This window comes from Prinia subflava, chromosome 5, assembly GCF_021018805.1.
Source record: "Prinia subflava isolate CZ2003 ecotype Zambia chromosome 5, Cam_Psub_1.2, whole genome shotgun sequence".
Taxonomy (NCBI): domain Eukaryota; kingdom Metazoa; phylum Chordata; class Aves; order Passeriformes; family Cisticolidae; genus Prinia; species Prinia subflava.
Genome location: NC_086251.1, coordinates 39,764,675 through 39,908,853, shown reverse-complemented (window position 1 = coordinate 39,908,853; position 144,179 = coordinate 39,764,675). Strand labels below are relative to the sequence as shown.

At 37.5% G+C, this 144,179-nt stretch overlaps 1 long non-coding RNA gene across 1 annotated transcript; it reads left to right on the top strand.

The window, feature by feature from the left end:
- The first annotated feature begins 24,894 nt into the window (after positions 1–24,894).
- Positions 24,895–140,239, top strand: LOC134550603 (uncharacterized). Its single transcript, XR_010080370.1, has 3 exons — positions 24,895–25,083; positions 133,640–133,767; positions 138,834–140,239. It is a non-coding gene; the product is annotated as an uncharacterized LOC134550603 (long non-coding RNA).
- The last annotated feature ends 3,940 nt before the right edge of the window (positions 140,240–144,179 follow it).

The following is a 144,179-nucleotide window of genomic DNA, read 5'->3' as shown; positions in this document are numbered from 1 at the left end:
TGAGTAGGGAGGCTGGACCAGGTGACCCACTCTGCTCCATACTAACATGACCAATTCTGTGATTCAGCCTGAGATTTCCCTTTCACTAGTTGTCAAAGATAGGGTGAGGTGTGTTATTATTCATACCAACAAATCCTCCAGGACCATTCTGTTGCTGCCATGTTCCCAAAGACTTATTCTTGGTATAATATGCAAGAGTTTCATTAATGCTGATAAAATGAAGAGCTGTAATTACTGGATTCTAATGTAGCCCACTTTTATTAAATTCACTAGACTCAATTATTTTCCTACCCAGGCTTAGCTGATTTGCTATTTAAAGTCCTGATAGTTCTTATAATAGCAACAGTAATTGTTTAATCTCTGCTATATAAGCTGTTTTGTGGAAGTTTCAGTCTAAAGCTTTAGTGGGTGAAGCAGACTTGTTTATTAGCTAATCCTATGATAAACGACAACAAAGATAGGAAAGGAAAGGAAATATTCATGACCAGGTAAAATTGTCATGTAAATGTAGTATTATGCAACTTCCATTATAAAAATGCATCTACAGCTAGGATAATCTTGTTACAATAATTAAGAGTAAGTTATTATTTCTGCCCTTGTAACTCTCTCATTTTTCAGCCAAGTCCCTGAAAAAGTTACTGTTTGTTTTTCTGCTTTTAATTGGCTTTTGCCGGAAAGATTTCTGACCATCTTGGTACCTTGAACTGATTGTCTCAGATGGGCCATACAAGACAATCTGATTTCTTTGATTTGGTCGTCAGTAAAACAACGTTACCAGAAAAGACCTACAAGATATCTCTTCTATAGCAGTTGCCCATGTACAAGTTCCCACAGGAAAAAGGACAGCAATCTTCCCTGTGTGCTGATCAGACTGAGATTTAAGAGGTGAGGTTTTAAGTTTACTATATTGACTGACCGCTTTGATAATGTTCTTTTCACTCTTTTTCCTCTTTTTATCAGCCCTTCTTTGTGTCCCTAGGAATGAGAACATGCTTTCAATCACAAAGCAAACAGTCAGACATTTCTAAACTTTGCTGTTGAATGGAAGCTAGTATGTTTGACTGGGAGCTAATTACAATGGCAGGGCGATGGCTCAGTGACAGGCCAGGAGCTAGAGAAATTATTTTGTTGAGTAGATTGGTGTTATAAGTGATGGCTTATACATGGTGATTAATTTACAAATGATGTATGTTAGAATGAATAATGTTCCTGTAAGAGGAAGGATTTTAATTCTCCAATTAGTTTCACTTTGGCTAATACAATGGTATGTTTTGTCTGCACTAGTAAAGGACATTCACAAAGAGTGAAATAGAAACACTTTTTGTTCTTGGAAGTGTTCTGTGATGCTTATAAATATTCCATTGACTTTTATTTTAATAAATTCAGTTCAGACATAATGGAGTGGAGTATCAAGTAAAACAATCAAAAAGGCACATTGTTTTTCCATCAGTTTTCAGTGTATACACACAGAGTATTACACGCCTTTCTAAAGAACAAGCCTTGCAGCTATAGTATTTGTGATACAACTGGCATCTGTGTGTTTTGATGGTTGAATGCTCTTTAGAAGGGTTCTGAACAGGCCCCCATGGACTGATTCCGAAGCTGGAAGACTTCCAGATGGTGAGGTCACACTTGGCACCTCCAGCATCTTGAACTTATTTGTAGATGTTTTGTCATTCACCTTCGATTTTTAAATTATTACTTCTTCACCCACCTTATCAAAGGAAGTCAGTTGGCCCTGCTTATCTGCATGACTGGTTTCTCCCTGCTTGCCCCCTAACTCCTGCCCCCAGCTGGAGCACTTCCTCTTGAGAAGAAAAATGACCTTTTAAGTCTTACCTTTTCTTCTTCTATTAGAATTAGCCCTCTCAGCAACTTTCACATGTAGTTACAGTAAATATATTTGCAGAGCAATAAAGCAGTCACCATTTTCATGGTAACTTCGGGATAAGTCACTTGAAAATATCTCTACCCCTGAATATTCACCACTGCAGATTCATTTTAGGGCAATAAAAACCATGTAGCTCTAATTGTGTAGGTGTCTGTTTTGCCATTTTGAGGTGGAAAATGGAATTTTATGTTTATTTCACTCACATAACCATGCAGAGTGTCAATGTCTTATTTCTAGCTTATTAACCTTCAAGACAGTTACAGATTCTGTTTCCTGCCAGGATGGGAGTGTTTGCATTTAGCTATACAAAGTGTTATTAATAGTTTTGGGAGCAGTGAATACCAAGGGGGAAGTGAAAAGAGAGTGGAAATAATCTCCATGTGCAAGTATAGTTTCAAAGTAATAAAGCTGGCACAAGAAGAGATGAACCTCTTGAACTGAAGAAGAAATGGAAGTGTTTCATTTATCTGTCTATTCATATAAAAATGTTGAAATGGCATTATTTATATTTTAATTTTAATTACTTTTTATTTACTGTATAGCTTCTCTTTAAAGAAGATTTTCCAAGATAGCTGCAAAGTATCAATGCAATACAGCCATATTTTATTGTGTTTTTTGGTAGAGAAAAAAATACCAGTATGGGACTTGATAAGAGAAGAATCTCCATGAGTGAGAGATTTCCTCTAATAGACTGGTGACACCAGGCAAAATGGCAAGCAGAAGGACAGTGGGGGAGTGCTTAAACTTTGAGAGCCACAGGAGGAAAGTTTAATATGAAACACTAAGAGAGCTAATGAAGAAATGTGGGCTGGAGTATGTTTAAAAAACTACTAATCCCATCTCAATACAGATGGTGTTGGGAAGAAACTGGAGCATATATTTAGGGCTTACTAGTAGGTTTTTCATCACATCTAAATGTGCTCCCACTTATTGCTGAGTTAGTACATCCCTTGGAAGCAGAAAAGATCATTTGATAAAATTACTTAAGCAAACTATTAAGGAATGTGCTGAAGTTCTTGGCTTCATACTGACAGGGGTTTTGCTTACATGCTGTGGTCATTATTTATTATATTTTCTAATTTTTATCTGCATATGTCACCACCAGGATTCATGACTTGTGGTCTAAATATTAGAGACATCATTAAATGTTAAATTTGAGGCTTCAGCATCGATTACTAAGAATGCTAGTGCTGAAAGCTACAGCCTCCTGTATAAACACATCCAGTCTATCTCCCCTGTCCTCCACTAGCTAGCTAGGAATTTCTAAAATTAGTACAGGGATGATCTGTAAAGGAATTTTGCTTCATTGACATTTATGCTGAAATATTCAGGTTTCTCTCTGGAAAACCTGAAATTATATATTTAGTTGAACTCCCAGGTTTGGATAGATGCAATGCAGTGGCTGGCAACAAAAAATAGCAATTTTTTCTATGGAATGGAAGCATATGTCCCTGTGCTCTTTACCAATCTGTGTTGTCCCTTGGATTGATGAGCCTTGAGCTCTGTCACCTGTGCAGTGCCTTGTGCTCCAGTGCACTGTGGTGCATTACAGGAGACTGCACCTTCTTGAAAGGTTTGACCCATAGGAGTGACTGAGGGTACAAAGTACCTGGAAGACAAATATTGTGAGATGTTGTGAACAATACATAAGAGACAGACCCGTTGAGCAGTCTGCCATTGCCTGGAAGGGTGTCTTGATCAGGCACACCTGCCTTAAGACCTTGAGACTTTCTGAGCTGGAATCTGATACCTCAGAGATGCAAGACAATTGATGAAACCTGCTCATCCAAGCCTCTGTAGCAATTGTAGCAAAACTTTTCATGGAAAGGGAAGAAGTGGATCACTGAAAAGTTAATTCCTCTGGGATGCCCAGGCCAACAGAAAACATTAGCATCGTGTTATAAGAAAAAATCCCCACCCAAACTCCCTTCTGCATCACCAGCAGAAAAGCAACTTCATTGTAATTGGAAGATTTTGCTGCGTGGGGTGTAAACAGATAGGAAAGTCAGGTACTGATGTTCTAGCTCATGCCAGACTGTATTGCAATTTAACATTTAAATGGGTTAGTCTGCCTATAAATCTATTTGTGGCTATTTCTGATTTTCCCCTGAGAAAAGCAAGGAAAAGTGATCTATAAGTCATGTTGTTATATTTGTCTTTTATTTTCCTGGTTTCATGAAAGAAAAGGTGTGTTTGTTTCATCTTCCCCCTTCACTTATGCTTAAAAAACAGCTTTGGTTTTATCTTTGTTAAACAGAAATGACCTTTCTGTTCGTAACTAGGCTGATAATGTTGTGTAAGGATTTGGCAATGGCTGTGTGCTCTGCAGTTTATGTCAGAAGCAGACAGGTCTCTTCTGTCAAAGCACCAGTAGAAAGGTAACTGCACATTCATTTGCACCATGTAAGAACAAGCATGTAGGTTTATCTGTTCTGCCTTCTCAGCAGTGATGTGTCTGTGCTGCTGCTGGGGAGCTCTGGGGTTCAGGTTTCTGGGGTATTAGATATGATTGCCATTTTTGTCCTTTACCGCCTGCCCTTCACCTGCCAGTAAAATGGACCGGTTTAGGTTTTCTGGCCATCCCTAATCCTCTCCTGGAATTTAGTTGCACATTAGGGACAGGAGGAGAGAACAAAGTCTCAAGCTGTGCCAGGGGAGGTACAGCTTGGAATTTCTTCACAGAAAAAAGGAGGAATTACAGGAAGAATTTCTTGACAGAAAGAATTGTTAAACATTAGAATGGACTGGCCAAGCACGTGGTGGAATCACCATCCGCAGAGGTATTCAAGAAATAACTGGATGTGGCACTTAGTGCCATCAAGTAGTGATCCACAGTTGGACTAGATGACCTGAGATATCTTTCTAACCTAAATGATTCTGTGATTATTCCTTCTGCTTTTTACAGTGTTAAGAACCTGTATTATATGGAATAGCGTTATAAAACTTTAGAAAGACGAGCTATGTACTTGGAGAACCTAGGGAGACAAGACCTTGAGTGGAGCTGTGAAAAATGGAATAAAATCAATATTAATTTGTTTCAATTAGTCAGTGCCCCAGTAATGCTGCTGTGCCAGAAGGGGTGGAGTGAGCACATCTTCCCCACTTCCCCTGTAACCAATCAGAGATATCTGTCTGGAGTCCATGAAATCTTACATTGCTGGCTGGTGCTGGGTGGAGGAGAGCTTCTCAGACTTCTATTGTAGGCTAACATTGAAGAGGTTTTCATCTAAGTACATATTGTAGAAGAGAATACAGGTAACCTCACCCCTGATAAGTAACAGCTGTGTTAATTACCCAATTCAGCCTCACCCCTGATGAGTCACAGCTATAGCCAATAAAGTGTGATAAAAGGGAGTGGGTTAGCTGGTGAAAGGATCATCATGGAGGATTATGAACGTGAGGGTCATGAAGAAGCATCTTGGGGAGAGAGAATCACGACTGTGAGGTCAGTGTGGGTCTGCAATTAAAGCCTGTTGGAACCTGCAGTCACGGTCTAGCTAGGTAAAAGCCTGCATTCAGAGCCTGCAATGTAATACGTGCAGTCAGAGTTTAGCAGGAAATAACCAGCAGTCAGAGGCTGTGAGGGAAACCCACAGCAGGAGCTTGCTGCAGCCAGAGTCAGTGACTAGTTGCAGTCAGGATTGTTGAGCTGTAAAGAGGAATAAACCAAGACCCTTTTCATGTTGTCGTAAATGAGAAGCTTGTGTCTTGGCTCACTTCTAGCCTCTAACAAGAGGGCTGCTGCAATATACATGTAGCCTAAACACATTTTTCTCAAAATTATAAGGTTTATTTATTTTATTTTTTAAGATGAATGTCTTGTTTTCCATGAGTGTTTGGGTTTTATCCCCCTTTAGGATGTCAGATACTGGTGGGAGGAAAAGAAAAACATTTCTCTTAACACCTCATAGTAAAAGGAGTACTCTAACCTTTTCATGCTGGCATTTTAACCATTGGTTTTACAGTCCCTGTACTTAATCTCACTAGAAGGATGTAACTGGAGTTTTCTATTTATTTATTTATTTATTTATTTTAGCAGTGTTGTTGCTTGTCTTGCAGGTGGTGAATCTGTTTTCTTATGGGCAGGTTTCTTTTGTATGCTGAGATTGTGCCTTAAGGGCTTTGGTGAATTAATTCAGTTTGCTATATGTGGCTTTAGGAGTGCTTCAACAGCTAAAAACCAAATCGATGGAGAAAAGGACAAAAAAAAGTGTATTTTTGTTCCTTTAGGGGATGAATTGCTGAGCTGATGACTGCAGTAAAGGCAATTGCACTGATCATTGCAAAAGTACAGCTGTTCACCTGAGACCTGACAAAGAAATTCAAGATACAGATGAAGGAGGGAAGATGAGGGACAGCAAAACACAGAGTCTTTTGTTCTTCATGAGTGTTGAGGGTGTACGTGAAAATTGGTGTGGGGAATGAGGGGAGCATCTCTGAAAGAGATCTTGCTGATTTTCTTGCCTTTCTCTTACTAGGCTGAGGAAATCTGAGCCTCTGCCTGTTCCAGGTGAATTGGAGCCAGGAACTGTGTTAGAGAACTGAGGCCAAGTACCACAGCATACTTGTAGTAGTTGCTGTAAATCTCTTGCAAGCCCCATGCAGAGCCTCCATCTCACTCAGACATAATCCAGGGTAGAAGTGATGAATTCAGAACCTGTGAAATGACATGTCTTTGTAGCATGGAAACCTGGGACTTGGCACAAGGACATGCAAGTACGCTTTAGGGTGTGAAGCTGTCTGAGATAGTCTTAGAGGATGGGAGGAAGCCAAACTTCGTGCAACCTGTCCACACTGCCAGCTGGGAGTGGATCTTGGCATTGATGTGTCAGCTCTGAGACATGTTACTGTGTTTCACTGGAATATACTAGCTCCAATGTGCCAGAATTGTGTCAGATGCAGCGAGCTGCAGTCCTGTTGTTGAGCTTGTCCTATGCACTTCTTTGGGGCTCTATAACTCTGCTTCTGAAACAGACTTGCAGAATGTCTCTGCAAGGACATCCAGCCTTTGGAAATGGTCCACAGCTCCTGAGGCATTTATCTCAGCTGTGATGTATCAAGCAGCTGTGTAACTGTGCAGAAATGCTCCGTGGTTGTTGGAAAAACTAAGCTTGTGTTGAGAAATACAAGCTCTGATCAGTTTTTGGGGAGTGCCCTTGTGTGTATTTCTTTATAGAAACAAACATTTGCCATACCTAGAAGGATTCTGGTAGAATATCAGTAGATGTCAACTGGCTGAGAAAGGGGAGATTGGAATAGTGATCTAAGCTGTCAATGGGAGGGTCATCTTCTCATAAGTGTAATTTAGTTTTTTCTCTGTAGAAACTGAGTCAAAAATACTACAAAATATGTAGCATGCTCCACAGCAGAAATGTGTAACTTTGAGTCTTGTTGTTCATGTTTTCTAGGACATCTATGAAATTGCAGTGTTTTTCTTCTAAATCATTTTCCCGTGAAATCTGGTGGCTTTTTTTTTAAAAAAGGGGGAAAATCCAGTTTTCTATGTTTCTAGATTTCCTTTTAGTTTGTATGGGGTTTCTAGACACAGCTGCAACTTGAAAATATAGCTTCATGTTATAAACAAAAGTGCAATGAAGCAGAAGCGTCTCAATGATGCACCCATGAGGGTTTTAGCTTACAACAGATGTTAAATGAATTTATTGGTACAAGAGTGCTTAATAATCCGGTAAGTTCCTAGTAGTTCTCCTATGACCTTCCTGGGATCAAGAGAGTTCTTCTGAATTCACTGCCAGTGTTTCCTAGGTAGAAATCCAAATAGGTGATGAACACGATGCACTTGCTATCTAAGGTAGTTGTGTTCTAAAAACATGGTGGGGAGGTGTCAATTCTCTGACCTGAATTTCCAAAAACTGTTTATGTCAGCTTACAGCTGATCTCTATCCCACTTGGCTCTCCTATATTTTTTCCTTTGGTTAGTGTTCGTAGCTGTGGTTGGGTTTTTGTGTGTGTAGCCAGATTAATTTCTCTAAGATGACAACTAGGAAAGTAAGTAGTCTGTAAGTTCATGCCTCAAATTCATAACGTAAGCTTCCATTGGCCAGGGATCTGTGAAAAGTTTGAAGATCCTGCTGAATGAGTTAGAAATTACACAACTAGGAAATCATTATTTCTCTAGTCTAGATTCCTTACCAGTATTTTTGTTCTTAAGTGTCTGTGTCTTAAACCAATTTTCTTTCACTTGGGAAAGTATACTTTTTTTAATAAAACCAAACTCAGATATGAAAGATGAAACAAAACTCGATGATTTCTGACTATGAGATTGCATAGTTCCAAAGCTGTACAATGATACCCATGATGAAAATTATGTGCTAAGTCAAACAGTTAAAAAAAAATAACTGAAATTGCCCAAAACTATAATGGGATCTGAAAGCAAGAGAGCTTCTGAAATTGCATCCTATCTGTGGTAGTATTTGGTATTAGGAAACAAATATTCTAGGAGAGTTTTGATTTATTACTTTACCTTTAGTTTTTTATGTCACATTCTTGTTGCTTCTGTAATTCTGGAAAGACTAGTAAATGTGACTTTAATTTCATCATTCTTATGACTTGGTGACTCATCTGTCAAAGACTTTAGCTGTGTGATGGAAAATTGTGTTATCCTGATTTCTTCTCAGAGAAGAACTAGTTTACGAGGTTGAACAACTACGGAACATAATAATTAGTATCATTGCCTTTTCACATCTCCCTGAAATGGATTTCTTCTTCTAAAAGATAAATAACTGAAGGTCTGGGAGGATGAATGAATGGAACCATTTACCACGGAAGCAGAATGTTTTGGCCTGATATTGGTTTGAACCAGTAACTTCAGAATCTGCTCAGACTGCATGTGTACCATTTTTTCTTAAGTAGAATGCTGCTTTAAAAACTAATTATATCTGCCCTTTTTGTGGTGGAAAGAGCGCTTGCCAATTGTCTCAACCCAGAAAGCCTAAGGTAAGTCTGTCTTCCCGACACCCAAGGTCATCCATTGGAAAAATTTAAGTGTTCCTAGAACCTAATTGTTGGATAGAAGAGGGACTAGAGAGTCCTGGATGGCCATGGTAAATGTCAAGGATCTGTAGCTTAATAATTGACAAATATTTGACTTGCAGTTTAATGACTAAAACATCTGCTATTGCTGTAGAGCTGATGAGTGGGAATTCATATCTGTTTTACTAGTGGTTGCAATAATTACCAGAAACCACACACATTTTTCAAGTGACTTCAAGGTATTTTGCTAAAAGAGGCTTTTACACAAAGGCTTAATAGCTTACAACTGCAGGAAACTTCGTTGTACCAAACATGGAATACACATTTTTCAGAAGAGTTGGGTTGTGTCTCTAGGCTAACATGTACTTCTGAATATTCATCTTGTCATCCTTGCATGAGAACATACGTGCAACAGTGATAGTTCCTTTACTTCATAATGGCAACAAAAAGTCCATGCTCCTACTGCAATACAAGCAGTAGGACTTATGGTTAACTGTTCTATGGTGAAGTACTAACAATAGTTAAGTCATGAATTTGTTACGAGAGTAAACAGAAGAGGAGGCAACTGAACTTGTGATTTTTGTGTGATTATCTTGCTTCTTTTTCTGCCAAGATTGGGATTAATAATGGGAGTCACAGTCAGTGTTCAGACTCAGTGTTTATTATATCTTGTCTATTTTACAGACTCACAAGCTGTGAGCTCTAACTAGCAAGTTAGAGGATGAAGGTAAAATGGAGTGCCTCTAATGCTTTCCAAGGTTATTTAAGAGATAATCACCCAGTAACGAGATGACACCTATATTATTTATACTTTTGATCCAATAATGACCACCCAAGACCAGCAATGTGGACCTTTTCCACCCATTTAGGAGAAAAAACACCCAAACCCATGAAGGGTGAAGAAGAAGGACTTGGACAATGCCCAGAATCCTCCATCTTGTCCCATACATTATATACTAAAACCCCAAATCTAGATTCTCACCCTGTGAGATCACACAATATTGTTCAAACTACACACCCACAACCCCAGTCCCTTTTGGAAGCCTGTTCCATGGCCTCAAGTCAAATACAGTTCCTGCCTGAAGGTCAATGTCCCTCAGCACAGAAAGCCTGGAATGTTCAGCCTCCAGGGTTCCAACATACTAGTACTATTTCATGTTAAGTCTAAAAAGCTTTGTTGTCCTCACTTATAAATATAACACAGAAATTGCAAGTAGATATTGGAGTTTTTTGTTTGTTTTGGGCAAAAAATGTTAAAGTCAGCATGTACAAATGCTATCTTTTGCCAGTTATGATGGGGAAAACCTATTTTTCCTTAAACAAAAGCAAGTTCCATCTTAAATTACATGTGCCACTGCTTAGTTGTGGTATGGTCAGACTCTTCAGAAAGTAGCATTGTATGGGCAGAGGAACCTTGCTGTAGAGGTGTAAAAAGTAGGGAATGACAAAAGAAAATAAAAATTTAAAATATGCCTACAGAACATGGAACCTCTGAGAGAAATGTTGGATTTCAGTGTTGAGCTTAGGTACTGACCAATTGACAAATCTGAAGATTTGAGAAAAGACTTTTTGTTTCCTTTTGAGTTCTCTGGCACTCTGAAGAAACAGGATTTTTTTACATTCCTTCTAAACAAAGATACCAGAATTCATTTTGTATTATCTTGTCCTAGAGTGACTTTTATGATGCTTGTATCTGCAGTTGACTGTTTCTATACCTTTAAGACTGGTTCTGAGAAGGAAAGGTAGGAAAGAAGCACCAAGTTTGTTTTCAGAAATTGCTCTGACTCCTCTGCATTCCAGCTCCTGGACTGTGTTCGTCTGAAGCACGGAAAGACAGTGGGACAGAGATCCCCTTTGCTTTAGTTGTTCAGCTAACTGAGGGACAGAAGTTTCCTGGACTGTTTTTTTTTTTTTTTTTTTCCTTTTTCTTGGGACTGTTTAAACCTGTCCTGGACTGAAAAATACCAGGATCTCAAGACCATGGCCCACAGGGGCCTAGACCTCGGTGTTCTTCCAGTGTCAGAGGGACAGATAAGATTGAGCGAGCCAAGCTACCACAGTAAGGACTTCCTGAATTTGCCATCTCACTTCAGAGTGATGAGAGATTTTATTGTTTCATATTATTCATTTTTTATGCTTGTGGGCACTTTGTTAAATAGCTTTTTCCACTTTTCTCTAAGGAGATTTTTTTCCCAGAACAGCTGTGGGAGAAGCCGTTTGGGTTTGCTTTTCCAGAGAGACCCCATTCAGAGGTTTCTGCCCAAATTTGCCCTAAACCAGAACGTATCTTCAGTAAGATCAACCCATATATCTCTGTTACTTTGGTCTGTTTGGATCAGGTAAGTTAGAATAATTGTGGATATTTCCTCAAAAAAGCTCTTTGCTTGCACTTGTCCTGCTATTTCAATGTGCCCCCTTGTTGTTCTGGAAGACATTGAAAGAAACCCTTGTGACTTCTAGTAGACACTTCCGTCTCTGAACGTTATGAACACTGGTATCTACTGTGACCAACCTAAACAAAGAATCCCCCAAATGCAAGTCCACTCTATCATGAAATATTGGTGTAAATGTATTAACTCAGGGGGAAATATGAATCTAGGGCCCAATTTTCAGCTATATTAAAAGAAAAAAATGGATTAGAATAAAGGAGAATCTGCTTTGTTTTTCAGCAGAAAGTGTAATCAGGCATCTGTTTGGTGGACAGTTTCTCATAAAAAATGGAAATATAGAGTTACTAGCTGGAAAGAGTTAAAATCAACGAATCACAGGAAAAGGTGGTTTAATGGCATAGTGAAAGATGCAACTATGAGAAGGAGGCCTCAGGCTGACAGAGGAAGAATATATAAAGGAAGGGAAAAGCAAATGTCACAGAGAACAAGAAAGTCAACACATAAAAATTACACTGCAACAGCAGATTGAATGTTTAAGTGTATTGACTGTATTGAAAGCTGAAGGCCATAGAAAGGGTTGGAAGTCTGACTTGCAATACAGCTACCAGGCTGAATGATTGTGTCCTTAGGTATCCATGGACTTGTGCAGATACAATGTTCTATCTCTGTTAAATGCATAATTTTGGGAATTCTGTGGCCATTTTACAAGGGTTGTCAAAAGATTTTCTTTGTGTTCAGACCTTTCAGCAATCTTTGAAAGAGTGCAATTATCCTTGGTTACTGCTTTTATACTGAGAGATGGAGAAAGGCTTATGATAGATGTGTTTAGAAAGAAATAGTACTAGAGTAGTATGATAGCATCTCCTAAACAATCTCTTCTTTATATTGATGTTAGTTTAGAAGCAGTATACTCTGTAGGATGCTTTTAAAAGAAACTGGTAATAAATCTAGAGGTGAAAACTCAGTTTTAAAAGGTGATGTATTTCTTTCCTATGTCTGCACATCATCAGATAGTCAAAATATCAGCTCGGTGCTTCTCTAAGTTTGTTTTTAATATGTTTAGTTTTCTTACAACTTTGTAAATCTACCATTACTAGCTGTGTCACATTACCATTTTCTCTTCAGTTTCTGAACCAAGGGAAGTTTACACTGGATATTATGAAAAATTTCTTCTCTGAAAGATTTTTCAACCTTTGGAACCGGTTGCCCAGCCAAGTGGTGGGGTCACCACCTCCTGTAGTTGTGGCACTTAGGGGCAATTGGTGGCAAGTGCTGGACTTGCCAGTACCAGGTTAAGGGTTGGACTTGAGTACCTCAAAGGTCTTCGCCAACCTGAAGGATTTCATGATTCTATGAAAATACTAGGTTGAGAAAGGAAGTGGTGCTTGGTAACACTGCAAAAGTTCAAAATTCTTCTTGAGTCAGGCAGTGTTCATGGTTGAAACTCTTCCTGTATGCATCTAGGAATGCACTGTTTTTGGAGGGCAAGCTCAGGGCTGATGGTGGGAAGAGCTGGTTTCTGTTTTAAACTTCACAAATAGCAGTGATCCCAGGACTGTAAATCTGAGCTTCCTGCAACCTGGAACACACAACTGTATTGTGAATCTGGGATTCTGTCCAACTTTGGGATTTCTGCTCCGGAAATCACAGTCCTAACTGCAACTTATATGCTTTATTTTTTAAATATGTGAGGCAAGCAATAATTTTAGCTTGAAGAAGAAAGAAGTTTAAAATGTTTATTATACACTTGTCACATTATTCCTTCCTAGGGTGGTACAGTGACAGTGCTTTGGTACTGCAGTAGTTTGTATGACAAGGTTGTTTTTTATTTTTTTTCCTGTGCTTTCCTTCTGAAAGGAGAGTGAAATTCTAAGAATTTTTTTTCAATACCATAAAAAATGGGCCAAAGTTGTTTGTGATGAGTGCAAGTAATTGAAGCTTCTGAGATTGAACACAACTGCAGAACTAATCTCTTGAGTGTAATTATTTCAAGATGGAACATGCTGATTGGAAATGAGCAGTGAAATTAATAAGGAGGAAAAGATGATGATGTGAACTTTCTCAGGGTCAGTAATTCCAGTCCAAGAATGGTTTTGCAGACAGGTGAAAACTCTTGTTCTTGGCCCCCAGGCAGTAAGATGGTTTGGGATTTGTCCAGTAATTGTTTAGCCCTGCTGAACATATGAATGGTTGTGTAATCTCTGTGGTGAAATTTAGTGCAAGGCAGAAAATGGAAATGAAAGCAATAAAATAAGCAGCAATACACAAAGGAAGCTGAAATTTGTTTTGGAAAGAAGAAAAATGTTAGATGATAAAAGTTGTGAGCTATTGAAAGAAGCAGAATTGTATAAACTGTTGTGCTGTGAATCTTGGAAATAGATTATTTTTATTCCTGACCTACTAATAATCCTGAAATATTTCAAACCATTGATGTTCAATAGGAACGCTTTTGTTGTTATGTTGGTCAACTAAGAGAAGGTACTGACAAAATATATGAAGATGTTTCTCCCTGTGTGCCCCTTCTCCTCCTCTGTGGCTTTGGCCTGCACATTTTGCCTGTGTGGATGTGGCTATAGTGAAAAGTCTGCCTTGTGAAACAAGTAAATTCAGAAGTTACTGGGAATAGAGAAAGTTAGGTGCAATGAAGAAACCTGGTGTGTTGTGTTTTTTTTTTTTTTTTTTTTTTTTTTTTTTTTTTTTTTTTCTGAGTTCCTCTTGGAGAGGGCATGGTGACCATCACTGTATTTGCTCTCTTTGGGTATGGATACTTTCTTCTTATTCATGCCCTGCTCCCCAGAGTACTCTGCTGAATGGGTAGGGTACATTTTGATGATGTGCTTCTGGAAGAGGCCATGGGAAAGGAAATAGAGTGCATTCTGGGCAAGTTACAGAAAATGTTCCCTGTTCCAGGTGAACTCAAAGACACTGAGGATTAATACAAAGAAACTATTCTCTTCTTGCCAAATGAGTCACTAGAAGCAGCCTCTGACACAATCCTGAACTCTTAATTTTCCCCTACCACCCCATGTCACATTGTTCCCTGGTTGGTAGTTCTGGTCTGAAACTTCTGTTAACTGCCTTCTATGTTCTCAACCTCTGCAGAGTTCAAAACCATCTGTGTGCTTTTGGATCACTTAGTGCAACTTAATTTTTTAATTCTGTAGACTTGAACTGTACAACTTTCTTAAAGAAAATACCTTTGTGAAAGGGAATTAATTATGTTGTTTATCTGTTTGTTCAGTGTGTAAAATGGACTGTAGATGCAGGTATATTTTTAGATCAGTCTTCCAGTAAAATTGAACTTATGAATAATGCTTTCATATAACATAAGAAAAGAAATAATTAGACTGAATAAGTCAATCTGCAGTGAACAGCTGAACCAAGCTGTTGTTTATAGATATTTAAAAGCTTATAAAAACAAAAAGGAAGTTAATCTAGGTTAAAAAGCAAAACAACACCTACATTAATTCCATGTAGAAGAAGAAGAGAACATGCCTTGCAATCTTCAGACATAACAAGCTTTCTTAGCATTCCTGATGTGTTGACATGTATGAAGCATTGTTTCCAGGGTGTCTGTGTTTAGACAACATGTCTAAAGGCAGAATTTAATATGCATTAGGATTCCATTTTCATATAAGTAACTCCAGTTTAAATGCAATCTTGGATTGAACAGTAACTAGTGATTATCTGAGTCATATTTTAATACCATAGCAGCTATGAACTTAGACACTACTTTAAATAATAAGCAAATGTTATTTTAAATGCTGTTTCATGCCTTGGCTGTCACAGATGCAGAAGCTGGAGCAGACTACTGTCAAATATACAACATTAGCATACTGGTACAAAAACTGTGTGGGAGGAAATGCCATCCTGTATCAACTTTTCCAAGATGCAGTTTCCTGCCATTTTTCTTCTACCTGGAGGGTAATTGCATTTTTAATGTAGTCTTTTGCATATTCCTTCAGTGGACTTTCCATTTTGCTTACAGCCTTTTCCTAATTGGGAACAGGGACAGTCTTGATCTTCCTGTGCTGAACTTCTCTGTTTGCTCCCACTTACAAGATGGGCAAGAAGGCAAAAGGATGTATGAATTTGAGGGAAGAGATAATACCAGGCTGGAAGGGATATATTGCGTTGGTTACTTCTGATAACCAAGGCAGAGCAGGCAAGGTAAATATTGCTTGTATCTGTCAGAGCCTATTCTGGAAGATCCTGACCTGTCTGAACTCTTTTTACAGTCTGTGCAAACTCTCACAAGTAGCCATCAAATGCTTCTGCAAGTTATGAAATATTGCCTCTCAACAAATAATTTTTCACAATACAAAATATACTGATTTTTGGAATGTTATTAATGGATCCAGGCAGCAACCCTCAAATCCTGACCTTTATTATCTCTTAGAAAACCTGGTCTGACACCATTGCTTGAAAGCAGAGGTAATATTTGCATTTAAAAATTACTGCCTGTCTGATGAATTAAGACTGGAATTGCAGCAACTGAAAAATGTGTTCATTCCCTCCACCAAAAATAATCAACCAGCTGACCAAACCCAGAAGTCATTCATATCCTGTACCTGTGTAAGTTTATTTTTATTGAAAGAAATATTTTTTGTAGTAACTTTTAGTTTGCATTCAGTTTCAATTATTGTAACAGCCTTTTCTTTTAACATACATGTTCTGTTTACTTATTTTACTTCTCTGGATATCAGATACAAATAATGCCTTTTCTCTTCTCTGAAGTGGGTAGCTCAACAGCTTTTAACCATAACACAGAAATCCCAAATATTTTCAGAGATTTGTTGAAAAAGAATCAGTTGTTACATGTCTACATCTTTCTCCTGAGATCAATAACTTCACTTCAGTACTTTTTAATTCACACTGCCCACCATGATTTGCTATTCAGATAGCCTAAGTATGCCTTCTGTAAGTGAAAGCAAATATTAACACAAGTGTGGTAGTTTTCTTTTAAAATGGCAAACAGAGACTCGAGTTCCCTTTTGTCCCTGACCTTTTCCATAGCATTAAATAGAATCCAACTCTTCCACTGAGTAATCAACATGAAGAAATAATGAGGCACACATGGAAAAAAGTTAATATAATAAGAGAAAAGACTTTTTAGCATAGCAACTGATGGTGCTATTTTATTGTATGGGAGAGAAAACACGTGGATGTGTGTTTGTTAAAACTGGTTTACTGTTGTGTGTCTACACGATACTAGTTACACTAGGCAAAGATAGCAGTGTGTCACTTGAAGAGCATAGCATTAGTGGTATTAATGAGAACCTAACTGTGAAACACTAGTTATCTATCCTGTAGTGTTTTTTGGGGTTTGGGTTTGCTTTTTTTTCCCCAAAAAGCTAGTTGCATAATGGAAAATCACAACACTAAATCACAGAATCACAGAATGGATAAGGTTGGAAAGGGACCATGGGGGGTCACCTAGGTCGAGCTCTGTGTTCAAGCAGGATCATCCCAGAGCACATGGCACAGGGTTGTATATTCCAAACAGTTCTTGAATATCTTCAGTGAGGAAGATTCACAACCTCTTGGGTAATCTGTTCTGGTGTGTGCTCATTCACACAGTGAAAAAGTTCTTCCTTATCTTCAAGGCACACTTTTGGCTCAGGAAATTTTAGTCCAGGCACTTATAGTTCAGAAAGCTCATCAGTATTGAAAATGGGACCTTCAGCTGGAAACCCTGAGGCAAGATTTTTCTGAAGTTACCACCTCTGCAATACCCAGACTGGAAAAAACACACAAGAATAGAGGTGTGATGTCAGTTAAGGTGTTTAGAGTGCCATGAATTGCAAGTCTAAGAATAATATTGCCAATAAAATGCAGTTATTCTGTTCCGAACTGTGGAAATTGTATTCTTGACAAACAGCTTCAAGGCTTTCTGAGACCTTTATATGTCTTGATGTGTTCTGGTGAAATATTGTTGATTGCTACAAATAATCCTTTTGTTATAGTCCTCTTAGCTTTGAAGCAGGAATTCGATGTTGGTGTGCCACAGAAGAGAACTTTCTTTCAATATCTGTTTTAGGATTTTCAATTGTGAGTTGAACAGATACTCCAAATTATTTATTATACTTCAGTGATAGAGAATGACATAATAGGGTGAGGTAGAAGTAAACAATTTTTAAAATGTAAAAGTAAAAGGAAACTCTACTGTGAATCCTGATGTTTTCATATAGTTGTTGCTATGAAAATTACTGTACTATGAATACACTTCCCCTGACTAGCAATGGTTCAAGTGTGTACTCATCAGGCAGGACAATAGAGATAATTTAGTCTTGATGATTATTCCATTGTGATTAGTAATGGAAACACAAAGGAAAATTCTCTCCATTTTTGGGAGGCAGGAGAAGACAAGTAGAAAAATGCTATCATCTCAATCAGCAAGGGGTATAAAAATCAGACAAATTAACAGAAGAGGCTGTTTAAGAGGGCTCACAGAAAAAAATAAAGGAAGCACAGCAGTAGGTTTTGGTGGCTTAAAGTGTTTGAGCATAATTTTGAGGCAAGGGTTAGAACCAAGAAAGCAACGTGTTGAAAGCCCACTATTCACAGGACACCCAGATACTTGTACCAAAAAGCTCCATCCATTTATTCCAATCCTTCTGTGCCTGTTTTCTAGCCAGCTCTTAATCTGTGAAAAAAATTTTCCTTTTGTCCTATGGTGTCTTTAGATTATTTAAGAGCTTTGAAGAGCAAAATTAACAAAGAGGGAGGAAAAGGGAGAAACTGAGACATTTTTAGCAATGTAGAGGGGAATGGAAGTACAGTGTAGGAAAGATCAGTGAATGGACATCATAATTTCATTCTACTCATATGTAGTCCTGGGAGCTGAGTAATGATATGGCAAAACTTAGCAATGACACTAGATTTTCAAAGCAGTCAGATGAAAGGTGACAAAAAGTCTCAGATTTTCTGTTACCATCACTTTCTGTGCATGGGTCAGGAGCTTTCAGCTATCTATTAGCACCTAGTAAACCATCAGGGTTTTTTTTGTACTAGGGAATAGTAGTAAAGAAGCAAACAGAAAATCTGAGGTTACTATTATGTTTTTTTTCTAAAATTGTGTTAGTTCCATCATATGATTTGAGTCTCCTCATGAGAAAAGTTTAAACAGCATGGAGGTCTTTAGTGTGGAAGAGAGAAGAGGTAGACACATGAAAGGGATAAAAAAATTGAGAATGTTTTGAAGATGTAAAAACAATAGTCATCCACTGATGAGTATAAGTGCTATCCATCAGTAGATTTCAATAAACAACAGAAATGCAGAGTTTTTACATAGTTTTTCGAATCTCATCAAGATTTTCCACTGGACTTCAGAAATTAAAAGAGTTGAGCAATTGTGAAAATCAACATTAGAAAGATTTCTCAAATTCTATTAAATACAATGCTAAAGTGTCTGGCCTGAGAAGCAAAATGATATCACTAAACTTACTGTATTCTTACAGATCCTTGCTCCTGGAAGCAAGGGATGACTTTTGGTGATTCACTTAGTCTCCACTTAAAGAGTTGAAGTGAAAGAAAATGAATGAGAATATTAAAAAGACACCCCAAACTCCACCCTGTCCTAGTTTATAGATCCAGTGATAGAAGGAATTTTTCCTAAACCCTGCTGTCACAGATACAGTTGTCTTCCAGGTTAAGACAAACAGAGTGTGCAGATGTTACAGCCAGGTAGTGTATTTTCTAATTGTCTGCATTCTTGTGTGCTTTATCCTATAAGGAAAGAGCAGAAATTCCTTACAACATATGTAAAGACTATATCTGCATGTACCTTTGTGTGCATCAATCAAATACTTCCTGAAAAGTTTAGCTGTATACTAGCAAATTTTTATCTTTTGCATTATGACCCTATTCTCTGAGCCCAAATCCAAAATGGGGAAATTTGCATTTCAGGAAAGTATGTGGATGAGAGAGGACCTTGAGCTTCCTGCAGCTTGGAACTGTTGCACCCAGACCTGCAGTGCAGATGGCTTGGGCCATCCATCTGGTCTCCTTTCTTTTGAGAACAGATGGGGAAACACCTCTTGCCAGGAAAAAGGGTACCCAAACCACTGGATTATGCTGCTTGCTCCTTTTATAGATCTTGGCTGTTGGGAAGGGGTGGAAAATAGCTTTTGGGATCAGGCAGGAGGAAAGAATATTGCTCTCTAATACTTCTGACAGCTTCAGGAGTCTGGATTTTTGAATCAGGACTTGACAAATAGAGCAGGTACCCTTGCTGTCACTGAGGCAAGGAATAACAGCTGCTAGGACTGGACAATGTGCCTTACTTCCTTGGTTCCCCTGGATGCTGGATATAGCCAGATACTGCTGCTGAGCTCATCCTTGTATGACAGAGCAAGAGGAAGGCTGTAAAATAAAGCACCAAATAATTTCCTGAGTGTGGAGGGAGAGTATTTGCCCAGTTAAAAAACAATAAACCCCGAGGTTACTCACAAGGAGCATAAGTGGTCTGCTATGCCAAAGACTGAGGGGCAATGGGGAAAGGGTAGGGTACAAAACATAAAGAAACAAACTGCACAAAGGACAGCTTGAAATAAGCAGATATATATCGCTAGGAAGAACTTGTGTGGCTAACTCTAAAAAGTGATTTTTGGCTTTTTATCAGTTGCAGGTCCTCTCTGCATGTGCTTCCTACAGCTGAAGAATAGCAGCCTAGTGCCTCATGCTAGGCATCAGCTGAGCAGCTAAGGATGCAGGAGATGAGCAATGACTTTGAACATCTCCATGCAGCCAGACCCTTCCTAAAGTTTTCTTGGCAATCCGTGTCTTTTTGCATAGCCATAAATGAGATTCATTTATGTGGGGAGAGTTTTGATATTTGCAAGAATATAACATGTTTTTTAATAAAAGTAATCTGCTCTTCTATGCTGGGTCTGTACAAATACTTTCAATTAGTGCTGTAAAGAGAAGGGCCTAAAGAACATACCTAAGATTTCTTTTGATTAGTGGAAGTTGTGGTGCAAACTGCAAATAATCTTAGAACTTTCCACTGGCCTTGTATTAAGAAGAGTAGACTTTGGCATTTTGTGTGTGTGTATGCTATGGAAAACTGATGGATAGTCTCTTGTTGAAAAACAACTCAGTTTTGGTCCAGAGCATATGTGAACATACTGTCTCTCAGCAATTAAATCAGTGCTCATATGCTCTGTTTATGACAAGAGAATTTGTAAATATTTGTAGTCTATTATGAAACAGTCTCAGGGAATAAAACCAGGCTGGCATAAGTTTCTTGCTGTTTCACTGCCAGAAATAATTAAATATTATTTTAAAATTTAAATTATTCATATAATAGCTTCTGTAGAATTGCTTGGAGCAGATTTAGCCTTGAAGAATGTTTAATATTTTCTGCTTTGAGATGAAGTTCACATATTACTGTAAAAGAAGTTTGTTTTGCTTATGCGATGTCCCTTAAACAGTAGAATTAAAATAAATATTGACTACTGTTGTAGCAATGGTTGTAGTAGTACATGCAAACTGCACAGCACTCTAGCTAAACTAAGTAAAATTATCCAGTATAATGGTCTGATAATCTCCAGTGCTATTTAAAAACATAGATATAAGCAACTTAATGTTGATGCCAGCTAAACAAAACAAAGTAAAATTTAATAAAACCTCAACAAATTATTATGTTCTTCATCTTGAGTATAGTTACTTAACTATTGCATGAAAAACCTCCTCCAGACTGGAATGATGATGTGTAGTAACTCTTGTCCAGGTAAAATACATTTTTCTGAGTGCAGTGCAAGATAGTAAGACAGTGGACAGATTGTTGGTGGTAACTGCAGATGAAACATACTGACTTAATACTTGCTATCTAAAAGTCTAACAAGTGTTGTGATGGATTGTACAGATTTGAAAATTGATTCAGAGGGCTGAAGTGAGCTCTATGCCAGACACTTAAAAGAGAGAACCAGCCTTGCAGTCCCAAAGAAGCAGTTTCATCCAAGAGATGCTGAAGAAATTTTCAGTTTTTGGAGAAAAAATTTAGTTGCATAAGTAATTAGTTATAATTAAAAATGCTTTTTCCCCCCCTTTTTACCCCTCTCTTGCTGCTCCCACATCGTGCTGTCCATTTCTGTCCTGAGCTGTTGATCATCCTGACAGTTTTATCTATTATAATTCCTTTGTTTTTGTCCTCCATCTAGTGTCATGTTTTCCTTCTGGGCCATGCAGCCTAGTGTCTTCCTCTTGGACCAGTCTGGAGACTTTGCAGTGATGCTTCCTGCAAGACTCGCTCTCCTTAAAGACCAAACCAAACAAAACTTGTAAATTCAAATAAACCACACACAAATTAACAAAATATTCACGGAGCACCTAAAAATTAGTCACACTGTTATGTTTCCTTCATGTGGAGACATAATTTATTCACTCTTTTTATTTCACTACAAATGTCTAGATGTCCTCTTCATATGTTCAGTTCCTATTTGGGGAAGAAACCTTATTCACTTGGTTCTCCTCTGTGATAGCCAGAGGCTCACGTTCCCCACCACTATTACACCAGTGCCACCTTCTGCTCCAATGTGCTTGAGTTGACAGGTGCTAAAATCAGAGACATCAGCTAAGCTTTCAAAAGCAGAGCTTATAGATATTTCAAAACTTCTTGAACTTCCAGAATTATTATTAGTATCTTATGGCACCCTTGGAGACTATACCAGAGTAGCCTGCAATTTGACTGTACTTCCTTCCCCATCCTCCACCTCCAAATTAACAAAACTTTTAAAGAAGGAAATTCTTCCTTGGTCTCCTTTGCTCTTCAGTTATGCTATGTAGCAGTTTGTAGCATTTTTGAAACTAACACATGAGGCAGACTATATCTCCATGATCATTTCCAGCCTGCAGCTTTTCCAGGGATCTCATTCATGTCCAAATGAATGTGTTCTGTATTGAAATCTTCGATATGCTGAGACAGGGTAAATCCATAGGGGTTAAAGTAAGAATATGAAATAGGGTACTGAATATGAAAAGAAATGGAGCTGCTCTGTAAGTGGATTTTAATGGGAGGAAAAAAAATCATATGTACTTCATCCATATATTTTGTAGGAACAGTGACAGATAATAAAATATTTAAGAACACAGCACATAATGCAGTCTTTTAAGCATTTTAACCTGTTATCTTTTTTCCTCTCTATTTTAGCAGTTCCATGTTTTAGCTGACAATTGACCCATTCACATGAAACTCCTTTTCATTTTATTCTACCTTTTCAGTTGGAAGCTAAGTACTTTAACAAATCTTACAATATCTGATTTTTCTTTTGACAGTTGAAATCAGAGGCAACTCTTGCCATTATTTCTGTGTATTTGGATTCCTAAAGAATTGAAATGTATTCAAATGTTATTTTGAGTGGAATAATAACCACAGAATTTCTAGGTTTGGAAAAAAACTCTGACATCATTGTGCCCAACCATTAACCCAGAACTACCATGCTGACCACTAAATCATTTCTGCAAGTGCCCCGTTCACAAGCTTTTTTAAACATTTCCAGGGATTGTGATTCCACCACAAATAATTATGTAAAAAATAAAACAATAACTTTAAACAACCCTGCTAGTGATGTATCACTTTCAGAGCAAATTTGGACTGCTTCAAGTACAATACTCCTCTAATCTTTATTCCTAATCTTGCAGAAGCTTAGATCCCATAGAAAGAAACTTGTCTCTATAAGCACCCTTTATTGGTACTCTCATCTTTTTACTCATAGTACTCATTCTCCCCTTAAAAGCCTCATTTCAAAGAATTTCTTCATAAAATATGCAATGATGCTACTTAAAGTGTTAATAACTTTTGGTTATTTAGGTTGTCCACATTGTGAGATAAAGGTATATGAGCCTTGTTCTCTTTTGCACTCTGGAGTCTTAGTTTTGGGGAGTCACTTTTCTTTTTAAGTTTATAGCTTTTCACTATGAGCTGTTTAGAATATACTAGGGCCAATAACGAACTGGAAAGGGAAGCTGGACAGCAGAAATAACAAGGTCAGTGGAAGACTTTACAGCACTCTGTATCAAAGCTGAAGGCAGATCTAATCCGTACTCTTGGTGTGGGAAGAGGAGCAAGGATACGAGACACACAGAACTTGCTTTGTTTCTGACATTGGAAATGGGGGAGGAAGGGAAAAAAGTTATTTTTCCTGGGAGTAGCTAGCTTGATTCTGGCAGTGGTTGCTGCTCCATATACCCGAACTACTCCAAAATGAAGATCTGTATGTGCAAGCAACTGTCTAATCTTCAGAAGTGCTATGTATGTATCAACTCTGTCTAGAGCAAAATGACTGCTAGACAACATAAAAATCTTTATGGTAGCTCTGGTGCTTAGGTGTATATGATCTTGCTGATTTGATTTTAATTTAAAATACATCTCTTTCCTGTATTTGCTGTTATTTCATTGAGAAATTCGGTAAATAATATGTGATCACTTTAGCATTGAAAATGTTGGTAATTTCAAATGCTCATGGAAAATTTAAATGCCTAGTTAAAGCTTTTAACATTATGCTGTTGACTGCTCAACATCATAAGCAACTTGCTCAATTATTTTTGACAGAAAAAAAGGGCAAACATCTAAGACAGTTCTGCAGACTAATTTGTGGAACTGGGTCTTGTTTCGCAAAGATCATTTTTAAGAAGTACTGATTAAATGGAAGCAGATTTCACTTAAATAATTTTCTGCTCAGGGGATAATATAAACATTTCTATTAGCAACCAATTTTTAACTTCTAAGCTGCATTCCATGTGCACTTCTACCACATAATCACTGCTTATATTTTGAAAGGCAATGTACAGAAAGTCATATAACTAAATAAGAAGGATTTAATTTTGTGTAAACCGTAAGTAGAATGTGAATGGTACTTTAAACTTGTTCCCTACCATAGATTTCAATAAAATTGGCTTTCTTACTATTCCTATCTTCAAATTCTCGAAACTAATCCACTGATAAAATATAGAGCTCTTAAAAGGCAATAGGGCAGATACATCTGCTTTAATATTTGGGTAAACTTGTATTGAAAAGGGGAATGAGACTGAACCTTTTTTCATTTCAGTGTTCATTGGCTGTCGGCTTTTATTTCTCAAATGTTGTTGTGAGGGGAGCTACTTAAAACCTTGGATGTATTCTGGCTTCAGGGGCATTCTTCACAATTTGATTGTGTTGTTCCATTGACACATGCTGCTACAGAACTGGAAATAGTGATACAGTTTAGACACAGGGAGCTGCCTGGGTCACTTGATCATGTGGTGGAGCAAAAATTTCTGGTGCAGGCAGTGTGTGGTCCTTGGGCAGTGTAAGGGCAACTGCTGCTCTTGGTGCAGTGTGTGGGAAGGTGGATAATGCTTCCTTCAATTGCATGGCAGCATGGTTCAGCTCTCCAAGGCCTTCCTGTTATTCACTCTCACGCTTCCACCCTTTTCCAAGGCAGAATTAGCTTACTTTAATCTCTTCCTCAACAAAGGTTCTTGTTCTGGGCACACAGCTATGGAAAAACCTTATAAAATAATCTCTGAGGAATTTTGCCTGAATGCCTGGAAATACTCAGTATGAGACACAGCTAGTGATTAGAAATGTGTCTGGCAGAGACTCTGGGATTTCTCCATCAGTCAGCTTCCCTCTTTGTGAGCACAGGCAGGTTCATATCAGCTTTCAAATAATTTTGTCTTAACTGCTGCTGCTCAGTATAAAGACTTCAAATGGTGGTTTTCTTACTAGCCCTCCTAGCAGATGTTCCCATGGCACTAGGATCTGGGAGCCTCAGTATGACAAATCAGTCTCCCCCTCCAATACCTATATAGATTGAAGATACCAACTTGGTAAGATGAATTTCATTAACTTCTTTCCCCTTGTGTAAGTTCTTTCTTTTTCTAATGTTTTAGTCTTCAGTCTTAGGAGAGAGTTACAGAAGGTTTACCAATATTTTTTAGTGTAGTGATTGCTAATAAAACAAACCTGGCCACAAAAATCTTCTCATCTTGGTAGAAAAGGATAATAGGCAACCAGGATTAAGCAGGACTCTTCCAAACTTCAACCCTTAAACCTAGCAAACTTAATAAAATCTATCTCATTTAGCAATTTGTAATATTGCTATAATTTGAAAATAAGATGTATAAGGCAATATAAGGAATGGCAGGTAACTGCAGGAATCCCTACTCTTTTGTCATGGGTGAGTAGAACGTTACATCAATTGTCTTTGGTCAGAAATATACAAGATTACTCAATTTGTGAATATTTGCCCCCCCCTTTTTTTTTTTCCACTCAAATGTACTTATTTACTTGTGCCTGAATGAATTAGTGAGATATTTAGTGGAACACATTATGAATATAGAATATTATTTTGTAAATAGGAAAAATTATGAACGCATCCTTATTTTCTTTCCTGTAGTTGACTAGATGAACTTACAGGGAACTGGAGCAGTCCAATGACTGTTAAACCTCTGTTTCTTCTGAAAAGGCACAACTAGAAAGTATGTACCTCTTGTGTCCATAAAGTTTTGTGAACCTTTATGAATCCTGAGAACAGCAGAACTAGTCAGCAGCTGTCTGTATTAAGTAAGAAAATGTTAATTTGTTAGACTTTTTCAGTCACACAGATATATTTGCTACAGATGAAAGATTCCTAATTAAATGTATACCAAAATCAAAGCTTTGGCTTTTTAATCTAGGGCAGCTGATTAAAAGGGTCATAATTAAAAAACCCACTTCATACTTTCAAATATTAGGGCATTTTTATCACCAGAGGGCACTATCCTTCTAGGCTAAGATTAAACTGTTATTTGGGTTTACATTTTTTTGTTTTAATCTAAGGAAAAGGATCTCGGGCAGTTATCATTGGGGTTTTTTTTTCTTATATATATGTTCATTTAGGTAACTCCATTCTGATCATCCTCTACTGTAACTTTCCATATTTCTATATGAAGAATATCCAGGTTGATGTTAGACTAGTTTAAGAAATCCCAAAGGATCTGCAGAAAATGTAAAAGTTGTGTGTTGTGCACTAGCAGAGACCTCTTAGTTGCAACCCAGCTGCTGTTATAGGAACTGACCTGCATTTGAAAAGCTGCAGAGTATTCCTTCCTGTCTCCCCTCTGAGGGATTCTTTAACTGCTGGTCTGTTTTTATTGTCTCCAACCAACCAGTGCTCCAGCAGCTGACAGGAGAGGTGGCTTGTGAATCATACTGGCCACACCTTAGCATGAAGTGTTCCTTTTTGCAGGTGGCTCCTGCTGGGATTCCTCTCTTGCTGACTGTTGTGCTCCAGTGGCCAGCACTGCATGGATTCCCGTTGCTAGTTGCCCTCCTCTCAAGGGAGAGAGTAAAAGTCACAACAGTGGTGGCCACTTAGCAGCAACAGGCTGCAGCAGCATGAATGCAAGATGTAGTTTCCTTGTAGCATACAATGATATTTTGCCTTTTGTATGTAGTATTATGCACTAGAAGCATTTATGCTATGAACATACATCTTATTTTTTAGTGTTTTATTTGTACATTGCCTATATTCATGTAACTCTCTTATTAACCAGACAAGACCTTAATTTGTCCTTTGGACTACAGACATCTTTCTTGTTTGTGTCTTTACTAGCTGTGTGTAGCTCTTCCCAAATTCTGGTAAGTCAGTTGCATGGGTATAGCAGTAAGACATCACAGGGCTTAGATTTGCCTGCATTGCATTAGCTGTGTTACAATTCTGGACTGAATTCCTTTCTCAAATATTCCAGAGGTTATGATCTTAAACAGATATTAAAACTCACCTCATTCCTGGCAGTTATGAACACCTACAGCTCTTGCCTGTAATAAAATATTTATAATTGTCAAATTATTAATCCGAACTTGTGATTGGCAGAAAGAGGAGTGGAAATGGTTCAGTGTTCTTTGTTGCTTTGCACATCACTGCTGTTTAGTTCCAGGTAGTGATGATAAATATTTCAAATTGAAGAAGTCTAAGAGACTACATCTCTCCAATCCTACACAATTTTGTGTTTCACCTGTTGCAGCAGGCTATGTATGAAGGAAGGAGTTCTTGATGTAATGTGATGGACACTTCCACCAGGGAAGTGCCGCTTGTGCAATGATTGCTTTTGGTTCTGGTCCTGCTGTGTTTATTCTTGATCTGGATATCGGTGTCTTCAAAATGGGGGCAAAGAATGATGCTGTTGGAGCTTTCTGTACCTGCAGGCCATGTGTAGGAGAAGAACAGACAGCAAGAAAATCTGCTCTCATGGTTGACTAGAAATATGATCCTTCATTTAAGGATGGAAGGATTTACTTTGTGGAAGGGAACTCTCATAAGGAGTGGTCCAGAAGGAAAAAGAAATTTAATTAACCTTTTCTGCCCACAAAGTTTCCCATGATGTTCATGGATATGTGTTTTAGTAAAGCAGATCATATGAAACTACCATTTCTCTCTTCTCTGAGTATGTCCTCTTAGCATCAGCCCTAGGTATGCCCCTTATGCCTGATGGGTCCCTGTGGCTGACTCCTTATTTTCCTGAGCTGCTTGATGTGCCTTTGACTGGCCAGAACGATAGCTCTAAACCCAGAGATATCACAAACCACCATGTACAGTCACAGGGAACTGCTTGCACAGAGCAATATGTGATCTGTTTTTCCATAGGAGTTTTGCAAGCTAAAAGATTAAAACAACAAATCCTTAGATGCACATAGCCTTATCTAAATTTGGCTATTCTTTACAAGCTTAGTCAGGTCCTTGTTGCCCAGTTACAATCTGCTTCTCCGCAGACTTTTTTCCATGCTGTGGCTTTTCAACTGTTTCCAAGTTCTGTTTAGAGTTTCTGCTGAAGATTTCGTGTTCAGAAGTTTTTCTTCATGCTTTTAATCTTCCTGAAAAAGCTGTAAAAAAGCATCAAAATAACACATAACTTCAATTTGCTTCATGATTAAACCAGTGGCCTTTGGCTCTGGTTCTCCAAAAGTAATGCCAGCTGATGCAACTCCTTACCTGATTATTATCTCTTACCTGATTATTGAAATCATCAAAACAGTGGAGATGCAATGTTTGTTAGACCTATGTTTGTCTGACCATACCAGAATGTCAAAACCAGGAATCTGTTTTTCAAAGTATTTCTAGCTATGATGTAATTAAATAGTTGGGGGTATTCTAACAGTCTACATTGACAGTACCAAATGTCAAAATGATTGTACTTTTTCTTTTCAGGAAAATCTCTAAAGGGGTTTTCAAGAGGTCTAATATTTTACTTATTTTATGAATAAAGTGAGTAGTATAATTATTTTTATTTGGAGTGAGCAGGTTTGAGCACACTATAAACAATTCTGAAAATCCCAATCTGTTTCTGAAGAACTTCTAAATAATATAGAATGCAAATATTACAGTACCTTGCATAATACCTTATATTATTAACGTCCCTAGAACTTTGTAGTCACTGGTATTTTCTTTAGTGAGGATGACACTATCTTTGAAGAGTGTCTTGTGGTTGGCAATGTGGGTGATTAGCGTTTGAGAACATGTCCTTTCTAATGCATAGCAGAACTTGTAAGATCTTATCAAACTGACAAGATAAATTTTTGTCTTTAAAAATCCAAAATGAAACAGAAATCACCTTTATAGAAAGGTATTCTTGAATTCCGACATCAGTATGCCGTTAGATGCTCACTTATCAGTATGTGTGGTTTTGTGTCATTTGCAGCACTTGTCACTGATTTCTGTGGCAACTGGTCTTTATGGATACAACTAGAGTCTTTCATTTTATGAATATATGTATTTGTGTATGTGATAGAGAGATATATGTGCAAGTGTATGTATGTAGCTATATAAAATTATCTCCTTCAGTTACTGAATGTGGCATTGTAAGGCTGCATGATTGAAGAAAGTGTTTGGTGAGAGTCCTTTTACTGTTTTAATATCACATTGAGGTGGGCAGACTTTAGAAGGAGAGTTCAGTCTTCAAAGACAAAGTAAATTCATTAAGTGATCTCAATACTTTTCTTCCCCAAGACGACAGCAGTGTTGAAACCTGCTTGTGGTTTTGGTGTTTAACACCTCAACAACAAAATTGCAATTCATTGCATGAGTTCTTGGAGTAGCCTGGCTTGAATATGCCAAAGAATTGTTAAGGATTTGAGTACTTAATGATGTAAGTTTTCTTCTGCCTTTTTGTTTTCCTGTGTCAATAGATACTATTGATATATAATCCATCCAAGGAAATGCATCTGAGTTTGAGACTGTGCAACTTTTTCAGTCTTGTTTATAGATCCCCACCCTAGCTTTAAATGAGGTAGCTTGGGTATTGGCAGAAATCTTGCTGCAGCAACACAAGGCTTATCATGGGTAATTTACTTTTCTTGGAAATGAGATAAATTATCCTCTGCTGAGCATCATGTGTCTGTGTCTGGGCAGACTCTCATACTCAGGGTTTCTCATTTCAAGCTTACTCAGTTCCCTACACCATATGGCAGTCTGCAGGGTAGCTGTGGCCCTTTGAATGGAAATGGAACCAAAACTGAGTACTAGAAAGGTAGAGTTTTGAGTGACAGTGTAAAAACTGCAACCATGGGGTAGCTGGCAATGAGTAGACACTGGAAGAAGCTTCTCTGGTTCTACAGAGGACAGTTGTTCTCCCTCTGATGGGAGTCTACATGAAATAGCTGCTCTGTGTATGAAAGACATGTAGAGCAAAACTTCCAAGTGATCTAGCTTTGCAAGGGAAATGTTTAGCTAAATCTAACTGTTCTTTTTGCCTACCTGGCAGCTTACTTTTTGTAAACTTAAGAGAGGTGCCTTGGGTCAGAAATGCAAGTCGAAGTAAACAAGGATATGGAAGTGAGAAAAAAGAGCAGAGAAATGTTATATCCTGCTGCTAGTGCAGAGCTCTGGTTTGCAACCCACCCACCCAGTGTATTACCATTCAGACCTAACACTTTCTATGTCTGAGTTATTTTCCCCTTCACCTTCCGTTATGCAATAATAAATATCAAATATGATCTGCTTAGCTCCATAATTGACAACTGGATTGAATTTGTCCCACTACTGAGGAAGAGGTTCTTGTGCAAATTTTCATATTGTTCTTACATCTCTTCCTTTTGTCTCAGCAGTCACTCTCTTGGCCCTCTGTTCTGGGCAGTCTGCTTTTAAATGATAAGAACTGCAAGGGCTGATTCAAGGGGTGGAAGTAAAAGTTTTGCTGTTCTTACAGGACATGCCTATGTGATTTAGACGTGCCAACATGGTATTAATTACTGCTTCTTTAACCGCTTATGTGAAAGAAAGACTAGCATCAACTTTTCCAAATTTTATTGTTCTTAAATTGCAGATGGCTGCATCACATCAGTAATTACATTCAGATTTTAAAATCTCACAGAATGCATCTTGAAAGGAAATAAAATCCCAGATATTTTATGAAAGCAGAAACAGTTCTGGATATGTTTCCCAGCATGGGCACTCAAATATACAGGGCCCTGATTCTTCTGTCTCCTACTTATACAGTAATTTGCACCTCTGTGGGAAGAGAGTATCCAGTAGAATTGGGTAGCATTTCAGCTGAATACCCATCCAGATGATTACAGTATATGAAGCTATGGATGGTCAAGCTTGTAGTACATAAATGGAAATCCAAAATTTTGAAATAATATTTCTATGACTCCTCTTTCCACCTGCACAGCTGTCATGTTATGTTATATAGAAGATACTTCTTTAACATCTCTAAATTTAGAAAAGAATATATGTTAAATGTCAAAAGATTGTAGAATCTCTCCACTAAAAATTTCAGGGTGAGATTCACAGTTCTTTGGCTTTGGCATGTTATCTCTAGTCTAAGAGCTTTGCTAAACAGTAAAACTTAGCCTCTGCTGCATTTTTTAAAATATAAAAAAGTCTTATCTTTACTGGGAAATTCACTCATTAGTTATGCCATACTCTGTTGCTTGGAAGTAGCAGTTAACTCTATCTTGTGATTTTTTTATTGCATTGCTTATATTTGCTTGCATTGTGTGGTGCTTTGGCAGGTCTCCATTTGCCCTCCCATGTTGCTCAGACCACCTGGTCTGTTACCTGTTTGCCTGTAACTGCTCTGCAATTACACAGATGGAGCACTTTAAACCATGTTTAAATGCTGGGGAGCAATGATGTTCAGTTCCTTCCCACTTTCAAGTTCTAGCAATCTGTACAATTACCATGGTTTTCTTTTCAAGTCTTATTTTTTTGCTTGCATCCAGCCAATTCAACGACAATAAAGATGATCCCCAGAGGACAGAGAGTTGGGAGGAGGAAGCAGTTCTCCAAAATTCAGACATCATAGTGTGATGAGGATGCTAATGTTGCTGGTGTGGCTAGTAGAACAGAGCCATGAATTCGATACATATGTGCTGTGTCAGAAATAATGAATGGGAAACCACCTTGCAGTAAAACTGGACATTGGAATTTTGGGGCGAGGTGGAACAGTGGAGGGTTCAAAATCTGATGATGAGGAATTAGTACAGTTTTAGCACAAGACTGTAGTGACTATTTTACCTTGGCATTGCTGGTACTCAAAACACAGACAAGGCCCATGGGTGAGGTATTGATTTTAGGTTCAGGTTATGTGGTGGTCAGGAGGCAGGCAGCACCCTCACCCTAATGTCTTGTCCGTGTTCCCCACAAGGCTGCCAGCAGGCTGGCAGAGGGACCAGGAAGCAGCGTGGTACTGCCTTCTGCTGTAAGTCAGTCCTGCAACGAACAACCACCCATTGTTTGGTTTTCCTCCTGAAGCCAGAGGCACACTGGATCACCCTGAGTGTGCCAGGCACTGTGCCTTTCATGCTGGCTTTCTCCCCCTCTTCCTCCCAGTGAGTCTTGCCTGGCCGTACATTGCGTTCAGAAGCTTTCTGTGCTGGCAGTAATTGAAGGAAATCTTATAATAGAAATGTGTTTGTTGAGGGCATGTCATTCTGTAGCTCTGCAATAAAATATGTAGTACATAATGTATTTTAATTAAACCGGAAATGAATTCAATTAATTAGTTCAAGTCCACTCGCCCTCTCCTTTTTAATATCATATGCTCCAACAATAAGGAAAGTCCAGATAGGAAAATTGCACATCTTCCTTAACAAGACACTAACACTGTTAGCATTTAGTATGCTGGGCACTCACTGAAAAGCAGCATTTGTTGAATGGGGGCCTCTGATTGTGCAAAAGAAAGAGAATCTTAGACTCATAAAGTAGATGAGTTGGCCCTAACTATTGAAGACCAAGGTGCTTCTGCTCTCCTGTCTTGGAGGCTGTCTGTCTTCTCCAGAATGTCAGGAGAGGAACATTTCAGTGACTCATGGCAGCTGACCTCATTTGGGCTTATTTACTTGGGAGTATCATGTATTTTTTTTTTTCCTGTCTATTCCTGGCCTTAGCCTGTCACAGATGTCCAGTCTGTTGCATTCATTCACTTGGATTTTGTGAGTAGGCACTTTCTTCACCTTGCTGACTGAAGACACAGGCCAGGTGTCTTCAGTATGTCCTCTAGTATTAATGGATCTGCATGCAATTATTTGTTTGCCTGTCTTCAGCATCTATATCACTCCTGATAGCACCATCAATACTTCTCTTGGTCGTGTACTCCTTAAAGCTGTGGCTACAGACACATTAATGTGAAATGGAATTTAAGAGAGTAGCCATCCAACATGCCCTGAACTCAGCATGACAGATACCCCACCTGACTGTTTGAGTGTGCAAAGTAGAAGATTCTTCTTATTGTAGTTGCTGGAAAGCTCTGGTGTTCAAAGAAATTGTCCAGTTTGGTTAGATAAAATGCAGTATTTGGATGAGCAAGAGGAGAAATGGTCTATCAGCCTCTCAAATGCCACATAGCTGAAGGTATGAAATAGTTTTTCAAGGCTGAGAGAAAGGAGACAAGACCAGAGACACTAGAGGCCTGCTGAGACAGATGAAGTAATAGGGAAGATTTTTTTTTTTCCTGTCAACAGAGAGAAAAAAACCCCCGACCTCTCAGTGACAAGCAAACTGCCAGAGAGAGTAGGTGGCAGTCAGGATTTTAAAATTTAATAAGGCAGACCTTATTTCTATGATATGTTCTGTGGAAGCTGCTCTTCCAGTGAATGAAAGTGGTCTTCTGTTGGGACACAGGCCTGGGAGAATGTCCCATTCTGAGCCTCAGTGGCCAATAGCCAGAATGTTGATTTTTTTTTGTTGTTGTTCATTTTTCCTTGAGACAAGGCACAGCCTGTCATGTAGCTCTCCTGTACAAAGTTGCCACGATCACTGGTTTACAGAAAACTGTCCTGTCTCAATTAAATTTCTGGCAAAACCTTTAGCTTCAAAACCTTTAACAAAGACTTTTTGGAACCTGTAGCTCTGGATGAATGATGCTCTCTGGGGTTTGGTGCAATATACACCAGGCCTCCCAAGACTTGTGTCTTTGTCTTACTGACTGCTCTCTATGATGTTCTAAGGGAGCACTGTGAGATGAAGGCATGTCTGTCTGACCCTCTGGGTAGTCTTGGTGTTGAAGGGATGCTTGGATGGCACAGAAACATACCATAACTGTTCCTGCAACTGACTTTTGCAGAAATAATTATTTTTCATTACTTCTATTCTATCTACCCATCTGGGACTTTGAGCTGTGACTCAGCAGATGTGATAAGTCACAAGCTGCTAGCAGTGTTGTATTGTAGGTGTCTGGATCAATAAAAGTTGCTTACACCTTTGTCTCCCTGTGTGCAAAGCCAGGCCGAACTGAGTAGAAGATGGAGTTGGCTTTCTCGGGGGGAACTTGGCTCTGTTCCTTGTATAGATGTGCTTGGCTTCGCATGTATGAGCAAAATGAGCTCTCTTGGATGCTCTGAACTCAAGTCTGATATTTATGACATTCTCCTCTCTGATGAATTAGATTTGAGGATTTCTGTTTTAACCGCATAGAGAAAAGCACTGTTCAACCTTTTCCATATCACATGTTCCAATCACAGCAATATCTAGAAAGGTTGTTCTGTTTTTGTTTGTTTCTTTTCTGGGAGAAAAAAGTAGTTTTATAGTAAAGATGTCATTTAATGAATGGGTTAATGTTTAATGAGTTCTGACTCACATTAGATAAGAGACAAAGATTATAAACAAAGCATAAATCCTGGATTTCACAGTTGTTAATAGAACCTCCACAGTTATTAAATAAATTGTATTACAAATTACAGAGGTTTTTTAAATTCTGCATGATTTTTACTGACTGAGCAATTAATTTTATTTTCATCAACTTAGACAAACAACAAAAACCCATAAATTTAATATTTAGATATGGCAGAATTTATATACAGCTTCAGTGAACAAAGAAGCTGGTGGGAGTAATAGGTCAATTAGCTTGTTATTACTTGCTTTGATGAGAAGGATACGATTGAATTTTCAAGGCTGATATATATCACACACAGTGTGCCCAAAGATTACATAAACAGACTTGAAGAGCAGCGCCAGAAGATGATCAAGGGACAGGGTATGAAACCTATTGAAAGCTCTTCTGTAATTTTTTTTTCTGATTCTAGCTAAAGGTTTGTTTAAAAAGGGAAGCTGAAAGAGAACCCCATTTTTTAAAAAGGATATTGGTTCTGGAAGTTGCAGTACCTGCAAATACTCAAACCCAACTAATACACATGTTCTGATTATTGTACTTTCACCTTTCACTTGTAACAGCAGGGAACAATTAGAGAGACCTGTGTTGTTGTTGTTCTAACAGGATCATGTTTATAATGATCTTCAACTTGCTCCATGACACTCCTACTTACAAAAGTTAGGTGGGTTTTCTAAAGACAAAATTACCTACCATAACTACATCTTTTCTGGTTGCCTAGTTTGAATGAAAAATCTGAAGAGCATGTCAAAATGCACAGCTTCAGCACAGATGTTTATCTCTGTGTAATATTGAAACAAATATTGACATCTATTACATTACTGCATCTGACTCAGGGTCTGGGAAAAATTAGAAGTTTCTGAATTTCTTTAAGGAACCTTGATATCAGAATTTTTGCACTGTTTTCAAAGTTACTGGTGTCAATATTAGTTATCTGAGTTATGATACATGACACTGAGAATACAAACTAGGTGAAAATGGTTATGAAAGAGAGCTAGAGAGGAAAATGTCTCAAGTTGAACTGAGGGAGGTTTAGGTTTGATATTAGAAAAAAAATTCTTCACAGAAGTGTTGTCAATTATTGGAATTGCTGCTCAGGTAGGTGATTGAGTCACCAGCCCTTGAAGTGTTTAAAAGATATGTAGATGTGGCACATGGCTTAGTGGTGGACTTGTCACGTTAGAGGGTAGATTAAATTATTTTAAAGGTTTTCCAACCTAAATGATTATGTGAGTCTCTGAAAAGAAAATATCAGTGTTTCATTCTGTAGCAGGAGGATTTTTTTTTCCCACCTGCTTCCTTCTATCTTGTTTTGGCTTTAAATATAATTGAAAGTTACCGACAGCAAGAAGTGGGTGGTTTTGTTGTTTTATAGTTGAGGCTTTTAAAAATACATTTTATTTCCTTTTGAATGCATCTCTGCAGTACTGCAGTGGCAGAGTTCAATGAAGAGGAATAAAAAATCAAGCAATCTTACTGGTTTCCTTTGTGTTGCCCAAGGGCAATCGACTTTGTGTCCAAAAATGATTGACTTTTATTGTTTTGTGAAAGATTTTTGACCTTTCTATTGTCCTTGTTGTCCAGGTACTTCAAGGCTGTCCTACTTGAGACATGATTTTTGACATGCTCTGACTGTTTTGAAATGCAATAACAAGGTATAATGCTGCTGACTCCTTTGTCACAGGAGGCAAAAGTAGTATAACATAACTGGGATACAATAGACACATCCATGCAGTGATGTTACAAGCCCCATGAATAGAGAATATCCCATCTGATTTCTTTGTGAAACAAAATAGTTGCTTGGGACTCCAGCTATTGTGAAGCATATTCTGATTTGAACTTTTGGAGTTTTGGGAGGGAATGTTGTGCTTATTTTTCTGTCTGTTAGAATGTACATGATACTAAAAAAACCCACACAACTCAAATCTACACCAAAAACCTACAACAAAGATTGGTTTGCTCAATGCAAATCAAATAAAATGAGTTTGTGGATTTATTCTCCATTTTACTCAGGGAAGAAAATATGTTCACATGTTATTTGGGGTTCAGTTCTTCCTGATGTGGTCTCTGAAAAAGCATAGGGTCTAGTTCTGGTCTCCTGGCTTTACATAAGTAAAATCCCTCAGGAAAATCCATTCAGTCACATTTCTGTAGTGAAACAGGAGAAACGTCAACTATGTTAATAATTAGGGGGAGTGGGTCTTGTTGTTTTGATGGCTCTGTGCCTTTCAGGGAGGACGACGGCAGTGCTGTGGAGGGGATGGGAAAGCCAAGCCATGAATGTACAAACCTTTTTCATGATACAAGTTGTAGCCTGTAACCTCCTATACGCTGCTCTGCTGCTTTTGTTATATCCTTTTCTCATATGTCTACAGTGTAGTTCAGAATCTCTGTTCCCTTCCCTTGCTCTTTGCCAGTGATAAATATGTCAATTGTTAAGACAATTCCACCAGAGCAGCTAGAGTCCAGATGAAATCAGTCGGCATCAGACATGCGTCTAAAGGCTTGTATGCAACACAGCATTTATAGAAATTAATTTGGAATAAGAAAATAAGTTAATTCAAAGTGGGCTATTTAAAAGAACCTTTAATTCCTGTGCAGGTGATACTATTCAAAAATAATAAAATCTCACTGTATCTGTACTAGTTCACTTGAAGATTAATGAAGCTAAATCTCTGGGTGTTTGATTCTAAGTACTTGATTGAGTACAGTTTCTGTTTGATGACAGATGAAAACCATAAATACACCCCAGTGCTCTTTCTCAGCATCCTCCTGAAGTGTACTGTTAAACTGGTCTGAATTCACTAGTCCTTGGGCTGGCTTCGTTTTAGGGTGATGTACAGCAGGTATGGATATGTTAGCAGGTACAGCTGCTTATGACCTTTCTGGCACACTGGTATGTTGGCTATGTCCTCAAATAGGCAGAGGCAACAGAAACTTTTTACATATCTCCATCTAGTAACATAGTAGTCTTCAAAAGGAGGGCTCCTAATTTTTTTTCTATCTTTCTTTTCATAAAAACCACCTAAAAAAGCAGGGGCAGATAAAGCACTGCTTTCAGTGTGTCCATCCTCTTGACCAGATGCAGTCATACAGTCTTGAAAAGGAATACATTCACAGAGTGAGGGACCATCCCTCCTCATTGTGATTTATGACTGCAGCTCTTGCTGACAGGTTTGGGGAGTAATCTAGAAATTCGGAAGTAAAAAGCTTGCTCTTGCCCATCCCTTTTTATAATTCTTTTCCAAATAAAAAGAAATGCCCTCTGAAGCCAACATTTGAGATGTTCTGATCATGTCAGATGCAAACCATGACACCAGATGCCCCTGAAGATATATTTATTGGCAAGTACTCAAGTGAACCATAAAATTAGATTAGTAAAGAATAACAACCAAATAAAATTAAAAAGAGGAACTCAAGCCAAGATACTCTTTAAAAAGTCTGAATTTGTATGGACTGGATCCAAAAGAAGACATATCTGCCTGCAAAAGTACATCATAGAATGTACTGTATTGGAAGGGACCCATCAGGATCACTGATGTCCAACTCCTGGCTCTGCACAGGACACCCCAAGAATCACATCATGTGCCTGAGAGCATTTTCCAACTGCTTTTTGAACTCTGACAGGCTTGGTGCTGCTCCCATTTCCCTAGAGTGCCCGTTCCAGTGGTCAGCTACTCTTCAGGTAAAAAACCTTTTCCTCATATCCAGCCTAAACCTCTCCTGACACAATTTCATGCCATTCCCTCAAGTCCAGTTACTGGTCACAAGAGTGACGAGATCCATGCATGCCCCTCCTCTTCCCCTTGTGAGCCTTTCCTCCAGGCTGAACAGACCAAGTGACCTCAGCCAGTCCTCATGTGTCTTCCCTTCCAGACCCTTCACCATGCACATGACTGTCCTTTGGACATTCTATAATAGCTTAATGTCTTATATTGTGGTGCCCAAATCTGCTCACAGGACTTGAGTAGAGGCTGCACCAGCACAGAGCAGAGCAGGAGAATCCCTTCCTTTCCTGGTGATGCTGTGCCTGATATCCCTAGGACAAGGGTGGCCCCCTGTATTTATATATACATTTTTTATATGTATATATAAAATATACATATGATACACACATTCACGTGCACACACAAGTATATATGTATTTATCGTTCACTGGAAACTAGATTTTAGGTGTTTTTCAAGTGTTAACACTGTGTTTCTGTTTTTCTCATTTGTTACCTACTTTGCTGTATCCCTATCTTGAGGTTGTTTTGTACTCAGTTGTTTCAATGTAAATTTTAAATCCTATAAACTTGTTTTTGCAGAAGTATTTTCTGTTTGATGTCAAAGTTAAATAGGCTCTTGCTGTTTTTCTCATGTTGTCCATACTTAAATAGGTGCCAAGCCAAGATGAAGGTAATTGAGTTAAATAGCAGAGGCAGGTGTGTGATAATCTTGCTCCTGCTATGCTGGCTAGTGCAGGACAGAAGGTGAGATATAGCAAAGAGCTGCAGTAGCCAGTCTCCTGTGGGCCAGGCTGTACAGGTGAGAGGGTCAATGCTTCTAGCTCAGGACTGAGTACACCCATTCCTGACTGGTGCTTGTGAAGTCTGGGCCAGGGAAAATGTTGAAGGGAATGTAAAATGAGTTCTTTGCTTTGAGTCTAAAGCAGAGAGAATGTCTGAAGACTACTGCTTGTTAGGAGTGTTGCAGGGAACTGCTTTTTGCTGCTTGTTCGTGGAAGCACAATACCTGATTCTGAGAGTGTGTATGGATCCAGCATATCCTAATTCAACAACTGTTGATGCAAAATTGCTGGTTTGGGAAATATGCCATGAAGGAACTTAATTTTACATACAGCTGCTACAGATATGGCCGTAAAGCACAACTCACAACAGTTTCAAATATGTGCTGCATTTCTTTTTTCCTTTATACCTTCTAAATGAAATGTAGTATGGATTAATCTGGCAATTTTAAATGCTAGGGATAGCATTCGCCTATTTTTTCGATTTCTTTGGCCTGTATACTTACTCATGTAACCAATTTTATTGGGAAGGAGACAGAGTAGCAGATAAATCATTTATTAAAGTGTATTTCCACAGCATAGTGCCCAGGGGCCATAAGAAAAGGCTATAGATGTTAAGTCCCAGTTTGTAGTGTGAGTCTAGAGCCTCTGCTCCCTTTTTGATGAAGACTGACTGCAGTCAGTGAAGGCTCAGGCAGTAGTATTAGGCAGATAAACTGAGAATTTGGAAGTAAAAGTTGTTCTTGTGATTTAAGACGTTAAATCTAAGAAAATGTCCATTTGCTGTAAGAGTAAACAGGGCCTTGTTTATTTGCTGGTCTGGTTCTGAGAAGCATTTCTTCTGTTGGTCTTTACCATTCTGTGTAGTAGAAAACTACTTTTTTCCAGTAGAATGTCCAATTATTTTAGAAAGGTATGCAGCGGGTATGTGTGTAGGCTAAACAGTGGATCATGACACATACTGAAATTGAAGCCAGGCATATGTTTAAAGAAGAGTTAAGATGGTAGGGTATGTTAATAATATTCCAGGAATGTATTTGTAATTCAAGATACTACCTTAAAACTAGGGATAATCTGATCCCAAATGATTAGTTGCACTTTAGGAAATAAAAAAGGAGAAAGGTGGGGTGCAGTTAGAGGGTGATGATTTCTGATCTTAAAGTAATGATTCATACCACTGTTTAAAAGGGCATTGTTATTGAAGACAAGTGATCCATACTGTATCCTAGTGTAAGCCTCTGTGAATAAGTGAACCCAAAACATTTCTTAAAGTTTATTCCCTTCTTTTCTTTCCCAACTAAAGCATTGAGCACAATCAACTCTTGAGCAGACTGCCTAGGAGAATGCAGCATTTAATTGTTATGCTGAAGGGACAAATGCAAGAAGAACAAGCAATTAGATAAAAAGGGGTTGAAATTCTGACAGGCTAAGATAATCTTTGCTACTCTAAGGGTTACAGCTGCCACTAATTTAGTTGCATTATCCTTCTCATTGCAGATGTTTAGGGATGGGTCTGCTAAATAACAGAGAACAAAAGCATTTCCACTATAAAAGCAAATTTTATAATGAGAACTATAATTGATAGGATGATAAAAGCTTTTGGTACTGAATGATTTGATAGACTAACAGGAAAAATGGAATATTTGCACAGATATTTATCTTAAGGGAAGGGTGAACACAATGACACCAGCCAATGTATTTCCTGTTATCTTGCTTCTGAACTAAGAATGCTTAGGAACAAGGGATTGGGCTGAAATAATATTTTCTGGTGACATATCAATACCTAGTGATGATTTGTTCATTAACTGTGTTGTTACCACTAGTGATAACTAATCAGCACTACAAAAGCTATAATGGGATAGTTTGGTTAATGTATGCAGCTCCTAACAGTTTCATAAATCATTCTTGCAAACAAATCAAAGTCAATAGAAGAGTAACGTGACCACACATAATTTTACCATGTTTTTTCCTAGCTCTTAGTCATTGGTAATGTGACCTTCAGCAGTGGTGCAATGTCTGATGGGTTTAAAATGTCTTTTGTTTGCTATTTTGGCTATATGTCAAAAAAGACAAAGCCTACACTTAAAATTTATTATCCTTAAAAAAACAAACAAACAAAACAGGCTCAAACTGTAAGCACAGGTGTTAAACTAGAGGTAAATCCATGTACTAAAGCTCATGCTAAGTGGAAGCACAAAGCTTCTGGGGATGAACTTACTTTGCTTCAAGATGCTTAGGCTGTACCTGATGCTGACCAAACTAGCTTATTTGGGGATCTTGAGCCACATGCTAGTGTGCAATGTTGGTAAACCATTATTTTAAGATTTATGCTAGTTATTTTGTTGCTTGTTCTCCAGAAAGGGTCACAAATCTGTAAGTACAGGTTGTGGTTGGGACTGCTCTAGATCATAATTTGTCAAGAATAATTTGCTAGTGTGCCTATTGCCCACCTTTCTAGAACACATGGCATTTACATTGGAAAATATTACTTTTATTTGTAACATAAAGCAGCATGGTACGCGTGTTTTTATGGTAGGAACTGCACGTACCATTTAATACAAAGCTCTGAAAAAAATTAGATATAAAAGATTGGCAAAACCCTTTCATTTTCCTTTGCAACACTGGAATTTTACAGTAAACCCTTATACAAGAGAGGCTAAGTGTCAGAGGATTAGTCACCCAGTTCAGTGTTCTTGGTCCTACAAACCTTTAAGAAGTGTTTAACACATCACATTTATCACGTCAAACAGTCAGTGGAGCTTATGCAAAGCGAGGTGCAAGGAATTGGATTTCAGGGATGGGCTCACCATGGCTGCTATACCTTCCCCATACTAAAATCCACATGCAGCAATAGGGACTTCACAGCAAAGCCTTGGGGAGAGCATAATGTTTCTGCATGTGGGGACACTCTGCTTTCAAGCTGAACAAGAGAAGATTGTAACCAGACGTGGTGTGCTGCAAAAGGGAATGCTGATGCACTTGGACTCTTGTGACCATCTCTGAATGATGTGTGCTCTGCCATTCGGCACGGGGGCTGTTTTAGGGCAAGGCTGGATTTCTCCAGCATTTTTTGTGTGGTACTGTGTTGACATAGATCAGTAGAAGAACAAAATGTTACTGAAAAGCAGAAGCTGAAAAATGAATCAACTGCTCTGGGCACCCTCTAGCTGGAAAATTTAAAATAGAGACATGACCAAGGAAGACTGTGCCTGTTGGATCATAGGTGGTAGAGAGAAATGTTTGCTCAGCATACTCCAGAGAGGGGTTCTAAACCTTCTGTTCAGAGCTGATTGTATTTGCTAAACAGAGCTTGTCTCTTCCTCTCTGAAACTCCTTGTGAGGGGAAAAAAGGGCTTTATATGTAATTTTAAATTAATTTTTTTCTTCCTCACTACATTGAATGGAAAAAATCCAGAATAATCACATTTTCTCTTTCATTTGTCTTATTTTTCAACTATAAAATTTTTAAACTTTAACAGTAGTGTCAATGTAGTAGAATGGAACTGCTGAATACACTCCACTGAACAGAATAGAATATTTGGTGGAAAAAACACATGCAATCCAGAAATAGAAAATGTTCAGATTTGAAAAATGGAATCAGGATGAAAAATTTAATTCTAAGTAAATGGAATTTTGTAGTTTTACAATTTCCCTGTGATTAGATAAGATAGTTGAATAAAATTTTTTCTTGGAGGAAAGAAAGGGAGATAACTTTTTATCAGTTTCAACCTTTATGGATCATGCCTTCAAGATCATGGTTCTACTTTTTTCCTTTAATTCCATCTTGGTGTTGCAGGAGGCTATTGAAACCTTAACCTTGTTTCTTAAAGTACCTAGTGCAACGAGATCCAAGAAGAATCACTTCATAGTAACTACTGACATTTGTTATTTGTTTTGTGTGAATCTTTTCACAGAGTAAAATCTACATTAAGAATATACTGATGTCAGAAATTTTCATTGCAAACACAACAAAGAGTTTGTTTATGAAATGTGCTTTAAAATATGTGAATTTATTTAAGTTTCCTGCTTAAAACCAGTTTTGAGATGCTACTTTCTGTGGTGTTCCTGTCTGCCTCATGCTGGGTTTTAACAAGCAGGAGTCAAACTTAGTCCTTAACAGAAGACTGAATAATGAGCTGGAATAATGAGCTAAATCTTGGGCAGATATGGAGCAGAACGTATCCCAGCACTAAGGAATCTGTAATTTGAAGAAGCTAATTGAAAGTTGTTTTCTGGGGGTTTTTGTTGGGTGTTTTGAGAGGCATTAATTTTTTTGGTGTTTTTGAAATGCACTCAGAACCAGTTCTTGACTTTTTTTTTTTGTTTTTGTTTTTTTTTTTTTTTTTTTTTTTTTTTTGTTTTTCCACCCAGCAACCAAACAACTTTGTTTTATAACTAAAACAAAAGCTTTTTTAGTTTTCTACCACAGGTTGCGTAGACCTCAGTCTCCCACTGAGAGAAACAAATATCTTTCTGATTCACATGAGTTACCAGCAAATTTCATGAGATGCAGTGACATTTTATTTCTCTTCAAAGGCAATCAGTAAAACTGAAAAAGGTCACATTTTGTTTTCAGCAGAAAGTGCCTCTGTGTCATAATTTAAAGTGAACAACAACTTCTAGCTTCATGCAGGAAGACATGTATATGTTAGACAGCATTTCAAGGGAAAATGTTAACTTCAAGTTCATTAGAGTACAGAAAATCAAAGTGCATATTTCTTAATGATTATTCTTTGAGAATTTTAATTCATTTTTTAATACTTTCACTTCTGTATGATTTTTTTTGTCATTGAATCATTCCTGCCGTATTTTTGACAAAATCAGAATAATTGACTATTGATGTCATGAAAAAATGTAACTTGACTGAAAAACAAAAAGCACCATTGAAATTCAGTTATTGGAGTTATATAACATGACAAACCAATATGTAATATTTTTCTGGATGCAAACTGGATTTTTTGTGTTAAATAGGACTTTCCACAGTTTCACTATGCTGACAGCAGAAACATCAACTGGGTGAGAGACCAGGAAAATAAATGGCAGATTTTTTAAACTACCTTGCCTTACCTTGCTATACTCATCCTAGCCTTCAGTGAACATTCATTTTGGAGAAACTTTATTGACTGCTTTAGAATCTGTAGAATCTTAAGTTATTTACTGATTTCCCCATTTATGGATCTAGTTGCTCCTTGTTTTGACTACAATTTTATAAACACTTCAATATAAAAGTTACTTTAGAAATAAAGAACACTTACCTTGGATGAATATGTTCATATGCAGGGATTAATTTTTCTGGATCAGGAATGTCTTCAAGACATCTAATCAGTGCAAAAACTGATAGAAAACTACCAGTGACCTCACTATGTATTTTATTTAAGAAAAAAAATCTTTTACAAACAGAAATTTCATGCTGAATGGTTATTACAAAATTGCATGAATTGATTTCAGACTCATTTTTTTCCCTTTGCTGCAGTAGGGCCTAATTATATTCAAGTGTCCTGTAGCTCTGAGAGGTTTTAAGACTGAGATAGATTTTTTTGGTTATTTACTGATAACTTTGTAATGGTTAAGGCAGATGAAATGTTCAAGTTGACTCTTGTGAGATTCAGTCTAGGACTAGGCTGAGGCTTTAGATGTATGCTCTGAGAATAAGAACAGTGTATAAATGCACCGCTTTAAGAGGAACTCAGATTAAAGACAAGAGTTATGAATGGATCCTATGAGCTCTAAGGGAACAGTCTGGTGGATACTGTTCACCCTTCTTCAATAACTCCACTCCATTGTAGAATGCTCGGCAGATTCAAATCTTTAAAACATTCAGGTGAGAAACTGCAGAAAGGAAATGCAAAGAGCAAAGTAGATTCATAAATGAGACTTGGAGAGAAGATAAGAAAATGAGGCAATAAAATATAGTTAGGTTGTGCCAGTTGGCAAAAGACATGGAGTAAATGAATCTTATCAGAAGTGAGAGAAACAGCTCATGAGCCTAGTGCAGAGCATCTGGCTTTCTTTTTACTGACTTCATTCTTTTTATGCTGACTTGGTATAGGTACAGTGGCTCTCCAAACTGCAGAAACATGGTAAATTTGGTCCACAGTGCGGAAGAAGTTGAGCACCTATTGAGAAAAAGACTTAATTGCCTTATGGTGTAAGAAGGAGCATGGGGCAAATAACTTTTTCCTTCTCCGGGAACTCCATTTATTGGTAGAACAGGAGAAAAAAAAGAGGAAGAATTATCTTCAGATCTTAATGAAGTATACTAACTCTCCTCCCACGTTTCTATGCAACTATCCTTATTTTTTTCCCTCTAGGTGTCTGGCTGGTATATTTGGTTCCTTTATTATGCACAAGTTGAAAATCAATGTTGAGTTTCAGGTCTAAGGGTATTTCTCTGGTAACCCCTCTGAAATCTCCACATTTTCATAAACAGTATTTTTAAGAGATAAATGTATTTTTGATTTGCTTCACTTGTTTGAAAATAATCACTTTCAGACATCGAAGAAGAAAGGAACATTTAAAAGGTTGTTTGAAAATCTCAATGAGAAAGGATTGTGTTATTGAGATGTACATAGCTGATAAGTGTGTGGGCTTTGTAGCCTGATAGTTTAGTAAATAAAATGCCAGACAAGTTAGCTACTTTGCAAAAAGTTCTCGCTTTAGAGCTGGCTAATTTAGCTCATTTATTCCCCTCTTCTTCTACTTTCATCTTTTTTTCCCAGAGGTTGTATTTTCATTGTTTAGTCTCTGTGTTTCAGAACTTTGATATGTCATCATTAATCACCCTCCCTGATTTCCTTATCCCTGTTTTGAAGGAAAACTTTTCCATTTTAGGGCTAAGGTACATAAGATCTAAAATAATAGTGAAGAGGAGATAAGTTAGTGAACCTGTCTTTGGTTCTAAATCTGTTTCACCAATTATAGCAGAGAACCATAAGTGGAGGCTGATTGCTTGACAAGCTCCTCAGCCTAGTTCACTGCTTTATTTCCCTGTTAAAGGCAGTAATAATAATGATAATAATCTCTCTGTTTGTATTTCTACTGCATAATTCTTCACTTCTTTCTTCTAATCCAATGCATTCTTTTGTATTCCCAGTCTAGAGTTTATTCCCTTCTCTCCAAGTTATACTGAGGTTGGGGAATAAAAATGGAAGGGATGTTTGAAGCTTTTAAGTTGTTCTGTTTAGGAATGAGTGAATGTAAGTGCAAGAGCTGAAAAATTTGCCTAGAATGTGAGTAGTGCATAGATACCTTCTTTGCAAGAAGATATTAAAGTCAAACCCTCTCGAGAAGAGGGATTTCCTTTCTATGGCTTCTTGTTCTCTGAATTGCACTGGATTATACAGAGGGATTCAATGGTTGCAAAATATAGTAGTAATATAGAAGGCGGCCATGTTTCCAAGTAACACATTGAAAGCTGAGCAGAAGAAAACTAGGCCTAGGGTTTTATTTTCAGTGTATTAGTGCATCCTTCCTCTAAATTCTTGCACATCATGTTATATGAGCTTACTGACCTATTCTTCAATGCACTAAGGAGTTTGTTTCTTGTCATTTGCCCCTGCCTTGCTGTGCAGTTTGCAACGTTGAGCACTTGATATTGCACAGTGTCATAAGGGAAAACTGCCATTTTCAAACATTGTTCTGGGATGATGGCTGAGGGATTAAATACTGCAGTATAGCAATGATACTGACATGAAGAGATAAAAAGGGTCTCAAAGGAAGGAAGTTTCAAATGGAAGGAACTTTGTCTATTTAGGGAAAATTGTATGGTATGATCTTTTTGGCTACCATGTTTTGAGCAGACACTGTCTAGAGCAGCACTACAGTGGCACACAATTGTCCTCCTACTCTCTACTGGTGGTAGGTTGACCCACCCAGCAAAGCCACTCTCTCTCTTCCCTCCTCAACTGGATAGGGAAAAGAAAATATAATGAAAGGCTCATAAACTGAGATAAGGGCAGGGAAAGATCACAAATTGTCATGAGAAAATCATACTCAGCTCAAGGAAATTAATTGAATTTGTTACCAATCAGAATAGCATAAGGAGAAGGAAAACTAATCTTAAACCCACTTCTCTCTCATCTTTCCCTCCTTCCAGGCTTAACTTTTTTCCAGATTCTCCTCTTCATTCCCCCTCTTCTTCAGTGGTGAAGGGGAATGACAATGGGGGTTGAGATCAGTTCATCACAGGTTTTTTCTGCTGCTTCCTCCTCCTCAGGGAAAGAAGTCCTTCCCCTGCTCAAAAATGGAATCAATCCCATGAGACACAGTCCTCTGCAAACTCCTCCAGCATGGGTCCTTCCCATGGGCTACAGTTCTTCACAAAATGCTTCAACTTGGGGCCCAGCAGGATTACAAGTCCTGCCAGCGATCCTGCTCCAGTGTGGGCTCCTTTCTCCATGGGTCCAAAGGCCCTGCCAGGATCTTGCTCCAGTGTGGGCTTCCCACAGGGTCACAGCCTTTTTTGGGACATCCGTCTGTTTCAGCATGGGTCTCTTCCACAGGCTGCAGGTGGATTTCTGCGCCTCACACATCTCCAAGGGCTGCAGAGACAGCCTGACAGCCTGCCTCCCCATGGTCTTCACCACAGTCTGCAGGGGAATCTCTGCTCCAGCTCCATCTTCACTGTCTTTGGTGTCTGCAGAGTTATTTTTCTCACATAATTCCCTTCTCTGACCACAATTACTTCTGCCCAATAGCTTTTTTTCCTTTATAGGTAAGTTATCACAGAGGGTTTACTACTTTTGCTGATGGGCTTTACCTTGGCCAGTGAAGGTTCTGTTTTGGAGCTGGCTGGAATTGGCTCTTTTGGGCATGGAGGAAGCTTCTAGCAGCTTCTCATGAAAGCCACCCCTGTCGCCTTCCCACCCCCCACCAGAACCTTGCCAAGCAAACCCAATGCAGTAATTTCTTGGACAGAAGTTGTTCATGTGTCAAAAGCCACCCTTTAATACCTGGCACTTCTGAATTAGAGTATAAAGGGCTCTTCAACAGTCACGTACAACACAGCAAGGTGTGTTGGTCATCTGCAGCTCCCAGTAAAAAAGAAGAAGCAGATCCTCAGTATCTCCCTGGATTTTGTTTCTAAGCAAAGAAGAGTTAGATGATTTCAGAGGGCAAATATTTAAAACTTCCCCTTTGGCCTTGAGTCAGTGGTTAACAATTCTTTTCTGACACTTTATGATGAAAGTCCTTTAAGCTTCTAATAGAAGACCAGGTGTAAGGTTTCTATGTGAATGCTACCACAGACATTGGGAAAAGAATTTTTTTTTGTTTATTTAACTTCTTTAATTTTCAGTCTGACATTTCTCTGCTGCACTCAGAGCCAAGATTCATTTGCCATATTAAAGTACTTTATTTTTTTTCTTTTTGTAGGAGTTTTTTCTTTTTGTAGGAGTGAAGAGACTTTATGGAATGACTTCATGTTTTATAAATTTTTTTATATTAAAACCAACAAGTTATTCAGAAAGGAGATTTGTTACAAAAATTCCCACTAGGAAAAGAAATTATTGGTGTTTAAGTATCTGCTAATTTTGCTTGAGACTTTGGATTGTCTTTTATTTGTCCTGAAATTATTTTTTCCTATAGATGCTGAAAAATCCCCTAGTACTTTATTTGGCACAAGAAAAATCCCTCTATGCAATCCCCCAACCCATTCTCAAAACTCAGAGCCTTAAATGGGTCTATGCCATCTGTTCTGCTTCACTTTGGCAGCTCTCACTTGACATCTGGCAGTTACAGAACTAAGTGTGAGCTTGTAATTAGAATTGGACAGAGATCTCAAGTTCCTTGTTTTAATAAAACTTCCCTGTACTATGTGATGCTGCAGAGATGCTGTCTGAATACTGGTGTTCAATGTGCTTGTATGTTTTTGATGACTCATCTAGAACACGTAGAAAGAAGCAGCTATATAGTAACAACTTTTGACTTACATTTTTCCACTCCTAATTAGAGCATGTCTTAATGATGACACTGTAATTATTTTTTGCTTGTGTTGTAATCTTTCCCTGGATAAACAGGCAATATGACTTCTTCCATGGGGAGAGTTCTCAGCTGAAGGATAGCAGGATTAATCCCTGAGGAAGTACTGTGTTCATTTGTGGTACATAAAATGGTTGAGAGCATGTAAAGGGTAAACCACAAAGAGTTTGGAGACTGCCAGTGTTATGAACTGTGAAATTGAACCCAGTTGCCAATGGAGAAGTGGAGGGAGAGAAAAATAAGAACAGGCAGAAATTGATTCAAAGATGAAATTAGCTTGTAGAAGGGTAAGCAAGGAGAAGGTATATGTAAGAGAGACTTGAGAACCAGTCTTCCTTTTTTTCTATAGCTATCATTCTTTCTTCACTCAAGATTTTTGTTCTGAACACTTTCAGATGGGCTCTTTTCATTCATTTGCCCTTGCTTTTGTTTGCTCCAGTGGTGGAAATCATTTGGGCAATATATCTTTACTTCAGGGAAGAGACAGCAATTTGGCTTTTTGCTTCAGTTAACAGCTTGAGCTTGGTTCTGCAGGGGATCTTGAGAGTGAACCTGAGCAGCTGAATTTGACTGGGAATCTATGTTAATGTGCTTCTGCTGCCATTTAAACCCATGCTGTTTAAGAAGGTTAATAATTTCTAAGAAATTCTCCCCACTGCCTCATGCCTCACTCCTCATGTCCTTTTACTCCTCTTTAGTCAGTGGAACTGAATTTGTGTCCTCTTAAAGGCAAGAAGATGGTGTTTATTTTCCTCTGATTTGTCATGATGTTACTTTTATGAAAAGGGTTTGCTTTTTTTGTAACAGCTTTTCATGTAATACAGACTTGGATTTGGTTATATCTATTACAGTCTGTTTCTCTGAATGTTCCTTGTGCAGCTCTAAATTTGAAAGAGAGCCATCATCTTGACATTTTATTTGGGCTAGATTTTGAATAAATGTAATTAGGTTTTGTCACGCTTTTTTAGACAGTCAACACAAAGTTATTTCTTTTCTCTTTGATATAAATAGCTCTTTTAGACTGGTTCTCTTTTAATTACTCTTGAAGATGTTCACATTTTAATAAGGTTGTAAATGTCTGGATGAGTCAGACCTAAAATATTAGAAAGCAAACTATCTTCTAATGTTCTCACTCTGTCCTGATCCTTGTGAAGTGTCAAAAACTTCCTTTTAAGCGCTGAGGTCTCTTATAGCATTGAAGACAAGGGAGAGCTGAAATTGCTTAGCACCTTTCCACACAATACCTTACCAAACCGGCTGCATTAACACAAAATATGCCTGATCTCCATACAAAAGATGCTGTAACACTTTTTATAAGAATTAAGTATCTTATTATAATTGACGTTTTCGTTTTTGAAACACAGAGCCAAAGCCAGGTTGCATTTCATCCCACATTACCTTTTTGTATATAAAAATTAAATTAACAAGAGCCACTTGTACAGAGAGGTGCCTGCATAGAGAGGGGTCAGTGGGAGGTGCATGAAAAGAGAACTACAGAGCTGTAGAAGTGTCCTTAGGTACGTGTACCAATATCTAAGTTCAACAATTTCTGCTCCCTTCCATCTCTGCCTTGAGTTACACTGTGGGATGTTAATTAGAATTCATTTTTCCTGGGAAAACAGGTGCAGCCAGCTGTAGTAGGTGGGGAAGAGAAGTGGACTAAGGGCCTGATTTTATGAACCTTCTCATTTCTAATGCTTCAGTGTTTACAGTATTACAGTTGGGAGGCAACTTGAACTTTTCTCAAATTCTTCAATCTCTTGTCTGACACATTTTTTTCCCAAGCACCAAGAATTCTGAGACAGGTCTCTTTTTCCTCCTGTCACCTCTCATGCTCTGCTGTGGATGTCTATAAGGAGAAAACCTGCAGAGCCATTCTTCTTCCCTAAGCACCTGGTGATGAAATCAATACTAACTCTTTCTTAGCTTCTCTAGAACAATTCTAATGATTCTGTTTTCTATGGAGAAAGGGCTTCAGCCTTATAAATTGCTGTTGCAGTTGTTTTTGTTACTTTTCCTCAAGATTTTCTTTTTGGTTTAGCAGGCAGTGAAAGGTTGGAAAGGTGGAATTAAGCTGGGGTTCCTTTCTCACTAGAGGAAAATAGTATTTCCTTCCATTTGCATCTGTCCTCCCACGCATCCCTGAAATTTTTTCTCAGCTGACCGACAACTTCAGAAGGTTGAGCTCGTGCAAAGCAGTGCAAAGTGAAGTAGAAAAATCCAGGTTAGTCTTAACCAAATTTATTTTGTACCTACATGACTATTCATATCAGAGTTTAGATTTCAGCATTAACTCCCTCTTAATCGTTTCTGCTGTGGCTGCTCCTTTTCCATAAATTTAGCTCCTCTTCCATTAGTTTGAGATGTCTGGCTGTAGTTGTCTCTACTCTTTGGGCCCGTGCTGATGACCTCATTGTCAGTTGCAGTCTTTGTGCAGATTTCTGATAGGAAGTCTTGTTAATATCTGTGCACCAGCATCTTAACTTGCTTGTGTGACAGAAGTTTTTATGGCCCAGCCTCTGTGGTAGGGTGGTAAGAAACTGGTCTGTGGGTTTAATGTGTTCACAATTTTTCTAATATTCACGTGCCCATACTGAAAGAATAAATTGTTTGCCTTCTCCATGTTTCCTATGCAGCTGTGGTCGTCTTTTGTTTTACCATTTTACAGTGCTAGCTCAGGTTTAATATGCTGTTCACGGTAGCTCTTGCTAAACATTATTTTTCAGGTGACAGCCATTTGATAGCTTTGTTTCACACTGTAGCTTTTGCAATTGTTCTAATATTCTGTCCAAGGTGACTCATGTTATATTGCAAATTGTCCTTCTCACTTTAGTATCCAAAGTATTTGCAGTTATTCTTCCTTTTTAGTAGACCTGGTATTGTGACTTACATTCTAATCCATGAGTTCAGTTTTTTCTATCAGCATTAGTAAATGATCAGTTTTTCCAGAACCATGAGTATCTTCCACTAGTTCAAGTTAAATACTCAGCATCAGTTTACTGCTTCATTTTTTTGGTCAGTCCTTCTGACTGTATCTATTATGAAGGCAGTTTAATTTAGTTTCTTGACTAGGAGATTCAGGACATAGTAAATGCAGTTCAAAACGGTGATGTTCATCACTTCATGTTACTGTGTTATGTTTTAAAAGAAAGATAACCTATCTTCAGAGCAACGTGTCTGAACATGAATGCACATCATAGAAAACTTCTAAAAAGTTTGAATGAACATCCTTTATACAGACATTAAAACCAAATAAATGAGGTTGGTGGAAAAATTAGAGCTTATGTCACACTGTTAAACTGTTTGAGCCAGTAGACAAAGATGATCTCCAAGAAATACTGGGGTGATGGTTGAGATACCACTAACATTCAAGAGAGCAGAGGTAATACCAGAAGACTTCTCTTCATATTGTTCACTTCCCAATACACTGCCCATTTTCAGTTTGTATTTCTAGCACAGAATAAACCTTCTGGCTGAAAGTTTTTAAGGCTTTTTTCTTGTATCAGCTTCAATGTTGAAAATTTCAGAATCAAAGCTTTTTGCATAGAAAAAAAATTTCAAGTGGCAAAATTAAAAATAGATAGTATTGCTGATGTTGAAAGCTCTTGTTGACTGATTGATTTGATGTTTCTTGGTTTAACTGTTTTGCTACCTTGCCTTATGTATATATATATTTCATTGGGCCTCACATTTGTTACTGTTAGGTCTTGGCAGCCAGCCCTCACCTTTTATAGGCTGGATTATACATTTTGTCAGCAAACTGCCTCACATGAGGCTTCATCTTTTCCAGTTTTATTTATGCATATGTATGAGAGGAAACGGGCTCAGTAAAGATCCCTGTGAAATTTCATTTATGACTAGTGAGAAAAACGGACAATTTATTTCTGTCTAATTTTCTAATTTCTAATTTTACTGACCACTCTTCTATTTGTGAGCCTCTGACATAAATATTTTCTATACTTGTAAATGCATTTGTTTTGCGAGTGCTCGAATAGGAAGCAAGCTTGATGACATCAATGCTATTGTTATTTAGTGTGAGGGCAACCACACTTTCATTATAAGTAGTTGTATATCTACATTTGAATCTTAATTATTCTTTTGAATACCATCAAGCCTGAAAACAAACTTTGAAGAACACTACTAACATACTGAGTTATAAGAAAGGACAAAAGCAACTGCTTATTGATATATAACTATTGAACGGTTTTCAGTTTCTGCCATGTAAAACAGACTGATCTTTTGCAGGGCTAATTCTTAAACAAGATTAGTGACAGTTAATGGAGGTTCAAATATCTTTTCAGACTACTGTATCTAACCAGTTATCTTTTTCATTCTTGTAATCTCATACAAAATTTATTAATGTGTTTGATGAGACCTATATTATGTAAAATTATTTTGGCTGTCATAAATTATTATTCTGTATTTATTAATTGAATTTCATAGCAGTATTTCTTTTTTTTTTTCCCCTAGGTTTATTGGCAGGCTACCATGCCTATAATTCCCTGCCATTACCCTTGCTGAGTATCAGCAAAGCATTGGCATCATTTCAGGCTTCTTAAGTGTTCCTGCAATTCTGAAACCAGAAATATGCTCATCCAGAAGTTTTCAGGTGTGAATTACCAAGGGCTCAATTTTAAAAGTGTCTAAATTTCACAAGGCTGTTTGACATTTCCTATTACTAGTGCAGTGTAAATCAAACTTTAAATCACTTCACAGAAAGACAGAATATTCTGAGTGGAAAGGGACCCACAAGGATCTTTGAAGTCCAACTCCTGGCCCTTCACAGGATACCCCAAGAATCACACTATGTGTCTGAGAGTATTGCCTGAATGCTTCTTGAACTCTGTCAAGTGCTGTGACCACTTATCTGGGAAGCCTTTTCCAATGCCCAGCCACGCTTTGGAAGAAGAATCTCTTCCTAATGTCTACTCTAAACCTCCCCTGACAAAACTTCATGCCATTTCCTTGGGTCCTGTCACTGATCACCACAGAGGAGATGAGTGTCTACCACTCCTCCTCACAAGTTGTAACTGCAGTAAGGTTTCCCCTCAGTCTCCTCCAGCCTGAACAGTGACCAAGTGACCTCAGCCATTCCTCATACAGCTTCTCCTCAAGGCCCTCACCATCCTCATTGCCCTCCTTTGGACACTCTCTAATAGCTTTATAACCTTCTTGAGTTGTGGCACCCAAAAATGCACAGAGGACTCGAGATGAGGCCGCCCCAGCTCAGAGCAGAGCAGGACAATCCCCTCCCTTGCCTGGCTGGAGATGCTGTGCCTGATGCACCCCGGGACAGGGTTGGCCCTCCTTGCTGCCAGGGCACTGCTGGCTCAGATTCACTTGCCAGTGACCAGGACTCCCAGGTCCCTTTCTGCAGCACTGCTTTTCAGCATCTCATTCTCCAGTCTGTACTTACATCCAGGATCTTCTTTGGAATACCTCATTCTGCTTTGTTTTTAAACACATGTCATAAAGATAAGAAACACTTTCTGACTTTATAGCTAATATCAAAATCCAATAGTGAGACTATACCACTATTACAATATATTTTGCTCTAAGTATACTATAAAAGCTTTCATTCTCATTTGCTTTACCTTTACTACCTATGAGTTTTCTCAGAGATTAACATCCCTAAACATTTTACTCCTTTTTCATTTGATAGATCAATATATACATGTAACATAAAATATTTCTAATCTTCTATCTTTGAATATCTCTCTTTAGGAGCTACTTACATAGCTATGCATAGGAATATCTTTGCTTGATTCTTCTTCTTCAAAATAATGGTCCTCAAATTTAGAAAATTAGCTCTATTTAAGAATAGTTTGCATTGGAATGGAGATCTTCTTCTTTTAAGAAATTTAGGTCATGTTGTATTTACTGATTCTTAGATATCCACAAATTTTGGTCCAGTAATTAATTAACTTTATGTATAATGTGATTCTGATAACAATTGCATCATCATTGCTGCAATGAAATTTGCATTAGAAAGTTATCATCTGTATTATTAGCTAAAACAGTATCATATTTTGAATTCAATAATGGAATATGCTTGAATTAGTCATGGAAAAATGTTTTTGCTAGAAAAAATGCTGGTTGGAGAAATTTGGGTTGTATGCCACAAATCCGTGTCAGATTTTGGTGTAATAAACTTAACATAATTTAATTATGCCTAAAAGGCTTTTTGTTGTGTTTTGAAAATATGATTTTTATGTTTTATCATCTTCAGTTAAAATTATGTGAAAGCAGCTATGTATAACTGCTCTTGGAGTGTGTCACAGAGGCATGTTTGAAGCTTTGAAATTCACTTAGACAGTTGAGGTGGGTCGTGTTCATTGTTTGTGACCTCTGCATGTTGCCTCATCCCAGGTCCGACTTAATGGCTGTTGTCGGTCTGTGAAGCCTAGAAAAGTGAGGGTGACAAGATGTTACTGCCAACTCACTGAGAGATGGTGCTGACATTGTGTATGGACAACAGTTTTTAGGGCATTGTCTGTACAAATGGGTTTATTAAAGAATATGATATCTCTGAAGAATGGGAATGTTTGACACCATACCAATGCTTTCATGACCCCAACGACTGTAATATGCTTCACGTCCTTATTGTGTACAAAGTAAACAATGAAATAAGCTATACTTCAGTCTTAGTTTTTTATGTAATTGAAGCAAAATTTGTAATGACAGAGTCTAAAAATTATGTAGGCAGAGCGGGTTGTCCATTTCTAATAAGTTTTATTAATTCATTTGTTATGGGATATTCCAAAAGGAGACTTATTTGTAGTAAGAAAACCATTAAATTTACTAAACTTAATAGATATTGCGAATAATTATAGATTGCATTGGTATGGAATATATCATCTATATCAAATACCTTCAAAACAAGCCATTCAATCCTGTTTCTTCAGTGCCTGTTTTTTGTTCTTTTTTTGGCCTATGGAATTGTTATTTTTTGTCACTGGTGTTCTCTGCTTAATACAAAGTGAATATTAGATTGGATTGGAATACTTGCACAGTGAAGGAGATATTCAAGACTCTATGAAAAGTTTATCAATACCTAAGAATTGTTAGGCAATGACCTTGAGTGCTGACCTTGAGTCTTCTGAACTATTGTCCAGAGAAATCATCAGTCTAAGGATAACAAACACTGTTGATTTTGTCTAGACCTCCTCCACAGATCTGGTTTAAATAGAAAGGCCAAACCTAACAATAGAGAAAGAACAGTGATAGGCTTAAAGAAAAGGCTGCTTTTCGGCTGAAATCTGGCCAAGATAAGAATATCTCTGGAGATACTTACATAAACTTCATTTATAGTAACAGCATTAGAAAGTTGAACCACATGCACAGATTTTGGTATAATTTTTTTCTTGTGTAATTGATTTTAAATAAATATGACCAAAAAAAACCCCTTCTTAGATAAAAATGAATTTTTTCTTGCCTATCACTTTTTGTGTCCTGGATGCACTGAAACCTAGGGACTAATTTAAGAAGAGAACCAAGGAATGGTAAAAGGATGTGGCCTAATTCCTAGGTATGTGAACTAGTGGAGAATAGTAAAAATTTCATAATCCTTGAAAGATATTCTGTGTGACTTGAAAGAAATTATACATGTCACACCCCAAATTGCTAGGGAATTTGTATTACTCTGTAAAGCTCTGCTGACTGTAAAGTCTGCTTCCTCCCTAGATTTAGGGGAGACAAACAAAAAATTTTGTACCTTAAAAACAAGTATGAGTAAAACAAATACTAAAAGGGATGTAATATATCCTCTTCCAAGGACCTATTCCCTCTTTAAATCTTGTACATTGAATCCACATTTTCTTCCCCAAAATGTCACCCATCTGCTGGGTCTGGAAAACCTGCCTCAATTCAAGAGCTCTGGATTGCACAAGAAAATAATATAATAAACTTGAGTCCCTTCTGGTAACTGTGGGAAAGCTGGTGAAGCCCACAAGTATTTCCTTATGAGTCAGAAAATTTTTACTAAATTATAATAATGAAATGGGACAGAATCATAAAGTTAGGGAAAATTGCAGGAGCAGATTATATTACCTTTAGGTAACAAATATAGCAGCTCCTTTTTCAATAGTTTTGTCAGAAATCCACTCACTCCTTTCTTATCACACAGCAAGTGTACCCCACAGAAAGCACTCCCTCAGCTTCACCTCCCCCTCTCTTGGACCAAAAGGTAGGAGCAGATTATGCACCTCAGTGTCTGTCACCAGGTCTGAAGGAAGTTTTTCTCAGTCTCTCTCATAAAAAGGGACAAATATTTGTCATTACAGCCATGGGAAAACGGGGTTGATACTGAATTTCCATATAAAGGTGTTGTTCCATTTCTGAGTGTATAGCAGATGTACAGAGGCTCTGCAGCTCTGATTTTACCCTGGCCTTTGGCAGAAGGGGACCACACTGGGCCTTTTAGATCTGCTTCTCCTCCCTGCGTGAAGCTGATACCATTCATTAATCCCAAGAGGGTGGGGGCAGACACAAGTCTTGTTGGTGAAGGCAAAATCCACCAAAGACCAAGAATTAATCTGTTTCTGTAACCATCTATCTACTGCAAGTACAGGAGCAGTGTTTGCAGTGAAGCCTTGTTGTGACTCCTAGTTTTTAATACCTTCATAAACTGTGAAGACAGAACACCATATTCTTCTGTCTTGGAAGGTTTGCTTTTGGCACAAATCTTAGTTTCTACTTCCTTAGCTAAATCAAGGATGTGTAAGATGGCAGCTGCTTCCACCTATTGACAATTACCCCACAAGTATATCCAAGTTATCCATGCTGCCAAACCGTGGCATGAAAGATGTTGGACTATTGTTATTGTAAAAGAAGATGTCTGAGCTTCTCCAGGCATTTTTAAAAAGCATCTCAATCAGTCTACTGCTTTAAATTGCTCTCCAGTTCTATACAGGGAGCTGAAAGAGCTAAATGCAAGGAAATATTGAAACTTATTGCATCCCATTATTGGGTAATTATCAAATGATTTTTACTTGTAGTCCTGACTTCAAAGAGCCATTTTCATTATACAACTGGTGTCACAGAAATATGAGTTTGTAATCATGCAGACCTTTTCCTCCCAGATAAATTAGTACTTTATATTACTGAGTTGGGCATTTAAAATCCTTTGAGCTTTTTTTTCTGTTGTTCTTTTTGGAGTTGGGCATTTGAATTCCTTTTATTTGAGTGAAATAAGCTGAAAAGGAATATTGTAGTTTGAATATTCTGATGCAATTTTCATTAAAGCTCTATTCTTGGAGGCATTACCTTAAAAGGGGTTGTAAACATTATAAACATGGCTCAGAATTAACATAGCTGAAGTGGGAGTAATTTTTCATTTTTATCACTCTCTGCTATGCTTCACTTACCTACTTAGTGCAGTCTGTTCTGTGCAGCCTTGATAGATGAAGCAACATACTTGTAAATAACATATATATTTATATTGCTTATTCATCAGGAAAGAAACACATCGTTGCCACAGCCATGTATCCATAGCAGCTGTAAGACTCTCAGACCAGTTTTTCAGTTTTATATTTTTACAACATGATGGAAAATAACAGGGCTACAAAATTACGTCAAAAAAACATTTCTGCTGTTTCAATGGTTTCTATTAAAACTGTTTTCATGTTCTTCACAACAAAGAGGGGAACCTTGCTTAGGACAGAGTTTAAATCCAGCTCTTAACTTTGTTTTTCAGGCTCATCAAGATGCACTTGTATGTCAGTGGCCTCTCTCACTTGTCTTAACCCACTGAGAGAGAAATCTAGAGGTCATTCAATCAGAAAACCTAGATCCACCTGAAAAGGTTACGATCTTTAAGGCTGTGTGAATAGTTATAGTTTACTAAAATGTAGAATTAGCACTCTGAAATATCAGAGCTACCTTTCACTAATATTAAACTTCTGTGTTTTTGTTGGCTGCTACAAATTGCAAAATTGTTGATTGAAACATTGACCTGGTAAGCAATTAATAGGAAACTGCAAAATATTGTACGAAATTCTAGCTTTCTCAAAGTTATAAATTAGAAGGTGAAAAACCACAAGAGAAACATTAATATTGAAACATTCATATGTGCACATTAATGTTTAATATATTTCTAACTGAGGAAGCTGACTGAGAGAAGGAAAAGTAAAATTTTTCTAGTGTGAAAGAAGACTTGTATTATATTGCTCATTTCTCCAAAACACAACTTTTGAGGACTAGGATTAAAAAACCAGATTTTTCCTACATTTAATTCAGGCAGCAGATTTCAAAATCTTCAAAATCCTTTGCTGGTTTCCTGGAATTGTCAACTGAAATTTGTAAGCAAGGTTTTTGTCTGTGCACCTGCAAACAAGTGGCCATTTTTCAGCTTAGCAAAAGAAGGAAGGAGAAAGCTTTTCTTCTAATGACAGCAAAACATGCTCTCTAAACGGGGATAAGGGCTCTGAGTGGGGCAGAAGAATGCTGTCTGGATCAAAGAGTGGAGAGGTAATTTGCTGTTGGGGGTGAAGAATGGGATATACACACATACAGCTGTCTGTGAATGCCTGGGCTAGTTAGGAGAGCGTTCCTTACTCTGCACTGGTGGCAGACAGAGTCATAACACAGCTGACTGTCCTAAAGGAATATTCTTCATCCAGAATCAGGCTGTTATTTGAGTTGAGAACAGGGGGTGTATTGCATTCATATATTTCCTTTAAGACTATGGACCAATGTCTTTCTTTGATACATTCCTAGGCAACTGTAAGGAAATGATGTCTCTTAGCTGCTAAGCCTTCTGACCTGTGCCAGCGGCGGTCTTGCCAAGAGTGGGCAAAGGAAAGGAAATGCTGAATGGCATTTGAAACAGACGTCTCCCCAAGTTGTCCAAAGACTTTAAGGAATTAGCCCTAGTGAAGAACTACACAGGGGTGTGTACCAAATTTATCTGGTTCTAACCATGCTGTCTGTAAGAATGAAATTATTGCTCAGCTTTGATATAAGTTCTCTTAGAGGAACCTACTTGGCCTCCCACAGGGAAGTAGCAGACAGCCCAGGAGAGGCTGTAGACAGAGCTGTTTGTTCTGATTCTGAGGGATGGTCAAAGGAAGAAGGTCTGGTTGCAAGATGGTACTGAAACAAATGGAAAGTCTGTGGGCTCTTCTTGTTGGCTCAGTCTGGAGTACTGAGGGAGGAAATGGACCAAGGCAAATCTATCTTTATTTTTTGACCCACTGGGTTAATTGACCTGGGCATTCTATGGTCTATTTTCTTTGCATATTCTTGTGCTTCTTATCACTTTGTGCACTCTTTGTCACTATTATTTCAGTGCATTTTCTTGCTTCCTTCTTCCAGGCAGTATGACCTATACCTTATCTAAATTCTCCATTGCCAGTCATGAAGGTCTCAGTTCTCCTAGAGTGAATTAGGAAAGACCATCACAGAGATAACTTTTCTTCAGATGATGACAGTTATATGCAAGAGGTAATTTCAGTGGATATTTTGTGCTTCCATACTGTTGGAATTCCAGTCTTGAAAGGTAGTCTATTCCAACTCATTCATTTAAGAACCCATAAGAGGTTGAGGAGTCTGTCTGTTAGGTTTTTTTCCCTCTTCATTTGAAGTCAGATCCTTTTCTATCCAGATCAAAGATTATGGATAAGAATGGTTTTAATCTGATAATTTTATTATCAGATTGCAACAAAAAGTCTCTGGACAAAAAGATCAATATGTTGATCTCAGGGGTGTGTCTAATTTGTGTCTGGATCAAGAGCTTGGTTTGAGGTGAATCTGCTCATTCTTGATTTATGCTTTGGTTTGCATTTTGAGGCAGTTCTAGTCAATCCTTTTAATCTTTCTTTTGGATGAAACTGATCTGGAAGATATGTTCCAGGTGCAGCTTCAGATACAAATGGTCATTCAGTCAGGCCAAGCTAGAGTTACCCCAAAGCTTAAAAAGGAAACCCCACCACTGCTGGAATAAATATAGTCTGGACACTGAATCCCTATCACCAACTATTTGGCTTTACAGGCCTACTCTGACTTGTCTGCATTACTTTCTAGCTGGATGCACCCCTCATGAGACTGTTCAAGCTCAGTTCAAGCTGAATGAACAATGCTTGCACTATTGAAAGTAATATCCTGACAATCCAGTTGTATCTTATTACAAGCAGATGTAATGTGTACTTGCAAAAATTTAATTGCATACTTGTATTAAAATACAGTTGTATTTGTACTGTAATATAAAAGCAATGAAGAATGCATGTGGTTGGTATTTTATTATTTAAAATGAGTATGGTAATATAATTGTTAATATATTTTTAAGCATCACTCACTGTAGAAATTTAAATTAGTAGTTCAATATGATGAGTTTTAAGGTAATATTTCTTATTAAAAATGGAGCATCTGAAAGTTTTGGGTTCATAAAGGGTTTATAATTAAGCCATGAAAATTAATTTAGCCATGTAAAACGGATTGCTAATTAGTTTGCTAATAGGGCTGTCACTTCCAAACTCATTGCAGAAGGTGAATATTAGGTTTGTTCTGTCTCTGGAGGTTTCAGGGAAGTTTATGACATTCCTCATGGAAGATATTACTGTCCACATTTTTCTTGTGAAGAGAACTTGTCTTTCCTGCCAAACATTTAAGGAATGTTATTGTGAATGCTGATGACTTCTGTTCTGATTTGTCTGCATTTTGGAACAATTTCCTGGGTAATCAATGCCTTTTTTCCCCCTCTATGTACCACTGATAACCACAAATATTAGAGCAAAATGGAAGTGAGAGAAAATCCTATCTAAATGCTGGAATGACCTTACTACACCCCAAGCTTGAAATATACCAAATACCTCCTACAAGAAGATGAATTGAGTCTCTTTGGGAAGAGTCTATTCCAGAAACTGTGTTTATTGCCATGATATTTGTTATAAATGTTATGCCAGCAATACTAAGTCCTGAAAATTACCGTGAATATTAATGCAGGTACATTCTGCACAGAGGTCAGAATGTATACAGTGTACCAGTATTTTTCTATACATCCCATCTACAACCAAACCCTTCAAAATGACAAAGCTGGGTTGCTGTTTCCCTTTTCCCCTCTTAGTTCTTGAGTGCTCTCTCTGGTGGCATTAATGTGATAGTGTTATATCTGTCATCTCTTTGACTGAACAGAGCTAAGGTAACTGACAGTTCAATTTCTATTGATCATTCAGATTTCTCCAGATTCAATCTGTCTACTGTTAGGTGCTTTTGAATTAATTAAATCTCCCACTGTAGCCTCTAGAAGCTTTAAAAGGACTATAATTAAAACATAAGCTCTACAAACTCTAGTTATAGACCAAGAGCTCTTTTCTGTAGTGAACTTCAGCTTGTTAAATCACACAAGTTGGCTTAATCCAAGCCTGGGCTATGAGATGAACTCAAGGTCCATGCTGTTTCAATAAGTTGAGAAGCAACATACTTGGGAGCAAAATACATCTAAAAGATGTATTTGCTTTTTAAAATACAAATGGAAATTGGTTTGCCTCTTAATTTTGTCAGTTTTGTTGCATATATAATCTATGACCAGTCAAATGTCATATCTGGAGTTTCTCTAAAGGGGTTTAACCTCATCTTTAGTTGGTTAATATAAAAAAAATGAGGAATATATGTACATATATATATACATATATGTGTACACTGGATAAAGGATGTTACTGTGAAATAGGAGTGAAATAGGAGATTCTCCACAGCGGGAAGTCATTCTATATAAGAACTCTATTAAAGAAAAGAAAAGGAGGACTGGACTACTATTGGAATTGTTTGGTGGACGGACTTTAGCAACAGAATTTCAAGTGATGTCACAGATGAGAACCTTTTAAACCAAACATATGCAACTGCACCTTTTTCACTCCTTCATGGTTAATCTACTGATGTCCATACACCACTGCTTCTGTCTCTGCAGGCCTGGTGACAGAGTGAGAAAATAATCAATGTCAATTCTCTTGTTTCTCTACTTACTGGCAGCATATTCAGGTGTTTTTATTTTTGTCATGACGGTTTTAAACTGGGGGAGAAGAAATTCCTCAAGCAATAAAAGGAGAAATTTTTAGTAGATCCGTTTTCAACAAATAAAATACATTGATTCAATGTAAATCAAACACTTCAGGTTCTGCAGAAGTCTCAGTACAAATGCATTAACTTCATAGGGATTATTAAATGCAAGGAGTGAAAAGCCTGAAAGTATTTTTAACCTACTTTCTGAAGCTGCACCAGCTTACTAATTTTGGATTCTTTCCATAAGGGAAATATTACCATTTTAGAAATTGATTTTCCCTTTCTGCCTTTATCTTAAAAATATTATTGCTTTTAAAAGTGCCTTCCCAAAGATTTCTGCAGTCCTCAAAAAAGGTCCTTGAATTCTTTATTGGTTTCTGAAGAAAAAAGCCAGAGAAGTAGAAATTTCCTTCAGTCTTTCTGTTAATAATTAATACAATTAAACACAATGACATGCAGAGATGTAGAGTCATGAATTCAGTGAACAAAAATTACCATTAAGTTCACTTACAAATGAAAATAAATGTAGGTCTCAAATATTCTGGTTTTCAAGGATGATTCTGGAAACAGCCAGGGAAAAGGAATGCATTAATAATTCCAGCAGGAGTTTGAATAGAACAAAGCTTGTGGGTTTTTTTTTTTTGGAATGGAAAATTTTAGACGGAAGCTTGTTAAAGTGCATAGAATAGGATTGCTTATTTTGTAATTTGGCCAAAATTATTGAAAAAGAGACGGTAGAAAAATATGTTAATGAAAGATTTAATGTCCCATCATCTCACTTTAAAGAAGATATCTCCAGTATGCAGGTCTTGGACTATGCAGTGATGATAAGACAGGTGTTTTAAAATGATTGATATTCAAGGTGGAACCTTGATCCCTTTTATTTTCTGATCTGCTAAATAAATGATATAGAATACTAAGACAAACAAACTCAGATTTGCTAAAAATCTAAAAATGCTTCAATTAGCTGTTAGCATAGACCTGTTTTTAACTTACTCATTTAGAAAACTTTACAAGCTTTGTTAATTAAATTTAAAAGATTAGTAGAAACATGAAACCAGCTGATTAAGCTGATGTATCAAGAACAAAAATTGTTAAAAAAATTAAAGAGAATTCTAAACCCTGCAAATTATGATCATTAATCTGATACAGTTTATATTCTTTCTGGAGTTTTTATTTTCAGTTGACACCTGCCAATCATGTACTTTTGTGACAAGAAGACTTAAAGTATTGTTTACCCACTAAAATGAAGATTGCATATTAAACATATTACAGAATTTATGTATACAAAATTTAATGTATATGTACAGTTTTTTCAATTACATTTTTATGCCTTGCCATAGTTGGAAAAATTACAATGCTTTTCACAACATTCCCAGTTTTTAAATTAAGACAGACTATTTTTGTGAGAAAGTAAACAAATTTATGTTCTGGGAGAGGGACTTCCTGCATGCTCTGCATTTGACACAGATGGTTCTTGTTTTGAATTTCACTCTCCAAAGCTGTATTTTAGAAACTGAAGTAGCTTCCTGCATAAAGTGGGGGGAACATGTGATTAGAAAGGGGTAAGAAATGCAAAAACTATGAGGTATGGAAAGCAGAAAGGTTTCTTCTTTGTTTTGCCTTTTGATTCTTTCCTGTACCAGCTTTTATTTTCCATCACTGCTTTCCTTGCAGGTGCTGGATCTTCATCATCTTTTTGTAGTTTCTTGCTTCATATTCTATGATTTTTACACCTAAGAGAAATCAGCAGCCATATGGAGTCTTGAGTGCTTTTTCCTTTGTTTTCTTTTACACAGAAATAGTCATTAGCAAGTTCTCCTACTCTGAGGTAATTGCCCTCATAATACCTGTGATTTCCACAGTCAGGCATGAATACACCTCTAGTTGGCTCTTTTACTTCCAGCTCTAAGGCTTTTGTCTTTCGGCAGAGTGGCCAGAAACCTCTGATGGCTTTCTTCATGGTCACAGCATCAGAGATTCTCCTGTCACAGACACAGACAAAGACCTGGGCACAGCGTTTTAATCTGCACCACGGATACCTGTGCTCCCACACAGCCTGTGTGGTGTTTCTGTTGTAGTCAGTTGTTCCTAACCTCCAAAAAGGAGTTTAATCTTTGCTGATATCTGTGGTAAGTGAAAACTGGCTGTCTTACCTGTACCTTCATTGAGGTTTCACCTAATCCCAAAATAGCAATTCCTTCTAGGGGAAGAAACCCTAATGTGAAAAATACTGAAGTATTGGACATAATACTGAAATTAAGTATGTCATACTGAGAATTCAATGTTTATACCCACAGCAAATCAAAATGCTTTCTATTTTAAGTCCTTGGATGAAGAGCCTTGCTGAAGGCCCAGAGGCTGAACATAGCTCCACAGCAATCCTTTGCAAAAGGGAAAAATTCAAATCCTGATACAATTTTTTCCTCGTGTTTCAAAGTGCAATGTGGTTTTTTTTCAAAGTCACTTATTTTTTCTTGCATTAAAATTATCAGCTTTAAATATTAAATTAGGTTTTTCTGTCTTGTCGTTTAATGTCTAGTTTCTGTAGGAAAGGGACAGGACACTGCATTGTCAGATATTAGGAAGTAAACTTATTAGGATAGAAAGTAGCTGTTTTCATTTTAGCCTAAGTACATAGTTCCATAACGTTTTAGGCTGTTAAAAAGGAGCAAACTCCATCCATCACAGAAAAGGTGGAAGAAAGATATCATACAACTTAAATCCTTATGAATATTGGGCATGAATTTAAGAGAAAGACTAAGGCAGTGCTTAGTGCAGAGACCGAACTGTCTTGGAGTTTGGGAAGTGGGTCACTGTGTTATGAAACAAGGCATTAAGGAAAATATGTGGTTTATATTATCTTATACTCAATAATTCATTCCTTCCTCTCTGCCACACCACCTCTACATCAGCCATCCAATCGATATTTTCAGAACTCCATTGCAAGCTCATAACCCCATTTAAATCTGAACTATTCCTAGGCTATCTTTTAAGAGCTGGGGCATAAACAAGGCATTTCTGCCTACCCAGGCCCAGTCTCTCGTCAAATTCTCTTTAGTAAGTGTAATACATTTTCCTTATTCACATGCAATTTGACAAAAGGATGCTTTCAGCCCTTTTACAACTCTACAATTTGATCCACCATGTTTCTCCTGTGTCACATTCTCTGACTTTGTCCTTTTTATTTGTCCCAGATATTTTCATCTTTTACAAAAAAGTCTGCCAAGGGCTTTCAAACTCTCCACAAGATCTCTGCTATTAATTCCTTTAAATACCTAATCTTTTTCCTGAGGCACTTACTTTGGCAGACATTTTAGGTATGCCTGCACTCTCCTGGGCTAAAAATCTTATTTCCTATGGTAAAGATTAGTTTTCACACTGCTGTAACAGTAAATGACATGGGTGATATTGCTCACTAACATAAACAACACAATCTTTACTAGTATTTTCCCACTAAACCACCTCTCCTCACTCTGTCAGCTGTGCCTGGAGAGGATGGGGTGTGTTTACCTTGGGTTCTCCTCCTTTCATGCACCACCCAGTGAAACTGGTAGTACATAGAAAGGGGAGGAAGCTGCTCTCAACATAGCTTTTGCTGGACTGAGTGTAAGGGGAATGAACAAGCATTTATGGATGATTTCTTCCTTTTCCTTCTCTGAATTATTAATTTCAGAACTCATTGGATTGTTTAATATTTCTGTTTTCTAACAAAGGAAACAATAGCTGGAGGCATGTAATAAGGATATTTACAGTAATCTGCCCGTAAATACAGCATGTGTATAATACAATCCATTTGAATGTAGAAGATGATGATTTTCATACTTCATTTACACCTGTGTGTATATACAGCCATATTATTTTTGTTTGTCACTGGCAATACAGACATAAGGTCCTTTTGTACAAACACTTGTTAGTAAGACTTCTGTCCTGTAACCTAAGATACTCCTCTGAGCAAGGGCAGGTTTCAAACTCTAGTTTGAAAAATCGGCTTCATCTAAGTTATTTTACTGAGTAAGAAAATTAATGCTCAATATAGACCTTGGTGAGACACAGAGGCCAGTGTCTGATACTAGCTTACAACAGCTCTACTGCAAAGTCAAAATTAGAGTGAAAAAATATAAGGAAAAAACAGTGAGCAGTCATCTCAAATACAATCTACTTTAATTTGAGGACTTTGTATAACAATGGAAATTCCTGTAGCTAAGACTTTGCAACTAGTGAAAATGCAATTTGATTTCTTTGACTGTAGATGAAAGTCTATTCTTTAAAATTTTGCTGACATAAAAGATGACAGTGTTTTGGACATATTTTGCCTTGCTTATATAATTATTATCCTTTAGATAATTTTAAATTGTCTTTGTACCTATTCTAAAGATTCCAGTAATGTTACTACAGGCAAGAAGTATGGCAACCTTCTCCTCAGATAGCACAGAAATAGTGATTTAAGATTATAATAGACCATTTCCATGGGGATCTAATTTTGGTCCAGATGGCAGATGCTGTTTAAGCTATTCATGAATTAAACAGAAGAGGCTGGTTTCAGTTGTTACAAACAAGATGTCTCTTAGCACAAAAAGAAAGTCAAATGTGGTGGCATTTTTATTAATGATGACTCCGAAGTGTTTATTTGCAAATTCTTAACATTTCTTAGAGGAAATGTGTTTTTCCTGTCCTTTGAGATATAACTTCTCTATCCATAGAAAGAAAATACTTAATATAATCCCTATTGTGATTGCCCTGAAATAGAGCCACAACCAGGGTTATCATGGGACATTGCATGCCTTGTCTGCCAGCATGTCTTTGTTTCACAAACCTAAAAGAGGCTTGGTAGATCTGTCTTTAGCCTGGCTGATGTCTAGCCTCTGATGAAAGTCAGGAAGGCCTCCCTTTTTCTTACAGCTTTCTCCTAAAAGTGATTTGCCCATGCAGGGTTAACATAAGGGTGTCTAACTCCATCCTCAAACCTCGCTTTCCCCTTGTGAACAGTCCCTGCTGTATATGGATTTTTATTACCAAACACTAACCAGTACGAGTATGAGAGGGTTCATTAAAATTTATGTGTGTAGCAAAGTCTGCAGCCTCTATGGAATATACTTACTTTGAAGAGCAGTCATGAGAATAACAGCTTGTCTGAGCTTATATAGCTCTTTATTATTCTTTCAAGTATGTGGAAGCAGAAACTCTTTGTCCTACTGGATCGATACTGCTAATAATTATAAATGTATTTCTGCCATTAAAAAAACTGTCTCTAGTAAAGAGCACTGAAGCAACAATAACTAAAGCCAGTCAGATGAATGAGAAATGGTCACATTATCTAAAATATCTTATGCTATTTTTCCAGAATCAAAAGTATAATATAAAGGTCATCAGAATTGTTTGTATTAGAATCCATTTATTTTACTCTCAACATCCTCTTTTTCAACAATAAAATAACATTAAATAATAATTGTTCTATTTAGTGCTAAATAATTGTCCTTCTTAGTTCTTGGTCCAAGAGCAGTTACCATAAAAAAGGAAAAATATTTTCAGCATAAAACTCCTGTTGTATTCATACATACAATACAAATGCTTTCAAAAGCTCCATAGTCAATTTCTGTTTAAAGAAAGGAAAACAAGCAATAATATTAACTCCATTCATCCACTAAAATATAATTTATATTGTGTAAATGTCCTTTTCCTGCCATACTAAGGTGTTTTTACAGGAAGGCTAGTGACTTTGTGGAGTTTGTGGTTTGTGGTTCCTTTTTTGTAAACTGGACTTTCAACTGTTTGATAAACTCTGCCTAGACCAAGCCTATAGCCTTAGACAGTAAAATCTCCTGTAGAAAGGCATCAGGCCAGAGGAAGAAAGGTGTATTCTGCCTTTAGCAACCAATTGTTGCAGAATTGGCTGCTGTGACACATTCACTAGCTAGTTTCTGTTTCATCTTAGTAGTTGAAAAGAGAGCTAGAGAAGAGCATATAACTAGCTGCTATTCCTATTAAAGCTCAGGTTTGAAAATGTCTTCCTCAGCTGTGCCCTTAAGGATGAGGCCATTTGGATTTTAAGATCTGAGCTCAGATTATGCCCTCTAGAAATAGTTCTAAAGATAAACTCTGGCCCTTCAGACTGGAGTGTTTATTTAAGCTTTCTCAAGTGTTGTACTGTCTGTCCATGTTTACTGTTGGTAGTGAGATGTGCATGCTGTAATTTTGGCCTGGCCTCCGAGTTATTCATGTGTGTTCCTGCAAGTCATCACTTCAGAAGAAAGTACTCAAGTCCTTACAATGAGTAACAGATCTTCTATTTATTTTCGCTCTGTTGCTACAGTCCAAGACAGATGACCATTTAAATTAGTTTTTGTATACAATTGCAAAATTCACAATGCTTTTTAAATTTATCACCCCAATCTCAGAGGAACATATATCAAACAAATATCAAATTTTCTTTAGGAAAGTTACTCTCAGATGACCCTTCTCTACTACTGCTTTTCATGGAAAACTTGCAGCTTTAAAGTCTGTTTGGAAATCTGTGTTTGTAATCCTGACTACCTCTATTGTAATCTTTGACTATATCTAAATTCCTCATTTATAAACTCCTTTTGCATTAATATCTCATAGTATGTGATGGTGCTTCTAATGTTCTTGGCTTGTGAACTACTCATATTGATTCTGGATGTTCTATTTGGAGCTTATCTTCTCATCTTTTTATGCTTATTTTTTTTACTCTCAGAAGTTCCCATATTTCACATGCTTTCACTTTCAGAAGGTAGCAAAAGCGTCAGTCTTCAGAATAGATTTACAGGATTATTTTCAGAATTTTAAAATACCTGCAGATAGATGGTCTTTTGGGGGAGTGAAGGTAGTTGTGCAACACAATCTACAATCAAGCTGTTATCATCTTGTAGCTTTCACTCTCTATGATTTGTTCATGGAAAGCAAATTTTCTGTTGTAATAATTATGATCTTCAAAGTCTAGAAAATTTTTCAGAAAATGGAAAGTCTATTAGCCTTCAAAGTAAATGGCATAATAAAAAGGTAAAGACTGAGCTGCATTTCTAGCAACTACAAATTGACCCTGATTTCTCAAACTGCAAAGTAATCAAAGTAATCTTTTCTATTAAAGATGTAATTTTCATTTAATTAGCCAAATTGTTACAGTGTTGGGGTTTTTTTATTAAACTCATTTATCAGGATTTACAGATTCAGAGTAGATATAAGGAAGAAACTTCTTACAATAAAGGTCATCAAACACTGGTACAGGTTGCCCAGAGAGGTGATGGATGCCCCATTCCTTGAAACAATCAAGGTTGGATGGGACTCTGAGCCTGATCTAGCTGAATGTGTCCCTAACGAGAGGTAATGGCAAGGGGTTGGACTAGATGGCCTTTAAAGGTCCTTTCCTACTCAAATCTTTCTATTATTCCACACTACAAAGGCAAAGGGATAAAGAATTGAGTAAATTATTTCTGTATGTATAGAGGTAGAGCTGGATTACTTTATGGTTTGTAGTTTGCAATTTTTGCTGCTTCCTGCCCTGTTCCTTCTGCCATGTTGCTTTCCAAACTGGAGGACCCTTTTGATGTCTCAAAACATCAGTATGATGTAGTAACATGCAGTATGATGGTCAGTAGAAGAAAAAATGGAACAGGAGATTTGCATGAGATATTAAACCACCAGCACATCACTCTGACCTATGCAATGGGAAGCCAATGGCCCAGAAAGTCATTTAGCATATTCCATTAAAAAGTCAGGGATAGTGAAGACAATGTTCTGTACAAAGAAATAAAGCAGAAAAATAGTTCTAAGTAGTTCTGATTTTGCTTCTGGAATACAGCAGCTGGGGTTGTAAGTACAACAGCTGCTCAAAAAAATTAGCAGGGAGAGACCAGGAGGGACTTTTACAATTAATTGATCTGACTATTTCTATGAAGCATACTTTGTTATTTCTCCTAATAATTCCAGCATTCAATCACAGTCCTCTCACTCAGCTGCTGGAACCATGGCTTGTTTTGGTTTTTGTGGCTAAATCCAGTGTCTCAAATGAAAACCTGAATATCATATTGTGCAAGTAGCCCCCCATAATTTAGGTGATTCAATGTATTGTACAGTTGGAGGAGCAAACAAGGAAATGGAGAAGAGAATGAGTGGCAGAGATCCCAAAATTAGGGCTTTCCTCAAAAAGTGTCATGGGTTAGCACTGGCCAGATGTTAGTGCACCCATGAATATATGTTTTTTCTCTAACAACTCCTGTGGGATGTGATCAGGAACAGAGCAGAGCAGGCTTAAATCTTGAAAACAAAAAAAAACCCACCAAAACTTTATTAATTACATAAGAACAGGGACAGAAATACTCTTAAACACACACAGAGACAGAAATAAAAACTTCTTAGAACATTTCTTCTCCCAGTTTCTACCTCCCCACCCATCACTCTTCACAGACTAACCCCTGGGTTTTAGATCAAACAATCACCACTCAAAAACAAACTAATCTTCAATTCAGCAAGGGAGAGAGGAGTCTCTCTCGCACCACAGACTGTTCCTCAGAAAACACGGGTCCACCCCTTATGTGTTTCCATGTCACCCATAGCACCGCCCGGAGAAGTCTGCTAAGGTGACACTCTCTTTTTCCTATGTCCAGCGCTCTCACCGCTGTCTCATAGGCCAAAACTACATACAGGGCTTTTTAAGGATGCTGCATGCCGAGCTCTCCCCCTTTTCACCCAGGGGCCGGGGTTCCAGGAGCAGGTCTGCCCTGAGGGCAGAGGGCACCACCTCACCCTCCCCCTCTTTTTCTCTGCTCGCTCTAACTCTTCAACGTGCCAGTCACTGTAGCAAAAGCAAGGGGCAGCTGCATCCACCCAAAAATGCAGTTTATGTTCAAAAGAGACTCAAGTTCAGTCCATGGCTGACATTATGCAAGAAAAGTCCAGCTCCAAGGCTACTCCTCTCATTCTTCCATCGAATTCCTTCCAATCATGCTTTATCATCTCGGTCCCAGGCCGCTTCCCTCTCTCCGAAAACCACCAGTCATGAGAATCAATGTCTAAGAAAAGTTTCTTTCTGCCAAGCAAGGGTTAACAGTTTTTTCTCGGCAGGGTGCTGCAGGCGAGGCACTCCCAGGCTCGGCAACCCCCCACATGGCTGAGCACCTTCTCCCGGAGTTTGGGGGGGGGAGGAGGGGGGTGAGCACACACAGAAGGCACTTCCACAGTTTTCTACCCCTCCATCCTGGACGGGGCAGCTCAGTTCCAGTTCTGTCCCTTCTCTTCTCCCCACCCCCGGGGGGGCTCCGGCTTACCTGAGCCGACCACGTGTTTCCCCTCCCCCACCCAGCCTCGTGGCCAGGCGGGGGAAGGAGACCTGAGACATCTCTCTGCTGACACCCGGATCCGAAAAGAGGGCGAGCTCCCCAGACTCCTGCTTTTAACTCTTTGTGTCCTCAGAGGCGTGTCCAAACTTCCGAGTGACCAACCCAGGTGCCAGCAGAAAAGCTGATCCCTGATTGGACTGCCCACATCCCCCTGGAGGAATTCACCTCCCCCCCCAACCACGACAAAAAGGAAAAAAAAAATGAGGAAGAAGAAAGAAGTGCTTGGAGAGAGAACAGCTCAAATTTTTGAGATCTACCAAGCGAATTAATGGACTATGCATTTGCCTGCCATTTTACTTCTGGCGTAAAAACATTATACTGGATGGACTTAGGGAAAAAACTTGCTTCTCTAGAAAGATCTCCTTGTTGAGAACAAACTATGATTTCAAACCTGTTAAATTTATAAGCAAACATCACCTCAGGAAAAAAAACCAACCAGAAATCTTACTTCCTCTCACTAATGTATGTTGCTGAATTCTCCACAATGGCCTTTTCTTGTTGTAATCCTTAGGAGCTGGAGAAGCACACAGTCCATTTAATCCATGAACTACCAGAGACACACAGATGGTTTCATATTTCCCAGAGATGTGAAATCACTTATCATTAAACTAAACTGTCAGGAGATGGTGTTCAGCTCACACACCCTTCCTAGTCACATATTTTATTTTTCCCTTGGCATCCATCAGTGTTTTCCTTTATGATGGAGCAGCTGCAATTTTTTTTCTGCAAATGAGGCTGGTTTTTGTATGACTCTGTACAAGCATGTAGCTAAAGGTGGTCTAAAGACTAAAAAGGCTTCAGCTATAGGGATTGTATAGTTTCCCCTATGCAACCTATTCTAGCATTTTTTTTCTATTCTTACCTTTATAAGGATTAACCTAATAATTAAATTTGCTGAGACTTTTTTCCTTATTGCTGATTTAGAGCATATAAATAGGTTTTTCTCCCTTAATTTAAGAAGTTATCTGCATGCATGTTTTACATACCTGAACATATTACATTTTATTTTAGCTTTTCCTTTTCTAAATTGAAAAAGTTATCCTATAATTTTTTCCTAATAGTTTAAGTCTCCTAACCTGATCATTATCTCCTTGAACTCTTCTGGGCTCTGTCTAATCTTTTACATCTTTCTTGGGGGCAGTGATAACAATTAAGCAGAAATCTCTTTTTGTAGCCTGAAGGGTGGAAAGATTATTTTTTTCACAACACAGTGACAGAGCACTTGTTTGTGTATCCCAATATGAAGTCATAACCCAAACCTTGTTCTGCAGAATACTGAATTGTATATTGCTTTTACATTTCTCCAGTTTTTTATAATTGTTCTTAACTGCAGCCCTTGACTTTTCCAGATGCATAGAACATCTTCTTGGATGTCATCTTCTCAGTGTTGTAATCCTTAGTTTCATCCAACTACTTAATAACAAATACTTGACTTCTTCTAAACACAGAAAAGACAGATAAGCCTTTCTGGTTTGAGAGTTGATAACTATTGTATTACATGTGTCTCCTAGCAATTCCATTTATACCCTGCTGCCTTATATCTACAAAACCATGTCAAAGATCCCCTTAAAGTCAGGGTACACAGTATCTATAGCCTTGTACAGTTGTCCTTTTATAAAAAGGAATATTGCATTGAAAACTAAAGAATAGAAAATCATCTAAGCAGTTTCTTATTCCCTCCTTCCTTTCAGTGCCTTGAAGTGAGATGTAGAATACAAACAAACATATTTTCCAATATATTTTTGCTTCATCATTATTTTCCCAGTTTAATTGACAGTTGGCTGGTCCTTTCATATGCTACCACATCTGTTCACCTGATAATATTGGCCCATTTCTTGTTTTGTATAGAGTAAAATACTGTGGAAATAAGTAAAAAGAAATAACTTTGAAAAATCAGTTCTTCATTTTTACTTTTTTTTTAGGCTAAAACATTCCCTTTTAAAGGAACAAATAACATGAATTATGCATGAATGATCTACGTTAGCTGCATTGTTACTTCTACTGCAGTTACTCTGATAAGCTTGAAATGGCACTATAGTAGATTAAAATATTTTCTTAGAAAACACTTCAGCAGGAAAAAAATTAAGATCTACTTTATTACAAAGAGTTCTCTCATTGTTTTTGTAGTAGTTTATAGAAGAGGACAATCTTTTTGGGTACTGTAAAAATCAGTTATAAAAGGTAACTTTTATTGTAAAAAATTCATAATTCCCACATGGACTATTATTAAGGTCCTCAAACACGGACACAACTTCTGTGGCAGTGAACAGGTTTGTAATTTCTTGAGGTTTTAAAGTACTCTGAAAAGCAAGTACTCTGTTTCTCTTCAGTAGCTGTCTATTTTTATCCTGATTATTTTTGTCAGTCATGACAAATTTTGCTTTTCTTAGCTCCCTGTCTTCAGCTCTGAAAGTCACTTCCCCCTCCATGTTAGCCACAGCCATAGGAGTGAAGAGCATTGCTCACAACTTTCAGTCTAATTTCTGATTATCCTAATTTTCAGGTATTACAGTAGTTTGTCTTTTCCCTCTGATCATATCAATCTACTGCCTACCACTGTCCATAGAAATCTTCACTGAGCTTCAAGATACACTGAATGAGCTTCAACAAGTAAATTACATCAAATTAGTAACTACATGTTACTTACTCCAGTGAGGACAAAGGCTGTGGGCTGGGTGTGCAGTATTTCTTGAGGAGATAGACTAAAGAAAAGGTAAATTTTAGTGAAAGATATAAGCATAAGCAAAGTGATACTACCTGGAACTTTTTCTTGCATTCCTTAGCACTGTGCTTCCATTTAGAAAACTTGTCCAGATTTCTCCCTTTCTTTTCTGCATGTCAACAATACATCTTAAAACGGTAGAAAATCAAGTTTGACAAGACATTACACTGGCATGTATGCAGGTTCAGGGTGTGACTCAACCTTTCTTTCTAGAGCCAAAAGAGAAAACAATTGTTAGGCTTCTCAATGGAAGAACTTTAGCCTGACAAACTAAGAATAAAAGGGATTATTTAGTTCTGAGAATATGTGAGATATCTTGCCCATGTTTATCTTACACTGAAGTCTCACTGAATGAGAATTTTAGTTTTGGACATGTTGAAAATGTCTGCCTCTCTGTTGTAAAGTTATGATCTACTTCAAAGATATTTACAGCTGTAAATGCCCTCCTTTTGGCTGTCATAGAGAGAATATCCCCTGCATCCTCTGAAGGCAGTGAGCTGTACAGCATTGTTCTTATGGTGTTGTTATTAACAGTGATGGAAACAAACACTGCAATACTTGAAACAGGAATGAACTCCACCCTGGCTGAGTATTAGAACAGGAGAGAAAATGAAAGCCTTTAGCAGATGAAAGTGAAAATGTGTCTGGTGTTTCTTTATCAAATCCTGAGTTTAAAGAATTAAACTTCAGAGGGTATGTGTTATTGCAGTACTATAATGAAAGTTAAGCTGTCAAAGAAAGAGGATATTTGGGTTTCTTTACCAAAACCTCAATTATTTTAGCCTGAATCATGGTGCTTAAATTAGATCCTGTCCTGAAAATGACATTTTTCGAAAGTATAGAATAGAATTTCAGATCAGAAGCTCAAAAGCATCTGGGAATATGATCAAAGTCTCAGTATTAATCCACAGTTGAAGTATTTTATAATATATAAACTACACAATTGTCAAACTCTATAACCATTAGAAAAAAAGAAACATTTCTAGCAATCTTACAGTTCAGTTCTTTTTTTCCTAATGTTCCTAACAGTTGACAGGATCAGCCCTTAAGAATTTCAATTGATCTGGTAGAAGATATTACCTTATCTAGAAAGCTTGCCTAGACTGTATTCTTTGAATGTGACTGCTACAACCCAACCACTGTTTTCATATTATTTCAGTTCTTGGGAGATGAAAGGGCATTTAATTTCTGGTTTGACTTCTCCAGCCCTGCTTTTATGAGTTTTCTTTTCAAAGACTGGATCTGAAGAAAGTGAACTGAAAAAATATTCTACGTCATGTGTCCTGTAGCCAAACAACTTCCTTACTGTAGTTACTGAGAGAAAAGTTAGGAAATATTCAAGTTTAGACTGTCATATTGTCATCAATACCACAAAAGAGGAAGGAATAAAACAGAAACCATGCCTGCAGTAACTAAATGTATTTTGAAAAAGAGTATTGGGAAATGCAAAAGATTTTCATCTTTTATCAGAAACAATGTAATAGTATTAGATAATTGAATGACACTATATCACAAACTTGCAATTAGAATGTAAATAACTATTATTGATGTAAGAGACTTCCAGTCCATTTCTCTAGACTCTGAGTGTCTTGTAGTCTGCTTGCATTGTAAAATCATTCCTTGTCACTCAGACATTATAATACCTTACTGAAAATGTCTTACAACAATTCCTGCTTTGTTTATATTAATATTTCAGTATACTAATTTGAAGGAGAAATGTTCTCCCTCCACCCTACTCTATGCGTGGCACATGCTTGTTAATCTTTTATCAGGATGTGTGCAGAATATGAAAAGAAATTAATTGCATAATGAATTGGTGAACAAAAGTACCTTAATTTATTTGAAATTACTATTTTGATAAAAAATAGGGTAATGAGGGTTTAAATCTTCATTGAAAATACAAAATGTTCAGCAATTTAATTGTAAGTGAAAAGAATTTGCATACTAAGAACCAGGCAAACAAGAAAATTACAAAATCCCATATAAATGAGAGATTTTAACACTAGAAAGGAATAAGCATAGAAAATCAGCAATAATTTAGAACCATGTAGTATCATTTCACAGGCAAGAATACTTATTTTGTGGTGGGACTCATGTGAAATACAGAAATAGTGTAGGACACGAAGAACACAAGAAAAAGTTATCTTCACTTTTAGATTTTTTGTACGTGTGTTTCTCTCTATCAATATACAATCAATGTATGAATGCTGTCAGGTGTTAAACAGGGAAGGACAAACTTTAGAGTCCTCACCCCAGATTTCAACACTGCATCAAGCCTTAAGATTCTATTGGTTCAGTGAGATATTTCCAAACTGAGTTTCTGGATAAGTCTCCTCTTCTCTTGTCCAGGCCTATATCCCTGTTGCATCTTTATTCTGAGGTGGGGTGAGATGTATGTGTGCATCATCCTCTCCTTCTGCCCTGGTTACTATGGAAGGAAATCCAAGTCCAGGGCCTGGAGAAGATTTGCTGGTCTTGCTGACCTTGCTGGGTCCCTCATTTGGATTACTGAAGAACTTGGTCTTGCACATGCTTCATGGACTATAATTTTCCTGTCATCCATTGAAAAAATCAGCTATAATTTTACTTATATACATGATGCAGCAGAGTATCTATGCATAACCTGTTCCTGTCTTGGAGCCCTTGGGAAGTATAACTCTGTTGGATGTGTGGAAAACAGGTACTGCAGTGAGGTGAGACAGGGCTCTAGTACCATCTTAGAATACCAGAGCTACACTTCAGAACCGACTGGCATTTCTGGATCTGAGCCATCGTGGGTCAAGCATTTGGTTTAAAATATGTTCATGTGATAAGACAGTAAGAACAAGCAACTCTAGGAAACCTGTGTATAGTAGGTCAGGTATGCAGCATGACAGATGGCTAGGAATATGCACTGCTTTACAAGCAATACATATATTCTCTGTTATATTTTAGTCACACTGTTTGTTGCTACCGACTCTCCCATTTTGTGTCTGTCACTTGAATATGCAACATATGCATCTATAAGCTTTGAGGTTTTCTAATGATAAAATAACTTGAAAACTTCCCCTGCACTCTAACTTTAATTGGATATTGTCACTCTAATAACACAGCTCAGATGTGCTTGAGCCTGTGCTTGTTGCTTATCTGCCAAGGAAGAAAATGCAGATCTGAGAATATATATTGCCCTGTCCAGCCATTTTATAAGGTTCAGTGATTGGATCATAGACGTTAGAATCTATTTTCTTTTCAAAAGGAGACAGATATTTCCTTCTCCTATCTCCTGTAAATTACCAGTTCTCTTTTTATCTGGTATCTTGAGATATACTGAGATATTACTATTGTAACATCTTTGCAATAGTTGCAAGATATCCAATTGTCTTTCACACGTCTGTTAAGTCACACCAAGCTAAATGATGTAGTGGCATATTGCATCTCTAAGCAAGGTTTAAAAACTAATTAGGATCAAGAATGAATGCATAATGATTTCTTTCTGAAGCTGAGTTGAAATTTGACTGCAGTACAGTTAAATAAATAATTTCTAATGAATAATTGATATCAATGTCACATTCTCTGTTTATGAATTATCCTCTAGCCTATTACAAATTTCACTGGTTTGTTAATTTTATCCAATCTGTGGATTTTAAAATTATTGGTAATTTCTTGAACACTCTAAGTGAACAAAGATAATATATGCATGTTTCTTTTGTCCCATGACTTAGGTAACATAACTGTTCTGTGAAAGGTAAAAATTCTGCAAATAAGAAGTGCAAAATATCTGTTTGGCAAGTATTTCTGGATTTTAGTTTTGAAGTCAAGAAAATTTGAATGGCAAAAGTACTGGTAATACTCAAATGCTCTTGAGAAACTGTTCACAAGAGGACTACAAACAGAAATAAAAAGGAATTTTGCTTTTATTTCAGTTTGACTGAGAATATTTTTCTACTTTTTGCTCTATGCTGATTCATAACTCAAGCCACCGAAACATTCCCAAGTGTTTTCTGTTAAAGACTGGGACAAGAAAAACGTGTTGCATGAGAAGGGAATATTATAATTATTACTTAATATACAAAACATTTTCATCAAGGCACACCTTAAAAATTTCAAAACAGGATTGCAGCTGGCTCTTTGAATGGATTCACAGAATAAGCAAGGCTGTGTAAAAAGCCTTGCTGTTTTGTGCATCTCCAGCACCAGGGACTGATCCTCCACTAATCCTTGCTGTGTAGCAAGTCTCTCTCTTCTCCCAGGAGATGTATATGAAAGGACAGTTTCTCTTATCAGGAAGAAATTGGGTCACACTAGCCCCACAAGTTTTGACCTCTTTGCTGTATGCACTGCCAAAATCAGACATCTTTTCAGTGCTCATCAAGACTACTCAGAGGATATCATGACCCTTAGCTAACATGGCAGCTGGTAAACAGTGTTGCTGTTGTCCTATTTCTCTTCACAAAGCCAAATCTCTAAGTTGGTGCAGATATTTTATTCTACCCCCCCCCCCCCCCTTTGACTTCACTTATGGATATGGAGCAAGGTGTTGACACTCTTTTTTCCCTCTGTAAAATACTAGAAAATATGGTCCATGAAGAACTGCATTCTTCACCAATGGCCTGATTTTAAAAAGAACTGGTTTTGTTTTTGAACAAATGTAGCTTCACTCATTTCAGGGAATAACTCGCCTTCAAATGAGTGGAAAGAAATAGTCCTTTATAGCTTCCAGAAAATTTGAGGAGAGCAAAGATATTGTGTTCAAAGCAAATTCTGTGGGTGGAGTAACATTTGTTAAGGAAAGTCCTGAGTTTGGAACAGAGATACATAATTACTCCTTTTTAAATTCATCATACTGAAGTTTCAAGATGCTCAGAATAATTAAGATTTTTGGGCCATGAAACATAAAGCCAGGTGCCAAATTTCTGGATGCACATGCTAAATACAAATAATTCTTGGGGCTTCTAAAGACAATTAGGTGCTATGGTAGTTTGATGTTTTCCCATACTGCTTTTCAGGCAGTATTTTTGTTATATTTACCTCTTAGTTGATAAGAAATGTTGATTGACAGACAGCATCTCTATCACTTTTCCCAGTGCTAAAAGCTTTAGCAAAATGAAAAATGGCCTTGTATTGGCTAAAACCTACTCTTTCTAATTCTAAAGCAAGCAGGGACAAGATGCATTAGCATGTTAATAGAACTTTGCACCCTAAGGTTCTGGTTTATCAGATATTAAGAACGCATTAGTGATTCACAAACAGTGATGGACAGGATTCGTTAGCATGCTAATGCTACCTGAAAATATATGGTTATTGTGGTGTCTAGAATCACATACACACTGAATGAATTATTTAAACATGAGCTTCTCATTTTAGTAAGCTTTCCCTGTAACATAAAACGCATTGCAATGTTTTCAAAGGTGATTGTCGATTTTAAGCATCTTAAAATTGAGGTATTATCTGAAGATTCTTTGAAAAGGCCAGATTTTCAGATGCTCATGTTTAGATTATGTATCACATCTAATCTAGTGATTAGATTTCTGTATGTAATTGAGACACCCAGTGTATGGTATCATGTAACCATAGTGAAGACAGCTAAAATCACAAGCAATTTTTGTTTGCACACTAGACCAGTTTAACCTCATTGTTCACTTACACAGACAGGATTTCAGGATTTTTTGTATAATGTTTCCAGCTCACTGACATTTCCCAGCCTACTGTCATACATTGTGGTTTTGATGCATAAACATGTGGATCAAGCTAGAAAAAGTGAGTCAAGATAGGTGAGTTATTTGGTATTCAAATCTCCTTGAAAACACAATATTTTTGCTAGACTTGATCTTGTTTGAGGCTGAGTTTCACTTAGTGTTTTAGTTTGTCTGATTGATTGAGGGAACTTAGATACAAATACATAAAAACATGCAGCATGTTTCCATGAAAATGGCTGGTCTAAAAATTCTGAGTTTCCCAACACTGTAATGAATGATAGTTCTGTTTGATTCATCTTAGTGCTTGAAGGTAAATTAATACCTATCTTACATAAAACCAAGCAGATTTAGCACTATGCCTATGGTGTTTGTTCTTCTTTATCTCTTTTCTTTTCTGTACACTTTTGATTCATAGTGCACCTCAAGCTAGAAGTTGGCAGACTATCACTTGCAGATACATGCTATTTTGAAATACTTTAAACAGGTTTATGTTGACAGGGAAAAAAACCAATATAAAGTATAAGTCCTAGAATAATTGTTGATAAATATAAAATTTTGGATGTGGAAGATTACCAAGAAAGCGGCAAGAAAGACTTCTGGAGCTATAGTTGATTGAACGTATCTATCTATCTATCTATCTATCTATCTATCTATCTATCTATCTATCTATCTATCTATCCATCATCATCATCATCATTCCTATTATTTTTCCTAAGAATAATAACATATCTTCCACATTGTTTATGTAGATTAACAAATTGATTTGGGACTTCTCCCATAGAGTGAGAAAAATTCCCAGTCTTCAAGTGCAGTAATGCAATTAAACAAGATGTGGCAAATGAACCAGACAGATCACAGTTTAGCCAGTCGTGGACACCTTATAACAAGCCTCAGCTTTTCAGTCAGCATCTTAAAATTTTCAAGTATAAGGTTAACTTCTTCTCCATAATGAGTTTCCCTCTCCCCCATATTCTACCGCTCCAAGTAAAGCCACTTGGTGTATTCTGAAGGTGTAACTTGCTACACATCTCTTCATGTTTATAGATTTGGGATGCTATTTAATTTCTTTCATCTGGGTGCTGGTTTTGGGTAGGCATCAATCTACAAAATTCCACTCCTCAGATTGTACTGACCTGGTGTGATTGGGCCAGTGGGTTTCATACGAGGAAAGTGTGGCCAAATCTCCAGCAAATGCCACCTCCCTACGTAGTTTCCTCTTGCATGTACTGACTCCTCTAATTAGTCATTAGAGAGAGCAGATCTAGATCCAGGAGTACTACAGCTGCATTGTGAAGGAAAAATTATAAAACTTTTTAGGATCTGTGGATTTTTAGGATCTGTTTTCACTTTTCACTGCTCTTTAAGCTAAATTATTCCAACTCTTCTTGCTCAGCTACCAGTAATTTGAGTGCTAAATTGAGTGCTATAACACACCTGTAATTGAAGCGGGTTTTGTGATGCCCTCGTTGACTTTTCTGTGAGTGAACTCAAGCAGCTGTACTACTTATTTTCCCTCAGTGAACGAAGAGTGAGTTAGAGTGGTGGGAGAGGTGAATGCACATGATATGACATGTGAGGATGGCTCATCTCTGGTTGATAAACAGCATCTCTGGATTTTTACCAGCACAAAGTACTTCTAACGGAGCTCAGAAATCCAAAGTTTGCTGCTACATCTACATCACCTACTAGCATAGAAAAAATATTAGGAAGGATACAGGTAAACACTTTATATTATATGTGCAGCTTGGAGAAAAAAATGAGTAGTGTTATCTCAAGATATTATTTAGTGGTGTACCTGGTATCATAAATCATTGTTCTCTACACAGGGCAGGTACTTTATTTAGTCCTCAACAGCTTACTCTAACCACATCATATACCAATGAAATCACTACCTTTTTGTTTTGTGACAGCAGAGCTGTTGGTACTACACTTGGGAATCTCTTCTTGTGACCACTAAGTATTTTCTTAATGAATTCTTGGATGCAAATTAACATGGAAGTAGTAGGAAATTAAGACTCAGAGAAGAAATGCTATATTCATATTTTCATTATATTTCATTTATATTTCATATTTTTTTCATTTAGCACTCTTATGTTGAAATACCCAGAATTTATAGTCTGAATATGAGCCCAGTTATTCCACTCGCCATAAAAAAATTCTAATAAAAGACATTTCTTCCATCAAAAGGCACCAATAATCATACCTCACTCTTACTCAGGATATTTCACCCACAGATTTCAATGTAGTATAAAAAATTTTTAAAAGTAATTAAAAATAGATTGAAGACAGGTTTGTGTTTTATGTGATTTAATTTTTCCTTTTTTCAGTAGTCCCCTACAAGAACTAACTGGAGATACACAACCTTAAATATTTGGTGAGTCAGTGGTTCAGACACCTGCTTAAGATGTAGTTCAGGACTTGTTGAACTTTCTTCAGGCTTGGGACAGAAGAAATTTATGCATTTATAGTAAGCTCTTTTTAATCATTCAGTGTTAAATGTAGTCAAACTCCTACCTGCAAATAATTAATATGATCAGTTTCAATCTTTTTGTTTGTACTTAGTAAACAGACCTTGTATCTCTTTAATTTGTTTGCTATTGATTATTGATTGGCTATATCACAGGAATTTCAGTTTGTGTGAACAGTGTTTATTGGCTGCATCTGCTGTTCAGTATTACTGCTCTCACTGAGGTGGGATTGGTAACTCCAGCCCTACATGTAGCTTTGTTTTTCTCCTTTGATTGGTTTAGTGATCAAAGCATGAGGCTAATTGGTGCCTTGGGATAGGGAAGGTAGTGATTGTGGTAATGTGGTACCAGAATCAAGGAACTCATAGTGTGAATTAATAGATGATCTGTCAATACAAAACTGCATTGAGACTCTCCAGACCACTGGCAGCAAAGATGTGCTGTCACTGAACATGGACATTGAACATGTTCACATTTTCATTTGCTGCTTTTGGCACAGATGGACACTAAGTGGTTGGCTGAAACAGAATAAGCTTGCAAACAACATGAAATCACTAGTGCATGAGGAAGGGAGGAGAAGGAATAGAAAGAGTAAAGCAAGCAGGAAAAAGTAAGAGAAGAAAATTATAACCTAGATGAAAAAGAATTAGCTGTTTCGTTTCTCAACATTCTCCTGTGCAATTGCTTCTTTTCTTTCCTTCATTTCCTGCAGACTTGTGGCAACATTTTAAGTTGCTGGAGTACATAGGTTTTAGCTGTTCAGAACTTCCAGACTGACTCTCTTAACACTTAAACAAGCAGCCCTTATATGCCCTTTGCATTTATGGGGCATCATCATAAAACATATCCTGGCTCTAATGTCTCTTATAAATGAGATAGGGAATGAAATAGAAGAGGAATTGACTGAATTTGTTTGAACAAATGTAACTAGTGTTATCTAAATTAATTTTCAGTTTAAATTTAACCATTTTTGTTCTTCATGTGTGCCAAGACCATGACTGCACTAGGCCTGTTCATCTTTAAAAGAAGCAAATGGTTAATCATGCTTCTCTACCTCAAGTATCTTGTAGCAAAATCTCAGTCTTTAGGTACAATAAGAGGATTTCTTTGGGTGATAGAGTGGTAGGAACAGCACGGGCCATATGACCCTGGGCAATTATATCCTTACAATCTAAGTTTGCCACCCCTCATGGGAAATTATTCCAATAACAATAGTAGCTTGTGGGGTGTTGATCTCCACCGGTTTTCTTTGTTGTCTCTACATGGGCTGTTTCTTCTCTTATCCTCTTATCTTATTCATCTTACTCTCTTATTAGTTGCAGAAGGCAACTATTAATGTGGGTAGTGGCCCTTCTTGATTCTTTATCTTTGAGGATCAATTGGCTCTGAGACCTTCTTTTACTTAGGTAGATAAAAAGCTCATTGTGTCTGGGTGAAATTTCACAAGTTGCTGGCTCAATTTAGTTCTCCCACCAAGACTCCAAACCACACTGCTGCTTGCTTGCTCCCCTCTTTCCACCTCCATTCTGCTCCTCTCCCCATCCTGTGAGAGTGGACAAAAAGGACTGGAGGCACAAAAGGCAAAGATCAGGGGTTGAGAAACAAACAACTTACTGGAAACAGCAATGAGATAGAAAAACAGACAGCTATACCAATAACAACAGTGTACCAAAGAGAGGGTGATTTACATGTGAAATGCTCACTAAGAACTCCAAGATGGTGAAGAGTGGTGGACAATCCTGACATTCTGTTTTTCAACCAGAAGCCAGAGGGAGCCCCTTTCCAATGCCCTGGCAATGATGTGAGGTGGTACTGAATGACACCAAGGTCCTGGCTGAAACCAGGACAGTAAGAGACACTAAACAATTAATTTCCTTTATTTCTTTACACTAACCAAACTAGATAATATCCAGCCTCTCCATTTCATGTAACTGCAAAACTGCACTAAGTACTTCAGTTTAGAAATTATGTTGACAGGTTTCTGGAAACTGTTGGTTAGGTCTACCTTGGCAGATTTACTGTCAACATTGTTGCATGGTTACGTAAATATCCAGACCAGCTAAAGTGCCAACCATTTCCGCTCACTTTTAAAAATAATGAATTTACAGAAATTGGGCTTGCAGAGTACCTGAGAAATAAAATTTATAAACTCTGAAAACATCCATCTTCCAAGAACAATTTATTTTGCATCTGATCTTTCAGTGTTTCATACTCGTCAGTAAAAGACCAACAATGTTAGGATTTCTGTGGTTGAAGGAAGAATGTCATAGTTCTATACCTGATGTCCAATTACCTCTTAAAAGAGATAGTAAAAGACTGGCAATTCTGCCCCCAACTCCACTGACACTCATACTGTACTTTCTTTGGTACATTGTCATTTGTTTAGGTAAGCATGTATCAATGGGAATGCATGAGCTAGCCTAAACAACACAGTTATTGATCATATATGATTTGCTATGATTTTTTTTTCTTATTGTGTTTTCTGACAATGTGTAATTTCCTATTTTAAGAGGACACAACTTTGAGGTTAATGATATGCCAGCTGATCTACTGTTGTACCAAGCATTAGGTGACTATTATATAGGTGAGATTGTTCATTTAAGCAGAAAGGAGTTGCTTGTGACTTTGATGGAAGCCTGTCTTCCAATACCACCTCCATGTGACATTTCTGGCTCAATTTTCTCTGCTACTCTGAGTCTTCAGTGACAACCCTTTCCTTTAACTACTTTGAGTCACAAAAAGAAGCTTGACTGTGGAAATTAACAAAACGTCAGAGAAAGAAATATTGAGTTATAATGATATACTTGGAAAATATCAGTCATTTGAGGTGTATTTTCTGAAGTCTGAAGTCAAAGATTAAGCTCTCAGTTGCCATGAAGTATGGTTAACTGTTAGTTTAAGGTAAGTGCTAGTTTTAATTAGAGTAACTGTGTTCATTTACCCTAGCATGAGGTGCGTCTGTGTTTTAGCAAGAAAGTGTGCTCCTAAATCTCAATAGATAGTACTTCAGCAAATACTTTAATTGTACTAACTAAGCTCTTTGCAGCTTAGAAATCTTGGGTCGTGCTAAAGTAATGTTAGGTTGGCTGTGTTCTGGGGATCAGGAAAAAAAAGAATTTAAAGAATGAGAATTTTCTATGCTCACAGGTTTTTTTTTTTTCAACTCTAGCAGATGAATCTAAATCACTCAGATTTTCAGCAAAAGGGCTAATATTCTAGAAGGACTCAGAGGCTATCATGAAGGTGTACAATATCATAGTTATTTTACTTATTTAAATGCACTTTGGCAGCAAAACTACGTTATCTGGCAGTACTTAGAAATCTTAAACCGATACAAAGCATGCTTACTGCTGCTTTCTGTATTAAATAAAAATTCTGGTTTTGAAAGCTGTTATGGTTTAACCTCAGCCAACAAATAAGCTCAATACAGATATTTGCTCAGTTTCCCCCAGTGGGATGGGACAGCAAATCAGATGTGCAAAAATGAGAGAACTCATGGGTTGAAATAAAGACAATTTAATAGGTAAAGCAAAAGCCACACACAGAAGCATAGCAAAAAAAAAAAGGAATTCATTCACTACTTCCATGAGGCAGTGTTCAGCCATCTCCAGGAAAGCAGTGGCCCATCACATATAGTGGTTACCTGGGAAGACAAACTCCAGAACTCTGAAAACCCCTTGTTCCTCTTTCTCTTCCCAGTTTTATATGCTGAACATGACGCCATAGTGTATGGAATATCCCTTTGGTCAGCTGCTCCATCTGGATTTCCTGCAACTTCTTGGGTACCCTGAACCTGTCTGTTCATTGATGGAGTGGTGTAAGAAGGAGAAAAGGGTTTCATTCTGTGTAAACACTGCTCAGGAATAGCTAAATATCTCTGTATTATCAACACTACTTTCAGCACAGATCCAAAATGTAGCTGTTTACCAGCCACTATGGATAAAATGAATTCTATCCCAGCCTGAACTAGCACATTGACTCAATGAAATGTGCTACATTCTTTGATTCAGAGTGTGAAGCTCCAAAGAGCAGCTGCCTTGTTCTAATGTATTCAGAAATTGTTATATTTTGCGAAAATTATGCTTTGGGGTAAATTGTATTTGTTACTCTTTTTTTTTTAATTATTTTTTTAGACGTTCATTGCCTATTATTCCTGTTTCTCTTATTCTTGACTAATACTCCAGTTGGCATTTCTTACTGAGAAGTCATCTCTCCCACTTTTTACTTTATTTATCTCTAGTTACTGCTATGATGGTTAGGTCTGTGTCAATTTTGCAGAAGTGTCTTCACTGCAAATAATCTTGTTCATTTAAAGGTATAAGGTTCTGAGTGAATGTAGTAGAGTAACATGTTTATGCACTGCACTTCACTAATTATCATGTCGTAACCACTTGAACATATAGCCAACATTACATTTCCATCCAACACATGCATAATATTAAAAAGATGGATTTTTTTTTACTTTATCCTAATATGAACTCCTGAGTATGTTATAGATGTGTTCAATCATTTAAAGAATGAACATCCATAAACCGTTCAAGGCTTGGCCTCTTTTGAGTTATAATGAGACTGAAGTTCTTGAAAGGGTGCTTGAAAGTAGCCTGAAGTACCCAAATATCAATGATTCTAGTCAGTGTTCCATTTGAAACAACTTTCCTTTTTGTGTTTTGATGAGACAATCTGTTCACTCATCATCGGGTCTCAACCAAGAGACCATGTTCTTGTTTAGGTATACTCCTATTAATGGCTTAAGAGTCTTCTCATGAAATAAAAGCCTAATGTCCAAAAATCTATTTGGTTGCAAAGCAAGACAAGAACTTCAAAAGAATTATTAAATTAGCCAGAATTTGATGCAACATAAAGGGTGAGATCTAATTCATTCCATAATTTGACTAACTCATTGACACCTTGATCCATTCCTCCTTAGTACAGAATTTGAAAAAATAATCAGTTTCTGCCACTCATTTATATACAGTGATGTTATTACAGCAAGTCAAAATAAGTGAAAAATATCCTGCTTTATATTTCTTGACACTTGTGGGGTCTTTGCCAATAGAAATATGAATCTAACATGTAAATTCATTATTGCATTTGAGACTCCTGTCAGATTTTGGGTTTGCCCTATTCAATTTCCTTCCTTTTCCCCCACCCTCCTTTGCTGCTATGACCTTTGAAACAAGAATGGGAACTGACAGACTGACTAGCTACAGAAGAGAAAATAATTAAGCTGAACACCTGCAGCACTGTCAAAAGCAGAGATAGTAAACTCAAGGAGGAAAAAAAAAGAAGAAAATCTGTTTTTCCTCTGATCTTTTCCCATCCTACTTCTGGGTTATATATCACTCTTTAAAGATTCTCTATTTCATCCATTAAAAATAGCATGTTATATAATATATTCTTAAAATAGAATGGATGTAATAGAGCTCTGAATTTTTTTGATGCATTTCCAAAAAGAATCTGCAGTGCCTTATAACATATTCATTTTAGTTGATAAATATTCAGTTTCTTATACTGTCCTGCCATGCATTATAAATATCTGCAAAACGTATTTGTTTAAATAATTGGGTACCTGGGCAATTAACAATAGCTGCTACTTTATGCATAATTCTTGGCTGCTAATAGCGAGGATCAACTGCAGTGTTCCATTACTGATTTTCAATTTGTTGCTGTTTTCTGTAATTGATTGATGCTACTTGACACAGTCGTCAAAGCTGCAAAACCAAAAATAATGTGTCTCCCATCTCCAAGAAAATCCTTTCTCAGGGGTTCCCTTTCCTTCACAGCTAGAATGAGAGTGGGCTAGAGACTGAGAAGACATAATCTCACATTCTCCATCATGTGTTGTGATAAAAAGCTTTTCCTGGCTGCCCAGCAGGCAGTGACATTCAGTTATTCCTGCCAATTTTGTTTCCAGCACAGGAGCTTGCTCTGTGGGCCATAAAATGATCAGGATGTTGTCTGTACTTATGAAAGTGACTGTATTTAACCCATCATCCTGATGGGAGCAGATTCAATCTGCACTACAGAGTTCTATCACATAATCTGAGAAATAGTTCACACTACACAAGCAGTGTAACACACCGAGGTGTGAAGACCTAGGCTGTGAGGAAATGGTGGACAAAGCTGTAAATATAACTTGTGATCAGGGGCACTTGGACCAATTGTATGAACAGTGCAACAGGAGGTTTATGGATAGCAGGTGGGAGTGTGCTCATGGCCAGCTTTCTAGCTGGAAACTGAGGGCATCGGGGGAGCTTTCTCGTACCTTGCTCTGTCAGATTGTCTTCTGCAAAACTCTACAAAATACCACCAAATCCAACTGTACTCTGACCTAAGTGCTAATGCAACTTTGGGAAGCATGAGGTAACAACTTCTCCATGTTAAGGCATGTTTAAGAACAAGCTCTGCTGACTCTGGAGATGTGCCTATACACCATCCTGGCTTGCTCTGTGGCACCTACCACCTGCATGTCTTAGCACAAACAACTGGAGGGACACATGGGGAAATGTGTTCATACAGCCTCTTCAAGAATCCCCAGATACCACCTGCACAAGTCTTAAAATAATGTTTTTGTTGCCATATTTATTCCTGACACTTGTAGAAACTGCAGGGTCTTTCCAGGCATGTCCAAATAACAAGGGCAGCTGAGAATTCCTCTGTGGGTCTGCTTGCAGAGCTTGTTTCCTGGGTGTGATAGCATGCTGCCAGACATGTAAAGTGGGAGAAGGGGGTAAAAAAAATCACAGAGATGAAGGAGGCACCCTAGAACTAATGTGTGTCAAAATGCTATCTTGAGCAGGGCCTTTTCAAAATGAACATTGCACAATGCTCTTTCCCCTTGGGAAACTGGTTTATTATTGGTGGTTTCTGAAGTGGTACCTCCATCAGAATTTGAATATCTCCTGGGTTCACCCTTGGGAGAAGGGATTTCTATTGGTCTCTAAGAAGCTTGGCCATATTCAGCACATATGATGATGTGAAATTTAGCATGCTGGTGGTGCTCCCTAACAATTATAGCTAATGGAATTTCTACTGAATCATAGATTTCTTGAGTCAGATTTTAATTCTGTGGATGTGCTGGTTTTAAGCTCAGCAGGTAATTAAACTTCAAATAAGCCACTTCCCTTTCCCTGACACTTTGAGTAAGCGAGGGACAAAATAATAATAAAAAAAGGCAATACTAGGGCTTGAAGTAACACTTTACTGAAAGCACAAAGCAATAGAAAAACACACACACAGTAACAACAGCAACATTAATAGTAAAAGTATACAAAACCTAATAAGGTGTTTTATCCTCAAAAAGGTATTCTTTACTGAGAACAAAATCAGGATCCTGGATGCTCCCTGTAGGATGCATCCATGTGGTTTCCCCAGACAAAGGCAATATGGTGACTGTGCCCTCTGTCATGTGATATTTGGGGAAAAAAGGCAATAAGATGACTCACTCTTGGTCCAGCACCCCGTCTCTTCCTGGTGAAACACACAGCCCCAGAGATGGTGTGCTTGGTGTGGAATAAACTCAGTCACACACAGAGGACTAAACCCTACCCCTTTCTTTGTAACCAGGACAGGTGAGAGAAACTCTTTTGCATAGCCAATTTTTTATTTGATGTCAGCTCTTGGTTGACATAGCATTTGCAGACATTGAACCAGTACATCTATTAACTTTGAAAGCTTTGTATAACAAAGTAATCTCTGCATAGAAAATGTGTGCTGGTATGCAGAATATAGAATTCCACAAACCTGAAACCCTCGTAGCATGGATCAAAAGTTACAGCTACATGTAAGCCCTCAAGAATGAGAATCTGATTTCTCAGGAGTAAGACTCAGTCTGAGAACAGTAAGTGGTAAGATGTTGAAGGCAGTAGGCAGTAAGGTTGACTGCTGAGAGAGTAGTCTGGCATCATTCCTGTATTATTACAGAAATGTTACTAGTGTATTGCTTTCATCTAGACACAGACTTACAACATTATTGGTACAATTATTTGATATATTTTGTAGTGTAGTAGAACATTAAGGCATATGGTAATAATCAGTTGTTCTGCACGTTTTGCTTCTTTTGTTGGTCATGAAGTGTAATTTGCAATATATTCTGTAGGTCTGTAAAACTAATGTGTTTTCCTTTGTGTTTTCTGAGTTGGCTGAATTTTTGTGGGTTTTTTGTCTGTTTTGTTTGTTTTGTTTGTTTTTTTTCAGGACTGTGCTTTTACATATCAGACTTAAAACCCCTTTAAATCATAAAAAATGATTGCAAGAAGAGAGTTTGATTTGGCAAGATGGCCAAGTTGTGCTGTTCAGCTATGAGGCACTGCACAGCAGCCCTCCGGCTGAAGTTGTTCATGTGGGGATTGTGTTGAGAGAAGGGGCTGGTACAATATTGTCTTCCAGAACACAGATACTAGGGAGAAGAAAGGTATTTTCAAACTCCAGAGCTGCAGAACACATACAGTGTTCTGGGTAGCACTGACTGCTGCTGGGAACAAGAGAGGACTTGGCAGCTTAGAGCTGATGCGTTTGGAAGATCCTAAATCCTGGACAGGGGTAGAGCAAACCTTGCTCTACCTATTTATTGAAACTTGATGGTTCTGAAATTCCAAGGCACTGATTGGCATAAAATTTTGAAATACCTGACATACCTGAATTTGCTTCAATCAAGATGAGACAAGGATAAACAAGAGATACCCATGGCTTGTAGAATGGACACATGTGGATCCAACTGAGCCTCAACCTGCACATCACACATCCTTGGATCATGAAAAGCAAGGTTTACCTAAAGAAAGACATTCTCATAGTCCAATAGAAGGGTTCCAAGCAGAAGCCATGGAACGATATTATAGTAATTCATTACTACACGATATCACATATTAGGGTGTTACATAGTTATTAATCTCAGGTAAAAAAATACAGTAGTTCTGGGTTCAGTATATGTGGTCTCCTTATGGATCACAGGTGTAAGTATCCAAAGGCAAGAAATAAAAATATTTATTTAAATGCAAAATATTGTCTCAGGAAAAGGGCTGAGAGGTTGATAAGAATCCAAATAAATGTATATGAACACATAAACATATATTTGAAGTAGTTACACAGCCAAGGGGTCTCCAGAAAAAAAGACAGGCAAGTGCCTTCTGTCCCTGCAGCAACCTATTTCATATAAAAATGCAGCACAGGCACAGCAAGTAGACATAAGACATGTGATCAGAACAAGGACAATAGCTCTGTTCAGTGCTCTTAATGCCAGGAGTACATCTGGCAGCTGCTGCTCACCTGCAGAACAAAAGTGTATAGAGTACATCTGGAATAGAGTGAACTTATGAGATGGACTGAGTGATGATGACCTGCCCTCACAGTAAGCAGTGACAGTCTACTCTGAGCACATTGCTCGTCAGTTTGCCATGTGAGTAAGCCTGCACAGAATGGTCCAGAGTCACAGCACGTGCAACACGAGGTGTGGGCACCTATTTGCATCCAAGAATGCCTGGAATTGAGATGATGAAGTCCAGCTCCTTCTGTTCCTTTCTACACTAATCTTGTAAAAGTACCCCAGGCTGCAAATCTATTTTCCTTATGCAAATTGTTCAAGGAATTTTAATTTTCTTCAAAGCTATGCACTTCCGTAAAGCAAACATACTTTGACCCTTGGGAAATAATTGGTATGTAATAGGTCACAGAGCTTGGCAAGGTAGTTTGTTTGTTTGGGATAAACAGATTCTTCATGTGCTGATGTGTCTTAGAGTCTTCACAACTTCTATATGACATCAACTGAAATGTACAAAGTGCTGTGTTAGTGAAAGTTAGTTTGAAAAGATTTACTTGCTCTCCAGCATTCCTTTTACAACTAGACAAAGAGGAATTGTTCAATAGATTGAAGATTTCATTGTAAAACACATAATTTTAAGGGAAGATAATGAAAGATTTTACTATGAAAAGATAAACAGACGACAGTTTTAAAAGCAAATTTTTTAAGAGGGAGGCTGTCTGGCAGACAGAGCATCCAAATTATATCTGATAGTTTTTTCTAAGGCAAAACCACAAAAGCAGCTAGCAGCCAACAAAGTCTGCAAAATTCTGGTCTATTTTTCAGAAAAGTGTTTATAGATTAGATGATAAATGATTATAAAGCCAGGCAGTTCTTCATGCCACATCCCTGCTGCTGGGTAGTGATGTTGCTTAGCAACACTTGAACAGGAAGAATCCTGGACTGGCTTGTGTAGAGTGTAAGAGAAGGTTATATTATGCGTTCAGAGAAGATACATACTGGGCTCGTGAGCCATCTTCTAGACCTTTCCTTGAAACATACATTTTTTTGTAAATAGGTATTTTGATTTAATTTATTTAGCTACTTGTCCATGGTAGAAATGTCCAGACATTTCTGTATTTCATATACATGAGGAACTCCTTGACTGGGCAGAACGTACTGAGTGAAGTTTTGGAGTTATGGAGGTAATGGTCTATATTTTCTGAAATTTTACTACCTCTTTCTAGGATATTTGTAAATATATCTACTCAGTAATGTAAAAACTCACATTTCCTTTCACTGCTGTGCCACCCACATCACATTTATATTATCTGGTTTAGTGGGATAAACCTTTAAAGTACTTACTAGTTAAACAGGCATTTGCTTTTCCCTGTCTCTCCTACTCCTCCTCATCCTCTCACCCCATCTCCTCCCTGGCTCACTCTCTGCCCTGCCCATTAGTTGTTTGTGACCCTTCCTATTCACATGTAGTACTTATCTAAAAGTCAGAAAGGTTCTTGGACACTGTTTTTCTTTTTATAACCTATTATAGCAGGAAAGGTGAACAGGAAAGTGCTTGTTTTTGTATATAAGTACTAGTTCTTTTTCCAGTTCAGCAGCAGATTGCATTTGCAATTTATACCTCTGCAAAAGGGATGTAGAAAGTGACTGTTCAGATTTCATGGCACTTTCTGCATGTTTTTGTAATTTATACCTTGTAAAGTGTTTGCCAAAATCACCGTTTTATGTCCATTTTGCAGAGGTATAAATTACAATAAAAATTTACTTTTATTGTAATTTCAATAAAAATTGCAGGGCAGTGCTGGATTTGACATGAAGTATCTTTATGGAAATATATGAAACAAAGATATCAACCCTGAAGTCTTAAACCAGATAAAACTCCTACCAAAATTCTGGTTACCTAAGGATTGTAGGGTACAACTTCCATTTCCTGTTCCAATTCCTTCATTTCCTGAAATGCTTTGCAAATTTTACTGCCAGTCTCTATATTGCATATTTGCACAGATCTACCACTCAGCTCTGGACTTACTCAATGTAATCCAAATTAAACAGAAAACTGGGCTGATTGTGAGACAGAGATCTCTTGTACATGTCTAGCCATAAACCCAGAATATCTAAACCAGAACTCTTCAATGTCTTCCTTAAACCCTCTCTATTACCCAACTTCTCACTCCCTATTGATAACAGTAACAGTCTACTTGTCATGAAGATGCATTATTTGAGAGTGTCTTTTTCTTGGTCCATTTGCCCGTCTAACATATCAGCCTTTTACTTTTGAAATAGAGAGGTATTTCAACTTTTATACCCTCCATCTTAAAACCCTTGCCCAAAATATTTGTGTTCTGAATATTGCTCTCTTTTGAGGCTTGACAAATGTGGTCTAGTCCGCTCCCATCCATTCAGAAAGTTATTGCAAAGATCATCTCTCACAGCCATTTACTGACTGTGCCTCTCCCATCGAACATAAGGTCCCTCTCTCCACATGGACTCTTAGCTCATGTTCACTCTTGCATTGCTGATTTCCTACTCTGATTGACTGTCACCTAAAGAATTCCTCTAAGATATATTTTAGTTCAGGGCAGGAACCCTAGTAGATGTGAAGTTTCTAAATTTGTCTGACTGGTTCATTCATATTAAGAACGAACCACTCAAAAAAACTATTAATCCCGTGGTTGAACTCGGTGTTTGTTGTGTTCAAAGCTGACACTGAGAAACAAAACAAAGCTGTTGCATTGTGATGTGGGTGGCAGTATTATAGGGAACCCTGCTCTCATCTCACTTATGTCAGCTGCTTCTGTTGTGATTATTTCTGACCTGATGACTAAGAAATTGGAGCATCTGACATTTGAGTGGAGGCTGACATATGAGGAGAGAGCTGGGATTGTTTAGTCTAGAGAACTTAGAGGGGATCTTACAAATTTATGTAAACAGTTGATGGAGGAAAGTAAAATAAACAGAGCCAGAGTCCCCTCAGAGATATCCAGTCAAAGGACAAGAGGTAAAGAGGAAAAAAATTGAAGAAATTCCCTTTAAACAGAAGAAACAACCATTTTTACTGTACAGGTAATTAGCACTTGAACAAAGCACCCAGAGAGGTTCTGGAGCCAACATTCCTGCAGGGCAACTTCTTCTAGATGATCATGGAATTCAACAAGATGATCTCCAAAGGTCACTTCTAAACTCAATAATTCTGTGTCCTTCTGAATTTCTGCTTGGAAGTGCAGCCTGCAGCAATTAAAAAGCATGAAAAACAAAACCAAAACCCCTAAGAGTTTTTTTTTTCCCATGTTGAGTGTGCAGTGTTTTGAGGTTATTTTTTTTTGGGACTCTAGCTTTTGCTCCTCTTTTTTCACCACGAACACCTATGAATCTTGGGTGCTCCCTTCTCTGTAGGAGTTGGACACAACATTTTTACTGTCCTTTTCTTGAGAAGTGTTTGCCCATATCTGTGAGCACAGATGAATGCAGAGACCATGGCTCATTGGTGGGAGGAGTAAGGTATCTTCCAGAAAGGATCACAAAATGTTGCCATGTTGAGTTGCACAGCTGAAAAGCCCCACAAGAAAATGTGGTGGGAGAAGCCCTTTGGGGCAAGGCAGCCACTTTGTTATCAGCAGATCACCTTGATGTGTAAACTCTCAGATGAACTCAGCCTAGCTGCTGAGCTTCCCTGGGACCTGGGAACAGAAGGGAGGCTGGATCCCAGGATAAGTCTGGGAGGAGAGGGTTTCCAGGCTCCAAGGGAGGTGCTTGTTACAGGGTGAGTGAAAGGCAGGTTGGCCCTAACTTCCACAGAGCTTTGACCCTGTATACTTCTCACAGTTTCTGGATCTGCAGGCAATGCTGTAACTATTTATTTCAGCCAGCCAAAATTATCCTACTGAAAGAGGCAATAATATAGATTCAGTTTTGTAATTACCACTTTTTTTTTTAAGACTTTGTTCACATGCCTGCTTCTGTAAGTCGTTTTTAGAACACAACTGCAGCTACAAATTCTCCCACATTTTCTTCTGAGTTGCTGCTTTTATAATTTATTTCTTGAATTGTATTCACTGCATACAGCTAGCAAACCTTTTCCCACTCAGAGCAGCAAACTTCATGCAGATTTGCTCTCATGGATCAATCTAATTTTCTTCACTTTTCTGTGTCTAATTCCTCATACAGATTCACCAAATTATGCAAGAAGTCTTTTCTGAAGATTTTTTCTGAAGGATCTAAACATTATTCCTGGAAAGAAAACCCAGTACATTTAGTGACATTTTGGACTTTGGATTCCTTTAAAAAACGGTTCAGTGTTTTTCACCTAGACTTTGATAGCATTTGAAAAGGAATGCCAGAAATTGTTTTTCCTGTATCTTAAACTCTTTAAGGATTTTAGCACTCTTGAGAAGAGAAGAGATTCTCAAGATCACAACTCCTGCTGCAAAGACTTCTATTACGTTTATGAGCTCCCTTATAGAAGAGTTGGATATAGCTTCAGTCTTAAAATTTTCTTTGCCTAGATAGCACAGGCACAGAAAACCAGACTATGTTACATTCATGGAATAGAGACAAGTCTTAAAAATGTTGGCCTGAAGGTATATGGAGCACTTATTTTCTTTACTCCCTTTATAGATGTAACTGATAGTCATCCCAAACGTACACTTTCTCAGAAGACTGCAATCTTCATACTTTGGGCATACACTGGAGATGGATGAAATACAACATATAAAACAATCACACACAGCAAAAATAGGTTCTTTTATAGGTTTAGATTCTTCTGGGTGTGTTTGAGAACTCATGATTTCATAGTTGCTAACTGTGTCACCATTACTGTACACTCACTTTAAAAAAAAAGCCACAAAAGAAGAAGGTGAATTTTGCAGAGACTGAGAATACTAAAACTTTTCTGATCCTTCTTTGGATGATTTAAAAGTGGTTTCTTTTCCCTTTTAAACAAATACCGTGATGTACCTATTAAATCACTTCACAGAACAAAGGGAAACTATAAATAACAGGGAATTTGTACAGGGAATTTTAGGAAATATTGCTAGATCTGGTTAGTAGTTAGCACCTCTGCCATCAGGTTATCTTTTACAGCACTGAAAAATACACCAAATGTGACCAAAATCTTGGGCTTTACCATGGTGTATGTCTTGTTGTTTATCTGTATGCCACAATGCATGAGAGGCTGTTTCTAAGCCTAGGAAAATTGTTTTTCAAAGCTTAAGGGAAAGTTCTGTTTTCTCAAGAAACCTTGTTGACAAAAGATACAGTGTGATTCAGTTTCAGAAGTTCAGTTATTAAAAAAAATCACTACTGTGTTTTAGACATATGTATAGATTTCACTAATATATTGTTTGATAAGAAATGTGCAAATGCATTCAAAAATTTTGCAAAGGAGAATGTGTTTTTTCTCATGTGCCATCTTGAAACCAATTCTTCAACAATATTGTTGTTTGAAAGCTTAGGCATCTTCAAAAGAATTTAGATTTGTTTGCTTAGTCTTCCTACATATTGAAATCTTTCAGCTGTATTTTCCAAATCAAGAATGATACATTTTTACATTTTTAGTATAACATGTATATGTATCAAAATGTCTGGTTTCTCAAAAGGAAATCTGTTTACACTTAAGGAAACTAAGATAAGGAGTCATATAAAGTATTTTCTTTACTAGTCCTATATTTCTCAGTTTCAGCAATATTACTTGCCAAACGGCATTACAGAGGTATTCTAATATGACTACTGAGTGTGAGAGTAAAAATCATCTCTGTGTTAAACTCTCCAAGTGAAAATGGGCTAGGCTCATGGCCCCTCCACAAATGTGTTTGGGAGAGGCAAATAGTTCACTCTCTTACTAATTTTTAGATAGTAAAAAAAGAAATTTAAAAAGGGAAATAAATTACTGCCTATCACTTTTTAACTTCTGTTTCCTAAGGTATTTCCAAAATTAAGTGGTTCTTTTTTACTATGACACTAAAAATAAAAATATTGATTACATCATCTAATGACATTTGTATCTAATGGACAAACATGGCACCATTTGTTGTCTGTGTAGGGAGTTTTATATTGTGGCATTTAGCACAATATGAGCCTTTCAGAATTTATTTCTTTTTCGTTCCCTTCTAGGTACCCTTTTGAGTCCTGCCACTTACAAAGAATAACTGTAGCAACTGGATACAATAAAACAAATTCATGGAAGGGACAAATTCCATTTTTCAAGGAAATAGCACACATCAAATGTTATTTCTGCCTGCTGGCTTGTAAAAAAAAAACCAAAGAAACACTCAAGAAAACATGAAGTCTTGAGATTAAAAAACCTGTTCTACAAATATCCTCAGTCACACGGATTGCCTGTGTGTAAAGTCAGCTAGGCTTGTTAGCTTTAGCAGAATAGTCTTTCGTTTATAAATCTAACTTGCCATTCAGAGGATTTTTGTCCTCAAATTCACATAGTATTTACCATTTCTGATCATTCTTGAATATACGCTACAGTAAAAAATGACACTTATTTAACAGATGTGTATTATGCTCAAAGGAAGAATTAATGAAAGCCCTCAATGGTGACCTCTCCTTATTCCACCTGAAGTCAATGGGCACTTTGCCTTTCACTTCAGTAGAAATTCTGGTTAAATACTATGCACATCTAAAACTCTAATATGCTTGTATAAAAAGAATCAGAATTCTTAGGCTTTTCTTACCATATGCTATAATATTCAAAAATGAGGCAATTTTAGTAACGGACAGGAGATAGTCAAAATGTCAGTGAGCATCCTTGTAGATTCAGATTCAAATAATAATTCTGGTAGAGAAATATCATCTCCAAGGCCTCCTGCAAACATATGCTATATAATTTAAAGTAAAAAAAAAAAATCCAGATAAAATCCATGTTGTTAAAGCCGGAATGAGAGTGAAATGCAGAGTTATAGTGGTCAGCAAATAATCAGGCAAACACTGATTGCAATTAAAAGTATTTTATATTTTATATTCATGTTAATAGTGTTTCCGTCATCTGACCTTTGAGAATGTGTAAATGATCACATGAGGAAAAAATTATTTCCTCACTTTATAATGGTCAGCTCTTATTTTGGCCTTGAGAAATGCACACAGTGTTCTGGGACCTTTGCCATACCTATGCTGAACAGGGTGTGTAAATCATGAAGCACGACTCTGCTCTATGTTTCTCTTTTTTTCGGCAGTTCTTACTAGATGCTTTGCTTCATTTTTTAAAATGGACACAAACTGGGTTAACCTCCCCACATTTGTATCCTTAGCAAGCCTGAAAATTCAATTCTGATAATGCAGTGGAGATTTATCAACATGTTCCCGTCAAATAGATTTTGGCTAAAATCTGTTAGATACTTTAAAAGATGAAGCAATAATGACCCCAATATGAAATTAGGTAATTGGAGCAGCTTTCATGTATACTTTGTGCCCAGCATGGGGAATTTGACTGGTATCTGATAATTTATAATCTATGGATAAAAATGCAATTTCCAGGTTATTAAAATGTGAAAAGGGCATACTTCAATAACGGAATAGCTATTAAAAGATTTTTCAGAGGACACTTTAAATCAGTGCTGTTGACAACCAAAGAGACAGAACTGTTTAAGAGAGGAATGCTCTTTGCCCTCCTAAAACCAGAGCTCCTCCCTTCCTTGATCTTGCGTTATGCCCATTCAGAAGTGTTGTACTGCTGTATATCCTTATTAGAAACAAAAGTATTGATGCACTGCATTTTAAATTGTTTTTAAAATCTATAATTATTTCATTAAGTTCAGAAATAATTTTTTCAATTTCTTGCTGTTTTTTAAAATTGTAAACCCTATAGCAGCAAAGGCAAATTTTGAAATTAATAATAGCCATCTGGGTTTATTTACCCAAGTAACTTCCTTTAAATCATATTGATATTTCTGAAGAAGGCAGTTTAATTTCTTGGCTAGTAAAATGAAATGAAAATATTAAATAGAATATGAACTGTTTTAATAGAAGTCATCAGAAATGACTTTGAAAGCCAAGGACACATTGTTATACTCCATACCTATTACAATTAATGCATTCATTTTCTTAGAGCAAATATTGTGAGGCATTAGATAAGAATATTTTACAATAATGGTCTCTGAAGTGCAGAGAAGATGTACACGTATTCTAGGGTTTGTTTTAGGATTTGATAGTGTTGCTTTGGAATTTGGCCTGTAACTGACCCAGAATGTGAAAATGCTCCCTACCTGCCATGTTCAGATCAGTAAACTAATGCAGAAGGTTGGAGGAAGAACCTGGATGTCACAGTCGGCCTAATCCTTTTCAGTAAAAAAAAGTAATGGGATGGCTGCTCTTTAGTGCTTCAGGGATCGGTCACAGGAGGCCATGCTGGCACTGTGTCTGTGTTTGCACAGACAATGTACAAAGTTCTACAGTGGCAAGCCACTTTTGAGCATCCAGCCTGTGCACTCAAATCACACTGGCTCAAAGTGATACATCAAGTGAATTTCTAGTGGTAACTGATGCTGTGCTTAGCTGGCATGTGCTATGCTTGATTAAGATGAGATCAGTGGCATTATTGCTGCTTTGAGTAACTTCTGTTTCATGAGCCCTATTTGTGCAAAAGCACGGAGACACTGAAACTTTCTTGTTTTCATTGGCTAATGACAGAAGTCAATTCTTAGGTGAGGAACCTTGGAGAAATATTATCAAATCCCACTACCAAATCTCAACAGGTAGTTTTCTTTCCACTGGTAACTTGTCTTCAAAGAGTTGAAGTTCTGGAAAACTTACTCAATGAATGCCTTTAAGGCATCGGCTACAAAATTCCTCATCAGAGGAGATATCAAACTATGGACTTTAGCTATAAACCTGTCTGAGAGTTCCTCTACACAGGAACTCTACTCAAAACAGGCAGAGGATGAACAATACTATGCATAATCAATGGAGTTTTCCCACACCAACATTCTCAACATTCCCTGCTGCAAGGTCACTTTGAGCTCAAGCGAGAACTATTCCTTCCTCACTAAATCTTTGGATTTTAAACCTTTCCTCCCAATATTTTATCTTAAAAGAACTTTCAGTTCTGTGTGTTAGTAGGATTTGACTGTTAATGTCATTAGGCATTTAATGCATATTTTCAGCATCTCTATTTTATTCAACTATAGCTATAGTCCCTCTGAGACACTAAACCCGAGCAGAAGGCTGGCTAAACAAGGGATTAACTATGACCAGGGACAGCAAGGCAGAGAAAAAGTATAACAAGAGAGGAGTTTCTATCTCATTAATTTCAGGTATCTACAGGCAGGCTGTAGGTAATCAGATTGTCCCAGATAAAGTCATGGGCTTAATCACTGAGATTTTTTGTAATGAGAATTAGTACAGAAGTTCATAACCTGGGTATTTGGACAGGCAAAAGAAAAGGTAGAAGGTGCTTGTGGTGAGCTCTAGTCTAGGTGACTCTAGAACTGTTTGCAGTTGCAGTCAGTGTGGCAGTAGATGAACTTCCTTTGTCTGACATGACAGCACTTGCCCAGCATGGAAAGTTCTGATGGATCTAAGTTTCTCCAACAGTGTGGAGGTGATGAGAAGAGAAAATATTGCAGGTTTTATGTTTCTGCTTTCTCTCTCTTTTTATATGCTTATGTATTGTTTTAAAGGAATACAGAAGTAACAGTGTGAACTACTTCAATGTTTTTCTTTTCATCCAAAGGGAGAGATAAATTGGTTTTTGCCAATTAAAGGCACCTGAAATGGAATCATTATCAATGCATATTTCCATGCAATCAAAGTGAAAGTGGAATATTGTTAAAGTGAAATAATAACATTTTATAGTTCACAGAATTCTATATTTTAAAAGGTTAAGATATTCAAAAAGATATTACAGTTGAATCTAAACCAAAAATAATTTGAAGCAGGTTTCTAATGCACTTAACTATTTGATATGGTAACAGAATTCTTCTTCACTTCTAATTATTCTGATTATGGGAGATCTAAAGGCAAATAACAGGTTAGTAAATTTCTCTGTGTTTTGATAGTTTGGAAATCTGATATACATTATAATCGTGCCTGTGTGGGCTCTGATTTTAGTGGGCCAATATGGCAGTTCTTAGACCGCAAACAGTTTCTAGAGTGGACACTCTTTCAGAAAGACATCAGAGTCAGGCTGTGGTCTTGGCTGAAGCCTCAAACTGTTGTGTAAAGTGAAAACTATGTCTTTAGCAGTGTCTGGACAAGGGTGGCTTGTTATTAGTCATAGATTCATTGAGGTCTCCAGAGATCACCTAGACCAGCAACGTTTGACAATGCCTAAAGTAAAATAACCCAGCAAACAACAAAACAAAAGTTGTTTCTTTTTTTCAGATTGGAATTTCCCATCACATCTCATGTCTGTTACCTCTCCTCCTTCCAAAATATATCTCTGAGAGGAGTTTGTCTCCATCGTCTCTATACCTTCCCACTAAGTAGCTGTAGACAGAGATACGATCTCCCTTGAGCCTTCCTGTTTTTAAGAATGAATAAACACAGCTCCCTTGCTCTCCTCATTTGGACTCCTCCACGTGCTCTTGGACTTGATGCACCATGTGAAAATCTTTGGAGAACTGTTCTTGTAAATGCCACAGAGAAGGGAATAATCACTTCCTTGACTCATTCTCAGAGCCCAGGATACAATTTCCTTATTGGCTGTGAGGGCACAGTGCTGACTTGTGCTTAGGTTTTTTTTCCCCAGGACCTCCAGGTCATTTCAGCCAAGACGTCCCACAGCCTGTACTGTTGCATAGGGCTATTATATTCCAGATGCAATATTTTGCCTTTATTGACCTTCATGAGGCTCCTGTCAGCCCACCTCTCCAGTGTGCCCAGGTTGTTCTGAAAGGTAGCCCTGCCCTCAGCATATTGACTGCTTCCTCTCAGTTTGATATTATCAGCAACACTTCTGGGAGTGCACTCTCTTTCATCATCAGGGGCTAAGGCTACATTTCACAACAACTTGGCATAATCAGGTGGTCACACCTACAAGCTTGTGCTGTGCAAATAGCTGTATGCTGATGACAACAGGATGCTCTAAACTGTGGCACAGAGATATGTAAATAATTCCTTTTGTTGCCAACCTCTTTTGCATTGGAATAAAGCATTCTAGAGTCTACTACATTGCAAGGCTTGTTCATATTAAAGGCAAATCACAAACAACAAGGAATTTTATGTAGAGATATTAAAATATTATAAAAGAGACAATTGAGAAGCAATTTTCTCCAAGGATACAGGGGAAACTTCTAAACATTTATGTTCTTGTGAAGCTGTTGACAGCTTTTAATCCTTTTAGAGTGAATTTGCTCTTCCTGTATATGTGAACAATTGACCTCAATGACAGTACTTGTTAAATACAGTGCTCGATCTGGGCTATCAAATGATACAAAACTGTAGTGATACCTGGGTGAGTCAACACACACAGGTAACCAGGGGACCTCCAAAGAACAGCTGAAATGCAGAGTAGATTTATTTCATTACCTCCCCAACAACACCAGGTGGCAAAGACACACAGGGACACAGGCACTATTAGGTTTAGTTCATCCTAGTGAAGAAACACACAGGGAGACAGGCTCTGTTAGGCTTAGCTCATCCTAGAGAAAAAGAACACACAGGGACACAGGCTCTGGTAGGCTTAGGTTATCCTAGTAGGCAGCAGTAGGTGAGGCACTGCCTGCCCCAGTAAGTCAAAGGGCTTTACCATGTACAGTTTATCACAAGACTGTACTTTTACGATCTCTCTTCCAACAGGAGGCTAAAACCTGTCTGTGAGAGTTCGTCTACACAGGAATTTTACTCAAAACAGGCAGAGGATGAGCAATACTGAGCATAATCAATGGAGTTTTCCCACACCAATATTCTCAACATTCCCTGCTGCAAGGTCACTTTGAGCTTGAGTGAGAACTATTCTTTCCTCACTAAATCTTTGGGTTTTACACCTTTCCTCCCAATATTTTATCTTAAAAGAACTTTCAGTTCTGTGTGTTAGTAGGATTTGACTGTTAATGTCATTAGGCATTTAATGCATATTTTCAGCATCTCTATTTTATTCAACATGTGAAATGCTTAAACTGCCTTTATCTGATTGGATCCTGACCTAGCTGTACAGGCTAGGTAATGTGACTGTGTTCCTCAGAGGTACAGAGTATATTACCTTAAATACAGCCAAATTTTAACAAGGTTGTATGATTTCTTTTCAGCTAGGATGGAGATTCACTCATTGTATCCCATCCTGTCTATTAATAGCCCCTGGTACACAGCAGTAAGGACAGAAACTCTGTTTGCTGCCCCAAACCACAAATTAACTCTGATTTTGATGAGACATCCTTAGGAGAAACGAACTGATTCCCTTCTGGGGTGCTCCTCACCTTCTTTCCTCACTGGTTAGGACATTTCTTAGGCAAGTATAACACACATCCTACAGAAGCCTACATACTCTAATGGAGAATTAGCCCTCATTTGTATAGAACTTATTTTTATTGAATCTTGCTTAGTCTCCACGATGCTTGTTCACAGGAGGTTTCATCTAGAAATGTGATTTAATTTTATTATTTTCAGTTGTGCTATTATGTATTTTAACTACTGTAGGCTTTTTTTATACGGTAAGAAAAAAGTCAGTCTTCTTGAACAATACAGTATTTTGTGAGCTGCCTCCAGGGAGCCACTGCACTGAAGGAATTCATTGTGTTTTTGTGATTTGTCACAAGTTAAAAACCATAAAACCTCTTGACAATGCTTGTAAATTATCAAAGCAAAAAATATCTGACCCCTTCTGTGCATGAGGGCTGCAGTAGTCCCATGGGTGTTGTACGCAATGTCAAAGAAACAGATTGGGATATTGGCTGTGTCCTAGAAGGTATTGAAAACACATGTGAGGCCAGCTCTCTAAGGACTACCAGCTTTAATTGCTGACATGGCAATCTCTCGGTTTAGTCAAGTAGGGGCTTAAAAGACAACTTCAAAGAAAAGAGTAGTTAACAATCATAAGGCAACTGCAGGAAAGCAACTTTTGCTTTAAGTGGGAGCAGCAAACAAGCAGAAAGATTTTATATAAGCCAGAAAACCCTGATGTTTTATTGAAAAGATGAAAGACATCTTTTTTCCTAATCTAAATTAGTGGCATGACCCCCATCTCTGAATTTCCAGGCAACATTTCATATGATGCCTTTCAGGAATTACTCTTATCAGGGAGATTATGCCCAGAGCTGTACAGTTAAAAAGAACTGTCTCTAGGGAATTACTGCCTGGAGGGAAGTTGCCATTAAAGCTCTGTAAGAATAGACTCTTTCTTTCTTTTTTTATCTCCTTGAAATCTTTAAAAATTGTACCCATGTTCTGCATACTAACCTTTGTTATGGTCCTTTCTCAAATGAAGTAAGTACTGTAGATATAACTCATTTATTGCAGAGGAGGGAAGCACAGCATATCAAAATTGTATTTTGTCTCTTATCCAGAGGATAATTCTAGGTAGTGCCTGAACATTGGTTCCATATTACCTCAGGCTTTCCAAGTGACTAAAACCAAAGATGTTGTTGGGACTGACTGTTTCATGCAGTAGAAGACAGGAAGACTTGTATCTGGATTACACTCTTAGGATTATAAACTCTAACATTTCATATTTATATGTAATATAAATTATATTCATACTGCACACATATATGTACATACATTTAATGCATATATGCATTCAATTACATTTGTAAATGATAAGAATTATGCAATAACAGTTTAAATCTGCACAACAGAGTCCTCATCTGTAAATGGAACCACTCCAGTACAAGCACAGACTACTGGGAGGTCTCTAGGGGGTTTTTTACTTTTTCAAGTTCTGATTGCCAAGTACTTGTCCATTCTTGGCAATAACTTCTGCTGGTTTTGCTCAATTCAGGGCTCTTCATGATAAGTGTTGTATAAACACTGGATAAGGCAGGCCTTGGAGTTAATGTTCAGTTAGAGTTTTTGAACTATGATCTACCCTGGTGCAACAGGTTGTCCTGTGGATCAAGGTGCACAACTGGGGCTTAGGAAAGCAATAAGCAATAGTTCTTGTCATCATGTTTCAATTCTGTGTTGCTACTTTAGGACCTCTGAATCTTACCCCATGTTCACAGTTTTAATTATTGCCAATCCAAAAATAAGCTTTCATTCTTGAATTTCTGATTTTTTTCCTAAATTTCTGAAGTGTCCCTAGTCTATCTGTAAAGACTGTCCTTGAAATTCTAATAAAATGATCATTATATCTGAGTGCCAAAATTGATTTAAGAATATATGCTTTTAGGACCTTAGGACTGGGTTGAAATATTTGGATGTAACATGTGTTAAAACCTCAAACTTTAAAGTAGCAGTAGTTGCCAGTCAGACATGTGAGGAATACAGCATATGCCTTTACATGAACCTTCAGGCACTGGCTTTAAAACAATTTTGCAGTTATAACAAACCAAACAACAAAAATAAGAGAGGACAACCTGTGTTCCTTTGTGTGAAAGACAAACACAAGGTTACAAAGTGATTGCTGTCAGTTTGGCCAGAGTCCATATTTTAGGAAGTTGAACACTTCTGAAAGAGCAAAATTTCAAGCTTTGCTATAGAGACAGCTCATCATATGGGTAAACATGCATGTGCTGTCTGCCTCCTGAGATAAACTGTCTCTTCAGCTTTCTCTCAGCTGTACTCATTTGCCATCAGTAGAGAACTGGTGTTGCTGTAGGGAAAGATGGTAGAACCTGACATCATAATATATATGTTTTATGGCAACAGAAAGATTTGATGTGTTGTAACATCTGGCACAAGTATAAAAGGATTTCTGTTACTCGAATCAAATCCCCTTGGAATGATAACATTAGGTATGTACATACTGGCACATCAAAGGCCTCATTTATCATTTATCAGGAAACAGAAGGGAAAACCCAATTTTTATGTAAGTGCAGAAAAGTATTAATAAGAAGCGCTTAGCGAAAGTCTCAGTATTGCTATGGAGTATAATAACTAGTTTGACTTTTTTTATTTCACTGTTTGCAATGTATTATTTGGGATATTTTAACAAGTATTAGGTGTTAAAATCTGATTAACACTAGCTGGACAAACAGAATTTTTTGTTCTGATATAAAATGAAAATAAGAGTTATCACTGGCATACAGTAAAACAGAAGAGACTATATGGGGATTTTTAAGTGTATAAGGCAGAACTGCTGAAGAATAATCATGTATTTCAATTTACAAGTCAGGATGGGGCAAGGATAAGAGATATTCAGTACAGTAGTTCTTTGAATCCAAATCACAGAACACTTGTTCTATGTATCAGACAAAACTGGAATGTGATCTTGAATCTCTAATCAGTGTGTTGTTGGCTATTATGATGTATTTTTCCCCTCAAATTTGAAATGGTTTCATTTAATTTCAGAACAGGACTTTGTTCTTACTAGTCTCCACATTTCTTGTAATTTTTTTTGACTAGTGACCTCAACAGTGCAATAAAACTCACTGTGTCAAGTAGAACATCCTAATTCTATTTGTGCTCAGAAAGAATGCATTCACCTCGGTTCAAACGAATCATCAAGGGACAGTGATAACCTTTAAACATGGGGACACGGAATCTAATGTTATTCAGGTAGATGAAAAGCAAGCTATCATCCTACCTCTGTTTCAACATAGATGTTAAAAGTGTCTGATTTTGCAGTCACTGCTCCAGAAAAGAGATAAAGAGCTGATTTCATAAAATGGATACTATTTATGATAATATAACAGAAATTCCTAAACTGCAAAAACGCCAGACAGTGGAATCTTCCCTCACTAGACATAGCACTTAACTGCTGTGAAAGAAAGCTGTCAGTACTGTCTCTGTTTATTCTAGTTTTACTTTCAGATTTTTTGCATGCCACCTGCATATGGATCCTTTATCCCCTTTGGCACAGAAGATGATATTCAAATAAGATATTTTTCTTTATCATATTCAAAGATGATATTTATGGTCTAACACTCTGACTCTGAAGCTCCAAGTTCCTTTTTTAATTTGGTTACTGAGAGAGCCTGGAGTAATTCTGGTGACATTTGCAGCCGGAGATCAGTGAAGGACAAAATGGTTGCTTCTCAGGAAGCTGCTGTTGCTGTCTGTCCCTGTATAGAGAGAAAATAAAAGCATTGTAAACTTCTCATGAAAAAATCAACAAAATATGATTTCTGAAAACATTTTAGGAAAAACAGTTTAAATAAAAATTTTTGAAAACTTGTGCCTTACAAAAACATTTTACTAGTGATATAGTTATCCTGTAGGGCACACTGACACTGTTGTTAGAAGTTGCATTGTGTAGCAATATTCTTCCTGTTGTTTATAGTTTCATTCAAGTCCTGCTAGAATAATTGTGTGCAGTATAACATGAAATATAAAAATGCTGGCATCAGACAAATTTTAATTTTGGAAAAAAAGAATCATCTCAGAACATTCATAAGTCAAAAACACTTCTTAACCTCCCCTACTGTCTCAAAATAACAGTTCCAAAACTGCTTAGGTGATCTCTTATTTAACACTTCATTTGACTGCACCTCAACGTTTCAAATAGACCCAACGCAAAAATCTTTGTTTCTAATAAATAGTATCCAATTGTTTCAAAGACACTGTGGCTTGTATCATTCATTTTCAAAAAGTTTTGTATTGCTTTCTGTTGAAACCCAAGGACTTCTTCACCAGATTAAAACTTTGTAAAGATCATACTTCAAATTCATGTGCTCTTGATTTAGCCAATAGAAACAGCAAGCTTTTTTGTCAGACTCCTAAGAATAAGAAGATACTGACTCTGAAAAATCACCTGGTGTTTTTGCTGAACCTCCTCTGAAAGCTCTGTGTCGCTCCTGAAGCTATCAAAAGCACTCTTACTTAAAACCTCTAGTATACAAAGATTTGGAATAAAATGACCTTGTAGAAAACAGACTTTTGTGTAGAATAAAAAGAGTAAAAGATGAGCAGTTGGAAGACATTGAATAGTTGGAAAATTTCATTAATTTACTGCATTTCTTCTTTGCCATTCTTGAAGTTCTATAAGCAAATAACTGGGTTTGGCCCATGAAGACAAAGGACCTGTTAAAGATTTTCACTAATAGTTCTTAAAAATGACCATCAATGCTGCATTTCAATTAGCATTTGGTTTACTTGTTCCTTATTGTAGGTGCTTCAGTTCTCTGTGCCTCATGCACTCTGTTGGGAAGCTGTGTATTATCAGACTAGGAGCTAGCCTGCTCCTGTGGGGCTCCCTGTTCTGGCATTTAGCACATGCAAACTGTAGGTAGGCACTGTGCAGTTTAAAGGTACTAGCTGTCATTTGTTGTCCAACAGTGGGTTGTTGCTCAATCTCATGAATGTAAACGCCCTTGCAATATCTTTGCAGGCTTTCACTTTGTAGGTTTTCACATCATTCTTGAGGTTTTCTAACATCCACTGTATGTTATTACTGAAGAACTACAACTCTTAGTTGACCTGAGACCAGATTGGTCTCCTTATGTCATTCATTCCTACTCTCACCAGTTTTATGCTTACTTTGGGAGGTGTTACCTTCAGTGACCCTTTTATGGAGGAAAGTAATGTGTTCCTGTGGCAAGCTGATAGATGAGACCTGTCACAATCTGTATTGTGTTAGCTGTTCCAATCCCTGTCACAAGGGTTGATGACTTCTATGTTCTGCAACCTTATTTAAACTGCACCATTTTTTTCCCACGCTGAATTGTCTTCTAGCATACTGAATGACCTGATTCACAGCATGGTCTAGCTTTCATAATTAGTTTTGAAGTTCCAGTCTCTTTCAACTGCTGACCTAACTCCTTGCTTTAAATTTCTATGATATGAGGTTTTCTTGCTATTCAGCATGTTTTGCCTCACTTTGAACTCAGCTCATCAGAGAAAATGACCACTAGGGACTACCAAAGGGATCCTCAGGACAGAAAAATTCATTCGTAAAGGGGAGGGAAAATATGTTAATGATTTCAGGAAATTGATTATCATATCTATGTTTATTCTGGGACAATCAATGAATATGTATGTCAAATACAGTATATAAACAGGAAATCCTCATGGACAATATTTTGGAGGAGATATTCCCTGATGCATCTGGCTGAATAAAGAATGCCTACTTCTTAATCCTACGTTGGTGTTATGGAGTTTCTTTGATTTTTACAGAAGTTTTGGTTACACATAAGTTCTCTTCTCTGGAGGCACACTGTTCAGCATAACACAACTTCTTCCATCTTAGCAGAATGCTTGCCTTTTTTTTTTCCCTTCTCTTAGCTATGTACAAAGTTGCCATTTTGGTTCTCTTCAGAATCCTGTCTGTGCTTTCAGACCATTTACTTTCTTGCTCTTTTGTTACATATTTCATCTCCAAGTTCTCCCTTCACTCTTTTAAAGGGAACAAGTAAACTAGCCACAACCCTTCACAAAGCTCATGGCAGAGAAGCTCTTATTGTTGTCTTGGGTTGAAGCATGACAGACCTGTCTTTTGCCTTTTTTTTTTTTATTCAGTCCTATTTTTCTGTTATGGAGCTATCCCTAATCATATCTGTTGCTCAAGCACTAGAATCTGGCCAGGCCTTGAACTTTTCCCATCCAACTTGGATAGCACTGGTTAACCAATCTCTTGGAAGAAAAATGTCACGGAGCTACAGTTTCTCTGGTGCACTTCATTGGAACTTTTCAGTTCACATGGGAAAAGATGAATCCTAAAATGTGTCTATCTAGGCTGTGATGATGTCCTGCAACCAATATAAAAATTTAAAAGATAATAATTCATGTGGTTTTCTTACAGGTTGAATTAGAATGTTTTAGCCATGTAATATACTACTTGTGGACTTTTAATAATATATTAAGCAGTCTCATCTCTCTTCACATTATTTAAAACAATGCTGTTTTGCCAGTATGCAATGTCCTTTTCAAATGACCTTTTTAATAGAACGTGTTGAATTCTCTGAAAAGTCGAATTTAATTTGAAGACTTGTCTGTGCACATAGAACATATTGCCATTTTTTTTTGAGAAAAAATACCTTGTCTTTTGTTAATTTATGCCCTTTGTGGCAAGCAGGTACAGACCTTTTTAATAAATCCATCCATGATATTAAGAATATGAGCAAATCTTTATAAGATCAAGTTTCAAATCAAGTCTAAATTTATTTCCAAAATCCTTGCCGAAAGTGAATAGCTCTGAAAGAAGCAGGCTCAGGAAAAGTGGCAGTGTTTATTATGTAAGAGGTAGAAGCTAAATCAATATTTGGTAATACTGAACAATTAAGGTGAGAAATTTATGCATTTTACAAGAAAATAATTGTAAGGATAGAGATATGCACTGTGATAAATGTGATACTGTGATTTATTTTATGTATTCTAAAACAGGTATAAACCTTGTATTAGAAAAAAAATAATGTATAAAGATTAGTCTATAAGACTTACTCAAAAAAACCAACCCAAATACAATTAGTACAGTGCCTTTCATGACTGTAAGTGCTCATCACTGGCATCATGAATAAATCATAATTAGATGCACTTTCATGACTGTATAGCATGTTAGGTTTTTTCCTGTGCAAATTTGGAAGAAGGGTTACTATGGTGACAGAATACTCATTTGAATGATTTTATCTCAATTGCCGAGCATTTTTATTCCTGGCTTCTCCAGTATACCTTTTAATTCAAAACTAAAATTTTGAAGCTATGGGCAGCATTTAAAACATCCTGCTGCAAGGAAATGATGACCAAAGTGTAAGAAGTCCCTCAAACAAATAAGGAAAGAGGGATGAGAAAATAAAAAGAAGGGAAAATGTGATTAAAATTTGTGCACTAGCTAACTCACTCTGTAGATTCTGTTTTTTCAAAGTAAAATAACAATAACAGGTAATAATTTGGGAGTTTCAGTATTTTGTAGAATTACTCATGAATAGTTTGAAGTTGCATGATTTGGTACACTGTTTGAGCCTAGGATATCTTCTGGAGGTCTCAAATACCAGACTTTCAAAATCCTAGGAAAGTCTAATCAGCATTTCATTACCATGTCTAGAGCAACACAGAAGTGAAGCTCCAGCGTGCAATTTGGTAAGTCTAAATTTTAGAGACTCCTTCCCAAGGATAAAGCATCTTGGCTGATAAGTATTCCCACATGACTCACAAAGCTACATATGCTTTTTATAATCATGGAGCTGAAAAGCTGTGAACAGCTGAGTACTTAAAACTGTACATTCAGCAGAGAGCTATGGACTAGGAATCTCAGAGAAGTTGCTTAAAAAATATAGGTGACTAAAGGAGAAATGTGAGAGATGGAAAAAATGATTTGTCTGAGCTATTCCATTTTTTATGACCTAAGATACTTTATTTCTATCTGTAGAAGTGCAGAAATAGAAATATTGCTTATGCAAGGAGAAGGTGAAAATTGCTGCATCAAAAACTAATTTGGCAGAGTTGCCTGTTGCTGACTGATGTAGATGGCATAGCATCACAATGGGCCAAGAGGCCAAGGAAGATGATTAGTCCTGTCTATGCAGCACTGGTTGTACCCTGCCTGGAGTGCTGGGATAAGTTCTGGGCCTTCTAGTACAAAAGAAACATGGAAAAACTGGAATCAGCCTAGGGAGGGGGCATCAGGATGAGTAAAGGAGCATGTATCATATAAGAGGAAGCTCTGATGTGTAAAGATGTGTTTCCATAACTGGAATAAAAACCTGTTTGTCTGCGGGATTTTTTCTGTAGTTGTAGAATAAGATAATTATTATCAACACTGCCCAAGGATGGATATCTGTGTATATTGATAGGTTCACTAATGTTTAATAAAAAATACCTACATCTTAGCTCAAAAACGAATTCTGAGTTGACGGTAACTAAAACCAAGTATTGGATTTAGATTGGTAGAGCCAATAAATAATACCAAATATTATTTAGGGTTTTAATTACGTAATTTTTTGGGAAAAACATAATCACATGGGCTGTCTCTTTTGTTTTTGTAGTTATTCAGTCTTATAATTCACCTTTACTTATGTAAAACAGTATTGAAAAGATAGCCATACAGTACTAGAAATGAGAGTCCCCTTACCTGTGTAATCCATTCCTAGAATTGATCAGGAATTTGCATAAATTTAGAAGAACAGATATATATACAAACTCTTTGACAGCAAGAGGTTAGAAGTTCATTGAAATGCATCAGATGGCATTGACAAAATATGTTAATAAGGAGCAATGGCTCTAGGCCCTCCCCTACTTTAGGCTGCTTAGTACATCGTAGCAATCAGCTACACTTTGCATTAAAGCTGAAAGGTGAAGAGTATTGACACTTAGAGTCTTCCTGATTTTGCCTGTGATCAAAATTCTGTTGAAAAATGCAAAATATTGTGTTAGCTTTATTACTGCATTTCTAATTCTGCACTAAAAAATTATTTATGTGGAAGGATACAAGGCTGTTTTAACTTCTCTATCATTAGTAAACCAATCATTTAAATGAATTTTGCTATGTTGAAATGTTGGCAGAAATTAGTGACTGTAGAGAAGAAATTCTCCAGTCTTCTTCACTTGTAGGCATCTGTAAGGTAATAATAGTCCTGAAAACCCACAAATGTCAATGTCTACTTCAATCCCCATCCACCTAATATCTTGAAATCTAAAATTCATTAAGAATGTAAGAGTAAAATAATTAGAAGAAAGACGTAAGTTTGAGAATTCTGATTCTTAGCCAGCAGCTGTAAAGTCTATGCAGGAAAGAAGATATTTTAGTCTGGTTTTAAAACTCATGTAGTGAGATATTAATTGTACTAAAGGGCTAGATGAAAAAGTGAGTACTTCATCCAAACTGACAAGGTTGTGACTACAAACAAAAAGAAATTAGGCACTTCTAACATGAGGAATATGTTAAATAAAACTGCTCAGGAGATCATTTAAAATACTGGATGCTCAGTTTTCAACTTCTCACTAGTTCATTTTTTGCCTCATATATAGCTTCTCTTTTTGGTCCTTGTGTAGAGACTTGACAAAGATGTGATTATACTGACTCAAAAAAGCCATGTCCTGCAGCAGTAGTTTAGGCTGGGAAGTAGCTCCGTGTTGGAGATGCAGGCAGAGTCAGAGGGAGACAAGAGGGAAGCACATTTAGCCACAAGAGAACTTTGCACAAATGTTAGCAAAGAGCTCTTTTTCCCTGTCATGATCCAGCTTCTCCTATGCTGTGCAAATTACAGCTACAGAGAACTTTCCCCCTATCTCTATCTTGCCTTCTCACAGAGACCTGCTCCATCTCTCTGCCGTGGACAGGTATTTCCAGTCCTCACTGATTCCTTTTTGCCCTGTTCATTGGTTCTGTGCTGTCTGATGATCCAGCTTCCCCAGGCTATCTTTCTGTGAAAAAACTAAGGGATTTTTCCTTAAGAATGAAAAAAATAAAATGAAGAAAACGTTTTCTTTCAGTGCCTGAATTCCTCTAGTTTGAGGCTGTGATATCCAGTGCTGCTACCAAGACTTCACCAAATGCTGTCAAAATACCTTCAGATGATGTGTTCTTAGGTTGTGATTGGTTTGGACAAAATCTTAATCTCATTTCCTGAGGTGAAAGGTTCCATGTCCTATCTTTTGTATAGAAAATTCTCTCATTCTTTTAAACGTTGATGTTTTGTGTTGCCATTGCTTCATTGTCACAATATCCTGTTGAGCCTGGTGGAAACTGTGCTTGCCAAGGAGAGTTAACACTTCACATGTTTTTTTTTCTTTACTCCATAGACAGAATATTTAAGATGCAGGATTTGTATGATATTTTTTTTTGTCATTTACTTTACTTAAGAAGATAGGGCAAGGATAACAAAAAACCCCAACAACCAACCAACAAAAAACCCAAAACCCAACCAACCAACCAACCAAAACACCACCACCCTCCCCCAAGACTCTGAAAAAACAACCTGTGTGGATTTCAGGAGGGAAGATCTAAATTATCAGTATTGTACATCAGGATTGACATCTGATTTATTGCTCAATAGTTCTTTAGCTAAGAGCTTGAATAGACACAGATCTCTTGCTACACAACACTAGAATTGAACTCACAAATCTTCTCAGAAAGAAAAGAGAAAGTGGTTGCACTTCCAAAAAAATCAATACCATATTTAGTCCCACATTTTTTGAGAAAAGCATTCTTCTACACATATCTAACTTCAGAACATAACTTCATAACAGCCACAATTCTAGGATTATTAACAATTGTATTTAAATCTGAATCTTCAATATTTTTTCATTCATTTTTATTGTGCATCCTACTGGATTTGGATTAAGGACTGAGATTCTTTTTCTTATTGTAAGTTTGCATCCTATTTTAATATATGAAAGTTAGTCCGAGTAATGCATGAATTGTTTGGTTTCAGACCTTTTGAGATCATTTTTCTTAAATATTACATATTTAATTTAATAATAATAAAATCCTCTTAATTTTTTTAGTATAGTAGTAGAGACAAAGTAAACATTGTTAATTTAACTTGATGAATTTACTTTGATCCTTTCCTGACAGTTCATAAGACTTTCCCAATACATGACTTTAAAAAAAAATTAATAATTCTATGGCAGTGATGAATTTGCTACTAGGTGGTTACAGTCAAGGTCAGCAAATTCCTGCCAAAAACATATACAGCAACTGCAGGGAACTACCTCCTTTGGAGACAAAATGATTTTGTTGTATGTACCTGGAAAGTTTGGTGTAATGTGGGTTATTACTCACATTCAGCTGAAGTGAAGCTGAATATTAAACCAGACAGAAGAAAGAATCAAAATGTATGTGTTTGCTTTGAAGCAGGTGGGAATTTCTAGAGCTTTCTTTTACCTTATGTCCCTCGTGGATGGTTTGATAGGTTCTCTCTTACCACCACTGTCAGCAGTGTTCTGTCCTTATTGGTCCTATCTTGCCTATTTAGTGACAGAATTATTGTGTTATTTAGCTTGATGGAAGACAAGAAGAAAAATGGACAGATTAATAGGTGTGTGGAGTTGAGATTGGGAAGGAACAACATGCCTTGTCTTTAAAATCCAACAGATGGGAAGGTGTTTATTATTATTCACTGTAGTGGCCAGTCTGTTATTAAAATGAGTAATTAAAGTGGTCATCCAAATGCAGCATGTCACAAAGGGTTTGCACTTCACAGTGAGGATGATAGGGCACATGAAGTGTTCTCTGTGTGGGCAACACACTAGGCAGAAAAGCTGAACAATTTCAGACTTTAAAAAATCTGGTTTGAGGATCCTTTCCACAGAAAAAGCTATCTCATGTTTGCTATTCTTTCAAAACTGGGGAGGCAACTTTTAACCTTGTCCATGTTAGAAACACAAAAATGAATATTTTTAAAAATGTCATCCTTTTTATTCATGGCTAATAACAGGAGTTTTCAAAACTTCATCCATATTTCCATGTTCTGATCCTGCACAGAAGCTCCTCTTTCATCTTTTCATATGCAGCACTTAGCAGAGACAGGTAACGACAAAAAAATGTATCCACAGTACAATGCAGACTTTATTTCTCTGCCTATAATACTGATTGATGTAGGTGATGAGCAGTTCCATGACCTCTGAAGAAATAAAACTAGAGTTTACACAATTTGGGATAAAGAAAAATGGGCAGTAGCAGCCTCAGAGACTGCTGGAATCATGCACAAAGAGGGAGCAGTTGCACACACTCATGGACAAATGGATGTGTAAGAAGCTCTGGCAGAACTCATTTAGGGTGATGTACAAAACTGAGCAGTTCAGTGACAGAAAGCAAAGCCAGCTCTCTGACTCCTGGCTTTGAGTGATGACTTTCAGAAATAAACAATGTGAAAACATTGTGGACAAAGAAAGGAGCAGTCAAAAGTTTCAAATTGCAATGGACAAAAGAAGACAACTCTAACTAACTTCAGCAATTCCAAGTATTGTTGCTAATAAAACAAATGGTCCACAGGCAGGATATTTTTGTTAATAGTGAATCCTTAAGTGTGTGATTATATTTGGCGGTTTTTCTAAGGTTTTTGTAAAATGTAGCTCTATATATATCAATATGCCTTCATATTTTAAATTTCAGTGGGTATTAAGAAAGGGACATAATCAAATGTGTGATGAAAAGACTGTAGAAGTGTGACTGTCTATATCTATACTTTTTAAATTACAAAGGCACCTACAGCATTTGTCTATTGATAAGATTTTACTCAATAACCGCAAATCAATGGCGCAGTCATGGAACAGCTGAGATTGGCTATCAAAGTTTGTCCAGATGCTTAAGTTCTCTTTTAAGTACCTAGATAAGATGGCTTCATCCAACTCAGAAAAGGTAAGGAAAACACATAATTCTTTTGGTTTACATATCTGGTAGTATTTTCAAAACCAGTTTTCACTCAGTCATAACAAGTGACCATTTCCAAAGCCACTTATAGTGGAGCGGAAAAACTTAATTTCATTTTATAAAGTAAAATAAAGTATTTTATTTTTTTACTTTATAAAGTAAAAGCTGTTTAGAATTCATGAACTTCAAACAACCTAATTTCTTCTTACAATATGAGGGACATGCTTACTGGAGAAGGAAGCAAATTGCACACATAACTTGACTTTCAACAGAATCTGATTCCCTTGCACAGCATTTTCATAACTGAGATACAGAGATGTTAGGGAACTGGTGTAGAATGTGTAAGCAAGTGGCTGAAAATTCATACCGAGAGTAGCTATCTGTTGTCCACAAACTGAAAGGAGGAGCAAAGCAAAGTTTCTCAAGTTAAGTATTATTTGTTGTTTTCATTAAGGGTTTGGACAGCAGAATAGAGAATTATTAAATTTTCAGTCAAAAAAAACCCAACAAAAAACCAAGGGCAGGAAAACTACAAGCATTTGGGAAGATTAGAATGTGAAATGTTGATTGATTGGAGCAATAGGATGAATCAGACACAAGGTAAATCCACCAGAGCAGGAGCAAATTCCCACATGTGACTATAATAAGCTATGTATATGCAAGTGGGAAATGCTAGACAAGATGAAGTTCTAAAGAAGAGGATCTGCAGCTTTTAGAAGATCGACAGCAAAGCAACAGCAGCTTGGAGCCCTACCTTGTGATAAAAGATAAAAGGTTTAAACTGTGCCAGGGAAAGTGCTTGCTGGGCTATAGAAGATGGTTTTGGAAACACTAATAGTAGTCAAGTTCCCAAAGAGGATGATTGTCACTGTAGATTTTTTGGTATACAGTGACAAATAAAATACAGCACTAGTTTAAATGCTCATCAACCATTCCAGTTTCAAGTGGTTCTCAGTCAAGGTGCTATTTCTTTTTAAATGCTGTTCGAATATTAAAAATATGTGCTCCTGGACTGTATATAATAAAAAACGACATATTATACATCAGTGTATAAGGCAACATATCTGGCAAAAACGTTTTGTCATCATTTCAAAGATAACTGACAAAATACTTGGATTTCATATTTCAGACATTTCTGAAATTTCTTCTGGAGATGAAAAATTGGGAAAGACAAAACTGGCTCATAATGCCTCTAGGTGCTTAGCCCATGGTTGCACTGTGGGTACTGTCTACCATTGCCTAGTGTATCTGTATGGACCATAAAACAGGTGGCTGAGCTATAAGGATAGCTCCAATTAGACACACAAATAGTTTCAATGGAGTCAGAAGAGCTGGTTCATAAGAAAACCCATTAGGAGAGCTTAGCTCTGCATTCTGGTATTCTAAGTCTCAGAAAAGCCCTTAAACCACAAATTCTTTCTGTTCCTATTATCAGAATGAAAGGTTCTCTTTCTGGCATTGTTAGATAATGCTTAAGTATTAATAACCAAAGAATGGTGAAAAAAATCTTGGGTAGCTGCTTTGCTATTCTTCTCTGTCCTGCTTCTGTTTTCCTCAGATGCAAATGACCTCATTATCAGTATGGATGGAAAGGCATTCAGAGTCAGTTTGGATAATGGCTCGATGCACTAAATACTTGATACTTTATAGTGTCAAGCAAACTCACCTAACAGGATTCTGGACAGCAGAATATGAGTGTGAGATATTTTCTACCCTTGGCCAAGACAAGAAGAGGTTAATTAGGTGCACTGGAAATAGGAAGGAGAACCAGCCTCTTCCAGTAAACACTGTTCAGTGCTCATTTTCTGAAGGGAAGGCATTATTGCGTTGGCTAATTAGAAATAGGAAGCAAAAGAATGAAGCCAGTTTAATTTGTGTTTACACAGGAATGGGCAGCAAAAACTCTGTAGCTAATTATGGAAAAAATAAACGTAGCTCTCTAGCTGCAAAGTTTAAGTGTTCAAGTGTTCAAATTATATCAAGAGATATAATTTGAACATAAAGAGTAATGACTTGGGAAAAATTAAAAAAAGAACATGTAATCAGGTCCTAGAAAATGTTCATTTGACCCTGGAGTAAAGACCTGAGGCTGATTGAGAGGACCTTTTCATAATGTTCTTGTTTCTTTCTCGTCAAACTATATTTGTATGCCAAGAGCACAACTTTTCTTCTCTTGCCTTTAATGGTTGATGTACAGAGTGTTCTTCACTTAACATGGAAACATTGAACATGCTGGCGTGTGATTTAATGCAGAAATACTTGAGGGATTTATTAACTTTCTGGGAAGCTGTAGACAAGTATTTGAATGAATGCATACTTACATATGCAGAAATCCTTGTGCTGGCCCTTTTTATTGTGCTTCATTTAATAAAAGCTTTAAGATGCATGTTTCAGTCTTAGTACTTTGAATAATTAGAAGCAGCAATATCAAATTTCTCTTTCCCTGACCACTCCCAGGTCATGTTACAGTTCGGTGACATTGTCAGTAGATCAAGCAATCTTGTTAAGTTTCTAAGGTAGATTTGATGGTGGTGACTTCATTACCTACCTTCCTAATAGGTCCAGAAACTTCCTATTCCTTAGCTTATAAACAAATGAACAAACAAAAAATCCTGGCTGACACAATGTGCAAAGTATCCAGTTGCTGAATAAATGATTCAGTTAATGGGGCAGTTTAGCATTAGTGGCTGCCTTCTATAAAACTACTGACATGGCAAGTGGTAAAGAACTAGCAGATGGCAGCTCTGGAGTAGGATTGACCAGAAAATAAAACAGTTCTTTAAAAGAAAATAATGATATTTTTACACTTCTTGGGTTCATTGAAATGAAAAAGATACCTTCAAAATGTAAGCACTAAATGTCTGAGGGACTGTGTGAAAATTTTTTTGTAGTTTATGCTAGGGAATAATTATGTGGAGAATTATGATGGCAAGTGTCTCTTAATTGCAGTTAAATATTGTCCACTTTGTACAAACTAACCATTAATTTTCTCACACAGACATAAAATGTTTTAATGTGAAAGCAGATGAGAGTCTGGGTCTCCTGGGTTATGGGGAGGTGTCCCAGACAGAAAATTTACCAGCTGAGGTGAACAAGTCTCTTATTTTTGAATAGAGTTCAGACCAGGGAGCTAACAAAACTTTTGCTACAGCTGCTACTGTATTTTGAAATTTTGCATTATTTTTTCTGTAGAGATGGCTAGCAACACTGCAAACAGGTATTTTAAAAGGCATTGACTATAAAATTTAAGACAGAAACTATAAATATGTGTGCAGTTGTGAAGTGTTACTCTTCCAATTTCCTTTTCAGGTTTTACAAATGCTTTGATTTTCTTTATGAGTTTCTAAATAAGGATTACCTTCCCCCTATTAAAAAATTAGAGTGAACCATCCTTGGCAGTCTGAGAAACTGGATCTGCAAGGGCCACCAAGCGCTCTGTAGATTTACTTTCTGGCACAGAACTAGGTAATTTCATGGAATCTTATGCTTTATATCTCTTTTGCATGTAAAAGGGATCTCCATCCCCACAGTGAAGCTCTCCAGAGCTTTACTGTTAGCTTCAATGGTGCCAGGTTTTATTGTTGTGTGTTTTTGTTATCTTGCCAGATGAATGAGCAAGTCACAGATAGTGACTTTGGACCTTTACTATTATTTTCATTAACTTCTTATTTTTGAGCTAAAGATTTTATAGAGTTAGTTAGTAGGTTGTAGCAGAGTAATGCACCACTTTCAGTGTCTTCTGGACTTTAACAGGCATGATGACACTTCCAAATGCAGTCTCATTACTGTCAGGCTTATTACTACCAAACATGAGCAATTTAACATCTGTTTGAATTGCAAACACTTACGGCTGTTGAGAACAGTTGTTTATAAAACGACACTTTCTATTTTCCGTGAGAAATGAATGGTTGCATAGCAAAGATTTAAAGGTACTTGATGTTTGAATTCTGAGGGGAATGTTTGTGTTTATATCTTTATGTTGAGATCCTGCCAGATTTCTTGTTCAAGGTCTTCAAATGGGTGAATTTTCCAATAATAGCCCAAGACTGAATGCTCATCTGTGTGAACCATGCATTACAATATTTATGAAAAAGCAGTTCAGTATGGAGCTAGCACAGAATGAGCTAGTTTTAAATCTCCTATGTTTTGTATGTGTTATGTGGTATTTATTTAGCAGTAATTCTGATCAGTGTTTCAAAAACACGACTTAAAATTCACTCCGTAACTTAGTATGGTTGGTTGGTTGGAAACCTGCCTATTTAATCTATTTTTATTTTGATTTCTAGTCCCAAGGGGAGCTCACACTGCATATTGAGTAGAAACATACAGCACTTTTAATAGAATGTCCTATTGCCCTGACATGAACAAGAGCTGCTACACATTCACGTGGTTCTAACAGTAAAAATGGTTCTTGCCTACATTACTCAGGATTGAGTCTAGCATGGGAAAATTAGATACAGACCTAAAGTTTGTTACAGGTTTTCACTGTCAATTTACCCATCTGTTGTGGCTTTTCACGGGGGAAATCTCCAAGGATCTCTTTGGCAATGCAAATTGGTATAGAATCTGATTTTGCAGTTTTCAGTTGCTATTTTAATGGTCATTACCCATCACTAAACAACTAAAAATAGTATTAAAGTAGTATATTGATAAGTAAATTGTTGGAGCATAAATAGACATTTAAATATTGTACATCAGTATAAGTGAAGGCTACTGAATATGATCTACTTCCTTGAATTCTTTCACATATTTTTCTTCAGTAGTTAACATCCAAAGTAATATGTTCTACTTTCCCAGACTTCCACAGCTTTTCTGTGATAATTGTACTGTACTTAACAACTAGACTACCAGGTGACTCTGATTTTGACCTTTGGAAAATGTTTATGGAGGGAAAGAGTTTTGTATGGTATACATAGAAAATGTATAGAAAATGGTACATGTTGAAAAATTCTACTTTGAGTACACAATACTGTTCAGTGAATTTTCAGCTTGTATGAAAACAAAATTTCTGAATTATAAAAGAGATTATTTATTAAATGCACTTCTCGGACTTCAGTATTTTGCAATGTGCTATATTTATGGTATAGCACCAACTTGTCATGGTTAACGGAACTCTTTTTAATCTAAGAATATAAAAAGGCACAAGATACAAAACACCTGATACATGCTGCAATTCAGTAGCATTTCAATGCATTCTTACCACTGAAGAGAAGAAAATAACTCTGAGTGCAAATCAAGAGCTCTTTATTTTGCCAGTTTTCTTGGAGTTACCTACTGCATTTTGGAGTTACTATACATTCTACCATTTAACAGGCTGAAAGGGCAGCTACAGCAGAAAGAAGGACCTTGCATAATGACCTTGTACAGAGGTGTAGAGCTGATATGTTGACCCCAGCTGAATTAGGAATGGCAGAGGACCCTTGAAGAGTCAGTCTGGAGGTCAATCCATATGGCCCAGTATTCTGTCTCTGACAATGACCAAAAGGGAAGGAGAAGTGTAAGAACAAGGTAAATATGATTCCCAAAATTCCTCTAGCATCCAGTTATTTGAAGCTCAAGGACTTATGGAGACAGATGTAGTTTATTTTATAGCATAGCAGGTATCTCTTCTGTGAGCTTTGCTAACCTCTCCTGGAAGTCCTGTAAATGTTTACACTCTACAGCACCTTGTGGCCAGCAGTACTGTAGCTAAAGTGACTGTATGAAGAACAACTCTCTTAGTTCTGGACTGCATTCTTCATAATTTAATCTCACATTCTCATTTCTTTTCTTGGGGGAGTTAATGGCAAATCAATCCTTATACACCTTCTTAATGACACTTCTGATCTTAAAGATCTTTGTCTTACTCCCTTTTCTTTTACCTTCCAAAGAGTCCTATTCTACTTAGTTATTTTTGGTGCAGAAGCTGGCCCTTGACTTTGATTGTCCTTATGATATTTACTGAAACTTTTTCAGCTCTACTATAACCTGTTTGAGATAGTTCAGGAAAATCTGCCTTCATTGTCTGCTCCTTTCCCAGACTACTTAGTAGTATGTTGAACAATATAGATGCCAGCACATATCCTTGAACTCCATTCAAGATCTCCTCCCACTGGGATGATTAAGCATCTGTCCCCTTCCCTTCCCTTCCCTTCCCTTCCCTTCCCTTCCCTTCCCTTCCCTTCCCTTCCCTTCCCTTCCCTTCCCTTCCCTTCCCTTCCCTTCCCTTCCCTTCCCTTCCCTTCCCTTCCCTTCCCTTCCCTTCCCTTCCCTTCCCTTCCCTTCCCTTCCCTTCCCTTCCCTTCCCTTCCCTTCCCTTCCCTTCCCTTCCCTTCCCTTCCCTTCCCTTCCCTTCCCTTCCCTTCCCTTCCCTTCCCTTCCCTTCCCTTCCCTTCCCTTCCCTTCCCTTCCCTTCCCTTCCCTTCCCTTCCCTTCCCTTCCCTTCCCTTCCCTTCCCTTCCCTCATGCTGTCAAAAGGACACACAGTCATGAGAAGAAAAGGAAACCATAATCCCATGTGAGGAGGCAATATTTGTACTGACATTAAATGACAAATGTTTGACTTACTAGCACTCAGTGTCCACTGCTGCAAGGGTCATTATGAAGAAAGCCCCAGGAAGAGGAATAGAGAGAAGGCGGTTTCTTAATTGAACCTGGGAAAGAGAACCACAATCAATGGCTGTGCTCTTAAGTCTGTCATTATGAGAACACCTCCCTGCAGCAGGCCATGCCAATATTGGGTGACCATGTCAGAGTAAATAATAAATCTGGCTGACATTATAGGCAGTTGTTCTAGTTTACAGCTTTAATAAAATTGGAGCAAAATGTAGTTATGTTTGGTGTGTTTATTTATTTATGTAACATCTATCTATCTGTTTACCTACTACAATTGAGGGCTTCAATTGCTGACAATCAGTTCCTTGTCTGAGTTTGATTTACGAACTGTGCAAATAGGAACAGAAGGGTCAGCTTTAATCTCATGTAGGCAGATGAAAATTTAACAAATGTCCATTTCTCAGAACTGAGAATGTGTTTCTGTTTTCTGAAACTTACGTGTCTTGAATAGGCAGACCCTTTGTGTCCTTTGAGGTGCTTTGATACTCCTCTGAACGTTGGTGCTGCTCCTGGGAATAGTGCTATGTGTTTCTCTCTTCCTGTCTGGATTCTGCAGTTTAATTTCAACCTTCCACAGCAATCCCTGCTACTGTTGTGATTGCTCTCTTTGCTCTTGGTGCTGTAGCAAAAGTGATAAGGGAGATCATAATGGATTGACTACCACCACAGATAAGCAGCTGTCCTTCCATGTCTGGGAAAAACCTGTGCCAAGTGCTATAAGGTACAGATATGGAAACATCCCTAAATGCTATGGATTGTTTTATGTAGAAGTTCAGAGTAGGTGATTGTAATGATCCTTAGCTGTACCTTGTTTTCTTCATAGACAAATGTCAAGAAAAACCTAGGGAAATAGGATAACATTACTTTAACTTACTAGTGTGCAAAAAGTCCCTCCTTTTAATCTTGAGGATCTGTTAAAATCAGAATGGAATTCAAGTGTCAGATTAGATCGGTCACGCAGTGGTGAGCTGAATGATATCCTATCCATCATGAGTTCATTATGGCCTGTCAGGACCAATGTATTGAGCCAGCATGCAAAGAGTTATTGAATTAATTGTCCTGCTAACCGAGCAGTTAACATTACTCAGAACAATGATCTCATTCAAGTGAATCCAGACCTCAAGTCTATGTAGCTCTTGATTAATTTAGATGATTATCAATCTAGACACAATGCTCAAGAAAGGAAAGGCTTTTAAAAACATAGGTTTTCTGTAAAGGAAGTCCAGCTAGCTGGCACAATGTAGTTTTGATACATTTATATGTGAAGTTGTGTTTTAAACAGTTGCTTCCAAAAATAAATGTTCTATTTGTTTTGAAACTAGAGCAAAGTTTTAAAACTCACTTATAAATCAGTGGAGAAACTAGACATGGCTGCAGTCTTCACTGCAGCACAAAAGGCAGTACAACCACTGCACATCAAAATGTTTATTTAGAATGAAAAACTAGAGCCATTTTAGGAGTAAGTTTGATATCCAAGGAAGCTACAAAAAATGTGTCTTCAAAATAATTTAAAAAGTTTTGCCTTGTATCATACATGGCACCATCTTGGTCTTGTCATTTATTTAAGAATGGAACAAAATCTGCCCAATCTGACAGCATTCCTGCTCAGGAAGTCTCTAAATGTCACAAATAATGGCAGAGATGCAGCTCCCTTGGACTCAGTGACACTGTACTTCATTTCTTTATACCTAGCCCTATGTATCTTCCTGTACAGGAGCTGTGTGTCTCTGCATCCAATGAGGAAAAATAAATGCCATTTTGGTGCAAAATAAACCCTTCCAGGGCCAGTGTGACAGACCACATATAAATGAAGTGATGTGTGTGGCCTGATGTTCACAGGGCCAGAATGGTCTGATGGCATAACAGGTATGAAGAGGAACCCAATTCCGTAGCCCAGAGGACCTGACCTCTGGGGCATAACCAGAAGATGCTGAATGCCCATGGCCAGCCTTCAGCTCAGTGTGAGGAACAGCAGGTGTTGCTCTTTTGAAACACAGAGGAAGGAGTTGGAATTGTAAGGCCATCAGCATTTTGTGAGACAGGTTACTGGTTAAAGCCCTCTGGGAATTGTCAGGCACAGGTTGCAGCATCTCCTCCAAATACAGGAAGTGAAGCATGATTTCTTACAGAATTGCTCAGTCCCAGAAAATTCTGTGTTCACTGATCAGGTAAAGAGCCTAAAACCTAATGTCCTGTCAGGGCTAGATGCCCATTTTCTAGTTGTTCTGATGTCACTGCCATGAATCTTCAAGGAATCTGAAATTCTTTATCATCAGTAAATGCAAATGGTGATTTTTCTTCAGATATTGTTGATTAACAGGCCTTACATCATGGTGTTTTAGAGGGAAGCCGAAGACTTCAGTAACCTGAGAGCATGTTGTAAGATATAAATTTGCACTGTACTTCTTCTTTGTAGCATAATATACAGTGTGAAGTGCTCTGTTTTATATGTAAAGGAAAACTGACATTTTAAACTGAAGTAGACTTCTTTCTACTTCATTGTGTCATTGTTTCCAGCATTCTTAAGAGGGTCTTGGGGATATCACCTCTAATTCCAGAAGTAAAACTCCATTAACCTTACATGTTCAAAATTCTAGTAAGAAACCAACTTTGAGGCATCATTAAGGATATGCATAATGTAATGATGGAAGAAGAAAGTTTCATAAACACTTTTCAGTAATCAGTGGGGTTTTTTTCTGTGAATGTGAGCATACTACACACTTTGGCTTTATGACAATTTTTTTTAATATGTGTGTAGCAGCTTAATCTTTAAAGTAGTCAAAGTCCTTGCAGGCACTGGGTAGTGGGTAAGTTAGCCAAGTGAACTTTGCAAATACTGTATTCAGTATTGAATCAACTTGAGTAGGGGTTGGCTGAAAAATTTGATGGCTCAATTCTGCCAATCTTTTTTTCTCTGTCCAACCCTCTAATCTTCCTATATGCTTCAGTCTTTCAGTGTTGTCTGAACATACCCATGGACTGCTCCATGTGCCTGCAAATAGCTCTTTGAAGGATCATGGTTTTGTGAAACTTCATGCAGAGGTTTTCTTTTGGAGAACATTGTTGTCATTGAAATACTGGACTGTTCTTCATTTGCTACTTGTAGTGCACACCAAAGTGACACTGTATTCACCCCAAATTCCATAAACATAAAACTCTCCTGATCTAATAAAAATAGCAATGTATGCTACGTTGAGTTTCCTGGGCATAATTCAGCACACAGATGCATAATGTGGCTATTTAATTAATATAATATAGTCTTTTCTGCATGCTGCTGTATGATTAACAGTTCCTGCTGAGAAATGTACTGCAGGTACAATTGAAATGGAAGAGCCTAATGAACAAGGATATTTGCATTTCATTACTATGTTGTATAATTTCGCTCATAAAATTTTATGGAATTAATTTAGCATTATTTTCTGCAGATGATCGTAACAATAACTTTTGAACTAATACAAGAAAAGTTGATTCAAAACACAATCAAATAGCACTCAAGTTCTTCAAATCACAAAAGCTTCAGATTTCATGTGAAACACAGGTTTTTGCCTCTAAATTCTTTTAGGGAGCTTTGACGATCAAGTAAAGCTCTAACACACTGCTAGCTGAAGTGAAAGGCAAGATTCTTGTCCACTTTATTCTCACATCTCTCTAATCCCTAATGATTTTCTTGAAAAAAATAAGGGGAACTTAATTCTCAAAGCAACCATTAATTTGATAGAAAAGCTCCCTGGAAAATTAATTCTTTCTTGAGTATAAAATGATTCAGGCATGCATTGGATGTAAATGCAATTTTCAGTTCTGTTGTTGGCAATTATGGATGTGATACGCTGAGCTACAGGACAAAAATTCTTGTTTCAGAAGCAGCCCTTCGAGACAAGATCACAAATGAGAAGGAAGTGGTCCCAAAGAGAATCAGCGTCCAGATTAGTCAAACATCTCTTTGCAGACTGGTGCACACACTTTGTAGCAGACCAAAAAACTGCATTGCAGCAGAACAAAATGGCTCCCCAAACCTTTATCTCCTTCTCCAGTGTGAGAGTGTGTAAAGTTTCATTTTGTCTTTTGGTAAAATGACACTTACCTTGACATGAGGTTCCCCCTAATGAAATTCATCCTTCACTAGCAGCTGCCCCAAAGTGTCATCTGGGGACAAAGCCATACTAGGCAGCAAGGACCCTCAGGGCTTACCCCTCCAGGGAGCCTCCTCCAGATGTGTGCCCACTGCTCAGCTGGGTGCCTGAGAAAGCAAGTAGACCTGTGGGTCTCCCATCCAATAACATCTTGCCAGAGCCAGCTGAATGACAACATGGATGTCTGGGTGATGTCAAAAAAGCAGCAACAACAGAGACATACATTTCTAGTGGAAGAAGAGGTCTCCTTGCTATCTTTACCTGTCAGCATATTTTCTGTTGGGAACAAGGGAAAAGATGGGGCTTAGTCATTCCAGCAATTCCCACTACTCCTGAAGGTAATTTCTCTGCCTTATTGGCAAAGATTCTTCAGGGGTGCAGCTCTGTGGATGCTGTGGTGTATTTAGGATTTGTCTGCACTGCAGAGGTTAAATGAGTAAATCTACTTTTTTGTCTAGTGGGTATATGTGTGTTGCAACTAAATCCTGCCCTCCCTGCAAGCCAAAATGCCTAATTAAAGTGTAGCAATCCTTATATAGTGGTTGATTTGTCTGTGGGAAATTGCCTACACAAAATTGCTCACCCATCACCACAAGCACAGGTAGCTTAGTGCCATTTTTTGTTGTAACTTCATTTAGACTAATTTTTGTGGACTTAATGTAAACATACATAACTCAAACTTATTATTGAGTGATGATTTATTATTAGACAGGGGTAGAAGAGTTCCCATGTGAAGTGAAATCTCTTTTTATGAGTAAGTGAAGGCAGATTTTTGCAGTGTTCAAGGCCAAAAAAGGACATTCTTTTTTTTTTCTTTTTAGTTTGATGCACTAATTCTTAACTCAAACTCCATATCCTCTGAAAGAACTAGAGCACAGATGTATTTTATACATGTAAAGTTTCAGCTCACAGGAGGAAAAAAAGAAGTCAGACAGGCTTTTAGGCTGATGGTTTCTGAGGGGGTTTAGTAGATGTAGAAAATTGAAAGAAACAGCAGAGCAATCCTTTTCTTAGATGTGTTGAAGGTTTGTAAAATTTTCTGTCTGCATTCAACTGTCAGGAAGATAGAACTGACATGAGCTCCCATTTTAATGTGAATTTTGATCGACAAGGTTGTTTGTTGTACTTAATTCAGGTGTCATATCTGTGTACAACAAGATTTTGACTGATTATTATGCTTGGTAGCATTGTGCTCTATCTCAGAGAAGAGCTTAGAAGACTGCAAAGATCTGAGGATTATTCAGGGCATACAAAATCTTGTGTTTCAAGAGTTTGCCCTTTAAAAAAGAAAGAGGAAATTTGACAAGTTAGCTTGATTATGTTCTAGCCTTTGGTTTGGTTCGTGTCTTGAAAGATAGTAGTGCAGAAACAGTGTGTGAAAGAGCTAAATCTAAAGCAAGTTTTCAGAGCAATATTTGAGGATTTATTGTTACTGTGGCCATGGTAGAGTAGCGTGGTCTTATAGAACAGTAGATGTTCTCTGCCTCAGCAGCTTTAGCCACTTAGCTTTTTTAAAAATATAACCTGTTCCTATCCTTCTTAAATATCAAAAATAGAGAAGAAAATACAGGGCAAGTGTACCCTTTCCTTAGCTATAACCTGGCCAGTACCACGAAACACCACCACTTGCTCCAGGGTACATGCCTGATGAGGAAGATCTGCCCGGGCTTCACAATTTTGTATCCTAAGAGAATTCTTCTCCTCAAATATGAGAAGTCAGCCAACAATGTCCTGAGCTTTCTGGAAATACTTGTTCTGGTTTCCTCTCCCATGAGAAGCCAGTTGTGATTGTCTCCTATATTGCTGGCCTTTGCATTCAACCCATTGTTTTTCCAGAATCTGCTCATTTCCTCTGTGTATTTGAATGAAGAATTTGTTAAAAGTATTTGCCACTGTTTTTCAGGCTTTCTCTCCTTTTTGGGAAATGAACAGCTCTGTGGAAAAAAACCCAAAACAGTTAAATTAAGGAGAGGTTCAATTTTCTTGACTCGTTTTTTTTATTTCCCTTTGGTGTATTAATTGGATTTTGCATTATAACTATTGGCTTTTTAACTACATTGAGTTATCTGCGTTCTGGTTTACTAAATTGGAATGACAGAGAAAGAAGGGATATGCACCGACCAAAAAAGGTCTCACCCCTAAGGTTGTATTTCACCCTTCTTGATTTATTTGATTACTTTAATTATTAGAATACAAGTTCTTGATTTCTAGGTTTTGTAAATGACAGTGGAAAGAAGCTGCTGTTAGTAACCTGTAGCCTTCATTTAAGGTATGCAAAATGTACAGGAAATGTAATTGAATGATTTAGATGATGCTTCCAATTAATTCATCCAGAAATAACATGGACCAATGGCTATAATATTCACCTTGTCTGAGGGAACATGGATTTCTTTACTGATTTTGCCACAGAAAAATGGTGTAATCTTTTAAAAAGCAGCTCTCAGATTCAGTTTCATCCTCTGGAAGACAGATATTTTGCTACCTTGTTCTCTGAAAACAGCAAATCAGAATATCTACAGAAGGTAAAGTGCTGACAGACAGAGACTGTGTTCCTAGTCTGTTAATACTAAATACTAAATCTGAGACACACCAGATAAAAGAGATGTTAGAACTTGACACCTTTCTTTCATTATTGTCGCATTCTCTGCAGGACAAATACATTTGTCACAAAAACCTCTACAAACTTGGAGAAACTAAGTTCCAATCTGGTCTTGAATTTTAACAACTGAAGTGAGAAATATATCTAAATTATAACAAAACCACATTTTCATTTCCACATAAAGATAATAGCTGTGATTTGGGGGGAGGTTGCTTTGGTTTCTTTTCTATTTGAAGCTGAGCACCACTTGTAGTGAGAAGAAGAAATCCAAGCAACTCTGAACTACATCAGTTCCCTGAATTTTCCAGAATTCCTTCCTGCCAATCCATGCTGAGTTTCAGCAGGGAAAACTACTGGGAAGAGAGCTTGTACAAAATAAGAATATGATCTTATTATTAAATCTCATTTCTAATAAAGATGGATTCAAAACCTTGCATCTAAACAACCTTGAATTACTTTGGTTCTAGAAATCAAACCCACCATTTGGAATTCTGCCAGACCAAATGATAAATGTGAACAGTTACATTAATCTTTACTTCTCCAGAATAGGTATGAAGCCTCAGGGGAGAAAACAATTTATAAGCATGGAGGAGAAAGAAGGAAAGAATTTATGCAGGCCAAAGACTGCTCACCAATTCTTAAAAAAAAGAGAAAATATTTTAAATTATTTAACTTCTATTGTTAGTTTTTTAATTCCAGATCATATACTAATATTTTCTGATTTTAGATATGATACTCTTGATTATTAGAATTCAGAGGATTTTTATCCCACAAAGTACAAATGCCACCAATTACAGATCACTAAGTGTTCATTGAGCACAAATTAACCATTAAAGATCTTGCAGCATTGTGAGGATGCATTACCTTGGAATATATGGTATTTTGGAACACAATAATCTGACTTTAAAACAATGTAATCAAGTATGCAAGTTGCCAATAATGTATGTGCCTTTTTCCACATCTTAAGCCTTGTCTAGATGTGTTGCCAAGATATCTAATAGATGTGTTTCATTTTGCCAGTTAATGAAAAACATAGAATTCAGATGTCTTGTTTTCAGGAGAAGTACTGACTATCCAGCTACTCTTACCCATCCTCTCCTATTTATACAGAAAAACATGAGAGAGATTTAATTGCAGAATTCCTTCAAAGACATTTTTAATTACCTAGTCTCTGCAAGATTGGGGCTCTAAACAGAGGTGTTTGCTCACAGCCCTGATTTAATAGCGTAATCTCTGTAGAGGGCTGGGTTGAGGATATTCTTTTGCTTGCTCTTTGCTTTCCCTGTTTCCTAGTGGCATATCTGCTCCATGACCAGTATGCTGCTTGTTTGGCTTGTCCCTAGAAGGCACTGGTTAGGGTGCTTGGACACTGGGATTTTGCTTCTCAGTGAGGGGCTGAGCACTGAAAATCTGAGTACTGCAGCCCCAGCAGAAATGAATTCACAGGTTATCATGAACTGATCCTTCCCTAACTCATCATTCCCACCCAGAGGGAAGTGTGAACATCTGCCCTACTAGCAGGGTGCCTGAGTATTTTATGAGGTCTGGCTTCATCATTGTGATTGAAAAAACTTTCTCTAGTGGCTGTGAAGCCTATACACTCAATCGAAGTAACACATTGTTAAAATATTTTTCTACTATACGAAATGGAGTTGAACTGGTAACAACCAATATCGTAAACCCGATCTTCTATATGATGCAATAATGACTGCAGCTTGTCACGAGAAAATGATCATTTGCAAAGTGGACAGCTAAGCAGTGGAACTGGTCTATACTGCCTTTGTCTGTTAGATATGATTTAGGTACTGCAGAGTCCTCATATCGATAACCAGGGTGTAAATCAACTGCATGGGGAGACAAAATAACAGACTGTCTTTACACACTGTATGTGTAACACACAGTGGGCAAAAATTAATATAAAAAGAGAACTTAAAAGATCAACTTCTTTTTAATTGTGAGTTAGGTATTACAGATTAAAAAAGAGATATTTTACACGTGAGAATTCCCAATCTCTGATAAAACCTATTGTTGCTTTGTCTACAGCAATTAGGATATAAAACATTCCTTTCAGATATGGCTCCTATGAAATAGGTCTGAAAAGTAAAGTGACAATAGCAGGGGCTAGAATAGCTTAGTATTAAATGTTACTATGAATGTGCAGCTGAATTTTTTCCATGTTTGCTTGACTTCCAAGGGAAATTACATCTATGGGACAGCGTTGTAACTGTCTTGGTATCTGCCAATCTGTCATTCTGTATCTCCTTGAACCTACCAGCTACTTTATAGCAAACTTCTGGACAGAGGTTTAGTAATACTAAATTTCTCCAAGAAAATAGGCTGCTGAGAAGAGGAGGAAGAGTCAAATTGACATTGTACCATTGGGGACCCCACAGAGCGAGATCAATTATGTTACTAGAAACAAAATATTCCCCTGGAGAGAGATATGGACACTCCAGTCACAGGAAAGCTTCAAGAAGAGCTTGCATTTTATTAGACATTAATTAATCCAAGCAATAAAACCACATTTAAGAATTTCTACTCCTAGAAAGATTTGTTTAGGTATTGAACTGTGACTAATAACAGATCAATGAGAAAGACCTATTTATCTCATTGTATATTCCTATTCTATTCACCACATGCAGTGGAAGGGAAGTGGAAGTGTTAGGAATTGTTTTTCTGTGTGTGGTGGGATTGGCTTCCATCCTTATATTTAACTGGCTTTTTTTTTCTTTTGTATAGGCAAACTGTTCCTCTGTAAACAACAGGAGAAATACAGTGATCTACAGAAAAGGTTTTGCAAGGAGAGCAGACCAGCAGTCAGCTTCAAAATATTTGTGACAACCCAGCCGAAAGATCATTATGCTCATGTAAGAAATAAACACATAGTATAGTCTGAAAAGAATACCCCCCAAATTACATTGAAATAAAATTCTAGATCTTCTGTGTGACTTTCCATAAAAACCACAGGTTCTTGTAAGTTCTGGCCTAAATGAAAGTAGTAATATATATTAAAAAGCATTTCAGTGAAAAATTTCAAGCCAGTCTTTTCCAGAAGGGTGAGGATTTCTGAGATAAATCTGTGGCAGGACATTTAAGCAAATGGTTCAGAGAAGCCATTCCTGATGTCGATAAAATTATTTGATTTCATAATTTTTCACAAGGACTTAATATAGCTATCTGCATCTATTTCATAGTCAAATTCACTGTAAAAAAATCAAGAAGATTAAAAGATACAATGACAAAACTGCTGGTCCATTTTGAGGAAAGTATGAAGTTTTCATGTTCCTTATTGTGGCAGCACCTTTGACGGGTTTTTGTGTGGCCCAGCTCCCCTCTGTGCATTACCCCACACAGTGTGGTGTGTGGGCTTTAAACAGGCAGTTTGATAGATCTTATATATTTATTTTAAATGGAAAATCTTCACAAATACATGCTTCTCTCTCAGATTATGAAAGATGTGAGAGAATATTTACAAAGACTGCTCTATATATGCATATTTAAACTGTTAGTACTGTTAGTACAAGTTATAGTAATTATAGTACAAGTTACTAGTAATGACAGATCTTTATTTTCTCCTTCACTCCTCTATGCTGTAAGTCTATTAGTGAGATTTTCCCTTCACTTCTATAAGCTTATAATTAACAAATAGCAAAGCATTAATGCAGTACTAAAAGATGAATTTTCTAAATTAAAAAAAAAAATCCAATTCCCTATTTTTTTTTCAGAACGCAAAACAATCACCTGTTAAAGAAATATTTTAATGTCCTTCTATGTATTGCTCATTAAATACATGCTATGTACCTACATTTTGACATGCTATGGACAGCATGGCTTTGCTAAAACAAGTAGAAGATAATTGTTGGCCTGGAAATCATACAATGTAAGTGCTCCCAGCAGAAAGCAGAGCTCTATGAAATGTCTAACACAAGTCTGAAGAAAAATCTTTGTGCAGTGGAATAAGATTACAGAACTGGAGGTTTCGATCCATATTTTCCGTTCTTGGAATTCTGGTTTTGCTTTTAGAGTTAATGAACCTTGGATTAATCTGATCAGCTGTTAGGTTTTGCCCTTGACTGTGTCTGTTGGATCTTTTTCCATGCCTGTAGGAAGATTTTTAAACACACATTACTGACATAAACTGGAGTGAGATGAAGGCCAAATGTGCATCTTATCAGATCTGCAGAATATGTCTTGTTTTGAACCCATTCCTGTTAGTACTGCATTGCCTTTGACACAAAAGCTCTGCTCTGTTCAGAAGTCGATTTCTGTGCTCTGTGCTCAGGCTCCCTAAGGGAATTTCCAGCAAGGGCCAAAGACATTGTGTTTGCTGATGAATGCTTCTTGCTGCCTAGTGCAGCACAGAGATTTACTGAAATATGGCATTGCATTAGCAGGAGATGTGGGGTTTACAGGCCTGTCACTTGAAAGACAGCACACAGAAATCTGGAAAGGTCTTCAGAAGGTGCCCTGACAGATTTAGCAGAAGAGATCTGTGGAAGCTGAAGACAGGTTTGGGGGTTTTGCAGGTGGTGGTACTTTCCTCATCAGTTATATCCTCCTCACCTCTAATTAAGAAGTGAAAGCTAACAGTGACTGTGATATAGTATTTGAGGGGAACTCAGAAGTTTTATATTCTGGCTGTAAGCCAGAACACACTTAAATAGTGTCCCTGGTGAAACACTCAGCTTCTTACGGCTCAGACTGCAGCAGTATTTCAGTTCCTGTACTTGTTTTTCTCCATTCATGACACAAGTGTTTCTTGTCACTTTGTCCTTGCTGTTCATTTGGTTACAGAGAAGAACCTTTAGCTCAAATAAATAGCAGGGGTTAGCAGAGCAGGGAGATAAGAGGGCACTCTAGACATAAAACGAGCTATTGTTTTATGTGGTCCCTGTTTTCTGAATAGCACTGTGACGAAGGTGCATGTACCTGGCATCTGCACCCAAGGAAAATGACTGTAATATTTTTTCCAGGTTTTCACTTCCTTTTTACATTATTTTCCTTAATTTTTCCCCTAAAATTTCCTCCCCAATTCTAATAGTAATTAAAATTATTTTAATCACTTTTTAACAACTATTTAATTACTTATTACAGATGTCCACAGTCTAAAATGAAGATGGCTTCACCTAACTAAATATTCTGGAATATCACATTAAGTGTAAAATGAGGCCATCAAATTTTCTGTCAATAATAGAGCACTTGTGTCCATCTGTATTGAAGGAAATTTAACTCATGTGTGTGGATTTTCTTGGCTCATAGCAATATATCCATTCTATCAAATCTGACATATAGTCCCAGTGTAAGACATTTAAAATAATCTGCCAAAACACAAAAGGGTTCTACTGTTTTCAAATCATAGTATTATTCCTTTCTCACATTTATCTCACTCTATCATTGCTGTAAATAAAATGGGTTGCTGTGTTCATCATACTTTATGAATTAATATCCATTTGCTTAGGTTTGGACTCCTGTAACAACACTTTATAGTTTACCTCTTTTCACATACTTTCCTAACAATCAGAAATAATACAAAACTTTTCTCAGGGGTTGACAATACTTAGCAGAATTTCCAGCTCATTTTACACGTCTATAATTTTCCTTCCTAATGAAAATATATTCTCTTTCCTTGTCAAGTTTTAAAGTTAGCATAAATAAAGTATACAATGTTCCCCACTGATCTGCTGGCCAGTGTTTCTCTCTGAGTACTAAATCTTACTAGTGCCAATGGTACTCTTATGTATGACACTAGCATATTCCTATGAATACATTCATCCAGAACGCTGCTCATTACCCAAGGAAATCAGAATATCCACAGATTTGTGGTGACAAATTATGTACTTGGCAAGAGCAGGGCTCACCTGAGATGCATTAGGAATGAAGACAAAATACTCATTATCAGATCATTTGTTCTCATTTATATGAAAGAGAATCCCACCTGACTTTTGCAAACAAAAGCAGAATTTCATCTTAGGGAAGCGATTATATTTCACTGTTATTAACATCCTTTTCTTTTTTTTGCAATCTTGTGTCAATGTTTATTCCCTGTGGCATAATACGAATGGACTTGTTTAATTTTCCTTGCTCCACATTTTGCCACAGATGCTTTGTCCTAGCTATGAGTTAGCATATATTTCACTTGTATGGCCTTTGTTCCATCCTGGAAATTGAAGCATAAAATTATTTCAGAACATGGGTTTAAATGCTGAGTTAACATCAGCACATCAATTAATCTTTTATTCTTTGTCTAAGTTAAAACCTCTGCCCCAGCAATCCTGTGTGATTCTAGATGAAGAGTCCAGCGGTGCTGTTTCTCTCTCAGTCCTATTTTACTTAAACTAGAAAAGTCTTATCCCTGCTATTTATTCTACAACACATAATTGAGCATATACCTATCACTAACCTTGAACTATTTAACACTAGTATTTGTATTGTTACAGACATGATAGAATATAAATAGATATAAGCTGAAAAATGTGTTGGAGAAACAGGATAGATGAGTTTGCTTCTTTTCTTTGAAAAGCTAGTTCTAATGTGGCTGGTTTGTCTAGTCTATGCTGCAGTGATCACTCTGTCCTAAACTCTTAGGAGTAAGCATGTGGAATAAATATTATCAGCTTGATTCTCTTCCTAAGGTACACAAAATAAGATCTATTCCATTATAGATATATTTACCATCATGTTTAAATTGTCCACCTGTGTTTTAATTCAGTAATACTACATCTTTGCCAGCATTAGAGTCAATAAAAAAATGAAAGCAGGACCAGATTTCATTGACTGTTAAAGAAAGAGTGAGTTTCTCACTTGTTGGTGCAACCATCTGGTTTTTCAATGAAATTATGGAAATCTTGCAAGAAAATTAGCTGAAATATCCCTGGTTTTGTTTCAAAATGGATCAAAACTTTACATGTTTGTGACTTACTTAATGAACAATGGACTGATGGAAATATGTAGATAAGGGCTGTGAATATTGTTGTATTGTGGAAAAAATATAGATGAAACAGAGCAAGATAGCTTACAATACTAGAGGGATATTGCATGTAAATATGTACACTGCATTAAACTATAGTCTTAGAACTTTGTTCTTCAAGGAAAAGAAATACTTAAAAAAGTGCATAGTGAAGGCTCATTAAGCTTGAAAAGACATTGCAGGGATTTTTTAGTATTTCAGTTATTTTCAGTGGAAAACATATTTAATTTTTATACATTTTGTTCAAGATGACAGTAGCTAGGGTCATCTACTGCCTGAAAGGAGTTGCACTTCAGATCAAGATTCTGGTTTGGGGTTTGCATTGTGAGTGCCTTGGACTGATTATCAAAACCCCAGATAGGAAGTTTTTACTGACTTCTGTTTAAGGAAATTAGGTACCAGCCATTCAGTTAAGCTTTTATGGGAACCAGCCTTGAGCAGGAGATGTGGGAATGGCTGGGGAGAGGATCTCCATGCTGGTCAGGATAAGATTCTGTTTGGCTCAGCAAGGAAGGCTTTTTGTGCTGTATTGAGAAATCCAGCCTCAGCTGTACCATTTTAAAGGCCTTTCAGCTCAGTTATCTCCCAAGTGATGACATGGTTAGCAAGGTGTGTGTTAAATACAGCACTAAATTATATGTCTTAAACATTATTTAGTGTGAAATTCAGTGGCTGCATCCAAAACACCTAACCTGCTCCATGCTCAAGATCATCAATCAATGTTTTAGAGTTCACAGTTTTCATCTGTCTCACAGTTTAGATATAAGCTTTATCTCCAGGAAATAACACTAGAAACAATTCTTCTCCTATTTCCTCCAGCCCAAACTTGTAAAGGTTGTAAAGGAACTCAGGAAAACAAAAAGGGAGGAGAATGCATAACCCCTGTAGAATGAACTGAGTTATGCTTTTCTGTTTCTGTTTTCTGTTTCTGTTCATTTTCAACATTGCCTGCATATGCTGAGAAAGCTGAGGTCAGAGAACCAGTAGCCCCTGCAGCCCACAGACATCCACGATGGAAGAGATGTCCACCCACCTGCAGCCCGTGGAGGACCCCACACTGGAGCAGGTTCCCAAAGGAGGCTGTGACCTTGTGCTTTACCAGGCTCCTGGCAGGTCCCACGTAGAGGAGCCCATGCTGGAGCAGGTTTGCTGGCAGGACTTGTGACCCCGTGGGGGACCCACATGACACAATTTGCCCCTGAAGGACTGAACCACATCAAAGGTTCCCAGCTGGAGCAGTTTGTGAAGAACTGTAGTCCATGGGAAGGACTCACGTTGGAGAAGTTCATGGAGGATGGTCTCCTGTGGGAGGGACCCCAGGCTGGAGAAGAGGAAGATTGTGAAGAGTCTTCCCCCTGTGGAGGAAGCAGCAGCAGAGACAATGTGTGATGAACTGACCATAAACTCCATTCCAATCCTCCTGTTCACCTGGGTGGGGAGGAGGTAGAACATGAAAAAAAACCCAAAGCCTGGAAAGAAGGGACGAGGGGAAGGAAAGTGTTTTAAAGTTTTGGGTTTATCTCCCGTTGCTTTACTCTGACTTGATTGGTAATAAATTAATTAATTTGCCCAAGTTGAGTCTTCTCTACCTCTGAAAGCAACTGATGAGTGTTCTCTTCCTGCACTTATGAGACAGAGAACTGCTGAACCTTTCATTATATTTCCTCTCCCCTGTCCAGCTGAGGAGGGGAGTGATAGAGCAGCTTTGGAGAGCACCTGGAGAGCAGACAGGGTAAACCCACTCCATTTCTTTTGCTAGCTTGTCCCCAGTGGCAAAACAAATGTTTTCTGCAATGCAGCTCTTTCCAGGATTTGTTCACCATCACTGCTGAAAAGTGCTGAGTTTTGGAGAGCCCAGGCTCTTGCTTAGTTGGGCTAACCATGGCTACAAGAAAATATTAAGTGCTAATAAGCCTAACTGCAGGTCTCTGATTAAGATCTGTTGTCAGCTGGCACCTTCCAGAAGCATTTCAGAACTTAAATGGCAGGGCAGATATTTCAGTATCAGATTAAGAGAATTACAAAATTGCTGATTTTGGAAGGGAGATGGCCTAGATTAACCCCACTGCTCAAACTAGGGCCTGCTAGAGCCATTTGCACTTTTCCTGTAGCTCAATTCCCCTGATACTAATTATTCTGATGCAAACTTGTGAATTGGGGACTAGCCATGTTTTTCAATTAACATTGGTATGTTATGTTTACCCACTTTTAACAAATGTTTATATAAAAGAAGTTGTTTAGAAAATGTTGCTTTCATGGATATTAACAAACTATAGCATGTCTGAATCACCATTTCTGTGTTGCTAGGCTGAATGTAGCAAATTCTAGTTCTCATTTGTGAAAAGAGCTTCTGTGCCCAATTATCCCAGTAAATTGTGTGCACTTACTGAGAGCTCCTGTCATGGTAACTTGTATGTGAATCCTAGTTCTCCCAAGAAGTAAGCCAACCATACAAGATGTTGAAAAAGTCTTAAGACTTTTGTTTGAGGATGCAATGGAGCAACAAACATTTTTGACATAGGAGATAGTAACGAAATGCAGCTGGAAAGAGAAAGCAAACTGAAAAAATAAAATTCTTTCAGTTCTCAGGGCTGAGTGTTCTGAGTAAAGAATACAGACTTAAAGATCAGAAACAAAAAGGGTAACAAAAGATCCACCTGCAAATGCATACACACATCATCTGTGCACTCCAAAAAGGAAGATTCAGGGAATCTAATTTTAGGACTAGAAATTAGGTTGTAGAACTACCTGACTCTCCTAAGGAGCCATTGCTCTTAACTCAGACTCAGCAGGACTGCCTTATTTAGCCTACACAAAATGTCAGGTAATTTCAATTACCTTGGCTTTCAGTTACAAAGAACCTGGCCAATTTAAAGTACTTTAAATTTGCTAAGGGCATGCAGATGAATATCTTTACACATTGGCTGGTATAGGGTAACATTTTGCTCCTTGTTAGTTTGTGTGGCTAATACTTTTGAGTCAGAGTTTACTAATTTTGTCTGTTTTTCCCAATATAACTTTTTATTTTTAATGGGAATCAAGACAGATTCAATTTATAACATTTCAGATTTTCAGTGTCTTTTTTAAAGCTTTTGATGACATTTTTACATAAATACCTCCATAATCTGCTTATATAAACAGGACATTCATGACCTGCATGAAGAGAAACAGCTATAGATTAGATCACTTAGCTGGTAATAAAAGGGAAATATTTTCTACATTTTGGTTGATTTTTTTTTTGATAGAAAATTGTGCCTTTCATTTAGATTTTAAATGAGCAGTGTATGTTAAAACTCTCTGACAATTATTTGTTTATATCCTAAATCTACCTACCAGAAGTACCATAACAAAACGACACTGAATTTAGTATATAGCTGTGTACCAAAGAAGGGGCTGTTTTGCCAGCTGTCGTAACAAGGGATTGCAAAAGGGCAGCCAGTTCATGTAATGATCTTTGCCTCCCAGGTGTTTCTATATTTCCTATCACATTAGAACAATCTCAACTGAACACTGGATGCTACTGCAAAACTAATCATTACTGCTGCAGTTATCCCTGCTCAGCTGGCACCTTAACTGTGGGGGCAGAAGAGCGCTCATCACTGGTCCAGCAGCTGGTCCAGCAGCAAGAAATTAGCAGCCAGCCCCTCCTGCTGCCTCCAGCTCTGCAGCAGCGTGCCTGCTTGCTGGCTGCTCCCTCATGCTGCTCCCAGCAGTGCGCAGGTGGAGCCAGCATGGAGCTGAGCACAGGAGAGAGCCTGGTGACATCAAGGTTTGCAGTGCTGTAAGTGAGGCTGCCCCTGCTTCCCCACAGTCATTGCCTAAAGTGCTGATTTCTGTAGCTGCTGAGGCTGAGGTTTGATGGACTGTGCTCAGTAAGCAACAGGAGCCAGCGACATAGGGAGGGATTTTTCCAAGTCCTTCCTAGGGGGTTAGCACAGCAACCCAAAGCACTAGCTCAGTTTCTCTGAAGAGAAAGGAATGACTCCTGTTGAATTTAGCAGCTCTGGATCTGGACTCTCATTCACAACACTGTATTTAATATCTGCTGGAGGGATGGGGAGAGTTTGGGGGAGGCAGAGGGGGCAGTGGCTGCATCAGCTCTTCTGAGTTAATCTACCTGTGATCAGGAGTGAGCACTACTGCCTACAGCAGCATCAAAGAGAGTGCTGCAAACACTTCCAACCAACAAAATCCAACATCTGATTTGCTTAGCTTTTTTGGAGAAACTGGTAATTGCTAGTTATAAGGTAGTGAAAGTCTTGTTATCTTGAAACAAACTTCAATATTTTTTTTTTCTGATCCAATTATAGATCCTCTTTTGGCATCACCCTGTGCAACAACTCATTCATACTTCTGCCAGCATTACACAGCAGTGTGTCTCAGGCACTGCAGAAATAGCCTCCTATCTGAAAGCAGCCTCTTGCTTTTCCACCTGAGCTGTCTTTCACCCACCCACAAATCACATAGCAGGTTTCCACTGTTCCGATCATATGAGAAGTTTTGGGTAAAACTACGGGCTCAGACATATGCCCTTCATCAGTGTCATATATAAAGGCCAGTGGCTTAGACCTATGAATTTAAAGCAGTTTGAATTGCATATTCATTGAGGAAAATATAGACTGGCTCATTTTTTTAATGTCTAGCTAATGTACCTACTCTAATGGTACCCAGTGATATGTTTCTAATGTTGGCATCTGCTTGTACCAAGAAAAAACTTAGCAAGCACATAAAAAAAGCACATTGGGTTCTACCCAAATTACCTCTGTAAGCTGTACCATATGGTCAAAGATAAAATCTAATATTGGAAATACCAGTTGTTTAATTGCTAGCTCTAATACACTGGGGAAAATAAGATATTTACTCTGAAGGATTCATAATTTGACTTCATCTCCTCTGGTTTTATTGCACGAATGTCAGTGCTGCCTTTTCTGATCATTCAGCTACTCATTAGCTCCTTGGCAGATGTAATGTTCCTGCTCTCTTGCAGTTAAATTTTAACAATCAGACTTTTCCCTATCTATCACAGCCCTCAAGCAATTAATGCTATCAGAAGGAAAAGTGACTTTTCAGATAACTGAACCAGCCTCACAGCTGAACAGTCTAAATAACTTCTCCAGTAAAAATGATTTTATAAGGATTTTTGGATCCCTTCTGAGCTGCAGGAAGATTTTATATTCCCAAATCTACTTTACTAAACAAATTTACCTGAGTGTTTAGTCAAGTCTATTTTGAAAAACTAAGAACTGCATAGTAGTTAATGACTTTTTAGTCTCAGTATTAAATAATCCCATCAAATGAACAAAGGATGTTGCTATTTTATGTATATGTGAAGATAAAAATATGGTGATTATATATTATATACATAATATATAGCATTTCACAAAACACAGCTATTTAAACAAATCTTAGCTCCTGAAGAGATCACATATGATGGAGGTGCTCTTTAAATTCCACAAGAATTTTAGCCACAAAAAAAAAGATTATCTATTTTAGATCCCTGTGAAAGCATATCATTTTGTAGATAGTTTTGCCTAGCTGTGTAAAGAAATGAAGGAGAAATGTTCTCTCACACACATAGACACCACACAAGATTGTCCTGAGATCTTTTTTAACTATGATCCTTTTTCTCCTTAGTTTGAGTATGTTATGAAAAACATTTACATATGGAATCTACTGCAAAATGGCTTCTCTATTTACCATTTCTTATTAGCAAGTCATTCAGATTAGTCCATCAGAAGGTACTAGAGCTCTCATTATAACTACTGTATTTTTATCTTGATTTGATTCAAATGCAATAAAAATCTATTCTTAAAAGATTGTTTTGCTATCACTTTAGAGCAGCACTTTTAAAATCAATTTACTGACTACAAAAAAGGCTTATAAATTATTGTGTCTGATCCAGTGGAAAGGTTGATTAAATATAGTTATTCTGATTCTGAGATTTAGGGTTCTACTTTTTTTTAAAAAAATCTTTATTTTTATTTCCAACGCACTTAGAATGATAATCACTTACTCCTTTAAGAACAAGAAGAAAAGTGTCCATAATTAGTTCATGCTTAATGAGGAGCTTTCTTTGAAACCTTATTTGCTAATGATTAAAAAGCAATAGTGGGTAGCTGTTTGGAGAGGTAATCTGCTTTTCAGTATGTGTCAGGAGGTGCACGGTACCAGCTTTATTCAAATGATCTTTTCAAAGCTTGGGATATCAGTGTTTCCAAGTGTTTCCCTTGAGCTGCATGGAAGAGATGAGAATTGGAAAAGGCAATACTTGGAGCTACTTTTTTTAGGTACATTACCCATTTGTGTCAGTAC